The 144,179-nt window shown below is 44.8% G+C and overlaps 1 protein-coding gene across 1 annotated transcript; it reads left to right on the plus strand.

Moving 5' to 3' along the window:
• The first annotated feature begins 16,732 nt into the window (after positions 1–16,732).
• On the plus strand, positions 16,733–88,712 carry LOC119165478 (voltage-dependent L-type calcium channel subunit beta-2-like). Its single transcript, XM_037417649.2, has 3 exons — positions 16,733–17,229; positions 17,714–17,876; positions 87,882–88,712. The coding sequence occupies exons 1-3, from the start codon at positions 16,733–16,735 to the stop codon at positions 88,710–88,712; spliced, it is 1,491 nt and encodes a 496-aa protein (XP_037273546.2).
• The last annotated feature ends 55,467 nt before the right edge of the window (positions 88,713–144,179 follow it).

The following is a 144,179-nucleotide window of genomic DNA, read 5'->3' on the forward strand; positions in this document are numbered from 1 at the left end:
GTGACATCATGCTGTGACGTACCTCGGTAGGGGCCTATCGCTGCATACTTTATGTGAATGAGGGTCCTGTTAGTGAAAGCAGGCATTGTTGATTTCGTAACTTGTTCATGCCCAACTGTACCTTCATTTGCACAAGTTGTCTGACTGATATTCAGGCGAACTGTTGTGTGATAATGTATACAGTTGGCAGTCTGTGCTTGCCCCATACTTTTGTTACTGGTGTTTCTTGTTGTTACTTTGCACTGCTCGTTACTGCTCACCTACAGAAACTAGCCTATCTTGCCGCTGTTTTGGACAAGATGCAGCTGGCAAGTGCGATAGTGTTCATAACTCTTAATTCTCGAGCAAAAATTATCGTTTCATATTCAGTTAGTTGCATTCATATAAGTACATTATAAGAAATCATTGAATAAACATGAATCCGTGTTCCTTTACATAATGCTCACAACTTTTATATCAAATAGAATGCTGTTTATAAAAAATATGGGTTTTAGCTAAACTTCATGTTCTTTTCTCGAACAGCTGACAAAACCCTACTGCATGCTTACTTGCCATGAATCGGACTGTGTTCGAAATACATTGCAATTCTTCACTGGACTGCCAGTACACTTCACATTGGGGGAACATTTATTAACCATGGATTGATTAATTAAGAACGGAAAGAAAGAAGCGGCAGGCCGGGATACTCGATATTGGCTTCCGTTTTGCTACCCAGCGCATTATTATGCAAACTTCCTATAGAGTGTTTATGTGTCTTGCATGTGCGTCTGTAAACCAAGAACTTTGGGTAGAACTATATTTATCTTACAAATGGTTGCAGGACTGTGGAGGCTGTAGGGCTGCTTAGGAATGGTGGAATCCCTGGACATGTGTTCAACCTTGCTGCATCAGCTCCTTGGTGTTTTCACGGCATCTTTACAGATGTGTTGGGTGAGTAAAGCAAGCAGGTTTCAACACAAGGAAAAGTATAATATGGCAGCACCTGTTGTGCGTGCCTTACATCCCAAGTATATCAAATATTTATGTTGCACCTTGTGGCCTGTAATTTTTAAAGAGACACTTCTTTTTGCTTTATATTTGAGTCTTGATGCTTCGACAGCAATGTATTTTTGTTTGATAGCAAGTGTTCTTCAACAAATAACTGATCTTAATAATGACAAAACACCCTTCATACTTGGTTCTTAGCATAAGCTAGCACATATCTGTAGCAGATTCAATTATTCATTTTTTGCTGGGATGATAATGGGCAAGTAGCAAAGGCAAGTTCAGATTGGAGTGGTCGGTGACGTCTGTTTAGGCTCTGCCATATTGCTTTGCGACCAGAGTTTAAATGGGGTCATGCGGCCAAATATACAATGAAGCCACATGACGTGCATTCTAAATGAGATAACCATATCACATTTCACTGCATCTTAGTATGTGCCAAACAAATGCAGATATCATTAGCTTGCCACTATAAAGGGATCCTAAACCAACACAAGGTTGAAATTTAGTCGTGGTGTTGCAGCTGTGTATGACTCTACAATGGATACATAGCCGTGATAATTTGTCTATATGTTGTCGCAATAGTAATGTTACACACATTGTACGATACAAAAGAGGTCCTCGCTTATTTCGCTTTTTTTCGCTATGCTTCTTTCTTGTCTCTTCTTGCCATGTGCTCCTCCTCACTGTACAAGGAGCAAAAGCAGTGGGCATACAAACACGTATTTAAAAAAAATGTTGTAAGGTGAGCACTGAGAAGCTGAACACTTCCAAAAGGCTCAAAGAGGTAAAGGTATTGTTCCTAGCTACTTTTTGGGCACCCATAGCTAGTTGTGCTGCTGCAGTTAAAAAATAAGTTAAATGTTAAAAATTAATTGGAGATGGTTTGGCACCCATGATTGCAGTTACATACAGAACTAGGTTTCAATGCGTAAGCAAAATCTGTTTACTCTAAATCAATCCTAATGATATCTGAAATTCAGGAAATATTCACAGAAAAGCTCAGGAAAAGGCTAAGTGGTTGCCCCTTGAATGTGAAGGAGATACCCTTCTTCTAAAAGGTCAATAGACAGTCTAGTAGTCTCGATATTACATGCACTATAAAATATTCTGGTGTGGTGCTTTTCATGCATGTTATAATGAGAGGGGTTTTTAATAGAACTGTTGTCACTTTGCCCTGCATTGCTGAAATTGTTCACATAGTTATAATACATGAATCACTTTATGCCTTTTGATTTTATGCAAATGGTTTGCTTACCCAGTCGGTTTAACTTGATTTGGATAAAATCATAAATGCTCTAAAATTTTTTTTCTATCTAGCAGGTTTATTTTTAAAATACGCAACCATTGATGTGAACGCAGTTGGTGGCGTGCTTGATTAATCCTTCACTATCACCACTCTAACTACACCTGCTACAGTGCATAGTGTGACAAAAGTAATGGTACTTAACATTACTGGCAGCATACCCTTTTATGTCTCAAAATAGGTTGAAAAGCCTAGTAAAAACGTGTGTACGTTTTTTTTCGCTCCAGCTAAATATTCTGGTCTTCTCAAAGTAGCTTCCACTCTTTTAAGTTCCTCAAACTTTTAGGTGTTCAAAAGAAGTATCAATGCCATATACTTTCTTTGTCAGCCTACTCACCACTCTAATAATGAGAATTACCCGACAACATTACCCAGTAAAATAAAGGGATGTTATAAAAAGTAATGTCAATTCAATTGTCAAAAAACGTTGCCAAGTTACGTTTTTGTTCACTTTTCTTTTCACAATTTTGTTAAAGTTACTTTTGATAACATCCCCTATAGTTTGTTTGGCATCATTTTCTGCTAGTTCTCATTATAAAGTGTTCAACAAAGACAATAAACCCTTAAATTTATAGTTCTTTCCTTTACTCATGAATCTGAAACAGTGAATCTCAGTAATCTTAGCGGTGTGTGACTTGTTTTTTTTTTTTGATCAGTTGTGCATGTGTTCAAGTACATGCATTTAGGTGGGAGGGCGAACTATTGCCTCCTCCTGTGACTAGAAGATTTTCTGAGAACGGACAGATGCATAATGCTGCCAAAGAAGTATAGGGATATTGGAAGTAATCGTAACGTAATTGCAATCTTAATGTAATTGCCAGTAGGCAAAAAAATGGTGTCCCACACTCGCCATAATGGTAACAGGCAGCGCTGACTGACTCTTCCATGTATAAATGCACATATATATCGTACAAAATGGAAGAGGGATAGCCGCCACGGTAGCTCAGTTGATAGAGCATCGGACATGTTATTCGAAGTTCGCAGGCTCGGTCCCTGTACAGGGCAGGTTATCTTTTTTTTTCCTGCCCCGCCACGGTGGTCTTGTGGCTAAGGTACTCGGCTGCTGACCCGCAGGTCGCGGATTCGAATCCTGGCTGTGGCGGCTGCATTTCCGATGGAGGCGGAAATGTTGTAGGCCCGTGTACTCAGATTTGGGTGCACGTTAAAGAACCCCAGGTGGTCAAAATTTCCGGAGCCCTCCACTACGGCGTCTCTCATAATCATATGGTGGTTTTGGGACGTTAAACCCCACAAATCAATCAATATCTTTTTTCCTTCTACTTTTCTTTCTTCACAATTACAACACTTCTATTCTTCTTGAAGATTTTCTGGTGTAAAAAAGGTACCTTATAATCTGAAGAGGCAAACAGAATGTGCCAGTGTACGAGTTAGCTCTTGTAGTGGTTACAAGTAAGATATGTTTTGAAGAATAAATCATTCTGCCACTTGTCTAAAGAATGGCTACAGAACATGGCGCTGGATGCGCTTTGTTATTTTTGAATCAAGCTATCTTGTATTCTATTTTTATAAATTACATAGAATACACATGACGGTATCACACACTTTAACGCCACAAAGATTATGCAGCGAACAACGTTTTAAATGCGAAATTGCATAAGGATAAGGTGAAAACTGCACCCTCAACGAGAATGTACAGAAAGCACAGGGTGCAGGCGTTTCCTTCTGCCCGTGCTTTTCAAGTGCGAGCTGTTTTCACCTTGTTCTGACCAACTAACTAGATTGAGATGTGTTGTTATAGTGCAAGAGGATGCTCCACGGAAAACTAGGTTTGTCTCAAAGTCTGTGTGTGTCTTTCAACCTATATGGTGCCTGGTTCAAGAGTTCATGCAGACCAGATCGTGTAAAACAGGACCGTGTAAAATGGACCGTGTAAATAAAATAAAATGGACCATGTAAATAAACAGGATCGTGTAAAATTTCGTTTTCGTGTGCAACTGTAGTTGTGGTTGTGCTGATTGACCTTTCTTTATATACACTACATAACAAACTTGCTTCTTTAGAGTCGAGTGCATCTTCGGATCAATTGTAAATGTTTGCATATGCGAGGCCTTAAGTTTTATAAGAAATTCCTCAGTGTGCCACGAGGAAATGTGTGTTCAGCGAAAATTTGTATATCATTATATACAACTCTTAAAGCCTCGTCTACAACTTTATGCAGGTTGACCTTGAGCAGAAAACGAGGCGCAGCAGCAGCCCCCAGAAAAGAGCAAGCACCCTCCAAACTCCCGAAGCTCTCTTCGACAGGAACAGCAAGGTCACTGTGTGGCATTGAAAACCATTGCAAGGAATGCCTTATCAGTACACTGTGCTGCTCCTTCATCGCAGAAGACGAAGTTGACCACTCCAGAGGAACTTCACGCTGTGGATTGTGAGTGCTTCAGTGGTTTTGTTTTTGTCCAGCCAGCAGTTAAGAAATCATGTGTCAGATTCAGCCAGGATGGCTAGAGGGAGTCGGGCAGGCATGTTTGGACATTTGTCTAGCCAAGTAGTGCCAATTTTCGCACTGGTCCTGTTGGAGTTACTGCCACAATCACAGAAGCTACGTCACCTCTCTAAATGTACAGATGTGTCGGGGAAGATTAGCTGCATTAGGTTTTTCTATAACTGATAGCTGCCAGCATTCTTCATTATACAAGAGTTTTGTTCCTCACTTATGGGTCTAAAGCCCTCTACAGAAAAAATGCAACACGTCTACTTCCAGAAGACTCCAAGGCCCTACTTGTAGGTTTTTTCAGCTTGTATCATAAGCCCCTCGTTTGGGGTACATGGACATTTTATAAACATGTACAGCGAAAATTTTGGGTGGCTGGTCGCTCTGTCGTTATCTTGTTCCTCGCAGTATTCTTAAGCATGTTGTGCATTACGTTGTCAATCTGGTTCATGTGCATAGAAGACATTACGAAGTTTCAGGCTACAGTATAAAAAGCCTGGAAGCAAGCTATCAATAATTTTTTAACAGAGTTGCTTAATCTGATACATGATACATCACTAAACTTTCGTGCGTATTCATCAATGTAAGCTCGTCTTAGTGTTATCCAAAATGAAGATGTGAGTCGACAGATGGAAACATCTAGTGGGGTAATCAGGGTGAACAGTAGAAGTGCTTCAGACAGGCTGGCCGATGTTGCGATAGGAGGACCTATTTTTTAGAAGTCACCTTGTCATCCTTGGCATGTTAGTTTAAAGGGGGTCAGTAATGACATCATCTTTTGGTATAGGCGTGTGTGCCTGTTGGAAATGTTTGTCTGAAAAAAGAAAAAAACCTATAACGCAGAAGAGTGCAGCCCTTGCTTCTTTTCAAGTTAGGTTGCGCTGATACAAAGTGCTCTCCTGTCGAAGGTTGGGGGTAAGGGAAGCAAAAAAAAGATAAATGATAGAAAAGAAGAAAAAAGAAGAAAGAAAAGGGGAATGCAAAGTAAAAGTAGTGCTACACTGCTCCTACTTTGCATCCCCCCTTTTCTTCTTTTTTTCCCTTGTTTTCTTTTTTCACCTTTTTTGTTACATTTGCATTGTCCCATCTAGTGCATGAATCAATGACACATGGCTTTGCTATAGCAAAGATGCCTATGTGGTGTTGGATTGAACAGTGCATTGTACTTCATTTAGTTAATTACAGACTGATCAGTCTTGCAATAAGTGCTTCCTGCCTATCACCACACATGTTCAATTGTAAAGTTTGTGCTTGGCTCTTAGTATGCTAGTATATAGCTTGTGTCTTGGGCTGCTCAAAATGAATGTTATTTTGCTGCTGTTTATGGTAATGAATTTATCCAACATGAAAATATCTTGCCTTGTGAACTTTGTCGGACCTGCCTTTTTTTTTCTTTCCTATGCAGGCATTGTATGTGAGGGAGGCAGTAACAGAGAGGTGATAGCTTGAGCTTCGGAAGAATAAATGCTGGCAGTGAGGCAATTACGCATCAAACATCCCAGCCATTTTGCCAACCGTCCTAAATGTGTTTTGAAAAAAAAAATATTGTGCTCTTTTACTATATTTTTCTGAAAACAGCAAAATGCTAAAGTATATCGCAGAGAACAAAATATTAGGCCACGTTGGTGCCTTCTGGACTTCCCAGGAGGTCGTCTGGGTGTTGTTTGTAAAAAGGAAAGTGTTTCAAAAATACTGCCTCTTCTACACCGAATTCGGTCTTGGTATTAAGTAAAGGTGATTGTGTGTAGTGCATGAAGCTCAGTAATAATAGTGCAATTTTTTCGCCACATCAAAAGCAAGGAAGCAGTTCTCTTTATATGGCAAGTTATATGATTACACTTTGTCTTAAAGTAGAAATGAATTTTTGAAGTTTTCTTATGATGGCTGTTTTCTGCATTTGATGTACGACAGCTTCCGTTCCGAAGTTCCCCATGGCCCTCAATAGGAGACTTCAAAAATCATTTTCCTCATTTAAACAAAAATTGTAATGATAACACTTGCCATGTAACAAGAACTGTTTATTTGCTTTCAACTTACATATAAAAGTAATTTTCAATTAGACAAACACACAGCTCAAATTGCATCTCAATGTGAACAAAAACGATTATATAGTGATATTTGTAATCTGGACCTAACATTATTTTTTTGTAAAATATAACTTCTGTGCAGTGAGTATTTGTGGCTCAAATATTCATACAAAATGCAGTATTGCCATACAAGAAATGCAAACGATAAACAGTTTGGCTTAATTCTTCAAAGCCTATGTAGCAGAAAAATTGCACTAATGTTACTTGACTTCAAAGACTTTAAGAAGCATCTTTACTTAATATGTAGATCAAATTTGATATGGCAAGAAAAAGCGGTACTTTGAAATTTTTCTCACAAATAACACCCGCACGACATTCTGCGAAATTCTGAAGGTACCCACGTGACCACTACTCTTTTCTCTTCAAAACATTTCTGCAAATAACTGTTTTCAGAAGAGTAAATTACCATCATTTTTAAACTATACATCTGTGATGGTCGCCAGGCAGTACGGTTTGTATGTTTGGTGTAGAATAGCCCAGTGCAAAAAACAACAAATGGCTGAGCATCCTTTGACGCTCGGGCAATTTCGAAAGCATTTGTTTGTTAGCAGCAATTCAGTTAAGCCCTTGTCTTTATGCTTAGGCCCAGAAACAAAACACAAGTAACTAAAGTAGTCCTAAGAGTCATGTAGTCTCACTGTTCCAAGGCTTGTGGAGCCTAATCTAGTGCAAGCTTCACCATTTTTTAAAAATTCAGATTCAACCAACAGGTTTTGGAGACACAGTGCATTTTCAGCTAACTTGTTTCACACCAGTTAATTAGATAAAAAGCGGAAAGTAGAGGTAAAAATACCATTTTAAAGGCATTGTAGGTAATAACAAAAAGAACTGCTTTCTTTTTTTGTGTGGTGCTTTGCCTGAACGCTGTGTTTTTTGTGGTATAGTTCATTGTCTAGTGAACATAGGCCTTAAAAACTAACATTAGCCATGTTGAGGTCGATTTCTTCGTTATAGTCATAGTAGCCATATAAATAATTATGACTTCAAACTTGATTGTTCTTTTGAAGATTTTTTCCTTGCATAATGATATTTGAGAGTCTTAGTCAATTTTGTTATAAGAAAACGTGATGTCATAATAGGGTCACTTTTTGTAGAGTCGTTCAGTTCTACGTTACCTTTTACATTCCTAATAGAGCAGTTATTTTCAATATCGGTATTCAAAATGGAATGAGCATGCTGTATGTAGTAAGGTGTAAGCACTTACAGATAGCACATGCACTCAACTTTTCTGTTGGCAGTTTATTTCTGTTATTCTTGATTTATATGTGGGGTTTCACGTCCGAAAACCACTATATGATTATGAGAGACGCCGTTGTGGAGGGCACTGGAAACTTCGACCACTTGGGGTTCTTTAACGTACACTCAAATCTGAGCACACGTGCCTACAGCATTTCTGCCTCCATCGGAAATGGAGCCGGGGTTTGATACCGCGACATGCGGGTCAGCAGCCGAATTTCTGTTACTCTTGCTCCCCTATATGTGTGCAGTTCGGTTATAGTTATCTGGCTTGCACAGATATTTAATGGCACCTGCCTGGTCCTGCTTGCTTTCATTGTGATTTTAACCTTCATAAGTTGCATAGGTTTAACTCTCAAAATTGTTCAAGATGCCAATTTCGTGCACAAACTGTATAGTATAAAGGCAGCAGATGTACATGCACACACTATTAAATGAACATTGAGAGCTTTCACTTGCAGTTCCTAAAGTTTTACTGTGCAGGAAGCGTTTAAATCATAATTTCATAAGGACATATTAATCGATTATCTCTACCATTGAAAATCGTGACAACCTAATTATTTTCACTGTGATAAGCATGCTGTTTTTTTTTGATGTGGCAGAACTAATTTTTACACTCATTCCTTCTATTATTCACATATGCATAACATGAAGGATTGTGTGCCTTAAATTTTCAGTTTCATTCTGTGTGTTATATTTCTTGTGCATGTAAACTATTGTGCTAACATGTGTCTCTGACATTATTTGTGCCAATTATTTTCATTTCCAGGTGCCTATGAAGGACACATAAGTTCTATCGCAGTGACCTTCGAAATTTACAGTGGTGCCGGAGCCTCAAGCAGCATTTCGCCAATCTCCACAAGGCATTCATGAGATAAACACAGCGCCACACTTTCACAGTGCTATGATTATTATTTATGTTTAAACATTTCGTTCTAAAATTGCTGTTACATTGTGCCATCATCCTGTGGCTTAGGTGGAGCTCGTGAAATTCCGGTGCAGTCACCTCATTTGTGTACGATCAACACTGCAATGTCACTATTCACAGCTGGAGCATACAGACAAATAAAAAACATATTGATTGTAGCAGGGCTGATGTGTATATTAATGCTTCTCTATTGATAATAATAACTTTATAAGTTCTTTAAGTCTTGCATAGAACACTGCATTAATATGTTGCAATGTAACCACCATTTATGATCGCTAGCATGTTTAGTAGTTTTGTAATGTATTTTATTTAAAAGGTAATTTTGCTTCCGCATCACGACAATTAGTAAGATGCCGATGATTCTATCCCTCTTCATGCACATTTAAGAAATATTGTGATTTGTACACAGTATTGCTTGTACTCTAGATGTGGACGTCTATTCAATTTACACATTATATTGCTTTGCACTAGATTCAGACGTAAAATGCACACATTTCAGTAATTTCCGCATGATACGTCTTTCCATAAGATGCAGAGTCCGCATCATACGTCTTATGCAGAGTCCGCATCATACGTCTTCCATATTCCAATAATTCCGTATGTGAGGTCTCCGCATCTTACGGAACGTTTCAGTAGGGTTGTAGGCTTTTCTGTGGATCGCCTCTAATTATTCTTTTTTCTGTGGGAGTGGTGTTTGGTAGGGGACACTGTATACAATCATACTGACCACGAGGGCCTTTACAAGCCTACAAGTGTCCTCCTTCTTCAAACGCCGTATTTTGTTAGAGATTCTGGTGATCATCCTCGTGATTTGCATTGTAGTGTTTGACAGCTGTCTGATGGTGTGGTCTATACGACAGTTTCTTTGTATCCACATGCCGAGAATCTTAATTCGGGACACTTTTGGAATCTTCTTCCCCTCTATATAGATGTCTATGGAGTTTTGCAGATCGTATCCTCGTCTGTAGACTCTAAGGACTTCCGATTTCCCTGGAGAGCACACGAAGCCACATTGACGCACGTAGTCTGGAACTGTATCAGCTGCGAGTTGCAGAAGATCTTGTTTTTGGCCTGGAGATCCTCTTGTCACCCAGATTGTAACATAGTCTGCGTAGATGGCATGTCTGAGTCCTTCAATGTTTTCGAGGTTCCGAGCTAAGCCGATTATAATGATTTTGAAGAGCATCGGCGATACCCCAGATTCTTGGGGTGTTCCTTTTGTGGGCGTATCAAACGTATCAGTGCGGACGCCTCCTATACCAATTGTGGCGGCTCTGTTACTGAAAAAAGCTTTGATGTAGTTGTGTATTTGCTTTCCACAAGCTAAGTTGCTAAGCCACTCTAGCACAGTCTTATGACTGACATAGTCGAAAGCAGCCTTAAGATTCAGTGCAAGTAGTACGTTTTCGCCATATTTTGGGACATGGGTAAGCACTTCTTCCTTGATTTGTAGGAGGACGTCCTGTGTTGAGAGGCATTTTTGCAAGCCAAACATGGTGTGCGGCATGCGTTCGTTGTCTTCCAGGTAGGTCTCCGGCCTCTGAAGCACGATTATTTCGTATACTTTTCCCAAACATGAAGTCCACGAAATGGGTCTTAACTTTTCCAAGCTTGGAGCCTTTCCAGACTTTAGAATCATTATTCTTTTCGAGTGTTTCCAGTCGCTTGGAACGGTACCCTCTTCCCAATGTTTGTTGACGAATTCTGTAAACCTCGTGATAGATTTGTCATCGAGGTTCCGTATCATAGCGTTGCTGATGCCATCCTTTCCTGGCCTAGTGTTCTTTGTTGCCGACAGCATAACATGTCGAACTTCTTCTGTAGTAATGGGTTCGTCCAGAGCGGGATTAGCTACACCAGTGTATGCCAGGCTGCAGTCAATATTCGTTGTATCGCCAAGATAGCGCAGCTTTATGTGTTCTAGCAGTTCCCGATCTGTGCCTTTGAATCAGTGTGCAATCTTTTGAGTCGTCTTACAGTTTCAGTCTTGGTCGTGGTTGGTCTATGAGGGCCCTCAGCAAGGTCCATGTCCTCTTCCATCCTAGTGTACTTTGTAGCTCATTGCATTTTTGGTCCCAGTTGTGCCTTTACAGCTCCGTCGCATACTCTTCGGCTTCCCTGGTGACTGCGGCAATCCTAAGTCTCAGTTTGCAGTTGTGTTTCTGCCGCTTCCATCTTTCTGATAGGCCCCGGCGGGCGTCCCAGAGGTGTAGGAGATAATTGTCCACTTCAGGCGTGTTTGTAGCAAGGGTAACTTCTCGGGTTATTCGTTTCCAGTCTGCCTTGATTGCCGACACCCAACTCTCAATGTCCGCAATTTCTTTATCCTCGAATTCCGCCCTAGTTTTTCTAAAAGCTTCCCAGCCTGTAAGTCGAGCCAGGCCATGTGGTTTCTTAGCCGGGAGGGTTTCTATCTGGATACGCAAAACGCAGTGGTCACTGCCAAGCGTTTCCCCGCCATTTTTCCATCGGGCCGCCCTGACACCTTTAACGAACGCCAAGTCCGGGCATGTATCTCGGTTGATACTTTTCCCCACTCGTGTTGGTTGAGTGTGGTCTGTAATGAGGCTTAGCCTTCTACGATCAGCTTGTCTGGCCAAATCCAAGCCTTTCCGAGTTTTCTTGACATATCCCCAGCTCTTGTACCACGCATTAAAGTCTCCAAGACCAACAAGACCCTTACTGCCTGCTGCTTGTTCTGCTTTGCGCAGAAGGGAGCTGAAGTCGGTTTTCCGGTGGCTTGGTGGGCTGTAAATATTGAGGAGAAATAGGCTTTCGTCGGTTCTTTGTTTCATTATGATTTCAATGAGAACGTTGTCAATTTCTGTTGCATTGATTTCTTGTCTAATTGCGGTGACCGCTTTGGCAACCAAAGTAGCGACCTTACTTTAGCCGAGACCTTCATAAACCGAAAAGCCACTGAGTTTCGGTGAGCAGCCGGTTTCCAGGAGGGCGATGATGTCTGGTGGAGTTGTGCATTTATTGATGTATTGATTCAAATGACCTTGCTTACGACGGATTACACGACAGTTCTATTGCCATATTTCCAGGGTTTCCAACTTGACCGAGCATTTATGGCTGCTCGCCATACTCAAGTGATAGCTGAGCATAGGGTTAGCCTCTGAACTTCATGGCCGTGAGTTGCACCAGACGTTCTCTATCCTTGCGCGCCTCATCTTGGATGTTAGAGATGAGGTTGCTAAGATTTGCTAGGGCATTTTTTATGGCAGCCATGGTAGTTGTGAATTCCTGGCGCCCTACTGTAGCTGTCAGCGTCAAGTCTGATCGGGGGTTAGCATTGGTTTGTCCTGTTCTCAGCGCCTTCAGTTCATCTATGAGATCATTTAGTTTCTGCCGGGGTTCAGCGTTTTCAGCCCTGAGTGTCTGAATAGTCTGCCTTAATTCTTCTACTTCGTCCTTAGGTGGCGCACTGCGATTCTTACCGACCATTACTGTCTGTGTATTTGTGTTGTTTGGAGCAGTGGGAGAGGCAGAGAAAAAAGGCGCTTTCCTGCTCACCGTACCGTCATTTTTCTTCCTGGTGACGGGTTTCTTCTGCTGCTTTTTCTTGTTTTTTTGGAGCCTGGCGGGTCCTGGACGCTGATCTCGACTATGACCGTGGTTTTGATGCTGATCGGGACCTGGATGGTGAGCTTCCATCCCTGCTGAACCAGCGCTTCCGGGCCCGGCTGCGTCCATCGGCGCCTTGTGCTCCGGCGGCCGTCTGCTCTTTTGTTCTAGGTCGTGTATTCTCGGTCTCCTGAGGCGTTCCTTGCACTCCTTTGCCCGTGTAGGGTGCGCTTCTTGCATAGCGCGCACCCGGGCTCACAGGTGTGTCCGTCCTCTTTGACTGGCTCGGTGCAATTTGAGCAGACAACAGCGTCTGTTGTTGGGCATACTTCTGCCCTATGCCCAGGCTTGAAGCATATAGAGAAAACTTGCCGCGATGATCGATAGAGGTAGCAACGTGTCTCACCACCGTAGTAGTAAACATAGCGCGGGACGATCTTGCCCTCAGAGGTAATGATGACAGTTTGGGATTTTCCAAGCATTCTTGCAAAAAGTATTTTCACTCCTTGGGTACGCACCCGAAGATGGGCTAGAAGTTCGGTTGGCGTGGTCCCGGCGTCCAGTCCGTGAATCACACCCTTGCACGAGTTGTCCGGCGCGGCTACGTAAGCCATCACTGCATAGTCTTTTGCACCAAAACGTAGACTTCAAAGGCTCTGCACAATGTTGGCGGTCTCCATGCTTGACGTGCTTATTATGGCGACGTTAGATCCATTGCGCAGCCGTATAAGCAGGTTGCCTCCGTTGCAGATGTCTGGGTTACCACATGCCATAGTTATAGTGGCACCATCTGATGCGTGCCTAATTGACTGATGTTGAGCCCATCCCTCGGTCTAATGAAGACCTCGAAGTCGGTTTTCAGCAGTTTTTCTTTTCGAAGAGAATTCCCTTTCTGTTTAGGTTGGCTGAACGCTGATTGTTCTACCGCTTCGGCCCCGGTCTCCGGAACGGCGATTGGCCTTGAGTTGTGGTACGCTGCAGTGAACTATCCCCCGTTATCAAAAGGCTTCTTTAGCGAGATGCTGGTCGCATTTTCTCCGCCTTGAGTTTTTCTTCGATCGATGTTGTGGCTGCGGTTGACGCAGCCATGTCGTCGTCAGCCATTCTCACGCGTTGCGCCGAAGCGCGAGTAGCGTTTCGTCGGGCAAACAGCCCGACGCCGCTTAGGTTTAGAGCAGCGTTCTTCGGCTTGAATCTTCAAACAAGCAGACTTTCAGGAAATGCGGATTACGGTTAAAAACAGTTTATCCATCGACTGCGCATGATTAGTAGAAGACGGTCCAGTACTTCATAGGTGGCGGCGATGAGGTTTTCCGGGTTAGATGAGGTGTCGAGGCGGGAGCTCATGCGAAGCACGTTTACTTCGACTGGCCCCCTAGCGTCGTCTTCTTGACTCGGTAACGCATCAGCGTGAAATTCAGCATGCTGCATTTCACGCCGGTTGCCGTCGGGCCGTGCCGACGGATGCTGGTCGCGCCTTGCGGCAGACTATAGACTCCTCACGTTTTGCTAACGTAGCGTCGCTGTGTCCAGCTTGCGCGCGCGTCAATGCTACATTGGGGTATATTGAGCCTTCATGACGTGCCCCCGGCCGTTTCGCTAGCTTCACACATACAAACTTGGCGTTAAGTGACGTCAATGAAAGACGCAATGCATAACTGTAGTAAATATGATAATCCTTACAGGCGTGCCATGTAAGAAAATCACAACATACACCGCTCATAGCGTGCTCGCGGCCGTTTAGCTAGCTCCAGGTATATTAAATTTGGTATCACGTGACTTGAATAGATGACAAAGGTAAACGACACATGTAAACATAATAGTCATGACACGGAAGTCACTTATGACATCATTTACCCCCACCTCGTAACGTTGTGCTGATTTTAATGGGACATATCAACAATAATCATTCGTGTTTCGCATATCATCGACTCCCACTGCATGTGGGATGTCCCTTTTATTCCAGGTAGGGGCATGCAGCAGGCTAACCTTTAAAAAGCTAGTTTCAGTGTCTTGAGATGATTTCGGCGTCGTAAAGAGCAGCGTATAGTGCTTGTGCTGGATTTCACACACGTACATCGAAATTTATTTGAACTGCCTTTGTGCTGTAGACGATCTGTTGGAATTTCATAGATTGCATACTGTCAAGCATGACTCTACAAAATACAGGTAAAGCCAACTCTCCTTTACATCAAACTGTTTTCGAACTTAGCACTGTATTTACGGTTACATCAAAACAGCCGTAATACATAGTGTAGTCAATGCTAGGCGGGACGAGACTCCCAACAAGATGACTGTCAGTCACAGGAATATGCTAATTCCTCATGGGAGAGTCTGTTCCAGAAACATTCAAGAGAGCGAGCAGTGTGATTAGCAGATTGCACTTGGGCTGTCTCCTGTAAGACAGAGACGTTAAAATAAGATTTCACACTTCACAAAAAGTAATCATGGCTGCATCACTGCCCGACTGCAAGGAAGGCAGTTGTTTAGGTCAAATGTGGCTCTTTCACTTGATTCAACCAATGGCTCTCTGTGCGCGGCCAGCCGTACAGCACACGCGTCAAAATAACATTTGATGGCACTTTCCACAAATCAGTCATGGTTGCACGGTTACCCCACTACCAAGAAGGCTCGTTGCTTGCACTTGTGTCAGAAGACTTCAGCTACGTCGTTGCTGCGCTGGCATTCTCTCTGCTTGACCAGGCCTTCGACGTTGCCCGAATCACAAGTGTTACAAAATTTCAGCAGCGTCGTCTGTATGCATGAATTCTCTCTGTTTCACAGAGCTTTTGATGGTGCTTCTATCCAGTGTAGCTCTCTCGCTCGATTTACACAGGGGCTCTCCGTGTCCTGCCAGCCAGAGCATACACACGTGAAGATAGATTTGATGTCGTTTTTAAGGTGACCTTTTGACACTGTGGTAAGAATAGGTGACTACCCTCGATGGCGGTCTAGTTGTCGTGGTAGTTAACGGATCCCCCGAAGGGCGCTGGTTCGAATCCCGGCCATGGTGGCTGCTTTTTCAGTGGAAGCAATAAGTGTCTGAGGCCATGCACTTAGATTAAGTCGCATGTTGAAGAAGATCATGTCACTGAATTTCTTGGAACCCTCCACTATAGCGTCCATCTATATTGCATAACGATTTTTCGATATTGAATCCAAACCAACATCCTTAGAACAAACGCATGTCACTGATTCGAGGTCGATGGTGTTGGAAAGAGCGTGCTCCTCTGAGCAATGAGCTCCTCCTTGAATGACCAGTCATAGGTGAGTGACTTATGGTATGGCTTTACTGCCTCGTTGCTTGTAAAGCTCTCCTTTTATGATAAGAGTTCTCAGAGGTTCATGGAATGTTGCGACAATTCTTCGACATACCCTGCATGTTGAAGAGAGACAATGTCATGACGATCCAGGACACATTACAAGATAAAAGTAATTACCCTATTTACTTGATGATTGGTCAACCTTCCTTATGAAAAGCATACGTCCAAACTCAGAGGGGCGAACAGCGTGTCATGTGACAAAAAATACTCTTTTGCAGCTGGTGACGGCCACAAACATTACAAGCATGCATGCTGTGGCACGGTTACAACATTGCATTTTCCTTCAGGTACTGCTTTAAGCATACATATATCACACGCCTATGTAGGATGATTTTTTTTCCTTAACTACTGTTTTGCCGTTGCTTGCCATCTGGAATGCAACAGTTTATTAGAAGCGCGTCTCTCTTATCAACAGCCAACACTCCTTAACAGATGCGCACCTTTTTTAACTGTCGTTACTAGCTGCACTAGGTGAATGCTTCTCTGCAGTGGATACGTTACAGAAAGTAGAAATCATATTCAAGACTCCTAATTTGAAATTATGCAAAACTAGCTGATGCAGAAGCCAATGAAGGTATAGATGATGTTAATTCTACTCTATACTTGGCACCTTATCCGTGATTGCGACATCAGTGTGAAAAGAAAACTAAGACAAACAGACATCTATGTACATGCAATACCCAAACCAAGATCCCCCAGATACAGGTGAGCGCTATCCACTAACCCCTCTTGAGGTTTCGGCGAGCCCCAGGAGGGCCACCAGGCCCAAAAACCAGGCTCCGTCGCGCCACCGCCGTGCTAGGCCTTGCGACGCGTCGCGGCGCAGCCTCCTCACGTTAGGCCAGCATGGAGGTTCGAGTACAAGGCACGGACCTGGACCCAAGCCAGTATGACCGTCGGGATTTGACCCAAGTCCTCAGAGCCCAGGCAAACCTCCGGAAAACACGAAACGCGACCCACGGCACGAATGCCGATTCTTCTGTGCGAGAGACGCCGAGCCAGTCGCGCAAGACTCCGCAGACCGACACAACTCCCGGGCTACAGAGCTCTTCGACGCAGCTGCGCGTTCTCCATACAACCGCCCAAAAGATCAAGCAACAACTACCGCCCCTTCCACTCGGCGGATTTGAAGTGGTGTTCCGCTCCCAGGGAGGCCTTGACCTTACGACGCTCCAGCCACGCTACCTCCTCACCGCTCTCATGCAGGCCGCTGCGCTGACCGACCCATCTACGCTGACCCTCAGGATTCACCCTGTCAATAACACTTGCACAGTGTCTGCGGTGAATGAAAAGGACGCGCTCAAGCTTGTGCAGCTACAGCACATCACCTACGACAAGCATGAGTATGCCATGACGGCATACATCGCACCCCCCGATGGCACAGTCAGGGGTGTCTTTACAAACGCCTACTGGAAGGAATCACCACATGAACTATTCGCGGACTTGATCTCCGGCAACCCACACGAAACTATACTAGACGCTCCACAAATGGGACTCACGCGATCGATCCTCATTACCTTTAGACAAGCCACCGTCCCACGAAAGATTGTTTATGGTGGAGGACTGCATCTGTGCACGCCCTATACACCAAGGGTCGAGACGTGCAGTAACTGCCGGACCATAGGCCACCGAACGGATGTATGCATACAACCTAGGACGCACAGGTGCCCAAGATGTGGCCAATTACACCCAAAGGAGGCAAATCCAACGTGTACTCCAGTCTGCATCATCTGCGAAGGCCCACATCTGTCGGGGACCGGGGAGCGTAAGCACCGGCACCTACCTAAAGTAACCAGGCCCAAGTCACCACGTGAACCACGATCACAGGAAGGAGAAGACCACTCACTACGCGGTGCAAGCACCAAACGCTCTGAGCCACATGCCGGCCAACGAAAAGAGCAGTCGAAGAGTTCCGACCAGACCACCGGCAACCAACACTCCGCCTGCCCCGGACCCCCGTGACCAGGAGCTCCGGGCCCTGCGTGTGGAGGTAAGCCGTCTCACGACCCTTCTAACACAAAGCCCTACTCCCCCCTCACCTCCTTCGCAACAGCTGTCCCCAGAACAAGTCACCCCACGCACTGCGCAGTCACCCAACAGCCCCGCCACACACTCCTCACCCCCCCTTAAAAAGAAACGCAGTTCAGACTCAGTCGACGATTATCAGGCTGACCTAAGAAACTTGGAAGCCAAATTTGACGCCAAATTGGTAGCGTTGGAGGCGCGCATCGAAGCTAACTTTTCAACGATAGTCGAGCAGCTGTCTACTTGTTTTGAGCAACAGATGGATGCACTATTCACACGCCTAACCCAAACTCTAGAAACTAGGTTTACGCTGAGACCCGCCTTCAGAGGCTCGAAACTACCAGATCATCACACGAGGGGTCTTCTACCTACATCTCACACACACCTGCTCCTTCTATTTCACTTCCACTACAGCAACAACAACCAATCCTAGCTCCGCCCACGCTCCAATATGGCGGGTCATGATACTTCTACCCACCTATCACTAATCCAATGGAACTGCCGCGGCTTTCGGGGCAAGCGCGCACCGCTGCAGCTCTTAATACCTGCCCTCCCTGCCATACCCAAACATATTTTGTTACAGGACACGCAACACCAAGCCAAACTTTCAAGTTATTATGCAGTACACTCAGACCCCACTGACATTCCCCGAGTGTCCACACTTATTCATCGCACCGTTACCTACCAAGAACACACAATCACCTCCTCCACTCCGTGCGTCCTCATAGAACTCATCCCCACGAAACTTAACACACCTCCGATTCTTATAGCCAATATCTACCACACCCCACGCCAGGCCATGGCCACTCTAGATGCGCTATTGCAGAGAATTCACCGCATCGCGGGCCGAAACCCCCTACTCATAGGCGGCGATTTTAACTTTCAGCATACAGACTGGGGTTATCGGTACACCACAGCACGGGGTCGCAGGCTTTGGACTACCATTCAAGACTTGCGCCTCACTACACATAACAAATTTCTCACACCAACCCGAATCTGCAATAGCGTAACAATGGACACTAGTCCAGACCTCACACTCAGTTGTTCTCTTAAAGATATCTCATGGTCTCGTACACAATACACACTTGAAAGCGACCATTATATTATCGCCATACAAATACCTCACACACCACACAGACCTCGACTCCTCACCCACAATCTGATTCACTGGGACGCTATCCGATCCGCTCGTCGGGAACTCCCCAATACCCCGATACAAGACATTGATCATTGGGTCTCATCTCTCCGAGATGATATAACCGCACACACACAAAAGATTACCACACCACCCAACACCCCTACATTGGACACTCGCTTAGCCCACCTCTGGGAGGCGCACCACAGCATACTGGAGAGATGGAAACGACAGAAATATAACAGAACGTTAAAACACCGACTGGCTACGCTACGGACACAAATAACTGCGCACGCCGAGGAGTTGCGTCGTTCCAACTGGGGTCAGGTGTGCAACAGCATAGCTGGCAACCTCTCTACCAAGTACGCTTGGCACCTTCTACGGCACCTTATCGACCCTACACACTCACGCACAACGTCGCAACATCATATTACACGCCTACTTCACAACTCCACGCTTTCCCCTGACACCCTTCTGGACCAACTACGCACAACACACACGGTACCCGGCACCTCCTCCCCTCTCCCGCCCTACACGGGAGCCCCGAATGAAGCCCTGGCAAGGACATATTGGAGCAAGAGGTCCGTATGGCCCTCCAGAACATCCGAACAAGCTCTGCACCGGGGAAAGATGGGATAACTAACTTCATGCTCCGCAATCTGGATGATCAATCGATTGCAGAGATTACAGATTACTTTAATAAATGCTGGCAGGAAGGCACCTTGCCGCAATCCTGGCGCCATGCTAAGATTGTATTCATCCCTAAACCTAACAAACCCCTTACCATATCAAACCTCCGCCCCATTTCACTCACATCGTGTCTCGGGAAGCTTCTCGAGGACGTTGCTTTAAACAGACTGACTCAACACATGCACGCCCACAACCTATACCCGCACAGCATGGTGGGCTTCCGCCCGTGTCTCTCCGCCCAAGATGCCATGCTTCAACTGACGCACGGTATTCTTGATCCTCTCATCCCCGCTCATACTAAAGCCGTCTTGGCCCTGGACATAACCGAAGCCTTTGATCGAGTAGAACACCAAGCGATCATGGCGGCTCTCTCCCCCCTCCATGTGGGCGTTCGTATGTACGCCTACATGCAAGCCTTCCTATCAGGACGCACCGCCGAGGTTCATTTGGGCCCCCATGCGTCCCCTCCATATACCCTCAGTGGTGTAGGCACTCCGCAAGGTTCGGTCCTTTCCCCTTTTCTCTTCAATGCCACACTCATTCCCTTAGCCCGCGCTCTTCACAATATGCCTCACCTTCACCACACCCTCTATGCAGACGACATCACACTGTGGACCACCCACGGTAGTTATGGCGACAGAGAGGAAACCTTACAAACCGCCGCAAACATTACACAACAACACGCACAAAGCATTGGTCTCTCCTGTTCCCCGGAAAAATCTGAGCTGCTTCTTATACGCCCTTCACCACGTACTCTTCTCACTGCCCTCATCACCGTTACTCTGGACGGGCGCCCTATCCCAGAGGTCCACACAATCCGAATCTTGGGCCTTCACATCCAAAATAACGGCCGTAACACTTTCACTATCCGGAAACTCAAGCGGGTGATGGATGCGCTCTCGCACCTCGTCCGCAGAGTTTCTGTAAAACACTATGGCATAAAGAACACGATTTGTGTCGTCTCATTTATGCCTTCATACTTAGCCGTTTCCTTTATACAATCCCGTATCTCCGACTTCGACAAGAAGAAATAGCCGCCCTGGATGCCATGCTTCGTAAAGCCTACAAGGTGGCCTTACACCTCCCCCCTAACACACAGACCACTAAACTTCTTCAGCTTGGGCTCCATAACACCACACACGAACTCACTGAGGCCCACAGACGAGCGCAATACACTCGTTTAGCTCAGACTTTCACCGGACGCTACATACTTAGCACCCTCAATATTCACATACCAGCAGCCGACCCCACACTTCTACCAATCCCCCGACCCATACAGACACAGATAATAGTTAAACCTCTCCCAAGAAACACCAACGTTACCTACCATTCGGCCCGCCGCAAGGCCCGTGCAAAAGCTCTCCACAAATACTACGGCTCTGAAGAGGACGCCGTATGGGTGGATGCAGCTTGCACGGGCGACGACGCGGCAGTTGCAGTCGTTGATCGCACACTACAACTCATTGCAACTCTCCACCTTCCTCCTGCATCCACCCCGGAATCCTCGGAAGAAGCGGCGATCGCGCTTGCCCTCGAACACACTGATGCCCGGTACGTTCTTTCCGACTCGAAAACCGCGATCCTAAATTTCGCGCGAGGACGAGTCCACGAGAGCGCTTTCAGAATTCTCAGCTCGCCCACCGAAAACCCGGCCCGCCATGTGGAGCTGATCTGGGTGCCTGCGCACTCTGGAAATCATGGCAACGAAGCCGCCAATGACCACGCCCGAGGTCTCATCAACCGGGCGGCGGCGCAATCGGAGTCGGGCTCTTCCAGGGAGCGCATGCATTCGTTCAACGAGATGACCCAGTCATATCGCGCCGAACGCCAGCTATACCCACCACCCCACCGATCCCTCAAAAATTTTCACCAAATATTATGGCGTCGCCTTCAGACCCGCACCCTTCCCTCCCCCTATTTTCTTTCCCGCATTTACCCGGGAGCGTACACCCCGTCCTGTGCTCAATGCACTCACCCCCACGCTACCCTTACTCACATTCTCATGGAATGCCCGGCGGACCCTCCCCCGCGGGGCCCAGAGCCACTGACCACATGGGAGGAATGGGAGACCTTGCTGCGCTCGACGGACCCGGCCAAGCAGAAAATCGCCACTGACCGGGCCACCCACGTCATGGAACTGCATGAACTCATGAACGCATAGCGCAGTGGGGTCGTGCGGGGACCCTGGGACGTAATTGCCCAAATCCCTTAGTCTAATAAAGTTTTACCTCCTCCTCCCCCAGATTATATACGCGATCATTTTACTTATCTTAAGCTACACCACTAGTTATTGTAGTTTCGTGTGCATGCAAAACTATGAGTGCTAATCAGTTGAATGTTTTTAAATGCTAAGCATATTTAGCGAACGTCTGCGACTTTGAGCGTATCTATCTATCCATCTATCCGTCTGTCCGTCTTTCCGCCTTTCTATCTATTTAGCCGCCCATGACATATAGTTTTCCTGGCCGTTTTCATAATGGTATCGACACCAAACTTGGTATGGCATAACATGACTGTATAAAGAACATATTTGAATAATCATAGCATGAAAATTGTGACATGTAAGTCATAAATATTATTACTTACATTTCAAGGTTCTGCAGCTTTTGCGGTGGTTTCGTTCACATGGCATGTTGAAAAACTGGTATGGTATGACATGATTGCCTAGCGAACGGAAGCGACAGACCCTCACATAAAAATCATGACATGTGTGTCAAGTAACACCACTGCATGCCACGTTCATGATGCGTTCGCAAGCTTCACTTACATTAAATTTGGTATTACGGGACATCAATGAATGACGAAAGTCTGGTGTAAACACGATAATCATGAGATGCGTGTCATGTAACAACATGACTACAACCTACGCTAATGATGCGCTGACGGCTGTTTCGCTAGCTTAACTTACACCATATTTGGTACAACGGGACGTAAATGGATGACGAAGGTATAATACTGGTGCAAACATGATAAACATGAGATTCGTGTCATGTAACACGACTACATGCTACGCTCATGATGCACTCGTGGCCTTTTCACTAGGTTTACAAGTACCAAACTCGGTATTGCGCGATGCGAACGAACGACATAAGTAAATGACACATCCAAACATAATAATGTGTCACGTGACAACATGCCACACTGATGATGCGCTTGCAGCCGTTTCGCTAGCTTCACATATGCCAAATTTGGTATTACGTGACGCCAATAGTTGATGAAGGTATGTGACTGGTGCTACTATGATAATATTTAGATGTGAGATCATGACAACACGCCACAGAAAAAAATGCTAGTACATTTCGAAGTGATGCGGCGCGCGTGCTCTCCGGCGTTCAAGTTGTCGCGTCACGCCGGCGTTGCCACACCACGATCTATGCTCGCAGGAACGCACCGCACTGCGTTGCTTTTACGCTCGCACGTTTCAATGCGTCCAGTGTCCCTCCGTCAGGAAAAGAGGGAGACGCAGTGTTATCTCGGTAACGCATCGGCGCTAAATGCAACATGTCGCATTTTATGCCGGTTGCCATCGGGCTGTGCCGACGGACGCTGGTCGCACCTGGCGTGAGACTATAGAGTGCTCGCGTTTTTGTAACGTAGCTTCGCTGTGCCCAGCTTGCGCGCGCGTCAACGCTAAATTGGAGTATATTGGGCCTTCATGATGCACTCCCGGCCGTTTTGCTAGCTCCACATATACCAAATTTTGCGTTACGTGACGTCAAATATTGACGTATTATATGGCTGTAGCAAATATGATAATCCTGACGCGCGTGTCATGTAAGAACTTGACAACATACCACGCTCATAGCGTGCTCGCCCCCCCATACACTAAATTTAGTATCACGTGACGTGAATAGATGACAATGGTAAACGATACATGTAAGCATGACTGTCATGACACGGGAGTCATCATTTACTCTTACCTCGTAGCGCTGTGCTGATTTTAAAGTGACATATTAACGTTTAACATTCGTGCTTCGCCTATCATCGATTCCCACTGTACGTGGGATCTTCCAATTTTTTTTTTCGCCAGGTAGCGGCATGCAACACGCGAATCTTTAAAAATCCAGTGTCAGTGTGTTGAGACGATTTCAGCGTCGTAAAGATCAGCGTATAGTGCTTGTGCTGGATTGCACACACGTACTTCAAAATTTATATGAACTGCCTTTGTCCTGTAGCCGCCCTCTTAGAGTTTCATAGATGACATACTGTCAAGCACGACTATACAAAATACAGGTGAAGCCGATTCTCCTTCACATCAAACTGTTTTTGAACTTAGCACGGTATTAACGGTTACATCAAAACAGCCTTAATACATGGTGTAACCAATGCTAGGCGTGGCGACACTCCCAACATGGTTACTGTAAGTCACAAGAATGTGCTAATTCCTCATGGGAGGTATTGTTCCAGAAACAACCAAGAGAGCAAGCACTGTGATTAGCAGATTGCCACATGGGTAGCGATCCCAAGAAAAAATGTAGCATGGATGCAAAGTTATACACGCAAGAAGATGGTGAAAAAATCGCTACAATAACTTGATTGGTTGTGCAATTTATCTGTAATGCGCAATCCCAGAGGTGGCAAGTCTTTTTTGTCTTTTTGCTTTTTCTTTGCGTTCAAATTTTACACAAGTATAATAACGAATGACCATCTATATGTGTTCTTTTGACTCATCAGGCTGCTGCTTTCGTTTAGTCCGGAAATATTACATACTGTGTGTATCACCGTAGATTTTTGGTGCTCGAGTGCACGAGCTGACGAGCGCACGAGAATGGCTACCTTGGCAGTCGAGCTTGGGCCCGCGGTCAGTAAAGTTAATGTTCCTTACGCGGCCTCTGTCTGCCTTCTGAGGGCTTTAGCCAACCCTAAGCTCTGAGTCCACATTTCACCCCACGTATGGAGCCAAATGTAGGAGGGTTCTGAGTTTGCACGGCCCAGAACCCCGCAGGAAAGACGCGGAGCAATACCAGGAACCTTTTAGGGGCGAAGCTCCTTAGGGCGTGGGCTGTGCGTCCCCTGTAGCCTGTATGTAGCCACCTCTAGTTTAGTTCTTCCAGTGTTCACTAGATGGTGGTACCATCTCCTGTATGTAGCCACCTCTCGTTTAGTTCTTGTAGTGTTTACTAGATGGTGGTACTTGTAGCTGATGATGAATAGATGCAAGATGTTATAAACTAGAAAGCGGTACTTGTAGTTGATGAAAGACGCGAGATCTTATAAAATAGGAATGATGTCACATATGGCGCGTGTCATTGGTTGAAGGCAATCGTTCGATTTAGTGCGGCGACGTACGCTAGGGGGAGCGATGTAATAAAATCGAGTGGGCAAAATGTACAGAGGATTCATGGTTTACCAGGTTTACCTCCGGAGCTTCGCCCACTCATCATCATTCACTTCGTGGATATGGCGGAATTTTTTTTTTATTCTTCTTAGCTTCGGTCGCCGATTCCCTCTGCCAGCGGCTGCCGCGTGCCCCCGAGCGCACACCCTGTCGTCGTCCTCTTCTACCTCCAATCGGTCACATAATAGTCACATAATATTATGGTCGCCGTCACTCACATAATAGAATAGCTAGGCTCCTTTTTGACTGCAGGAAAAACAATTGGCCTCGCCTTGCCGTGGAGGATTTTATCTTCCTTCGCTCCTCTTTCTCCCGAGCAAGTGCTTGTTGCCGTCAGACATTCTCTTTGAAGGGAAGGACAGCCAGCCATGTCCTAATGAATCAGAGGTTGCAACGTTAGTTTGTCTGTCTTAGTTTTGAAGCGACAAAAATGAGTACCATGCTTGCGTGCTGTCCTCTGAGAGAGCATATTTTGGGGCGAAGCCATTTAGGACACAGTGGAATTACTCCATGTTTGCACCTCGGGAGAGAGCCGGCGTATGTCTCGCACTTGCAGAGGGTTGTCCACTAACGTCTTCAATTTATTAAGCGCAGGGGATACTGAAACACATATTTCAAAGTTGAATATTTTTCTTATTTCTGGTAAAGCCATACAATGTCTTGGAGGTATTTTGTGACAATTGTTTTCTTGGCCTGGCAAAGAAGACCTGTCAATTTCATCTGGAGGATTCGTGGGATAAATGCACTACTGTGTGCCTACTGATTTAATCTCTAAGAATAAATCTACCACTGTGTACACCACTTGTTATGTGCGTGTAAGAAATTTCGAAATATCATCATTGCAAATATCAACATGGCTCTGCTTTCGTATCAGTAACTTCTGTTTTGCCCACATGCCAAATAAAGTGCTTGCCAGAAAAATATAAACTGTAGGAAAGCACATTTTGAATAGAACAGATGGTTGACGTTGGTGTAATAATGAATACTGTTTCGCGTACAATTTAAAGTGTTGTTCAGGGACGGCGACCGCCACCCGTGTTTGAATCACAGGGCAGAACATTTGAGTGATGTGTCATCATGTGCGTTGCACGGATTGCGCACTACCACACAAGTAGGTGCAGGAAATTTGTGACCTAGCCTTGCACGACAGCTGCATCGTTTTAAACAAATACTGCAGTGCGAATGCCGCAACGTTGAACTCGTGAAACTAATGACAGATTGCAGCACCTCCTCGAACAGGTTCTCAACGTGCAGGTGAAATGAATGGCCTTACAAAAACAAGTTCATTCTACTATTCGTTAGCTCTATGCAAGAATTAGATTCTGATGCTGGGAGGCTTTCATGCAAACATCACCGCAAAAGTTACAGCTGACACTAATACCCGTGTCACTCGGGTGTTTGGAAGGCCACTGACACAATAGCCTACTATTAATCAAATAAAATAAAGTGTTATCAATTCTTATTAAGTATTCGAAAAAAGAATACAAGGAAAGAGGTCCTGTGATATATGCTGGAATGGGACCCCTTATGAAATGTTAACATAGGTATTTGATTGGCAACAACAATGCGAAAATAAGAGAACACAATGTTTCAAATATGAAATGCGGGCGAGCAGGCCGGTGGGATCTTTTAACAAGGAGAGCCAACATGACGCATGAAGATCTGTAACCACGCTGAATGGGCGCCTATTCAAAACTTGCCTATGGCCCATATGATGGCTAGACACTTTTTCGGTGACTGAATAATTGGCTTCTGCATTTGTGAGTGCATGGCTGGCGTAAGAGACGACGTACTTATCAAATCCGGGTTTACGATGAGTGAGCACAGCATCGAGACCAATTTCCGTCGGGGCAAGAGAATCAAAATGTTGCAGTATAAAAGGTGACCTAAGAAGGTGGTGAAGTGTGGCGAATGCACCATCACAAGCTGAAGACCAACTAGAAAGGTCGCTGTTGCCGGCAAGGTCAGTCAAGGGCGATATGATGGATGCGAAGTTGCGAATAAAACGACGAAAATATGAACCTAAACCGAGGAAGCTGCAAAGTTCTTTTAGGGTGTTGTGCTTTGGAAATTCTGCAACAGCATGGAGTGTCATCGGATCCGGGAGAATGCCATCTTTAGATACAACATGGCTCAAAATCAGGAGCTTTCGAGCATCGAAGCAGCACTTCTTCAAGTTGAGCTGTAGACCGGCGGAGGTGAGGCAAGTAAGCACTGTCTCGAGGCGCTGAAGATGCGTTCAAAAGATGCTTGAAAATATCACGACATCGTCTAAATAACACAGACAAGTCTGCCATTTCAGGCCTCGAAGGATGTTGTCGATCAGGCACTCTTAAGTGGCAGGCGCATTGCAGAGCCCGAATAGCTTGACGTTAAATTCGTATACGCCATCGGGGGTAACTAAAGCCCTCTTGGGGCGATCAGCCTCAGCCATGGGTACCTGCCAATAACCTGAACGCCGATGTAGTGACGAGAACTCCGCGATTTGTAAGCAGTCAAGGGCATCGTCTATGCGAGGTACCGGGTAAACATCTTTGCGCGTGATCTTATTCGACCAGTGGTAGTCGACGCAGAATCTTAATAAGCCATCCCTTTCCTTGACTAGAACAACTGGGGAGGCCAGCGGGTTGTTAGAGGGCTCAATAACGTCGCACTTCAACATGCTGTCAACTTGTTCCGCGATTACACGACGCTCAGATGCCGATACACGATACGGACGGTGACGTAAAGGAGCGTGAAGGCCAGTGTCTATTTGGTGAGATACTGGGGAAGCACGGGCCAAAGTCAGTTGCAGGTGATCGAAGCTGGCGCGCAAGCACTCGAGGAGGGTGATGATGTCGGCGCACTGCTGGGCCGTAAGGTTGGTGTCGATGCAGCACGAAATGGCGTCGATGAATGATGGGGAAGAGGGTGACGCAGAGCAATCAACAGCATCTATAGGTAGGGTAGTCGAATGGTGAAGACTACACGGGCACTTGAGGGATCAATGTCATCGGCAAAGCCAAGGCACTCTCCGCACAGTAACTTGGATGGCGAGGAAAACAAATATGAAACATAAATTCCACTTGATTTATCGTGAATGCTCAGAACGGCGAAAAGGATGAGGAAGAACTTGCGGTGAACAGCGGTTTCAGAAGGCGTAAAAAAGAACAGTTGGGCCTCTAGAGACGTCACAAGAAAGTGGAACTGGGGCGGATGAGAACGGGGGTATCGAAATGCCGGCGGCAGCGAAAACTTTTGCAGGTGAATGGGGGTGAAGCCGCGTCGCATAACGGCACGAACTCCACTTCGGCGCGAGCACAGTCGATGCCGGCATGATGAATGAAGATAAAGTCCAAGCCTAATGTATTATTATGCGAACGTTGCGGGAGCACTACAAACTCGACGACATAAATACAGTCAGCAATAGCGACACGTGCTGTGCATGCATTAAAAGGGTGAATTCGTTGCTCGCTCGCAGTGCTCAAAACAAAGTCATAAAGAGGCATTGTGGCTTTTTTTTTGTCGACAGCAAAGTTTTTCAGTCATTGCAGACACTTCGGCGCCAGTATCGACCAATGCAAAAAATGGCATCATATCCACGGCCTGAATGATGGAGAGTGGGGCGAAGCATACGTCCGTCCATTCGTTCTTGCTTCCGTCTGTCCATGCGTCCGTTTGTGTGACCGTCCAAGCATCCATCCGCCCGTCCGTGTATACGCCTGTTCGTGCGTCCATACCTGCGTTCGTTCATGCATCCGACCCTACGTACGTTCATGGGTCCATCCATGCATCTGTCTGTCCGTTCGTCCATCTATTCAACACTCGAATTACCACCATCCCACATCCTTTCATCATATATTGCCCATATAGAAGCACCACCATTAGGCGGATATTTTAAGAACTAAACTAGAGGTGGCACACGCACACTTTCTTACGGCTTGCGCTTCGGGTCTTCTTCCCACCCTTAACCACCTCGAGTTCATGGTATATACTAGTTCACAGTATTCATGGCACTGTGGCTCAAGGCTTACAAAACCTTTCTAAAACTAAGGAGGTTACATACAGCGAGTATAATGTAGCAACCCTTTCTTGTCAGATAGTGCTCAATGTACATGCGAAGGGCTGCTGATGGCGATTGCAGCGTGCGCATTAACTAAAAGTCGAACGCTCCTGTCTCTCATTCCCTATTAGCAGCCATTGGCATGTACATTGAGAACTATTTTTGATTGTTGAACAACGCACAGAAAAAATCTCTCACCGGCACCACCTTGGAGTTCAAATTGTTATACTAGTTACACACTACAGCGGCTACGAGGAGCGAACGGGTGCTGCTATAAAGAACTTCGCCCCTAAAACAGGTATACCTTCAACAGCGATAGCAACGATGTTGGATGGCGACAAACTAGGTCTTGTGGATTTCAAAAGATCCACAGTCCTTGCCCCCACAACTGCGGCTCCTGGTTTTCCTCAGGGACAGCTCGACGTGGCATAGGGGAAAGGGAACGGCGTTGTGGTGAAGGCGACGGGTGTCTGTTGAAGTTCCGGCGAGGTGAAATTGTGTCCTTGATGGCAGGCTCGCCAGATACAGCAGGCTCAGGTTGTGGCGGGGAATCTATTGTTTGGCCGGACGTCGTCAGGCAGGAAAAATTCGCGCCGTCGACAAAATCGCGCCACGTGACCCGGAATTCCACAGGCGAAGCTTATGGGGACTTGAGTGCACCAAGGGTTCTAAAAGCGTGGTGGTGGTGGTCGGGAGAAAGAACGGGCAGCCTAGTACATAGACCCAGAAGGTGTGACAAACGGGCACGTGGACGTAGGCATTCGCGACAAAGAAACGTGGGCGTTCGTGACAGGCGGACGTCGGGTTCCATTCAGTGCTTCGGAATAGGTCAGTGGAGCAGCCACTGGTGGTGCGTGAGCTATTGGTAGCGCCTCGGAACTTGCTCCTGAAGTACTCGCTGTATTGATGGCGCTAAAGTAGATGGGGCACCTTCGGAGGTATAAGGTACGAGGGACAACTGGCGTGTGACCTCCTCTCATACTAATTGCTTGATCTCGAGAAGCAAAGTGGTGTGGTCTATAGCAGTGCCAGCCGAGGTTAACGCGGAGATTGTTGCACATGGTGCGCTAGCATGACGAGTGGTGTCAGGCTGTTTCCAGAGCTCGTCATAGCTCTGAGAAAGTCGGATCACTTCCGCTACCGTTTGCGGGCCTTTGGCGACAAGCATCCGAAATGCGTCGTCAGTCACGCCTTTCAAGATGTGCTTGATCTTCTCGGCTCCTGTCATGGCTGAGTTGACACGCCAACAAAGCTCAACCACATTTTCAATATAACTGGTGTAATTCTCGCCATTCTGCTGAGCCCTAGTACGCAAGCGCTGTTCGGCCCGTAGTTTGCGACGCGCTGGACGGCCAAACAAGTCCGCAAACGCCGTTAGGAAGGCCGACTTGGTGAGGAGGTCTCTCTCGTGATTACGGCATCACGAACTGGCGACGTCGTCAAATAAAATTGGGCGACAGTAAGCTTATGAGCATCGTCCCACCTGTTGTGGTTGCTCACCCATTCGTATTCGTCGAGCCAGTCTTCAACGTGTTTGGTATCGATTCCACTGAAGGTAGGCGGATCGCGTTGACGAAAGGAGCTGAGACAAAGAGGAGCTGCAGTAGTTGGAGCCGAGGCGGCCACCTGCTAATTGTCGTTCGTGGACATCTTAGCAACTGAAAGAAACGTACGGTTTCACAATTCCAGAATTATGCGTTACCCAGCACCTCTACCAATTAAAGCGAGGCGTTTTAGAGCAGCACTATTTAAAAAAAAGTACAGCGGTCACGACACTCAAGTGGTAATGGCGGAACCAGCCTGTGTACACCGACAACCAAACGTCGTCCTCTTCTCAGACTGAGTGATACCCTCTGCCTATCTGAGTAGCACTTCTTAATAACAATACAATTATATGACGATGCTCTCATCAACTATAGGTAATCGGAAGTATAAAGTGTTATATATATATATATATATATATATATATATTTATATAAACCACGTTGTGACCGCTCACGGAGAATCTTACTGGACTATATATATATATATATATATATATATATATATATATATATATATATATATATATATATATATATATATATGAAAAGCGTGCGAAAAGTGTATATAAGAAAAGCGTATATACCTTCCTCTATATATGTAGAGGAAGGTATATAAGAGCTGTATCTTGCCGGTACTTAGCTACGGAGCAGAAACCTGGAGTCTTACAAACAGGGTTCAGCTTAAATTGAGGACAACGCAGCGAGCAACGGAAAGAAAAATGGTAGGTGCAACCTTAGGAGACAAGGAGAGAGCAGAGTGGATTAGGGAACAAACGGGGGTTAAGGATATCATAGCTGAAATCAAGAAGAAGAAATGGACATGGGCCGGGCATGTAGCGCGTAGACAGGATAACCGCTGGTCATTAAGGGTAACTAACTGGATTCCCAGAGAAGGGAAGCGGGTTAGGGGGAGACAGAAGGTTAGGTGGGCAGACGAGATTAAGAAGTTTGTGGGTATAAATTGGCAGCAGCAAGCACAGGACCGGGTTAACTGTCGGAACATGGGAGAGGCCTTTCTCCTGCAGTGGACATAGTCAGGCTGATGATGATGACAATGACATGGAAAGAAAAAATCAAGAGACTGAAAAGAGAATGACAAGGCGACGGAGAAACCGGTTAGGGAGAAGAGTGAGTGTCGCATAACAAAACCGTTTTCAGTTCATGGTAAAATTTATGCGTTTTTTTGAATTTTTATTAGAAATGACAGTGTAGTCCATTATGATACGGCCGCAAATAGAACAGTCTGTTTACCATAGTTTGTACGTACTTTGAACAGAATTTAGTTGTTATGCTGCGCAAAACGAGTTGGGTTAGTATTTCGTAAAGATAAATGAATTGATGATATTGGTAATTATTTGTTGATTACTTTGAGAAGAAAAGTGACGAGAATGATTTTTTTAGGGCGGCAACATCGAAATTTTTATTTTCTTGTATCAACTGTTTAGCATTTTGGCTGGGCGTACTAAACATAATCAATCAAATTATCTGGTTCTGAATGATTTGTAGTGGAATAGGTGAGTGGTATACGTGTTACGCTATGAGGTTATGCACATTGATGTGTGAGTGCACAAACGAGAAATAAAGTGAGAGCAAGACCGGACGTGAAAAAATAGACGTGCTCTGATGAGGATGCGTACTAACGTGAGATAACTTCTTTTAAATATGTATGACACGGTCTTGAAATTTCAAATATTGGTGAATAGTCACGCCTGAGAAAAGGCATCCTTTCTTTTCCAGTAATGCGTGGTTGTCAATGAAAATGAGCGGAATGCACAGCGGTGATTTGTTTTGTGCTGAGAACAAAATTATTTAGTTTTAGAGGGATTAGTAGTAAGTCTACTAGTTTTACACCAACCAAACAAGTTTTGAGGATCGCTGTTAAGCTGGGTCACTACTACTGATATATCTTCACTATATATAATAATTGTAGTGTCATCAGCATATAATATGCACTTGGAAAAGGTAATACAATCAGGCAGGTCAATATTATAAATAAATAGAGCAAGAGGCCCAAAGTTGACCCATGCGGTGCACCTAAATTAGTAATTTTAGGTTAGAAAAAGCATTGCATATACTAACAATTTGATAATTGTCTCGTTTGTAGTCGCGTAGCAGCAGTAGAGGAGGACCAGTTATAGCACCTGAGTCTAGTTTATTGTTAAGAATGTCATGATCGTTGGATTCGAATGTCCGGGTAAAGTATACGAATATAGAATCTGCAAGTTTACTGTCATCGAAGGCTTTCTTTAGTTGATCCGTAAGAGATAGTGCTAAGTCAATATAATTACCTGATCTAGATCGAAAGTCGTCTTCTGAAAGTAGATTATATTTGTTATATTCTAACAATTGTTTCAACTATTTTTTCAGTGACCTTGCTAAAAAAGTTATAACACAGATCGGTCTATATTTGGATACTAATGAGCGATCTCCTTTCTTGAAAACTGCAGTTAGTTTAACTTGTTTGAGTTCTTGCGGAAACATCCCCGTTTTAAACATGAGGTTGATAGTGTGAGACATGCCAAATGATACAGGTTTACATAATAATTTAATATGTCCTGGAAGAATGTTGTCCAACCCAGAGCTGGTTATTCCTAAATTGTCCATTACTGATGTGACGTTATCAGCAGCGGTTGAAAACATATAGAATGATTGTGGAACGCGTTGGGGGCGTATAAGGTTTGCTGTGCAGGGGGATTGGCATTAGAAAATAGAAAAATATTACCAAAAGCGTCTGCAATCATCAGTGGCATAAGTATTACCATAATGGAATATTTATGGTTGCTTGTTTTCTATTCAGAAATGAATTCACTATCTCCCATTTTTTCTTTACATCAGGACCACATTACGGTATCTTTTCCTCACAATTATTGGCTTTTGCTTCTTTAGGTCAATAAGATAGCGAGTTGGAATATTTCTTATAGCGTGCACGTAAGTTCATTTGTTTATAATGAATGACTGTCTTTTTGTTTGTTTTTTAAAGATTTTGTGTGTGCGCATTGCCCTAAGGATACCATCGGTGACCCAAAAGCTTTCAGAAGACGCCACTTTATTTTTGCCTTGGCGCATCTGGTTGCACGGGTGATAATGTGATAACAAATTTGTCAGAGATTTTGAGTAAGCTAACTGTGGATCATTAGCATCAAGAACAAAAGACCAGTTAGCATTAAAACAGACTCTAAGCATGATTTTTTTGAAAAGCTTTGTGTAGCAATAGGAATATAAATAATGGACAGATCTGGTGCGCAGAAAGACGGGTAAGTGATTATGATCAAACTCTTACCAAACTGATTCACAATTTTCAGTATTTAGCGTGAGGTCGTGTCTCTGTGCGGTAAATCAGGATAGATGTAGATAGCAGCTCTACTGTGATTACTTGATAAACAGTGGACGTATTGAGATTTGTACGAAGGGAAACAATACAAGTTTTTGTCAACGTCGCTAGGCCATGTCTCGGAGACAGCAGTTATTGAAAAAGTAAGAGAAAGGGTAGAAGGCATATTATGAAAGTCATCGTAAAGTTTACAGAGGCTATATGCACTGAAATGTATACCAGAACGATCACTATTCCTGAAAAATTCGTTTAACTCGCTCATGCTGCAATATAAAGCCATGATGGAAGGTTGGGAGTAAGGCAGACACAAATTGAAATCGGATTAGTTAATTATCGTGAAGCCCTATTTCTCGGCTATGCGGTACACTTATATTTTCTCAGCTTTTCTAGCTTTGATTTGGCAGTTGCTGATCCACAGAAATTGTCATTTGTGTTTTTTCAAAGCCAGTGCCTTTGAAAAGAGCGCCTTGTTTCACGGCGTCAAGTGTTCATTCAAAAAGACAGCACTGTCAACCGAATCTTTAACACCAATCTCGCTCAGGTGAAGCTTAGTTTTGTGTACTTACTGACGAATTCATCGTTTCTCGCTCATGAACAGAACCTAGCTAAAATATTTTTCTAGACTTTAACTTCAGTGGGGACTCGGTGAGCGACATCGAAATCAGTCGCCGTTACCAAACACCCAATCTTTGGGCCATTGGTTTGCATGACTGCGATGAAATCCTCCCCTTGGGTGCAGGGAACGCCTTCGACCTCAACATTGTTTATTCTAGAGTATTGTTCGAGCTCGATCATCCTTACCGACAGCGCTTTGTTTTCTGATTTGATCTTTTTGTTATCTGTTGTAAAGTTCAGGTTTTCATCACGCAGTTTTTCAATGATGCCATTTAAAACACCCATACTTGTTTCCAAGTTTTCTACTTGTTTTTAGCTCAACAGTATCAAGACCAGAGCAAAAATTTACCGAGAATATCATCGGTGAGTGCTGTTATCATTTTCTAATTTAGCCTCAAGCGCATCTAACCTCTTGGCAAGCTCTGCATTTGATGGCATTTCGCAAAAAAAAGGCAACCAAATAACTGTACAAGGAAAGGTAAAGGAAAAAAAGTGGTGGCAATGACAGCGAACAAGTGAATTGGTGCGTAAAGTTTCACAAAACTCACCTGCACATACAGAGAAAAATGCGTGAGATGATATTCCGGATGCACCATCGCTGCCACCAGTGAAGTCTCGGTTATGGCCCTGCTTCTTGTGAGCGGTATTACACGAAGTGACGCCACCTAGCAGACTTGCTGCGGCCAGCCGACGAAGCCGATAACACTAGAAGAGCTTATGGGAAGCCGTAGACCAGGATAATCAGGTTCGCTTTCCACGTGGGAATGTTGACCGCTGGCCGAGATAGCTGCACATGCAGAGAAAAATTCGTGAAACGATATGCCAGATGCACCGTCGCTGCCACCAGTCATGACTCAACTGTCAAACGCATGCCGTAACACGGGTGGTTTCAAAGGTCATTGTATCAATACTTTATTGATACAATGAAGCATTCCAACAATCAGTTGAAGCTTTCATGGCCATTCAGCGAAATAAGCGGAAACAGCGGCAATGTGCCCTGTCATTCCGGGGGCTCGTGCACACGATTAGAAAAAGAATAATCTGTGCAGTATGCTTTCCTAGCAGTATTTGCTTTTGTTGTGAATTATTTGATGCAGCATTTGTGCCACTTGAAATTTGCGACCTGCACGAACTCTCGACAACAGCCGCGCGTTTGTGTTCAGCATGGTCCGTATTTAGAAACGCCCGTAGACTTGAACTTGACTAGTCACTGCCTTCAATTCGGGATGTCTGAAATGTGCTTGTGCTATTTTGAAACCTTGGCATCACCTAAAGACAGCGTATTACAGACGCATTTGTGCAGCATTGGAGGCAGTTGCAGTTTAAGTGGAGGAACGTTTCTGAATTCGGGGCTGTCTTCAGTGTGCTGTCTCGCTGTGTATCACTCACCACGGCTTCACTGTCCAACATCCCATAAGCGGAATATACATTCATAATTACACATATACATTTATTAAATTATTTAAACAACATCAGTAGGCATATTTGAGTTTCTAAGTGAACCTACAATATTTACCTTTAGGTGACATGAATACGAAAATGCATTTAAGGCGCCACATTTCTTGAAAAAAAAAACATCTGAATTACTCCATTGCCACTTAGAACAGCCGTGTACGAGTGCAACAAGTTCATAGAGTCAAAAGAGTTGTCCTATTTCAACAGCCATCGACTGAACTACCTTACAAGAGGGCTCGTTTAATGCAGGTGTAATACGGTTAAGTCATAACTACTGTCGCAGCAGCATTTCTGAATGGTTGTGCATAGTGGCACCTGTTTGTGATGATTGTGACATTTTACCTTTGTACATTTTGTTTTCAATCAACTGTTATACTAAACTTATTATTATACGAGTTTCGATAATATATTATATTGTTCGCCGTCTGAATAAGGCCCGGCTGGTTAGTTGTGAAAGCTAGGCAATATACATGAACCTTCCTGCCTTTATGAAGGATTGAGTGCTTGGATACTGAGTCACAACATTTGCGTTTGTGTCTGCAATTGTAATATTGGAACAGTAAGAATAGTTCTGTTCACAAATAAAAATTTGCAGTGCTCACTTGAGTTCACCTATTGCCATTTCTCAAGCTGGTCATGGAGGCATATTGTTTAGGGACAATCTTGGCCATCGTATTTGTAAAGGGCACTGACAGTGTTCCTCGTAGCATGTGGCCACAAGAAGGCACTACAGTCCACCGAGCACATGTATGGGATTTAAGGAGATGGAATAAAGTTCTTTTGGTTTCCGCTTGCCGGCAGTCCGCCTCTTTTCTCGGTTTTTAGGCTGAACATGGTGTCAGAAATGGGCTTACACCGGTAATCTGACATGCCTAACGAGTATGGACCCCCTCTGAAGCCAAAGCAAACAACGTTCAGGCGGGCGTGTCTGGCCTGCGTCCTCCAGCGAACTTCATGTTTTCTAACCCCTGAAAACTGCCCACGTGGATGGCAACGTCTCAAGACTGCGCCTTTGTGGCCGGCCTGCACAATTCCAGCGACAAGACCCAGGGACGACCACTTCTTTACTGCATGGGATCGCAAGCCAGATCCATTCTTTCTTCCTTTGGGGCATCAGCACAGGAGACTTTCCTTTCAAATCTCTGAAAAAAATTTTAATTCGCACTTCGTGTACCTTGTGAATAATATGAACGAAAGTCGTCGTTTTCACCGCCACATTCAGCGGCCAGGTGTATTACGTTTTCACGACGTTACGTAACCCGTTAAAGCGCTGCAGCTACAACCATCCGCTTGTCGAGTACCGTCCTGTTTGAGACAGATTTTTCGTGGGCATGAGTGAGAAGAGGCTGTCTCATTGTGTATGCCACTGCACAAACTTGCGCTGTGCCGAGCCCGCATTCACGAGGACGCAGAGAAAGAGTGGTTATCCCGCCAAAAATTCACTGTGGATAACGAACGCCCTTGCTTAAACACTGAACATTGATTCGGCTCGTTTAAATGATACGCCCACCCCATCGTCCCGTTCTCGTTATCAGTCCGAACACTTGGCTGCTCTATTATGTCGTTTTTGTGGGTGTCAGCGACACCCTCTCAATGACTGCCTGGCCCAAAAATTGGTGTGCCACTATTGCAGAAAGGTAGGGCGTTTTGCAGAAGTTTGTAAGATGAATAACAGAAACGACCTGCTCAGATATATCCAACTTCACCACGGGAATTCACGCCTGCAAGGTGGACAGATAAACTTGTTAACGAACACACAGCCGAGTTTAAGATAGACTGGCGCAGAAGTGTCTGTGGTCTCGCCGCCCTTCCCAGGTGACCGACAGTGCTAGATTTCGTCAAAATAGATGTCTTAGGCTCTGGTTAACAGATTCTTCATGTTTTAGGGAACTTCAGAACAATTTTACAGTGACGCGACAGAGCCACAGTGTAGGATCTGTATGTGGTTAACCGTCAGGGTACACACCTTTTTGAGCTGCCTGCAGTTGAAGCCCTTGGTGTCGTTCAGTTCGTGGATTCTGCCGAGTGCGCTTATTTTCCAAAAGCTGAAATTTTCCAAGGACTGGAAAATTTTCGGCAAGATGAATATCGCATGCGCCTCAAACTTAGCGTCCGTTCTTTTTTCTTGAGTGCTTCACGGGAATTCCAATTCTTCAAATAACGTTGTCCAGGGAGAGCTGGATAATTTGGAGTCGAAGTGCATCTTTCAGAAGGTAGAGACGCCAACGGAGTGGTGTTTTGGACTCGTAGTCGTGCCCAAGTCATCTGGCAATTACAGGATTTGTGTTGGCCTGTCGAAGCTCATTGCAGTATTTGAAATGAAGCGCTTTAAATTGCCAACTGTGGAACAAATTCTTGGCTAGTTACGTGAAACACGGGTGTTGTCTAATGTAGATACTTGGTCTAGCTGTCATCAGGTGCAGCTCAGCGCAGACAGAGAAACTCACGATTTTTATCACACCATTCGGTCAGTATTGTTATAAGAGTCTTTTGGGATTGCACGGCACCTGAGTACTTCCCACAGTTAATGTGGAGAATCCTCGAAAGCTTGCCTGGAGCACGACGAGCGCCTGAATGCCGTCCTAGCTCGCTTGAAAGAAGAGGGTGTCACCCTACACGAAAAGAAGTACGCGTTTCGGGTCACCTCAGTGAAGTTCCTGGGTGTAGTGGTTGGAGCAGGCGGGATTTCACCAGACCCAGACAAGGTTAATACTGTCAACAACCTGCCACCGCTGACTGACGTTAGTTGAGTACGAAGGTTACTTGGAATGACCAACCACGTCACATGCTTCACACCTCACTTATCCGATGTGACGGAGCCCGTTCATTCCCTTTTGAACAATAACAGCACCTGGACTTGCGGGGCCAGTCAAGAAGCTGACTTCTTACAACCGAAGTTGTTGCTAAGCGCCGACACGTGCATGGCTAAATGCAATTCCTGCTACCACACACTAGTATTCGCGGATGCCAGTTTCTACGGCCTGGGAGCGGTACTCCTACAGGACCAGCCCGATGGTATTCGACGGACCATTGCGTACGCTTCAAGAGCGCTCACTTCCTCAGAAGCGTGCTATAGGCAGACTGAGGAGCGTCTCACCGTGACTTGGGCTGTTTCACAGTATAATCACTTCCTTTGTGTCCTCACCTTCAAAAAAGAGACGGACCGTCTTCTTCTCGGTACTTTTATGGGTAAGAAGGACCTAGAACTTGTGCCCCCTCGCATACAACGAATGCGGATAAAACTGATGTGCTATCAGTATGTGTTAAATTGTGCCTGGGAAGTATTCGGCTATGGCAGACACTTTCTCACGAGCAGCCTCTGAAGTGCCGGCCACCCCCATAATATAGACGTTTCAGCTGTTCATCACTGAAGTGTTCAATGAAGCGCTACCTCTGGTAGCGAGATGCCTGGAAGATGTGCGCAAGCTTCGAACTCAAGACAATGTTTGCTTTGCGGTCATGACCTACTGCACGAAAGGACGGCCCGACAAAACCAAGGTGCCTCTGCAGGTCTTTGCGTTCTAGAAGAAGAGGGAGAGACAGAGCGTCTACGACGGCAGCCATCTGCTGGATGAACGACTTTTGATTCCATCAGCCTTGCACCAGGGCATCCTTGCCCTATTACACAAAGGGCATCAGGGAGTGTACCGTTGCGAGGAGCGGGCCAGGTAGACTGTTTGGCGGCTTAACTGTAACATGCATACGGATCATATGGTGTCGCAGTGTGCTATATGCGCCGAGACTATAAAGTGCAGCGATCCGAGCATATGTTGCCAACGGTTACACCTGACAGGCCATCACAGCACCTAGGCATTCACAGAGCAAGTAAGAGGTGGAGCGCATGGTGCGTACGGCGAAAGACTTGCTCTCCAAAAGTCCTGTTCCTTATCTGGCTTTGCTGTCATGCTGCGACACGTCCTATCCAAACGAAATTTCGCGAGTTCAAGCCCATGGGAATAAAATTGCAAACATGTCTCTTATGACTACCAGAACAACTGGTGTCGTCATTACCGTGTCGCACGAGTTTCAGGGAAAAGGATACGGGCTACAGGGCACAGCAAGCGAAGTACTACAATCATCGTCGGGCTTCAAGCAAGCTGGCTCCTCCAAGTTCTGGCGACTGTCTGTAGGTCGCTGACACGTGCTGCAGTGGAAAGGTGCTTTCACAAGCCCAGCATTATGTCCTACCGTGCTCAAACCCCCAGAGGAGTTCTGCAGCGTGAGGCCGGCACCAACATGACCGTGCCACTCACGCATTTCTTCTGCTAACGCAGGTTATCTACGGCTCCGTCGCAAATGCACATCATCGTTATGGCAGCGCAAGCACTGGGCGACATACATCGGTGACTACACTCTGCAGAGCCGAGGACCGAGGCCAGGATGACGATTGCGGTGTCTGCCCGGCTACCCATTTCGGACAGTGTCAACTGCCGATCAACGAACCCTGGGCGGATGAAGGCCGTGCCTACCAAGTACAAAAGCAGGACTGGATCAGTACAGCAACAGGGCGTGAGGCCAGCACCATCATAACAGTGCCGCTCACGCATTTTCTTCTGCTAACGCAGTTTGGTGGTTGTTCAGATGAGGGTTTTATCTTTTATGTATTCATGATACCGGTCCCGCCCCGTAGTTCATCATCATCAGCCTGACTACGTCCACTGCAGGACAAAGGCGTCTCCCATGTTCCGCTAGCGAACCCGGTCCTGTCCTTGCTGCTGCCAATTTATACCCGCAAACTTATTATTCTCATCTGCCCACCTAACCATCTGCCTCCCCCTAACCCGCTTTCCTTTTCTGGGAATCCAGTTAGTTACCCTCAACGACCAGTGGTTATCCTGTCTACGCGCTACATGCCCGGCCCATCTCCATTTCTTCTTCTTGATTTCAGCTATGATATCCTTAACCCCCGTTTGTTCCCTAATCCACTCTGCTCTCTCCTTGTCTCCTAAGGTTGCACCTACCATTTTTCTTTCCGTTGCTCGCTGCGTTGTCCTCAATTTAAGCTGAACCCTGTTTGTAAGACTCCAGGTTTCTGCTTCGTAGCTAAGTACCGCCAAGATACAGCTATTATATATCTTAGTCTTGAGGGATAGTGGCCATCTACCTGTCATAATTTAAGAGTGCTTGCCAAATGTGCTCCACTCATTCTTATTCTTCTAGTTACCTCAATCTCGTGGTTCGGCTCCGCGGTTACTACCTGCCCTAAGTAGACATAGTCTTGTACAACTTCAAGTGCACTATTACCTATCTCGAAGCGCAGCTCTTTTCCGAGGTTGTTGTGCATTACTTTCGTTTTCGTCAGATTCACACTAAGATCTACCTTTCTTCTCTCCTTGTCTAACTCCGTAATCATGAGTTGCAATTTGTCCCCTGAGTTACTCAGTGTGAGGGATAAGGTTCGGGCAATCACGGCAACTTAAATAATCGTTGTCGAGACTGACGAAGACATTTGCAACTTGAGTTATAAGGCTTTAATGCCACGAAAAAAAGAAAAAAACGATAAAGAAGCTTGGCGTGTTACATGGCAACAGCGAAGAACTGCCTTAAGTACGAGCACGACACACGTTCTCGAAAGACAAGGTCTGACGCTTAGCGTAGTCCCCCACTGCACTACACAAGGTTTGAAACACTTCACCGTGTGACGTCGAAGGCAGATGAGTCGATGCGTTGCGTCTTACGCCGACATCTGCGATGCCTCAGGCATGGTCGGAGCGGAGCGTGAGGCAGAGTCGATGTGTGGCAAGCACGTCCCGGACAGCCAGTAGTAGGCCCAGGTCTGGAAAACGCCCGGATCCGAGTACAATGGACCGGCGCCGGCTGCTGGATCACACGGTAGAAGGGAGCCAGGCTCGTGCGGACCACAGGCACAGGTAGGCTTCGGGACCACGACCCGACGAGCGCTTCAGCCTGCCACTGTTTCGTTCCGATCCTTCTTCTCGAACGCCCCGTCGTCGTCTTCCTCTTCTCTCTCCCCATGGCTTGGCTTGACTTTGACGACACGATTCCGCCTTTTCCTTGTCTCATCGTCATCTTCGTCGGCGTACGGCACAGCACAAACTCACAAACATCGCGCACCAGATGAACCTACCGCGCATATCATGACAAAAGTCCCCCCTTTCAAAAGTTTTTTTTTAAAAAAAAACTGTCCAAAGTGCGCGGGAGACAAGACTTACGACAAACAAATGTACAGAACTGTTGCACCAAGAGAATAGTCTGTATGTGAGAGTCCCTAGGCACATGGTACATTATTACATTAATGTGGTATAGCTAGCACCTACACCTGTAGCCTGCTCATATAATCAGCACCTACGTTCTCTGATCCTTTGATATGCTCAACGCGAAAGGTGTACTCTTGCAATGCGAGACTCCAGCGCAAGATCCGGCTGTTCAAATGCTTGGCTTGAGAGAGGTATCGTAGCGGTTGATGGTCAGTCTGAACGACGAAGGAGGTTCCATAAAGAAGATATGAAATTTCGCGATCGCCCAAACTAACGCTAAACACTCTCTTTCAATTGCAGAGTATCTCTCTTCCCGGGGCATAAGTTGGCGGCTGGCATATGACACCGGGTGAAGAAGACACCCGTGTTCCTGCATAAGCACAGCGCCTATACACCTATCAGATGCATCTGTACGTAATACGAAGGGTTTCTTTATGTCAACAGCCTTGACTACTGGCGTAGATGCTAGAGCTTGTTTGAGGGTTTCAAATGCCTCTTCTCTTTCGGTACTCCACGCTAACTTGTTCTTTTCCATCTTTCTTGTCATTTCAGTCAGTGGTTTCGCTTTCTGGGCATAGTGAGGTATGAGGTCTCGGTAATATCCCGCCAAGCCGAGAAAAGAACGAAGTTGCTTCTTCGTTTCCGGTCTTGGGGCTTTAGCGATCTTCGCTATCGTGCTTTCTACTGGGCGGATTGTACCATCGCCGAGGTGATGCCCAAGGAAGATGACAGAAGTCATTCCGATCTCACATTTTTGAGGTTTGATCCGTAAGCCTGCTTCTCGGATCCTCTGAAACAACTGTTTCAGTGTTACTAGATGCTCCTCCCACGTAGCTGTGGCAATTAGAACATCGTCTATGTAATGCACTGTGTTTGGAATGCCATGCAGTAATGTCCTCATCAATCGTGTGAATATGGCCGAGGCTGTCTTAATCCCAAAAGGCATATAGAGCAAATGGTAGTGTCCAGATTGCGTTGAAAAAGCTGTTTTCGGATGAGAACTTTCCTCTAAGGGTACTTGCCAATAGCCCTTTGTAAGATCTAACTTTGAGAAAACCGACTTCGTGCCGACTTCAGCAAACATAATGTCAGTTCTGGGTATGGGTTCAGAATCGGACACCAGAACCACGTTAATGTGACGGAAGTCAATGCACGCGCGAAAGCTGTTTATTTATTTATTTATTTATTTTTTTTTTTTTTATACAAGTACCTCACGGGTTCCACGAGGGAACATTGCGTGAGGGGGGGGTACATTTTGATTTTCAAAGAGCGATGAAAATATATACATATGCAAAAGTCTGGCTGCGTAAAAATAGAAAAGAACGAAAGAAGCAGCAAACAATAACATTATATAATTCGGAACGATAATACGCAAGTATACAATACAAAATTGTGAAATATTTTTCTATAAAAGCCAAAAAGCACTTGGCTGCGCAAAAAAGATACAGATGAAAGAAAATAGCAAACAATAACGTTATACAATTCCAAACGATACTACATAACTATATAATACAAGAAGCGTTACAGTGTTAGAGGCGACCGCGTTAAGAATCAGAAACTAGCAGGAGTACAATAGGTAAGGCGCACACAACTAGAGTTCAAGAGGCAGTTTTTCAAGCAAGCCTCTAAAGATCTCGGTTTCTTTCACGTTTGCTATACTTTCAGGAAGATTGTTCCAGAGTACAATGGCACGTGGTAATGAAGATGAATTATAGGCGTTAGTGTGCCCGTATAGACGCTGAAAACTGAGGTTATGCTGCAAACGACGGGAATATCGATGAGGTTTGAGAAGTGGCAAGGAAAAACTGTGCTTGCTGTTGCTCTATATGATGAGGACTGTTGTCCGGTTTCTTAACCAGGACCAAAGGTGAGTTATACGGCGAATGGGATCAATCAATAACTCCCAACTTCAGCATATCTTGAACCTCCTTCTCTACAATTTCCTTCATTGCAAACGGCAACGGATACTGTGACGTGCTGATTGGTTTTGTTGTAGTAAGCTCTAGCCGGCACTCTAGGAGGTTCCTCTTCCCAGGAACTTCGGAAAATATGTCTCGGAATTCCTCCAAGAGATTGCACATATCATCGCGTTGTGCTTCGTCTAAATTACTTCCGAGTGTGACCGACTCAATACCTTTCCCTTCATTTACTTTAAATGTAGGGAGGGGTGAATCCGACTCTCCTTCTTCGACTACAACGAACGATGAAGCTTGACTAGTGGCTTCTGGTTGACGTTCTTCGTAGCGCTTGAGCATGTTTATGTGAAACATTTTCGTGGTGTGCCCAAGGTCCAACCAATAGTCGTGGTCATTCTTTTTTCCTGTAACCGAAAATGGCCCCTTCCAGTGCATAAGAAGCTTGTTTTCCCTGGTTGGGAGCAATATAAGAGCCCGGTCACCAACTTTGAGCTGTCGGGTTTTGGAGGTTCGGTCATAATACTTCTTTTGCGAGTGTTGAGCTCGGGAGAAATTCTCTTGAGCCAGCTTCAAGGTGCGTTCAAGACGTTCTCTCAGATCAAGCACGTATCCGTAAGTAGTCTTGATATCTTCCTCTAGGTCTTCCCCTGTCCAGAGTTCCTTCAATATATCCAGGGGTCCTCGGACGTGCCGGCCGTAGATCAGTTCAAACGGCGAGAAGCCCATACTGGCCTGAGGTACTTCTCGATAGGCGAATAACAGAGGCGCAAGAAATCGGTCCCATGACTTCGGCTTCTCTTGGCACAACCTGCGCAACATCTGTTTCAAAGTGCCGTTGAACCTTTCGACCAAGCCATTGCATATCGGGTGGTAAGGCGTCGAGCTCAAATGTCGAATAGCAAGCAGAGCATTCACCTCTTCCATCAGGCCTGACGTGAAGCAAGATGCTTGATCACAGAGGATCTCCCGTGGAAATCCTATTCGAGAGAACATCTCCAGTAGTCCATCTGCTACTGTTGCCGAATCAATTGCGGGCAAAGCCACCGCGTCCGGGTACCGAGTGGCGAAATCCACAAGGGTAAGAATGTACCGATTACCCTTCTTTGAAATCGGTGTCAGAGGTCCAATGATATCAACGGCCACACGTTCGAATGGCGTGTCAATCAAAGGCATTCGTCCAAGAGGCGCCTTGCCTACTTTGCCTTTGGGATATGTCCTTTGGCATGCGTCGCATGATTTTACGAATCTTCGTACCTCCTCCTGTACACCGGGCCAATAAAACGACTCCAAAAGTCGGTCCTTCGTCTTCTTGATACCCTGGTGACCAGATATTGGTGATTCATGTGCCAAGTGCAACACATGGACACGCAACGCCTTTGGAACCACCGCTTGTTGAACTGATTTACCCGGAGTCAAGTGGTAAACGCGGTACAAGATTCCTTTCTCGAACATAAATGAGTGGTATGTGGCTCCTTTACCGCGGATGAGGGTGTCGACTTTCGCCCTACAAACATCCAGCGACCGGTCTTCCTCTTGTTTTTGGCGAAATGACTCCTGTGTCACCTCTAAGTTTCCAAATTTAGCAGTCGTGAGCTTCCGGCGATGTCCTTTGCTTGAAACACCAACCATGACTGTGCTCTTCGTCCCGCATCCATCCTTGGATTTCTCTTCAGAATTCAATGCCTGATTAGTTTCCGACTTCAGGCTCGCTGACTCCTTCCACGTTGAGTCGGGGTCATTAGCGTCACGGGCGCCGGGAACATTTCCTACGATGACATCGTAAAGTGGCGACGTCATGCATTTGACTATCGCATTTCCGGTGAAATAGGGCGATAGAATCCGTACTTCTGCTTCCGGTACCTCGATGCAACTACCATCGGCCAATAAAATAGTGGCGGTAGTACCCGTCAGTGCATCATCGGGAACGAGGGAACGTCGCACGACCAGGGTGTTGCTTCCAGTATGCCTCAAGACTGATACAGTATGTCCAAACACTTCTCCCTGTAACACCGGCAAGTTTCGTGTAGCTGTTGCGGTGCGCGTTCGGAGTGCACTAGCAACATATTCATCTTGTGATGAATTATCGGCACATCGGGCGTCTCGGACTTCTGGTCAGTAGACACGATGCAAGATGTCATTTTCTTTGACCCGCCGTTGCTTGGGCATGCTCTTGCATCGTGGCCGGGCTTCCGACAGTGCCCACAGAAGACTCGTTGGGGTTTCGTGCGGCAATCAGATGCTCTGTGGCCGGGTCGATCACAGACGAAACATCTAAGAGGAGGCTGGGTATAAGTAAATCCTTCTTGCTCCTTGGGAATGTTGTTTGCAGACTTGGTACGAAATACCAACAAGTTTGTTTGCCGCTGGGCTTCCAAGAAGGTATCAGCTGCTTCTGCCATTTCTTTTACCGTCCTGCATTTCTTCTCCCTTAGAAAAAGTGCCAGGCGATCGTGGCAGTTATTCAGAAACTGCTTAGCTACAATGAGGTTGCGCACGGATGCAAAGTCCTCGTCCGTTTCCGACATTTCCAGCCATCTATCGAAGTAACTCTGTAATCTCGTGGCGTACTGTTTACCAGTTTCGCCGTCTTCAGGCTTGCTTTGCCGAAACTTTTCGCGATAGCCTTCGGCTGTGAAACGAAACCTCTGGAGCAAGGCCACTTTCGTACTCTGGTAATCCATTGAGTCTTCTGGCGACAGACGACCGAAGACTTTCAATGCTTCCCCACTGAGGCATAAACTAAGCGCTGTCGCCCACTTCTCCTCAGGCCACTCTTGACCAACTGCTACGCGTTCGAACCTCTTGAGATACGCATCGAGATCGTCACGCCCCTCGTCAAACACTGGGATCAGGTTGTGAGGATTGATCAAGCACGGGCGGCTTTGACTCCTCTCAGGTTCGCGGTCCCGCGCTGTTGTCTCTCGGCTACCTTCAACCTCAGCTAGTCGAATTCGCAGTTGAAGAGTTCTCTCTTCTATCTCCAAACGTTCCTTCGCCGCCTGCCTTTCCGCGGAACGCTCTTCACGCGCTTGCACAGATTCCTCATGAGCCCGCTCTAACCGCGCGTCTACCCACGTCTTTAGCTCGGCTCCTTGAAGCCCCATGCGTTCCGCTAGCGTTATAAGCTCTTGCTCACTCATCTTCCCTATAGATTTCAACCCAGTGCAAATGGCTTCGTCCTGTCGCGCGGACGCCAATTGTGAGGGATAAGGTTCGGGCAATCACGGCAACTTAAATAATCGTTGTCGAGACTGACGAAGACATTTGCAACTTGAGTTATAAGGCTTTAATGCCACGAAAAAAAGAAAAAAAAACGATAAAGAAGCTTGGCGTGTTACATGGCAACAGCGAAGAACTGCCTTAAGTACGAGCACGACACACGTTCTCGAAAGACAAGGTCTGACGCTTAGCGTAGTCCCCCACTGCACTACACAAGGTTTGAAACACTTCACCGTGTGACGTCGAAGGCAGATGAGTCGATGCGTTGCGTTGCGTCTTACGCCGACATCAGCGATGCCTCAGGCATGGTCGGAGCGGAGCGTGAGGCAGAGTCGATGTGTGGCAAGCACGTCCCGGACAGCCAGTAGTAGGCCCAGGTCTGGAAAACGCCCGGATCCGAGTACAACGGACCGGCGCCGGCTGCTGGATCACACGGTAGAAGGGAGCCAGGCTCGTGCGGACCACAGGCACAGGTAGGCTTCGGGACCACGACCCGACGAGCGCTTCAGCCTGCCACTGTTTCGTTCCGATCCTTCTTCTCGAACGCCCCGTCGTCGTCTTCCTCTTCTCTCTCCCCATGGCTTGGCTTGACTTTGACGACACGATTCCGCCTTTTCCTTGTCTCATCGTCATCTTCGTCGGCGTACGGCACAGCACAAACTCACAAACATCGCGCACCAGATGAACCTACCGCGCATATCATGACACTCAGCAATGGAATGTCATCGGCGAAGCGCAGGTTACTAAGGTACTCTCCATTGACTCTTATCCCTAACTGTTCCCATTCTAGTCTTCTGAAAACCTCCTGTAAGGACGCGGTAAATAGCATTGGGGAGATGGTGTCCCCCTGCCTTACACCCTTCTTGATTGGTATTCTGTTGCTTTGTTTATGAAGCACTATGGTAGCGATTGATCCCCTGTATATTTCTTCCAGGATGTTTATATATACGGAACATGAGAGAAGCCTTTGTCCTGCAGTGAACGTAGTCAGGCTGATGACGACGACGATGATGATGATGATGATTATATATACTTCATCGACGCCCTGATTCCGCAGTATCTGTATAACGGCTGATATTTCTACTGAATCAAACGCCTTCTCGTAATATATGAAGGCTATGTATAGTGGTTGGTTATATTCTGAGCATTTCTCTATTATCTGATTGATAGTATGAATGTGGTCGATTGTTGAGTAGCCTGTTCGAAATCCTGCTTGTTCCTTTGGTTGATTGAATTTTAATGTTTTCTTTACTCTGTTAGCAATTACCTTTGTAAATAGCTTGTAGACTACAGAGAGCAAGCTAATCGGCCTGTAATTCTTCAAGTCCTTGTCACCTCCCTTTTTATGTATTAAGATGATGTTAGCGTTCTTCCAAGACTCTGGTACTCTTCCCGTCAGGAGACACCTCCTGACAGGGTGGCTAGTTTTTCTAACACAATCTGCCCCATCTTTCAGCAGATCTGGTGTTACCTGATCCTCACCAGCAGCTTTGCCCCTTTGCATGCTCTCCAAAGCTTTTCTGACTTCTTCTATCATTACTGGTTGGGTGTCATCTGGGTTACTGCTAGTTCTTATGGTATTAAGGTCGTGGTTGTCCCGGCTACTGTACAGATCTCTCCGCTATTTACTCCTCCGCTATTTTAACTATCCTATCCATATTGGTAGTTATTTTCCCTTCTTTTTCTCTTAGTGCATTCATCCGATTTTTGCCTATCCCAAGTTTCCTCTTCACTGCTTTGACGTTTTTTCCGTTTTTCAGAGCGTGTTCAATTCTCTACATGTTATACCTTCTTACATCGGATACCTTACGCCTATTAATCAACTTCGAAACTTACGCCGAATCAACTTCCCGTAGTTCGAGCACGGACTTAAATTGCCGTGTTGTGTGTTGCTATACTAGACGTCGCTTTGTTTTATTACGCCGATACGCGTTTTATTTCTTGCTTTTGTTTCTCTGTAGTGACGTTGAATTAAACCCTGGTTCGACTACGGCAGAGGCACTAAATCAAATTTTGGATGGTCAGAAATACATAAAGACTAAATTACAGGCTATTGAGACGTCGCTAAATGAAAGTAACACAGCTATACAAGAGTTTCAGTCACGAATAGATTCAGTTGAAAGTGCAATAGCTCAGTTCGCAAACTTAAAAGAAGCTTTGACAGAATTCAGAACGAAAACTGAAGATACGCATAGTATGGTAAATAATTTATCCGCTTAAGTGAATGACTTGAAAAACCGCAGCAGGCGATGTAACTTGATATTTTATGGTGTCGCTGACAGTGAAAGTCGTGAATTGCTCACTGCTTCTGAGAAAAAAGTTCAAGAAATTGTATCCGGTTTAGGATTATTGTCAGTGAAGATTGAGCGGGCACACAGGCTTGGACGGTACCAGAATAAGAAACCACGACCGCTTATTGCAATGTTTTCAACGTACAAAGATAAACAGACGATCTTAGCCAACGCTAAGAAGCTAAAAGGCTCCAGTATTAGTATATCGGAAGATTTCTCAGAGGCAGTGCGCAGGAAAAGAAAGTTTCTCTAGGAATTCGGTGAAAGGAATGCTTCTAACGGTGCTCGCTTAAATCTGAAATATGATAAACTGCTTTAATTGGGCAAATATACGTGTACGATGAAAGTCGCGGCCAGGTTGTGCAAAAAATATGACGCATGCGCAGCTCTATAGCAGATGTAGCTTTCCTGGTTGTGAATTGCCGTAACATCAAAAACAAAGTGGAAGATTTCCATAACCTGCTTTGCATGGTAAAACCAAAAATTGTGCTTGGAACCGAATCATGGCTAGATGCTGACGTATGAGACGCCGAGGTCTTTCCAAGTTGTTACAACTGCTTTAGGAACAATAGAAATCGTCATCGTGGTGGGGTCTTTATACTTGTTGATAGTTCGCCGTCTTGTTCCGCACTTGATCTAAGTGGTGGCACTTGCGAGGATGTATGGTGCAAGATCAGATAGCCAAATGGAAAAACATTATCAGTGTGCTCATTTAAAAGGCCTCCTGCAAGTTCTGCAACTGTCTTAACCGATTTTTGAAAGACACTGGAGACCGTCCATACCAATTATCTTGTTATAGGCGGGGACTTTAATATTCCAGAACTTTCGTGGAATGACCAGTCTTCCAGTACGGGGGCTACATCTGCAGCAGCAAAGGAAATGTTGGACATGCTTAACAGCTTCTTCTTAACTCAGATGGTAAAGCAAAGCACGAGACAAAATGATATCTTAGACATATGTTTAACTAATCAGCCAAACTCGGTAAAAACGGTTTTGGTAGTACCTGGCACTAGCGACCATAAAGCTGTTTTGTGTGAAATGAAGCTAACATACGAAAAGACTCAGAGAGCCGCATCAAGAAAGATGTATAATTACAGCCAGGGAAACGTAAACCAGATAGGCCTTGCATTGGAAGCTTTCTTTCCAGAATTTAAACACCGCGCCGGTGCTTGCAGCATTCAATAGTTATGGCTCCTTTTTAAAACAAAAATGTTTGACCTACAAGAAAAGTACGTGCCTTCATGGGTGCAGACTACACGTCATACTAAATCGAAGCCATGGTTTAATGGTGAGCTGCGGCGCCTTACCGGTAAACGGAATAGGGTATATTGTGAGGAACCGGTTTATTCAGCCAGGCTCGAGCTAAATCACACTGGTGATGATGTTTACAGATGAAGAAGATGTACAGGTGATGATGATATCGAAGATAATAAAGAGTCATTCACTTGTCGCGCTCACAATATACAAAATTTAGGAATAACTCCACCTACGAGACTTGCCAGCAACTTGAAACCATCACAAAACTTCTGCAAACAAAAATCCGTCATGCAAAAAAAGAATTGTTCAACGATCTGCCTTCTTGATTTAAAACAACAAAAAGTTGTTCTGGAATGTGGTCAAATGTAGTAAAAAAGATTGAATGTGTATTTCTTCGCTACAGCATGACGGTAAAGAAATGGAAAATAGCTTAGATAAGGCCAGCTGTTTTACCAATTTTTTTCCTCCATATTTTTGTCGTATTCGTCAAATAGCGTTTTGCCTACGTCTACTAACAGATGCATGACAGATATGGATGACTTAGCTGTTGATGAAAACGGCATCCAGTGTCTTCTCGAACACTTAGACCCTATCAAAGCAGAAGGACCGGATGGGTTAGAGGCGGTTTTCTCAAAATGTGTGCACCGTTCATCGCACCTTTCCTTAAGCTTCTATACTCGGAATCATTGAGAACGGGAAGCCTGCCATGCGACTGGAAGGTGGAATGCGTGGTGCATGTGTATAAATCAGGTCCTCGTGAATTAGTCAACCCGGTCATACACGATGGCCATCGTCTTCCTTTTTCCAGGTACCAAGTTAATCTTGTACAGAATAATTTTTCCATCAACTTAGATACGTATGATGTAAGAGATACCGGTCGATATCAATCAATCAATCAATCAATCAGTTTATTATCTGTCATAAAAGGATGTTACAGGGAGTAAAATATACAGAAGAGGGTCCAAAAGTACAAGACTGCAACGGGACCCTCGGTGATCATTACAAATTATAAAAGCACAAGCAGCTGTTAGAATCGTAGAAGCAAAAATATATAAAGTAGAATGAAAACAAAAAGGCATGGAATCAAAAAACAAACAATACAGCATAAAACAACACAAACAGTATGATAGATCAACTATTTAACAGGTACTTTTTTAATGAGCTTTTAAATGAAAATAAAGAAACTTTGCATTCTAGCGAAGTTGGCAAATTATTTCTTATGGTGATGGTACAGAAGAGAGAAGATGATTTACTATAGTTAGTACGAACCTTAGGAAGTAAAAAGTTATTATTAGCCGCGAACCTGGTTGTGTTAGTATGAACTAACATCTTAGGATCAATGAAATTAGCAGAAAGTTGATTTTTTATTTGTTTATGCAAAAACATAATTAGATTAAACCTGAATAGATAGTTAACAGTTAAGCTTTTATTGCATTGAAGAAGGGGAGCGGCACTACTGTCGCGAGAACAGTTAAAAATAGCGCGAATAGCTCGATTTTGTAGATGTTGTACGGATGAAAGATGACACTGGTAAGTATTCCCCCATGATGCGATGCCATAAGTGATATGAAAATGAATGAATGCGAAGTAAAGTGAAAGCAGTGCTTTATGAGAAAAATATGAGCGAGCTTTGAGTAATGCGCGAATGCCGAATGCTGCCGTTTTTCTAATGTGAGCAATATGGGGAGCGAAGTTAAGGTTAGCGTCTAGGTGAACGCCAAGAAAAGATACACTGTCGCTGATATTAATCAAATGAGAGTCAACTGTGAGCTGTGGTGAGGAAGTTAACTTGCGTTGAGCTGATCTAAAAACCATAAACTTAGATTTATTTGGATTAATGATTAAGAAATATTCCTGGCACCATTTTGACACACTACAAAGTACAGCTTTTAATTTATTAGTGACATTGTCAATACATCTATCAGCAATGGAAATGGTAGTATCATCAGCATATAAAACGCAGTGAGCCATGTGTATAATGTCAGGAAGGTCATTAATGTAAAGTAAAAAAAGTAACGAACCCAGTAATGACCCTTGAGGAACCCATTGATTTTTTTGTTTTAGTAGAAGAAAATGAGCCCGATATGTAAACAGTATGCTTTCGGTTAAGGAGGTAACTGTTTAAAAATTTGAGGGATGGACCTGTTAGACCGTATGATTCGAGCCTCTTAGATAAAATGAGATGATTGATGGTATCGAATGCCTTTGTGAAGTCTAAGAAAACTGACCCTACTACAAATCCTGCGTCTATAGAGTGTTTTATGAAGTCTGATAGGGAAAGAATAGCAAGGTTAGACGAACTTCCAGCGCGAAAGCCGAATTGACAGGGAGTATATTAAATTTATTAAGGTACTTGTTTAGCCGAGTTATTAACAGTTTTTTGATGACTTTGCTCAGGGAAGAAAGAATACAGATGGGGCGATAGTTAGAAATAGATTACTTGTCACCATTTTTAAAGATCGGAAGGACTTTAGCTATTTTTAGAGAAGTAGGGAAACTGCCACGCTTGAACGCAAGGTTTATAACTATAGAAAGTGGTTCAGAAGTAATGTCTACTGCAAGTTTTAAGTTTCGTGCTGAGATTTTATCTATACCAGGGCCGGTTTCTTTGAGACTTTTGATTGCTGTAGAAACATCATCAGGGCTCACGGGGAAAAGAAAAAAAGAATCATTACGACGCTGCAGATTACAGCAAGAACTGATATGTTTTTCACTAAAAATTTTGAAAAAATAATTGCTAAAAGCATCAGCAACACTTTTAGGGTTATCATGTGTACCACCTTTATATATTACTGTCTGCAAAGGTGAACTATGTCTTGATCGATTTAGAAAATTATTTGATAGTTGCCATTGTCTTTTAAAGTTGTTTTATTACTAGATATTTGGTCATCATAATATTTTTTCTTGGCATTTTTCAAGAGACACGAAAGAACATTCGAGTATTTTTTATAGCGTGAAGCTAAAGCAGTGTTAAATGGTTGTTTCTTGACTTTTCTGAACAGGTTATCTTTTTTACGCATACATTTTAGCAGTCGCTCAGATAACCATGGGTTCTTAGGATATTTGTACCTCTCTTTGCGTTTGACTGTTTTAGTACATTCTTCTACGGCTTTGAGGAAAAGGGAAGAAAACTTGTTAAATGCCTGGTCTACATTGCATAAGGACGTAACACTGGACCAATCAGTTTTAATAATGGCATTGAAAAACAATTCCTGGTCCAGTACGGAAGTAACACGCGTGGGTGGATCAAATGCCTTCATGACGTTGAAAGCAAGAAATATGGGATAATGATCAGTGATGTTCACATCAATTACTCCTGCAGAGGGAGAGGGCGAGAAATTACAAATGGCATGATGAAGCAACGAGGCAGCACCAGAAATAGGACATGTGGTAGGAGATGTAATGAGAGACTCAAAACCGTATTCACTGAAGCAGTCATAATATTCTCTGCATGCATGATTGTCTGTGTTACGCAAGTTAATGTTGATGTCTTAACTAGCACAACGCGCTTGCCTTCAGATGATAACTGATGCAGAATGGTATCCAGGCGAGAAATGAAATCCCTCATATTCGAAGAAGGGGAACGATAAATACACCCCAGAATAACGTTGTTATTATCGTTTAAAAAAGAATGATCTAATTCAATCCACACTGATTCGCAATGCGAGATGCCTAAGGGAAGATCTTGTCGGCGGGTGTAGGACAGATCTGGGGCGATAAATATTGCTGAGCCGCCATAGCTGTCTGAACAACGGGGACAGTACTCAGCTACGTACGATGATGGGCCGAACAGATTGACGTCATAAGTGCAGAGCCATGTTTCAGAGATGCAATTGATGGAGAAAGAATGCGCGAGTGAATCTCTAAAGTTATAAATATTATCCGAAATATTGCGGAGGCTACGCGCGTTGAAATGAACCAAGGAGCGATTACTATCATTCAGCATATGTGTAGCCTTGTCAGGGGATAGCAAAGCCATGATGATAAGATGAAACTGAACGGGTGTTCAGCACAAAATTGGGCGTAGGACTCAGTGGCTATGAAAAGATGCTGGGATCACTGTCTTTTATAATGTGATATACTCTGCCATCACCAGACTTTCGCGCCTTGATCTGGCAATTGTCTGTCCACAGAAATTGCCATTTGTGTACTTTTTTATAGTTAAGGCCTTAGCAAACAATCTTTTGTTCTCTGGAGACAGGTGATCATTGGCATAGATTGCCCTACTTGAGCTACCGGAGAAGCCAACATCAGAAGCGTTCGGACGGGTCTTACTGGCTTTACCAACAAAGTCGTTTTTCTTTTCACGGCAGCAGAACCATGCCACAATGTTCTTTTCATCTGATTTCGTTGAAACGCGATGAACTGTGTCAAAGTCGCTGGGTGTGATAGGACACTGAAGAGCTTCGCCAATCTGCATCACAATGGCTGCACAGTCCTCACCCTGAGTAACCGGAACGCCCTTGATTTCAACATTATTGAGCCTCGAGTATTGCTCCAACTCCGCAACACTTCTAGTCAGTGCCTCATTTTGCGCAACTAGTTCTTTGTTAGCTAGTTTCAATTCATTCTGCTTTGTTTTGATAGAGTCGAAACTGTCACACAGAAACTGAACACTATCACTGAGGGACGCATGTTCCCCGACACCTTCCTGTGCTAGATATGATGTGAGGCTTGCAGGATCCTTTCGGACTTTAAGACTGGCACCACGCATGCTGTCTTCGAAACAACTGGTATCTCTCCCGTGCTTCATACATGATTAAATATGTCCAAAAGGGCTCTTTTTCGCTTATATGGCAGATTTGTCAGCATTTCATTGCTGATCGAATCGGGACCCTCGGCACAGTGTCTTCTTAATTTGCTAAGTGCCATATTGAGCTCTCGAAAGGTAAACGGCGTATCCATCGTGTGAAAAAACGGGGTGGACAGAGGAATCGCCGCTCCTGCTGATCTGCCAAATGTGTACACGTCTGCGAAATCCTCTGCAAGGGTTTGCAAATCTGTCCTTTGTTTCAAAGCGAGTGCTTCGAATGACCTGTGTGAGCGGATCTTCCCAGAAAGACTCTTTATTACTGCCCATATCCTTGGCAAAGGCATAAACGTTGATAAACTCTCGCAGAACGCGGCCCATTTATTTCGTCTCAATTTTTCGTATGGTGACGAATCGCAGCGTTTATCCTGTTATATTCAGTTTCTCAGATGGATTTCCCTTTGTTCTCATTAGGTTTCGCTCCGGTCGTTTACGTGCTGCGCAGAAGTTCTTCAATTTCAAGTCAGGAGCAGGAAAATAGTCGGGCAGTTTTAGCAACGAAGTTGTCGCTCGCTTGTTTTGCAACATATCTGCGAACAGCTCACCAGTGTATTTGTCCTACGCTTCTCTGTAGATGTCCCAGCGTATTGCATTGCAGGATTGTCGACCAGAAGTTCGAAATCCCAGGATATTGGTGAAAATGGGGAAATAGTCGCTGCCCATCCTGTCTGGAGCCATGGTCTATGATACCAGAAGGTCCGTGGAGTGAAGTACAAAGTCCATTGCACTCCATGAATCTGGTGGCCTGAAAAATGTAGGTTTGCCATCGTTCGCCACACATAAGTCGGTTTTGACAACTGCCAACTACTTCGTCCTTTCAAACGCGCCACTACGCTCCATGACTGATACACCACTTCACTGACCATAAAGCAAATACTAATGGGAATTAGCCAATATCAAATGCAAGATGGTCGTGTACTTGTATCCAGGTGCGATTGAAAGAACGATCGATTATCCAACTGTGTCCACCCGTCGTTTGTACGTGACCACCTATAGTTACACCTTTGCAAACTACCCACACTTCATCTTTTTGAATATCCCTCTACGCCCCAGCACTGATCCTCCACTTCACCGGCTGTAAAGCCATTATAATGAAGGCGGAACGGAAGCGACGTATAACTACCACTTACGAGTAATAAAGTTTTTAGTACAAATATATACAGTGTCTGTCATGTCTTTGATGATATAGAGGGTGATAGTCGCGGATGATTCACGGTTTAGCGATAAAACCCTCCAGCGCTTCGCCCCACTCATTATCCATCACTCCGTGAATATGTTGTGATTTTTTTAAACAACAGAGAACACAATAAGACAACAAATAACAAAATGTTCCGCAATAGCAACCTTGGCTTCGATTCGAATGCCGTTGGTTCAAATCTTGCCAACATGCGTTTCTTTTTTCGATTTAAGATGTCCCAAAACTTCTGATAGGATTCGTTCAGAAAATTTGGTAATGTATGCCAAAATTCCTGCGATTTAGAATGTTTTAATGTTTCACTAAGGGCAATTTGAGCAGCATCGACTACGTTTGTAGAAGTTCTTTTTTGAGGCCCTTAAGTTTACTCTTTAGGTGCAAGACTTCTCTTGTAATCCAGGGATTTGATTACATAGTTTTCTTAGCTTTATTTAGTATAAAATTATCGAGATAATGTGTGCAGATCTCTGAATTGAATCCAAAGAACAAGGGCATTTCTTAGTTTCTGACGCTCTGACGAGCGATCAGAAGTTTTTCGCGAAAGAACGTCACTGGAAACGATGTTTCCAGTGACTTATCCTCGTCAGGGCAACCGCGTTGCCTTGACGAAGAACAGTTCACTTGTCAAAACGTTAACTCCAACGACATTCTCTGTTACAACTTTTTAAAGAATTTAGTCCATCAAGTGTATTTGAGTAACACTATTAGAAGTAAGGACTCACCCAATTTGAAACGACGGCTACAATAATTTATTAAGCAGGAAGTAGCCTATATTTGCTTGACATCGTTTAACTAGTCGCCAAAAGCTTAAGAAGCTATAACAATGTAGCCAAGCCAACTCGAATTGAAGCCTTTCAATCAACGTATTTTTCTGACAAGAGCTTTGTTGCCATCCCCAATCATTAGCCAAGCGACACTGCACTTGTGTCAGTCCAGTCAGGCTTGCGGAAAACTGAGTTTACTCATATGTACTCATGCGAAATCAATACATGCTCCAATAACTGCTCCAAGTTTTTTTGCTGACCCGTTGTCTTTAGGAAACACTCAAAAACCTTTGCCGAACGAGAAATTCCCGGGTTTGCACACCGTAGAGCTGCGGAAAACATGAGTTGTCTTAATGAGCGATCTTCGACGAATGAACGGTTGACTTGTTCGGCGTAGCTCACTTCAGATTCTGTTCTCCTCCCGCCACAACTTGCTGTCTTCATCTTTCCCGTAGTTTACATGCCAACTGAGAGAGCTAACTGAGCGCTATCCAGCTTCTAATATCGCTGAATAAGGTGTGAGAGGAAGCGAAGGGAGGCGATAGGAGCGCAAGTCAATCATTTCCAGCGCTTCGCCTGATTTTTAATTCACGAAACTAAGACTGAGAAAAGACATAAATAAATTAGTTCTTAGCGGGGCATCGCAATTTTTATAATTGTAAAAACTTGTGAAAGCAAAAAAAGCGAACATTCACATACACCTCACTCACTCAACCGGATTTTAGGATGCCCGGCAACCGCTACGAGCGTGCGTATTCTTTGAAATCGAAACAAGCGCTGAGTTTCCGGGGCCTGGTACTATAGCAATTATGTTGCATGCCGACGTGTGCCCACGAGTATTCCACCACTGCTACATTTTTACCACTGTAAAAATTCACCAACTTAAACTCAGTTCAATCGTGAGAATTCGGATTACACGCATTACACAGTAGGATAAATAAGGTAGTATACTAAATCTTTTAGTAAAACTAAGATGTTTGGAGATGTCTAGTTTCTGAATTTAAACAATACCGTGCCAAAATGTTAGACTTTTCTTTTGCAATGCAACCATAAAATCAGGGAGGCTAGTTTTGTACAACTTTTATACAAAATGCTTTCATGTTCTGAATTTAGATAACAATGACCATGATATACAAAAGAAAGCAAATGCTCTGCGTAGCAATATGTAAATCTATGACAAATTTATGTTCGAAAAGATAAGATTCACAATAATGCAAGAGCAAAATAAGCATTTGTAATCAAGATGCCTTTATGATCTACAAGTCCTGTTATTGTTGTATCTAGACGTTGATAAATAAGTTCACCTGTTTTACTGCAGAGAGCAAGTAGGCCCTCTGGTAGTTGTATAAGGAACGCTCCGTGATGGTCTGAACACCAATGCACTCGAGGCATTGGATGGTTGCAGCCACCACGCTGCTCGAGTAATGATATGTGGGGTTTAACGTCCCAAAACCACTATATGGTTATGAGAGACGCCACGCTGCTCGAGTAGAGCATGACAGCAGCTAGGAGGAAGTTGCCGGCTCCAACTCTACTTCCTCGAACAAGTGGCTGGCTTCTCCACCGTGGAGCCTGTCCTATTGCTCGCACACCCCTTCTACAATTACCAGAGTGCCCATGATGCAGAATTTCAAGTTGCCAACTGCTTAGCCACATATAGAGCAGTTAGCGAGGAGTTCACGAAGGGAGTTCTCAAGCGCAGTGAATTTCGTTCACTGTGAAGAGGGTCTTCCACCGTTATAACTCTAGTGCTGTCGTTTCAATGGGTACTGCAGATAAATGATCCCACAAAACATGTTGATGGGAAGCTAACGCAGTTTTCTGAAAAAAAAAATAACTTAGGAGTGTGGTAGGACATTTTGATCTTTGCTGAACTAGAGAAGCGATGTGAGAGTTCTCAAAAGTGCATGCCCATAGTACTTTTTAGTGAAAAACCAGTGGCTGTGGCCACCGGGCTTCTTGAGACGCCGCCCAAACACGCTGGCGTCATTTCTGTTTGCCACGTCGTCTGCAACAGCCGCACTGCTGAAGTGTGGCCTCTTCGGTAAGCTACGACAACAGCACATCATGGGTTAGTCACGGTGGCCGTAGTTGAACAAAAGAAAGAACACTTGCTTCGACCTAGAGGAAATGAAGATGGCGCATGTTTCCACGCTTACACTTTCAGTGCGCTCGTGGGGGCGGAGCAAGACAAGCTTTTATTTCGCCGGTTCTAAAGCTCCTGCTGCTACAACCACAAAAACAATTATGACATCGTCAACATTAATGTCGGTTCTTTCTAAACATGAAATTTGATTGAATTCGAAAATCTTTTCAGCTTTCTTTTAATGTCTGTGTGTACTCAGCATTTCACAATGGACAAGTCACGTGGCTTGGTTAAAAGAAAGAAGTGAAAACTTTAAGACTTTATTTTTTGTTGGACATTTTATTAATGAGAACTACCAACCATAACGCCATAAAAAGTATAGGCGACTCTAAATAAAGAAAATGTAAAGTAAATGTGAAGAAACAAAGGTGGACGAAAAGATCGTTTGCCGAGAGCTGGCACTGAGCTTGTGACCTTCGCATAACGCGCCCGATGCTCTATCAACTGAGCTACCACGGCGGCAATTCTTTCGTTTTTTTTATGCAGTATAGATATGCATTTACAAGTGGCAGCGTGAGTCAGCGCTGCTAGCAGCCTTGACGGCGAGTGTGGAACACTCTTTTTCTGTCTGTTGATGTTGCGTAGCACGTGTGATGACGCTTATTGACGCATCCACGTTTAGGACTGAGCCTGAGTCTTTATTGCAGACATGCATACAAAAATACATGGCTGAGGAGGGGGAAAAAGCCATACAGTCGTGGCTTGACGTTGCTCCCTTCCCTCCGGACACATCGGTAGTGCGGTATGCATGAAAGCAGAAATAACACAGGCTAATGTGTAGCTTAAAAAACTCTGAAGCAAAAAAACACGGTGCACAATAAAATGGGCATTACGACAAAAACTTATCTCCAGATATATTCAAATAGGGTTGCCTACATAAAATTTAATTCAAGTGGTGTGGTTTCTAAGAGAACAAAAGAAAAGTTCGTGTATTCATGCGTGAGAAAAGCCAAATTTATTAAGTAAAGAAGGCAACGTACAGCTTAGGGTTTCAATGCCGTTGTTAGTTTATGGGTGAGGCACAAACGAATACTCGTGGTGCCTTTTAAGGTAGTAAAAAGTTTTGGTGCCGAGGTTAACGACTTCACATATGAACAATATGCCGTGTTCAATCTGCGATTTGTAGAGCGGCCCTCTAAAAAAATCGAGTAAAAAGGGTGTCTTTTTGTCCCACAACAATAATTGTCATAAGGCTTGCGTGCGCTTCCATTTTTGAAAACTCGGCGCTGGCTACTTTTCTATGGAGAATGCAATGTAACCCTGATAATGTACATGCTGATCGTGACCAGATTGTACCTGGCGAGTGGGCGAAAGCGCAAGGATAGAACGCAATATAGATGATGATTATTGCTGTGACGAAAAAAGACACCCTTTTTACTCGCACTTTTTTATAGTGTGTTAAAGACGATGATGGTACTTGTTGGATGAGTGAATGATAGAGTAGGTGGTAAACAGTGGTTCAATATGCGTTTTGTAAGGCACGTGAGCAATCGCTATGAGCCATTTTTCTGCAATGAGAGTTTTTACTAATATTAGTTTTTGTTGAGCTTCCCCATTAGAATTCGCAGAATTTTAACTGTGATTGGCACAGTGTAAGCTTTGCCTTTTGAGGCAATCGATGCTGGAATTTTCTCCAAACACCAACTACACGTGCGAGCTTACTTTGACAGTGTTCTATGTGACTATCCCAGAGCATGAGTTCTTTTAAGTAGACTCCAAGCTTTCTAACGGGGTTAGTAATTTCTATGGCATTCCCTCCTAAGGCAAGTGTGGCACTGACAGAAATAGCTTGAAGCGCACATATATACCCCATAAAGTGGGCGAGAAAATGGCCGCCGCAATAGGTCAGTTTTTGGAGCATCAGATGGGTCATTTGAAGTTTACAGGTTCAGTCCCAGCTCACGACAAGCAATCTTTTTATCCACTTTTATTTCTTCACATTTACGCTATATTTACTACTAATAACGTCCCCAATATTTTCTTTGGCACTATACATGCGTTTTATCACTATATATCATCCCTAACGTAAGCAGCATAATCGTTGGTCATTAAAAGTAGTTGACTGTAGTATGAATAAGGAAGGCAGGCGTGGGGGATACACAAACTTAGGTGGTCAGATGAGAATAGCAAGTTTGCGGGTAGAAAATGGCGGCAGCTTAGCACAGGACAGAGCTGACTGGCGGAACATGGGAGAGGCCTTCATCATGCAGTGGGCATAGTCAGGCCGATGAAAATGATGATGAGGATGATGAGGATGAGGATGATGATCATGATCATGATGATTATGTTGATTATGATGATTACGACGACGACGCCGATGATGATGATGACGTATTATGTGATTCCTATGTGATTCCTAAACAGAAAAGAAGGGAAAGTGAGCCCCATAACTGTCTGCATCAGAGGTGACACCTCAACATTAGATCACAAGGCATGGGGTAAGGAGGGATTAAAATCATAAGATTAAAGGTATAGAGATAGAGAGAGCAAGGAGAGAGGAGTGAGGCACAGGGACAGCGAACGACAGAAAACTGCGGAAGCAAGGAGAAGACAGGAAAGATGGACACGGTCACAGGAGTCCGAGGATGGGGCCCCACTCGGCGGGAGGTCTTGTCAGCGTCAGGAGATGGCGTAGGGGGAGCCCAGTCTGCCAAAACTTCGCTGTCGTCGGAGATCGCGGGAGCACAACCGGTCGGCACAAATTCCAGTGAGCGAGTCGATGTATTCTGTTTACCGCCCCAATGATTGTGAGGAATGCTCAGCGTCAACCGTGCCTCCGTGTTCGACAAACTTGACCACTGTAGTAGACCATTTTCTTATAGGGCCACTCACCAGATTTGACGATTTTGAGCTGACAAGTGCAATGCGTAGACGAGGCGTTCATAGTCACGCCTTCCGAAATTCGCTACACTACGCGCTGTAGACTGGGTCAAATTATAGGATGAACTCTGCTTCCCTTCCCCTCTGCCCGTGCCCTCATTCTCTAGGCGCGCGCCCAGAGAATGAGAGCACGACATGCGTGTATGAATGGCCCTACGTGCATGGTAATGCAATGACGTTGGTCCTCTACGTAGACGACTCTGCTCTGACGTTGCAGACAGCGGCATGTGATATGGCGAAAATTTTTTAACATGGCATGCACAGGTAATGTAATTTGTTGCTTGATACGATCAATAGAACTCAAGATAAATAATGAGACGCAATAAGGGAATGGGAGCGTCTTTTTTCCATTTCTTCTCCTGCGAATTTCAACGAGATGCGGGGCTAACGTGTCAGCGTTTCGCATGCGTTCGTGCCCCCGCAGTCAGCGCATGGAGCAGACGACCACCGTGGGACGCTCTTACGCGTTCGCGCGCTCATTTTGCTCATCTGTTCTACCGCATCTAGGCCAGCGTTTCCAAGCGATCCCACAGAAACAGGCAAAATACCACAAAATAACGCTGTTGAATAAAGCAACGCCACTCGCAAGCTCAGGAGTTGGACTACTTTGGTCACGTCATGCTCACGTCACCTTTTGGTCGTATGCTGGAGAGGGTGGGGAAGAGATTTGGCTTGCGAAGGCTACGCGGAAGAGCTGCAAGGGTTTTCAGCTCGCCTCCTCTCATTTTCATTTTGCGCCGCTTCACAGAACCTGTTTTCTCCGCTCGTAAAGAACTGATTCATAAAATGTTTGTGGCAAAATGTTCCTCATCGGACACCCAACAACTTCCAGTGTCTAACTAAAGCTTGGTATGGGGCCTGATAAGTGGCCTTTTAAGGTTGCGCGCCCGACGCGAACACTCAAGCTTATGGCAGAGCTTGCGCAACGCCACGTGATAAGACTGCAAAAAAGTTTGCTGACACTTGTGCAAATGCCAACGCGCTGGACCATTTGTAAGTTCATCCACGATCGACGCTCTATGCGCCGATAACAGTTCATTGCTTCTTGTAGTCCGTGTTTCTGTATCGTTGCCCGTTCAGCAAAATGTTCTGTATCGTTGTATCGTTCAGCCAAATGACGAGTTTTACTTTAAAGCCGCCAACTGCTGTCTTCGTTAACTTCACAACCCTTTGACAATATTATGTTCTTTTTCGATAAAAAATAATAGACCTGCTGACAGCTGAGCGATATTACGACTCATAAAATTTTCCTATGCCTTCCGCCAGACGGAATTCATTGTTTCTGTTTCAGGTTCTGTAATAGTTTTTTCTTGTTCAGAGTAATAAAGCAGAGAAGGTACTTTGCAGCGGCAATGAAACAGCAATTCAAAAATATGATCTTGCTTTTCATATGGTTGATCGCACGATTTGGAACGCGGCTTTAACTTGCGGATCCTGGTACTGCCTTCTACTCTTTGCTGGGGTTACTTGCGGCCTCGATCTGTATTAGTTTGCATTTGTGTCATCATCCCTGTTTTAATAGTGGCATTTCTCCCCCCGTCAGCTGATCTGCGGAAAACACTGAGGCTGATTACAGTGACGCAAGAGGATATCAAGACATTGAAGTGGGGCAATGATTCGGTCGCTCAAAAATACGATCTTGCTTTTCGTGCACCTTAGTAAAGCCTTCTCCCTGCAGATAACGTACTAGCAACGTCTGTCTGGTGGTTATATTATATTCAGGTGTAATATTTGATTGCTTATCTGAATTGGGCTAGTGCTCTGCGACCTCGTTCTATACACTTATGTAAGCATGTGTGTTTTGTATGAAATTAAATTAAGTGAAACTGAATGCGTGCTTCTTACCACGTTTTCAGTATGTCGCAATGTTGAAGCAAACTGTGATCCCGCAATCATTATCCAAGAAATAACAGATGCCATCCCTGAGCTGGCTAAGAAAGCCGATAATTGTCATGATTATCTAATGGCAGTTCTTTCTGACCTATATACAAAACAGGAAACATTAGTAAAGCTGTCACTGGCTTAACATAATAATTAACGGTAGTTGAAACTTCCGTTGCTTCATTTGACGGTCGTCGATAAGAAAACTACCATAATTTGCTAACACAGCCACTCAACCATGTTTGCTAGGTGTAAACGAACTAATCATGAACGAAAAAAACGTACGTCAACTGCGCTGATAGTGACAGCGTTAGTGAAACCCATCCACCACAACCACTTAATACACAGGACAATGTAACCGCTGCATCTGTGCATGTTGGCGCTTCTAGCACATCATTGCTGTCTCGCTCCTTCACAGAAAACGCTTCTTTTTTACTTCTGTGCATCATCGCGAGTGATGATGGACGGAAAGAAGCGTGGCTTTGAGCAATCCCATTGAAATTTTCACGCCAACAGTGCATTCGAAGGTAAAGAATTCCAACTTTGCTTTATCGGGTGTGTGAATCGTCGTTCTTAGGTTAAACTGCGATAAGTATCGAAAAACAGTACTCTTTATGTACATATTGAGAATACTTCAATACAACGATGAATAAGCATGCATTTTTCGTGAATATTCACTGATCAGAGGGATGCCTTTGTAAATAAACAATGCTAAGAAGTATACTGCTCTCACAGTATAGTTAAAATACCTTCTATTTTGCTCTTACTGCCATAAACTACGCCTCGTCTGGTCTCAGTGTTTAGTTTTCTGCATGTGTATGTGTGCGACCATCTTCCGATGAAGCCTATTATGTAGCAAGTTATTGCTACACGATGTGATGCGAGAATGATGCGAACAATTCTCATGATGCGATGCAAGAATGAAAACAAAATCAGAAAACAAATTCTTTTTCCTTTCATTGCAGGTGTTGAAAGCCGCCTTCGTAGTTAGTTTTATTTTTGATTTTCTTGCTTCATTAATTTTTTTATTAAGTGAATAATCGTAGGGGTGGTACTCGCCTGGTCTGGTGATAGCAAAATTTATAGCGTAGCGTAAAAAACCTGTGTGCTATGTTACTCGTACCACTGTGCCATTTTTTAAATGAATGACTTCTTGCTTATTGCGCAGGTAAATAACTATAAAGGAAAATCTATTTGCAGGGTATACCTACACGTAGTATGTTTCATGTGTAGCGAGTTTTAACAGCCACTTCTTTTTTTTTGCGCTCGCAGGTTTGTGAGCTTCACTTCCAAGCAGAAAATTTCATAACGATGCCGTCACATTGCGATCAACAAACAGGAAGAATAAGGGAAGTAGAACGAGAGAAACGCAAGCTGAAGCACAATGCTCTACTTTGACGTAGTACCTTAGAAAATGCGAGCATAGCAGACGACAGCACCGCATCACCTGGAAGATGACAAGAATAAACGTGCACTGCAGCGCGCCCATTGAAGAAAGAAGAGGAGACGCTCGTGCAGAACGAGGCTGTTCGGACGCTGACAAGACGACGCAAGGGAGCCAGAGCGAACCCGCAACTACGCGCGAGGTTCGAAAGGCTTGTGTCGGGGTTAGGTTCGTCCCGTAGCAAGGCGTGGGACGCGAGTAAGATGGAGACAGTGAGGGAAACAAAAAGAAGTTATATTGGACAAAAAACTGTTGCACATACAGTACTATAGGTCGTACACGCACGCGGTTCACACACAAAAGAAAAGAGTAAACAGTCTCACAGTCTGTGCCGTAGCCGGGTACCTTGATGTGGAACCCGTTGCGTGCTTAGATGAAGTCGTCGCTTGGGTGCCAGGTCAGCATACCACTGTAGAGGGCATCAACATGTCTAGGCGTAGCCGCACACTGTCAGTGACGTTGGCTCACTGGACGTGGTTGGCAGCTCCGGTCTGTCGAGGGCGCTCGCCGTACCGGAAATGTCCGCAGGACCACTCAACCAGATCTCGTGCCAGGCCACGCCGACACGCCTTGCCCCAAGAACGTCAATGGCTCGAGGACCGGAACCCGGCCTTTCGAACCTCACGCGTAGTTGCGGGTTCGCCCTAGGCTCCTTTGCGCCGTCTTGTCGGCGTCCGAACAGCTTCGTTCTCCACGAGCGTCTCCTCTTCAATTTTATTGGGCGCGCCGCAATGTCCCTTCATTCTTGTCATCTTCCAGGTGATGTGACGCTGTCCTCTGCTGTGCCCACATTTTTTTAAGCTACTACATCACAGCCGGGTTGCTGTTCTCGAGCAATTGACGTTCTCCGTGCACGGCGTGTCGGCGTGGCCTGGCACGAGTTCTGGGTGACTGGTCCGGCGGACATATCCAGTACGGCTAGCGCCCTCGAAAGACCGGTGCTGCCGACCACGTCCCGCGAGCCGACGTCGCTGACAGTGTGCGGCTACGTCTATACCTGGTGATGCCCTCTACAGTGGTATGCTGACCTGTGAACCCAAGCGACGACTGCATCCGAGCACGCAACGGGTCCATGTTCAAGGCACCGGGCTACGGCAATACAGTGAGACTGTTTACTCTTTTCTTTTGTGTATAAACCGCGTGCGTGTACGACCTATAGTAGTGTTTGTGCAATTGTTTTTTTCGTCCATTATAAATTTCTTTCGTTTTCCTCACTGTCTCCATCTTCCTCGCGTCACAGGCCTTGCTACGTGACGAACCAAACTTTAACATATCTGGTGTCCACGAGACAGGACTACTCTTGTAACATCTAAGAAAAGGATCAATCACATATGTGTGTGTGACGGTCGATGATGGAGGCAAATAAGCTGATGGTAATCGGAAAGGAATTGGGGTAAGTGGGTCAGCACTAAAAGAATGAATGGACCAAGAACGCGCACGTGAAAAAGAGGCACGTGACGCTCGTCTGGCTGAACGAAATGCCGCGAAAGAAGCCGAGACAGAGGCATTCGCTAGATTAAAAGCAGAGAAGGAAGTTCTTGAGCTGAAGTTAGGGTTGCATCAGTGTAATTCCACAGCAGGTAGCACAGCTACAGGGCAGCTTACCGAGGGTGCACCCGTAGGCACCACGCAGAGCTACCAAAGTCCACATAAACTCATCCCAGCCTTCAACGAGGACCGTGATGAGCTGGAAGCATATATACAGCAATTTGAGCGCGTCGCTACTAGTCAAAACTGGCCGCAAGACAAATTGGCCCTACCACTAAGCCTTTGCTTGACCGGAGAAGTCTTGAGTGTAGTTGGCAGGATGGCACCTGAACATGCCATGGACTACATAACGTTGAAGAAAGCGCTAATACAACGCTTTTGGTTCAAGAAAGAAGGCTATCGGACAAAAATTCGAACAGCGGAACCAGATAATTTTGAAACGGGCACGCAGTTTGCCGGGCATTTATTAGGTTATTTTGACCATTGGCAAGAAATGGCCAAGGCACACCGGACCTACGAGGCTCTGCGAGACGAAATTGTCTCGGAGCAGTTTCTCGCACAATGCCACGAGAAACTCGTTGTGTTTCCTTAACACAGAAACTGTGAAAGCCTTGAAAATCTTGCGGAGGCTACAGAGCACTACGTGGAGACCCAGGAGTTGATCAACCTTGGCGAATGTAAAGGCGATTTCCTGAGCAATCGCACACGTCAAACTCGGACGTCCGAGTGGCAAGACAACAAAAGAGACCGCAGTGTTTTCTTTGTAACAAAAAGGGTAACACAGCTGCTGATTGCTGGACCAACACAAAGGGTCCAGGTACAAAGCCATCCTTTTGGGCAAAATGTCACCGCACTGTGCATAAAACAAATGACTGCTCCAAAAAGGCCAACAGCGTTGAGAAGACCTCATGATCTTTCCAACAAAGAGATGGAGCCAAGATGAATAATTCAGAGTCGAAAGCTTCCCTTTGTGTTCTTTATAGTCCAGAGTGCGCGGAAACGCACCCAGCCAAGCTGAAGGAAAAATCGATGCCCATGGGCGAAGGTGTACTCAAAGGATATCGCACAACAGTTCGGCGAGATACCGGACGCTATAATCAAAAGGTCTCTTCTGGCGGCTAGCAAGCTGACTGGAAAGATTTCCTCGATTTACCTCTTGAATGGACGGTTAATGAAGCTGCCTGAAGCACACGTGGAAATTTTTTTCACCTTCTTCACTGGCAAAACTCGAGTGCTTTGTATGGATACTTCTTTATATGATGTTGTTTTGGGAAATGTGGAAACAGTTCGCGATGCTCACAATCCTGATGACAATTAGAACAGCCGCCTTTACACCAGGACCACTGGTGATTAGTATTCTGGCGCAAAAAATTCCGGTTCTGCACACGGACCCTTGTATGCACAGATTTCGACGTCGGCTGCAAGGAAAACACGTTTTAAGACAAATGTTGCTGTAGTAAACCGACAGGCAGGAAATCCACAGCTACTCCCGGCACCAGTTATTAACCCCTTGGACATCAGCCCACAGGACTTTAGAACCAAACAGGAGGAAGACAGCAGCCTGCGTAAATGCTTCGAAGCCGTTATCAAAGAGGTCAAGACAAGGTTTGCCGAAATATTGTTCCTCATTGAGAACGGAAACCTCTAACACAAGTACACCCTTCACTCTAAGAGGCAGGTGAATCAGCTTCTGGTACCAAGGTGCCTTCGACATTTTGTTATGAAAATGGCCCACGAAGGCATTCTTTCGGGCCATAGGGAATCAAACGAACTACAGACCGGATACTCGAAGAGTTCTACTGGCCAGGGGTTCAGTCAGACATCACACAATGTGCTAAATTTTATTATATATGTCAAAGAACTATTCCCAAGCACTTGGTGGGTTGTGTACCTCTCGGCAACACTCCTATAATTGACACCCCGTTCAAGAGAGTAGTCATTCATATTTTGGGTCCATTATCACCGATGTCAGAGGGCGGAAACAAGTACGTACTGACTATAGTGGACATGGCCACGCGTTATCCCGATGCTTTAGCACCGCCGAGCATCGAGACGGAGAAAGTCGCTGAGGCACTTCTGGAGAAGTTTTCTCGCGTAGGTGTCCCATGGGAGAAAATCAGGGACAGAGGCACGTCATTCTCGTCACGCCTAATGAAGGAGCTGAACCGACTTCAATCCTTAATACACTTGCCAATAACCCCCTATCATGCCAAGGCTAATGGCCTTGTAGAGAGGTTCAATGGAACCCTGAAACAATTGATAAGAAGAATGTGCTAGGAAAGTCCGAAGAAATGAGACCGGTACTTGGAGCCCTTACCCTTCGCTTATCGTGAAGTTTCCAGGTCGAGTCTGCCTTCTCTCCGTTCGACTTGCTCTACGGCCGTTACCTCAGAAGTCCCCTGGCGATATTGAAGGAAATATGGGCTACTGATCATCTTGACGATGACGTAAAAACATCCTATGGGTACGTAGCCGAACTGCGGAATCGTCTTGAAGACACCTGCCGGTTAGCCAAAGAGGATTTTCAGAAAGCGAAGATAGTACAAAAGAGGCATTATGACCAAAAGGCCAGGCCACATTAATTATCCCCTGGGGAGAAGGTTCTCCTTCTGCTTCCATCGGATACCAACAAATTGGTTCTGACGTGGAAGGGACCCTTTAACGCTCTTGAGAAGAGAAATGATGTCGACTATTTAATTAACCTCGGTACAAGAAACAAGTTATTCCGCATAAACCTACTGAAAAAGTGTGAGGAACGGTCGCCTGCACCCCCGTATGAAGCATCAGCTGTTTGCCAGGCGGATGACCCCGAAAGTGACGAGCTACCATGCGTTCCATTCCAACGAAAGGGATACTGCACCCAGTGTCATACGCAAGCCGTAGACTGCAACCACGCGAAACTGCCTACTCCACTGTGGATCTAACGGCCCTGGCTATTACGTAGGTGGTCCGGAAATTTCATATCTACCTATTTGGACGCACATTCATTCTACAGAGTGACCACAAACCACTCGTAAACATCAAGTCAGCCAAGCATGTGAACAGCCGCGTGTTACGGTGAAGCCTCATGCTTATAGAGTATGAATTTTCGGTTTATTATATCAAAGACAGCGACAACATAGGCGCAGATTACTTGAGCCATTTGCCAACTCCTTGAGCAACGTCTGCATTAAGAATTGATGTCTCGTAGTAACAATGGCCTCTAATGTGAACCTCACAGCGCGATACAAGTATCATGACGCTTTAGTTCTGTGACTTGTTTCTATTTTTTTCTGGTGTGTACTTATGTGACCGAATGTGCCGAATAAGCGGGGCTCAGAACTACTATAGTGTGCAGTGGTGCTTACGTGTGTGTCTTCGTCTGCAAACCAACGTGTCTCCAGTGCCCTCAAGTTCTTCTACCGGAAGAACTTTTTCAAGTGGGGGTGATGTAATGTAGTAGCTTAAAAAATGCGAGCATAGCAGACGATGGCACCACATTACCTGGAAGATGACAAGAATGAAGGGACATTGCAGCGCGCCCAATAAAAATGAAGAGGAGACGCTCGTGGAGAACGAAGCTGTTCGGACGCCGACAAGACGACGCAAGGGATCTAGGGCGAACCCGCAACTACGCATGAGGATAAAAAGGATGGGTTCCTGTCCTAGAGCAATTGACGCTCTCTGGGCCAGGCGTGTCGGCGTGGCCTAGTACAAGTTCTGGGTGACTGGTCCTGCGGACATATCCGGTACAGCGAGCGCCCTCGAAAGACCGGAGCTGCCACCCACGTCCAGCGAGCCCACGTCACTGACAGTGTGCGGCTACGCCTAGACCTGGTGTTGCCCTATACCGTGGTATGCTGACCTGCGCACCCAAGCGATGACGGCATCCGAGCACGCAACGGGTCCCACTTCAAGGCACCGGGCTACGGCACAGATTGTGAGACTGTTTAGTCTTTTGTTTTGTGTGTGAACCACGTGCGTGTACAACTTATAGTATTGTATGTGGAATTGTTTTTTTTCTCCAATATAACTTCCTTTTGTTTTCCCCACTGTCTCCATCTTCCTCGCGTCACACGCCTTGCTATGTGACAAACCTAACCACGATATTTACCTTCTATCTTTCCGAATTGTTCAAAACAATTGTCTTCGAAGCCAACACATCGTAAATCGCTAGCGAGAAAGATCGCAAGAAGAACGCTGCTTTGCAAGAATCTCTGACAGGTCGCTTTAGTCTGCAGAACTTGAGCAAAAAAAAAAAGGTTTCTTCTAATACGGACTTCAATACAAGCTGTCAGGAATCTGCAGTGATAGTTTTTGGACAGTAACTATCAGTGGTGAGCCCCGCCGCGGTGGTCTAGTGGCTAAGGTACTCGTCTGCTGACCCGCAGGTAACGTGATCGAATTGCGGCTGCGGCGGCTGCATTTCCGATGGAGACGGAAATGTCGTAGGCCTATGTGTTCACATTTGGGTGCACGTAAATGAACCGTGGGTGGTCAAAATGTTTGTATCCCTCTACTACGGCGTCTCTCATAATCTTATGGTGGTTTTGGGACGTTAAACCCCACATATCAATCAATCAAACTATCAGTGGTGAGAGCGTAAGGTTTCTTGCCAACCACAGGCCGAAATCGAATCATGTGAGAATGGCCACGCCACAAGAACTGTGTTGCGCTTTGTAGTTCACACTGCAACCTATATGATCTTGAACAACTTCTGCAGGCTGAAAAATGACAACATTCAAGACGATGTGCAGACGAAGGCCGGAGCATGAAAATCATCAACCCTGAAGAAAAAAGGGATGCTTTAAGAGAAATAAGCTTATCTTGTGTCGCGTGGTTTCTTCGTACGAGAGTGAAACTACATGGAAAATGCTTAACTTGTCCCCGATCAAGCTTCTTAGATACATGACATAGTATTTCGAACCCATCACAGGCTATTAAAACACCAGTAGAAACAATGACGATGCTGCGGAATAATGAAAAGCAGCGCCCGCGCGGGCTCACAGCGTGGCGTCACGCAACCACGGGAAAGCCCAAAAAAATCAGCGGGTTGTTGGCTAGTGCTGGTTGTTTCCGATACTCTTGCTCCTCGTGGCACTCCTAATAGGTGATCACTTCAGCTTCTGTGTATGCAAGCACTCAATGATTCCCGCGATATAATACTTCATGGTTGCTATCGGTCATGAATTGCATGAACATCCTTCTTTAATGACCAGCACGATAGTGTCAATTATTGTTGTTGTTCAGATGTTTAAAATCTATTTTACTCATTCTTAGTGACTTTGACTTTCCTGACATCATGTCGGAAAGAAACTCGCCTACTCTAAAACTCAGCTCATGTAACAGCCAGGATTGTTTCACTGTTTTCACATTATCTTAATGCAGCTCGTCGACATTTCCATTGTTTTTATTCGCAGTTTCGCTAATGCATTACACCTAAGATTTACCCCTACACCTCATTTAGCCTTGTTGTTATGTGGCCTACTGTGAATCAGCGACCACTCTATAATACACTTTACATTAAATTCACGGCTTTCTATGACGATAATATTTAGAAATATGCAAGACCACAGCAACGTGGAATTCAATGCAATAACCAGAAAACTGCAGACTTTTGGTGTCCTATTCACTGTTCGTTTTGAGCAGCGATAAATTCAACACAAGTTGGTAGACTTTGACGAAGTGATTTCCTTAGTTGATGGCTTTAAGCCTAAAAGAAAAGTGGCATAAAATTTTTGTCCTCAATGGCTCATTAGCACGTTAAAACCCCTGCCGAATAAAAAGTCAGTATTCAAGCGCTCAGTACAGCAGCGAGAACTGATCATTGGTCATTCTATGAGATAATTGAAAATTCTGTAGGGCACTTTAAAATGCAAGAAAAGTCTTATAAAACTCGCCTTTCACTATTGCGCTTGATTCGCGGTAAGTTTCAGCCATCATTAGTGGAACTAGAACACTATATATTCAAATATTCCAGTCTAATGAACCAGTTGCTCTTAAAGAGTGCTGCGTCATTAAAAATGATGTTTTCGGTGCACACTTTCATAAGAGTACCCCCTCAACATTCCTAAATTTAACAACCACAAATTTCTTGCCAATCAACCACATTGGCATTCATCCAGTTGGTATCGAAAAGCTAACTGTCAACTAGAAAGTTTCTTAATCGGTCGGTCCCTATTGTCATTCATCAAAAATGTCACTTGATGCACGCTGATATATTCTTTTTAACACTGTCAATACCTTCCTAACACTCATTACGGACGTCAAGACCGCCATCTGACTGGAAAAATGAGACGTTGGTGCCTGAGAATAAACCCGGCGTTCCACGTTTCCCTTTTAAACGTAAAATGCCTATCATTAACATCTACCCGAATGAAAATCTTGAAACATGTAAAAGGCTCGCACATAAAAAAGTTTCTGAGGTATGATTATATTTTTAGTACTATGAGCATGAATTTCACAAAACAGGTTTGTGTGCGATGCCCAAACTATGTTTTAATAACTAAGCATATGATAACGCAGACTTTGATTTGATGATTTGAGGCCGATTGCATATTCTTAGATTTTTCTCGCTAAAGCAATCAACTTCACCTAGCCTGAACTGTTTTTTTTTATTTTTCAAACGTCGCCATCTCAACATTGACACCTGTGTATTTGCATGATTTAAACAGGTTCTCTCTCACGTGTCCAGTATTTTTTAGCTAAAACATTCTCTTCATCAAACTCTACTGTAACATTTAGTTGGCCACAAGTTCACTTTAGGCCCGCCGCTTCACCTAATTTAAAATAATGACATTCCTACTTGTGTTTCTTCCTCAAATGCACCACTCTGGGCGGACGACTGCGTGCTTTACCAGAAAATTACTAACAATACCGATCACTGTAACCTCCGACTTGATCTTGACACAATATTTCTATGGTACAAGAATTTTTTATACATATGTTGTAAAAGTACATATTGGGCAGCGCACAAAATGACAACAGACAACAAAAAACAAGACAAGTCTATATCTTAATCTTTTCTTGTTCCCTTTGCTTGCATGTTTTCAATTTCGGCGCTGCCCAATACAAATAAGTGCCTACGTGGCCACCAGTCAGTTCTACTATAATTGTAAGAGCATGCGAGTTTTACGCCACACTACGAATAATTAATCTCGTACTTGAATCTTCAGCAAGATTTCATTACTATCTGTCAGCAATTACAAATATAATGTCCCTGCAGGAGCACACGTGCGAGCAGGCGTTCGGTGTGTGGCTACAACAGGGCCCCGAGCCATCGGGTGGGGGGGTTCCGACTCCCTCCCACGCGTTGCCATGCGTGGCTTAGCCGTGTCCTGTGAAAACGTGATTATGTCTCTTAAGCTGACGCTGGTTGATTAAACCTTTAAGGCCCCCCGGCTGAGGCAACATATCTCCTTGGCCCCAGCTTCATGTAGATGGCACCCCTGGGCTGACCCACTCAGGGAAAATCGGCCGTCACCTTACTCTGCCTCTTTCTCTCCTCAACTTCATCTTTCTAATTCACTTTTTTATCTTTCCTGTCTACTTCTTTCTTCTCTTTACTTCTATTCTTTCCTGGCGGCAAGTTTTAACCTTGTATGCATGCCCAGTCTTGGCAATTTCAGATTAGCATATAGCAGCGCTGTACAGCTGGCGTTGTCAAGATTTGCCCTGCATCGCCTGCCACGTCCCCTTGTTGGGTCAGGTGGTGGGCGGCTTGCAACACTGCCGAACTTGAACGACCTTTTATGTTAAGTGCACCTTCTTCCAAAGCTGGTCGCCACCTGAAAAATTTCCGTGCCGAAGCAATCACCACATCCTTTTCAAAGATCTACGAACACTTTCCAAAGTACCGTGTATTGCATAGTGAACAGTCTGGTAGAAAACGCAAAGCTATCTCCCCATTCTTACTAACAAGAAATCTAGCAGAGAAACTGGGACCTGCCTATAAGACCTCTAGAATGGCTAGCAGCAATCTGCTGTTTTTACTGCGAGACAGGGAGCAATATGCAGCCCTCCCAAATCTGACATTCATTGGAAACTTGGAAACATTCCTAACATAGTCAGTCCACATAGGTCTATGAATACCGTTTAAAGTGCTGTCTCTAATGACGACCTCCTGAACCTAACTGAATTTGAGCTCCTTGACGGATGGAAAGAGCGAAAACAAAACAAAGCCTGGAGATTGTTGTGGGACTCTCCAAGAGCAGAGATCTTCACAAACATTAAAAAATAAAGTCTGAAGACAGGAGGACGCGGCGACAAGCGCGATGGAAAAGTTGTCAAAAGTTTCTGTCAAGTAGCACTTCCTATAAACAAGAGGGTAAAGTCTGTAGAATAATCGAAAGATAGGCATATTCACTCCCACTGGTGAACACACCGGGCAACAGCTTAGACGACCAGGCAAACTGCCAAGGCGAACACTCCCAACACGTGTCAAGCTCACCGCATTATTCTGAGGACTGCCAACGCTACGAAAGAAAAATAGAAAACCAGAAACTAGAGCAAAAATGCACAAAATACCGAGCATATAATAAACTCTTTTGTTTACCAGAGCTGTTGGCATATCTTAACTGCTGCAACAAGTGCGCCCCCCGTTCTCATTATGTAATATATGAGATGTTTGGAAACCTACCTGCTAAAACACAGAACACCCTACTTTCCAACATATACATACTTGTCACCTATATGGTTTTCAGGCGAGATACCTTCTTCCAGGAAAGAGGCCATTATTATACCTATTTCAAAACCAGGCACGGACCAATCTTCCGTGGTGAGTTAGAAGCCCATCTCATTGACGAATTGCATGTGTATACGTTTCAAGAAGATGATAAGCAGGTGCCTGATAAATTTCCTTGAAACAAACAGGCTACTACCCGTACCAGGGCGGCCTGTCGATTGTCTGTTTTGGGCATTCTGATTTGATTAGCTGCAATTTCACTACCGGCATCGACTGCTTCACGTTCATTCATGGTTGTGGTTTGACATCACAACGCAGCAGAAACTACCAGCCTTCCGTTGCTGCGCAATCAGAAACGTAAAACATTTTGTGAGCAGACTAAGATAACAGGCGAGCACGACCTTATCGGCACCTGAAAAGAAGCGGAGCAAATGCATAGCCACGCATCTTCCTACCAGGAGAGGAACGAGCACTAGTGTGTTTAGCCAGGCTATGTCAGGCATCCTCTGTTGTCCGCGGCGGTGTGCTCGCGCCGACAGCTGTTATCTCTCGGCTCTCACACCCTCTCCCATAGCAACAGCTGCTGGCGTGTGCGCTGAGCCCCATCCCTCTCGTGTTTTCCTGCTTATACTTGTAACCTAATCAGACTCATTGCCATTGTTGAAGGCCAGGCGAGTACATTTGCTTATTCAATGCGTCGTCATATGACTTACGGTGAATGACGGCATGATGCCGTCACCGATTTCACCGATCTTCATTGTGATAACGAAAGAATGCTTGCGTCACTCGTGATGACGTGAGACGCCATTTGTTGATTGCCCTGTCTATTGAGACAACTGAAGCCTCCATCAGAAAAATACAAGAGAAATCAAAGCAAATTATTCATAACAGTGCAACACTATGTGTGCCTTCATGATACGAGCGATCACCCGTAAACAAGCATGATGATCAGCTGTATTCCCGTGTTACACAAGAGGCTTGATTTGCCTAACAGGTCATCACTTTATATTCAATAAAGAAATTACAAAAAGGCTACGTGAGCAAATGAAAAATTTTTTAGCTGTGTCACAGTACTACGTACGGACCCTAAGAGAGAAAATGTAGTGTACAATATATTGATATCAAGAAAAAGCAGTAAATTGAAGCCAGGTTCTTTGTTGATGCACACTCAATCGCCAAGGGACCAATTGCAATTCATGTAATTACTCGTATACATTTTTATAAAATATCTGAGCTGTGCCAGTGCTAAGCACCACGAAACTTCAAAATATCTCAATTTAACAATGATTTCTTTGAAACTCTCTTCATTGCGTGTGGTAAGGCTTGCAGCAACGCACGAACCTCGCGGAAACGTTTCATACTTACTAGAGCATCGAACGCGTTATTCGAAGGTCGCAGGTTTAATTCCTGCCCACGGCACGTTATCTTTTCACCCACCTTTCTTTCATCACATTTACCTTACAATTCATTCTAATAATCTCCACCATACTTCCCTTGGCACTATTGTCTGTTAGATTTCAATATTAATGTGTAAAAACACGAAAAAACGAGCCCTCAAGTATACACTACTTTCCCATATATATTGTTACGAGGCAGTGTGAATGGCCCAAACGTCGTAGACTAATCGAAGAGAAAGAAGCGGACTTAGCGCGCTAAAAGCTGGTAGCCCTGGGAGTTCTCACCTACATTTATATATTAATAATACACTCATTTCTTTCTCCCGCGTGCTTGTAATCCTTGTAACAAATTGGTAGACGTGCTGGGCTACAAAGCGTCATACAACGGAGCTCCGCAGTGGTCGTCAAATTTGATTTTCCATGATAGAACACGGGACTGATCCCATGGCCACCTCTCCGTCGGCCTGGGCAGTGCCTGCACCATCCACGGCAACGCCTCAACCAGCCCCACCCCCACCCACGTACGTGCTGACGCATCCGAAGCATCAAGGAACGTTCTGTGGTACGGACGAAGTTGATGTCGATGACTGTCGAAGGTCCCGTTAATTAGGGAAGTGATGTCCGGGCTAATTCCAAGGACCGAAATATCAGCCCCCGAACTGCACCACAAAAGCGTGGATAATTTAGAAGTGGTCCCGTTTGGCATGCCAGCGGATGCCGGCTGTGGCCCAAAAAAGTCAGAGCCGAGATTTGATAAACAAAACAAAATTATATTCTCAATTATGACAGATCAAATCAATACAAAAATATGCACACTCGACAATAGTTGATTACAAAATGCCACCAATCAAACAAGGTACTACACAGTACAATTAGCCACACTTGAAAGAATGGACACAAACAACAATACGCACTACAATGCAGTCGCATGCATCGAACAACCAAGACACTTAATGACTAAAGAGTTCGATAACTTATTCAGTCCAAAGTCCTTAGAACAAAAGTCTGAATGATACTCTCCCGAGAATCACTCACTCAAAGTCCAGCGCTGTTGTCGTTCCGCTGCCCTCGAATTTTCTCTTCCAGAAAACCTCGCGTCTTCATTTGGCTGCTCTCCAAGCACCAAACTTCTTCGCCGATAACACGTCGGCTTCCCACGCGCAGCTGTTGCCACGCGTCTTCGCTCGCTGGATGTAGACACACACTCCTGCCTGTAGCACGAGTCTTCACCCCTCAGGTGGAAATCCTCTTCATCTTCTCCTTTGTAGCTGAGGAGAAAAGGCTTCGCCCACACGGCAGAAAGACCGTACGCACACTTGCGCAAAACTTTCAATTTCTGCCTACGCACATGGGCACGAACTTTCTTCTTCTCCTGCTTTGCCACTAAAGACAAAACCTTCGCTGACAGACACGGCAGATCACCCTACGCACTCTGGCGCGAATTTCCTTCTTCTCCTGATCCCCCATCTCTGCTACTCGGTTAAATACCCTTCGCGCTAGATTCCAGAAAATACTCATCGTTTCCGTCGGCGCAATGCGCTGCTGAGGCTGGGGGAAAGAGAGAGATGTTTCGAGCATCATCCGCGACACATGATGCAACTCGGCATCACCACGGCCCTTTCCCTCGAGAACCTTCCAGGGCTTGCTCGGCCGCCGATGTGAGGAGGTTAGTCGGCGAACTACGCTTCCGAGGGGAAGAAAGACGGTGCACCCAGGGAGTATTTGGATGCTTGTTTTCTTCTTTATCTTTGACCTTAAGGCGCCTCTCTAACGCTTGGTCGCAAGAATTCGGCGGCGCGCCTTTTTTTAGCACTCGTTTGTGACACTGCCCCCAACTTTAAGAATAGTATTTCATAATATTCAAAACCATACAAACGAGTGCGCACAGTCACCACACACTTAAAGACTGTAACATAGTCCGTAGCTCATGGCGCGTCACATTCACAATAGAACACTCAATACAAGTGCACATCGCAATTCCATCTCACAACGCATGAAATACAACCACAGGTACATGAGTTCTGCTCCTTGTAAGGAATCTAAGGCATCATCAATGTGAAGCAAGGGGTATACTCCTTTTCTGTTTACTTTGTTTAATGCGTGGTAGTCAATGCAGCATCGTACCGAACCGTCTTTTTTCGCACGAGAACGACAAGTGATGTCCAAGGGCTTAATGAAGGGCAGATGATGTTTTGCCTGAGCATATCAGCAACGTGCTTGTCGATCATCTCGTGTTCGCTAAAAGAAACATGGTATGGTCGACGACGGACAATATAAGTTCCGTCGGTGTGTATGCGATGAGCCACCGCAGAAATCTGGCTTAGAGCAGTGGAATGTACGTCAAAAGAAAATTTATACTTAGACAACAACGCCAGTAGTTCGTCTGCTTGCGCGGGGGTGAGATCCGTGCTGATGGCATTGACGAGAGCCGTAGTAGGGGAGCATCTGTTGGTAATGAACGTTATTCTACCAGACTGGTATCCGAAGCCACTACAGAGATAGGTTGTGTGCCCACGCTGGAAACTACAACAATATTTGTACAGGTTAGTGCCAATAAAATTTTTCTACATAGCTCCTAAGTTGACGTCTTAAATAGCTTCTAATATAGCTCCTAAGTTTCTATAGAGCTCCAAATTTTGCAGGCTTTAGGTGACAAGATTGGATGCCTAGTCGCTGCTGGTGGCATTACCATTGTTCAGTGCGTACTTGCGAAGCGACGAACAAACATTGCAGCGCGCTTCGTATCGCGAACAAAAAAAAAAGCTGACTTCGCTTTCAAAGCTTACCGGTCAAAGCTCATAACAACTGCAATAGGGCTAATGCAGAAGCCAGCGGCTTCCATTTTTGTAAATATTCTCCTCACACCCGATAACAAGCGGCTCTTCGTACAGGCGCTTGAACTGAAGAAGCCTAAGGGTTGGAAGTTTTTGTGGACCGATAACTGTACTGTCAAGGTCAGAAAGTCAGAAGATACCCGTGTTCATCGCAATGGTAGTGTGAATCATCTGTCAGTATTCAAGTAGAGAAATATATACATTTCATGCTTCAATTAGTATCTTCTGAATCATCATGGGTGAATCTGTTTTTACTTTCGATGAAGCAAAAAATCTGTTTAAGAATAAACAACCCGCATTTTCATTATTGCTTTTAAACGTACGCTGTATTCGTGAGCATCATGATGGTCTCATTACTCTTCTTTGTGTTTTTGATCGTGCCTTTTTTTTGTATGCCTATCTGAAAGGTGGTTACCATCTCATGACTGAAATTATTACGGTCTTTCTGCTTACACGCTAGAAGATTGTCACCGCGAAAGTTACCGTACTGATGATTCAGCAATTTTAGTAAAATCAGCTTTGTCATACAAACGTCGTAATGACGTTGTTTTTGTCATTGTCTGTGCGAATAAGCATAGTTAGAAGTTAACAGTAATAGCCTACAGCTTCCTTATAAACGTAACATTAAAATTGCGTGCATCTATCGTTCATCCTCATCCCTCATACATTGAGTTCTGTAAGAAGTTTGAGCAGTTATTGAGCATGTTAGTTGATGAAAACAAAGATATGGTTGTATGTGGTGATATTAACATCAACATTAACGACCCTAACAAACAATCACGTTCCGAGTACTTACGCACTTACATTAGCTCCGGTCTCTCATCACTAATTTCTGTCTCAACTAGATGTCATATAGGTGACCCCAGTAAATTTATTTACCATCTGCTTTCTAGGTTACCTGCAGATCTTAGCACAACTGCAATAGTGGAATATGCCGCAACAGACCATTACCCTACTCTTTTTTGCATTGGTCTTTCATCACGTTTTCCCCCGGAAAAGTATGTAAAACCACTCGTTTACTCCAAGAAATTTATACGTACGTTTCATGCAATTGACTGGACTAACTTGCTTGAAGAACGATGCGCGTTAATGCTTTTGAAGGTTTTTGAAAAAAAATATTAAAATGTTCTAATTTATGCAAAAGTAACACAGCCATCACTCGATGGTTTAGCTCGCCAAGAAAGCCCTAGATGAGTGAATCTTTATTGAGATCAACTAAAAGGAGAGATAATCTTCGTAAGAAGCCTAAAGCCCCTCCCTTTAGTAATGCTTCGCGGTCGATCTTAAACACGTACTCAAATATTTTAACGGCCACTTTAAAAGATGCTAAGCGCATATGCTATGAAAATAAAATTATAATAAATGGAAGCGACACCAGACAAAACTGGCAGGTAACTAAAGAATTCTTGAACATCAATACAACCAGAAACCGCTTATCATTTGTAAACCATGGTTCGGCTATCAATACTGGTCCTAAAGATTTTGCTAATGCTTTCAGTGATCATTTAAGCTTTACAGAGGGACCAGCCGGTATTTAAAAACAGGTGAGCACAAGTGCATCAGTAATTATCGTCCTATCAGCATTTTGCCTTTCTTCAGCAAGGTGATAGAAATATTATTACACAATCACCTATGTATATACTTGTCCAAGTTTAATCTTTTAGCTCATGAACAATTCGGTTTTCGCGAGAATATGCCTACTAAATAAACTCTTAAAGGTTTTGATGAAAGGGTTAAACTAACCATCGACAAAAATCTTTTAGTTGTATCTTTCTTTACTGACTTCACAAAAGCATTTGATTCCATCGATCATCACATATTCACTTAAACAGGGTTGAAGCTTATGGCATTTCTGTTCCACCTACAGAATCAATTTGTAGTTATTTAAAAGACAGATCTTACACAGTCCAAACTGATGATGTCCTCTCCTCATCGAAATCTATAAATTTAGGTGTCCCACTAGGTTCAATACTTGAACCACTTTTATTCCTAATATTCATCAATAATTTTCCACAAATATTAACACATGCATATTGTCTACTTTATACCGATGACACCACCATCTCCGTATATGATAACAATTCTGGCTCATTGCAGAATAAACTGAACGCTGCCCTTGCTACTGCTCACTCAAGATGTGTAAAAAAACAAGTTGATAATTAACCCATCTAAGACAACACTTATGCTATTATAGTCGTCGAAAATCTCCTCATTCATCCTATTGCAGTTTTTTTAAATAATGATGTGTTTTCAAGATCCGCGACGACAAAATTTCTCAGTGTTGTTCTAAATGACAATCTCAAAATCCACTATCATACACAATCACTTATTGCAAAAATTTCATTCGGCATTCACATCCTTATGAAAACTCGTTAGTTTTTCATCTGTATATTTTGATGGCTTTATACTATGCGCACATACACAGTCAGCTCTCATACTGCCTTTCATCGTGAGGTAATACTGATTGCACACATCTTCATCATCTAGAAATTTTTCCAAATTACGATTGGTTACATTTCAATAGCATAGGTCTTCATCTCCTCCCATATTCTGTTAGGTAAATGTTCTACTTTTGCGCAGGCTATTCCATTACAAGATGTCACTATAAATGTTTCGTCTTATCAATCTCGATCTCAATATTGCAGGTTTTGCTCACTCTAGCTTCATCAATTATAATATTACGAAATTTTCAAAGAGACCTAATCTACTCCTTCTTAAAATTAGAACCAAATATTGGCGATGTCTGTTGCATTTTTACGCATTTCAGTTTGGAATTCATTGCCATCGGGTATAATGTCATCTTCATTATTCTCATTCAAACATGATACTAAGGAGCATTTCATTATTAATTTGTTAGACATATATTTCACTAGGTTTTGTCTGCCCTACTACTTCGCAAAGTGCTGTTGCCACTTCCAAGTGTTTCACTTTCTCCTATTTTGATATTTATTCGCGTGTGTGGCAGTTCTTGCCACAATTTCTTGTTTGAATTGATTTTGTGATTTTATCTATCTGACATTGTTAAAATTATTTTATCATTTACGTTGGTGATTGTCTTGGTTTGCTGTTTTATTTTTTCTTATTTATGAACATTTTACTTTTATGACTAAAGCTATATATTTTATATAAAACGAAAAACTTACTGTTCGCCAAGTTTCCTGTAAACCACCATTTATGTTTTGTTAGGAGGTCCCCCCGACAGCTTTCACTCTGGAATCTCTGAAGTTGCACTTCTTGTCCACCTTGTGATCTCGTCAAATTTCGTCCAATAAAGTTAAAATTTCGAATTTTCAAAACTGATTTATATAATACCCTTTCACAATAGTAAACATCCCGGATTTTTGTTCAGGCAGCTATTCAACTTGCACAACAAGAATAGAGGTATTTGTAAATCTTTTGGTAACTGGATATTGGTAGAGCATTTTCTATAATACGCCTTTGATTCAGAAACTTGTGGGGGGATGTAAATATAACTGGCATTGCTTTTCTTTAAAATGTCGGAATTTAACACAAGTTTTCCGCTCGGTGAGCCTTGATACCTCAGAAACGAAAATGAGCCAACAGTATTGCGGGTTTCCGGCTGTTGTTACTCTTTCTTTTGTTTGTCCTACGTCTTTCCGATGTGCTCTACTCATAATCAAACACAAGTCAATGCTAAAAAATTATTGAATAAAACGGCCTGCACATGTCTAGAAAACCGCTGGTAACTATGAGCACTGCTAATTGTATACCGTGGTGAGTGAAGAGGTCACTGTGCATAAGCATTGCTGCAGACTGCTCGAGTAATTTGCTTTTATTATTACTTTAATTTTTGCATGCTCAATTAGCCATGTGAATTGTTTCTTTTCATTCCTTTATTATGCCTGTCCATTTTTTGCGCGTTCTTACGCACGCACCAATGCTCTCAAGCTATATCACAAGAGCTATACGCCACGCTGATGCCGCTGGACACACCAGTTTTTGCATTCTAGTGTTCCCCCAGGCACTACAACAGCGCCTAAACTTGGGTAAATTTCTTCCCACACCGAAATGTTAAAGCTAAATAACAGCAAGTACTCCGTGTGGAAACACAGCGCAAAAAACTGCAGTGCGTAGCAGACGCTTCTCGCTTTCGGCGCGCTCCGAGAGCGCAAAGCCCACGGGTACGAGGGTTCCTCGATGCGCGTGCCCCCATATGCCGCTTTGAAAGATGAACACAACCGCGTCATCTGCTACAGAGTCCACCATCACGATGCCTTCTCCACATGCCACGATGGCAAGCCAACGTGCGTTGCACGGCTGTGTAAAGAGTTTGTTGCTTCAAAACATCTGGTGCTCATACAACATGAGAGAAATACAGTGTTTTCTCATAGGCAGTATGAAGGTTTTTGGTTTTATTTTGAAAGAGACATTTTCAGCTGGAGTTGCTCGCAGCAGAAAAATACCGTCGATGCCAGCCGCGTTAACGCCTTTCATTAGCGCCTTCTCGACTAGTCGGTAGCTATTTATATAGGTTAAAGATGTGAAAACACGCACCTAAGTCCCTTGGCCTTTCAATGTGTCTGTGTGTGTGTGTGCCTTCAAAAAAAGTGTAAACACAGTTTGCCGTTTGCCAGCTGGCTGGACAAAAAGAATTAAAAAAAAGTACTTGCTGTCGTGAGAAAAGGAAAAAATCACAGCATATCCACGAAGCGAATGATGATGTGTGGAGCGAAGCTTCCATTCGTGCTTCCGTCTGTGCCTCTGTTCATGAGTCCGTCCATCCATGTGTCAGTTCGTCCGTGCGTACGTACGTCATATCAATGGAGCACAGCATAGCACAGACTGACGAACGTTTCGCCCCACTTTTCATCATTCATGATGATGAGCAGAGCGCAGCGTACATACGGTCGTCCGTGCATCTCTATGTCCGTCTGTCACTCACACTAGCGCCACAGGCTGAGTGAGTAATACAACTAGGTTGTTTACGAACCGGTCACACACATGCTTGGATGAACCCACGACTTTGGAAGCGTTGCACCTCAACCTGTCATTAGCTATCTCCCTTACAGACCACACCTTGCAACGCACAGTGTTGTGTATTTTGTTTTCATCTTTTTTATCTTACTGCAAACAGCAGATTGGCAAACAATTGTTGAAAGCATATCACCTATGTGGTGGACTACATAAGAATATATTGTAAATTAGCATTTTTATAAAGCATTCATTGGTATTGTTGAAATGAAGTGACCACACGGTTTTGTAACAATGAGCAAGCAAACTATCTTGAATATACGGCAATTTTGAACGCCACAACTTCATTTGGACTATATCTTTATTATACTTCAAAAACAAGTGCTACTACTCACTGCAAGTTGACCGCAGCGCATGTCTTGCTTCGACTTCCACTGGTTCTTGTTTCGAACTGGTGCAGGTGAATGCACAGCCTTACTTGTGCATAACTTGACATCAATAATTTTTTCAAAGAGCCTTTGTGTTGCTGGCATGCCTGCACGCTGCACTTCACCCTTTCCATTTTATATTCAGTTACAGCTTTGAGAGCAGACTTCTGAATGAACAGCTTAATTGTCTGTCCAGGATGTAGTGGTGTGTAGTTTCTTGATATAATTTGTACGTTTCTGGGCAGATATGTATATATATATATACATATATATATATATATATATATTATGAAGTCTTGGTTTGGAAGACCTTTATTAGGCCCGAGGAACTGGCAGCCGACAGCGGAGATGCACGAACCAAGATGATGATGATACGTGACAACGATGAGGATGCATGAGCAATACATGATAATGATGATAATGTACAGATGAAGAGGATTGGTATACTAAATTCCCACACTGATTCCTTCCTCGTGAAAGCGGCCAGCCTGGCCGTGGCAAGTCAAGGGGACAAAGAACGTCACATGAAGGGCTTCATACGGGAGACATGGACGACTTCAGTAGTTCGATAACGGCGATTTGCTGGGGCTACAAGTTGATGATTGATTTGTGGGGTTTAACGTCCCAAAACCACTATATGATTATGAGAGACGCCGTAGTGGAGGGCTCCGGAAATTTTGACCACCAGGGGTTCTTTAACGTGCACCCAAATCTGAGTACACGGGCCTACAACATTTCCGCCTCCATCGGAAATGCAGCCGCCGCAGCCGGGAATCGAACCCGCGACCTGCGGGTCAGCAGCCGAGTACCTTAGCCACTAGACCACCGCGGCGGGGCTGGGGGGGGGGCTACAAGTGGCATTAGGCGATAATTTACAGGTGAAGTTTTTTCAAGAACTGTGTACGGCCCGATAAATCGTGGCTGGAACTTGTCGCACAAACCAGGTGTGCGAATAGGCGTCAAAGGGAGCACTTCGTCTCCAGGTTGAAAGGATACAGCACGATGCGATTCATCATAAACCAGCTTTCTGTCTTGCTGTCGGGCTTCAGTGTTGATACGAGCACGCTGGTGGCTCTCTGCGAGCCGCAAAACGTATTCCTCTGAAGAGGATGGAGATGAATCCGCATAGCAGGTAAAGAAAGAGACGTCCAGCAAAGAAGTAGGGGAGCGTCCATAAACTAGGTAAAATGGTGAGTAGCCGGTTGTCCGCTGAATAGCCGTATTGTAGGCGAAAGTGACGAATGGTAGAACTACATCCCAGTTCTTGTGGTCTGGTTGAATGTAGGCGGCGATCATGTCAGCAAGAGTGCAGTGGAATCGCTCAGTGAGGCCGTTAGTTTGGGGATGATAACTAGAGGCAGTCTTGTGACTTGTGCCAGAGGCGCGAAGAAGTTCGTTCACTAGTTGTGAAAGGAAGTCCCTTCCACGGTCGCTGAGCAATACACGTGGAGCACCATGACGCAGTATAATGGCTCGGAGGATGAAGCCGGCAATTTCGGAAGCTGAACCGGTAGTGACAGATGCCGTCTCGGCGTAGCGCGTCAAATGGTCAACGGCTGTTACTATCCATCGGTTTCCAGCAGCGCTGACTGGAAGGGGGCCATAAAGATCAATGCCTACAACTTCGAATGGTGTGGCTGGGCATGGAAGAGGCTGTAGTGTACCGGCTGGAGCAGATGTGGGTAGTTTTCGACATTGGCAGGCAGTGCAGGACCCAACGTACCGAGCTACACTAGTGGTAATACCTGGCCAATAAAACCGACTTCGAAGGCGATCATAGGTTTTGTGGTAACCAAGGTGACCAGCCGTCGGATGGTCATGAAGTGCTCTGAGGACTTCGGACCGAAGCAATCGGGGTAGAACGGGAACCCAGCGCTGACCGTCAGGATGGTAAATTTTGCGGTACAGCACCGAGTTGTCCAGCTTAAACTGCGAGAGATGGCGACGGAGCCTCGCATTAGGTGGACGGGAACTGCCAGTGAGGTAGCCTATAATACGTCGACAGTATGGGTCAGCCAGCTGTCGAAAAGAAAAATCGTGTGGGTCGTCCGAAGGCAGCTGCTCCATAGAGGCGAGAGAGGAACACGTAGCAGTAAATTACATTCAAGGGGTTCAACGCCACCTACTCCTGACCAGAATGGTTTGGAGAGCAACGTTGAGGAGAGTGACAGTCCTGGCAACACAAAGCTTGGTCGGGGTGTGATAACCACCCTCCCTGCCAAGGAAAAACGGAAACCATTCTTTAAAAAGACTGAGAGCTTAAGCCCCCATGACGTAGTGCCTTCAGTGAGACCAGTGGTCCTGGTGGGGCCCTCTATCAAGGGTTTCGAGGTGACAGACATGATGCAAAAGGCTTTGTTCGATTTTCTCAAGCACCGCTTTGAAGGCAGAATCATAATAACCCGAGGGATTGCTGACATATCATTGGTAAAGGGCTCTGCCGTCAACAATGCCGGCAAACGTGCGCTTATAGAACGCTCAAACAGCCGAACAAGCTTCCTAGCGGAAGTGCAACAAGATATTGAACGAATATTCGAGCTGGCACGGACGCTGCAACTGGTTGTCCTTGATTGTGATACCATTAACCAGCCCTCACAGTTGGCCAAAACTTCACTAGCACCTATTATCGTTTATGTAAAAATATCTTCACCAAAAGCCCTTCAACGCCTTATCAAATCTAGAGGCAAATCACAGAGCCGGAATCTCAACGTACAGATGGTGGCTGCAGAAAAATTGGCACAGTGTCCACCTGAGATGTTTGATGTGATTCTGGATGAGAACCAGCTGGAGGAGGCGTGTGAACACCTGGCCGAGTTTCTGGAGACTTACTGGTGGGCTGCACATGATAGCCTGCCTGGGAATTATACCCAGCACCTCCACCACTTATGAAGTCTTGGTTTGGAAGACCTTTATTAGGCCCGAGGAACTGGCAGCCGACAGCGGAGATGCACGAACCAAGATGATGATGATACGTTACAATGATGAGGATGCATGGGCAATACATGATAATGATGATAATGTACAGATGAAGAGGATTGGTATACTAAATGTCCACAATATATATATATATATATATATATATATATATATATATATATATTCAACCTTTTTCGATGTCCGCTGACAAATATCAATGAAATAAATGAAGGCTGCAGTATGACAGAATATCTATATATATATATATATATATATATATATATATATATATATATATATATATATATATATATATATATATATATATATATATATATATATTTATATATATATATATATATATATATATATATATTTATATATATATATATATATATATTTATATATATATATATATATATATATATATAAGAATAAAGGAGCACACTTACGAAAATTTAATAATTGTTTACTCTACGTTTCGGCCGTGGCACGGCCTTCGTCAGGAATCCTGACGAAGGCCGTGCCACGGCCGAAACGTAGAGTAAACAATTATCAAATTTTCGTAAGTGTGCTCCTTTATTCTTCACTATATTTGCACCGGACCCACAGAATTTCTTTTTTGAATCATATATATATATATATATATATATATATATATATTGTGGGCTTTAATTATGCGCTTCTCATATATGCAATAATCATAATCATCATCATCATCCGTCGGGTTCCTGTCCTCATCTTCACTGGGGGTGCCCACAATCATCATCGGGTGAGTGCATGCTCGGTCTCAGACTGCCCATTCGTTGCAGAGCCCTTGGGCTGAATAAACGCTGCATTCTCGGTCCTCGGTGCCCTCACACTTCACTCGACTTCCTGGAGCTGCGTTCAGGCCACCGATTGCCCCATTGTCTGGCAGCATGTCACTGAACACGCCTGCTGGCGCAGCTACCATCACTGCCGCCATCTCTCCCCCGCCGTCCTCAGCCGCGTCTTCTGTGTACGTACACAGCCACCAGCGTGATCACCCTCTCTTTGCAAAAATGTCCTCAATGTACGACGTGTACGGCTCACCGGAACGTTGTTGGCAAGTGTCGAGGGTTCTCTTCGCGACTGCCGACCGAATGGCCGGTGTGCCAAAGACGTGACGTAGCTGCTGCTCGAAGGTAGCCCAGTCGGGTATGTCGATTATGAGGGTAAAGTACCACGTCTTCACCACACCGTTCAAGTAGAAAGATAAGTAACAGAGCTTGGCGCTATCGTCCCAGTGATTAGCATTACTCACGCAGCTGTACTCATCAAGCCAGTCTTCCACGTCTTCCCCGCGACGTCCGGCGAAGAGAGGGGGATCGCGCTGGTGGCTGTGTACGTACACTGGAGGCGCGGCGGAAGACGGCGGAGGAGAGATGGCAGCAGTGATGGTAGCAGCGCTGGCAGGCTCGTTCTGTGACATGCTGCCGGACAGTGGGGGCAATCGGCGGCCTGAACGCAGCTCCAGGGAGTCGAGCGAAGTGGTAGAGGACCGAGGACCAAAAAACCACCTCCACCACGTATGACGTCTGGGTTGAGACAGCGTTTATTCATCCCAAAGGCTCAGCAACGAACGGGCAGTCCGACACCCAGCGTGCAAACACCCGATGATGATCGTGGTGACCCCCAGTGAAGATTAAGACAGGGACCCAGACGGATGATGATGATTATGATAAATCATATATGCCCACACGAAAAATATATATTGTAGTGAGTCCCAGGCAGACAAGCTAAAAAGCTTGCGTCTTCATTAGGGCGAACTTGTGCCCACGAGTCTAATGACTATGGTCGTCGAAGACCGAGTAGCCGAGTTGCACAGAACCAACTGTCTTCCTCTTCCTCGTAGCCAGAGCGCACGAGCGCATGGCGCATGCCAACCGGGTCTTGCCTGGTGCTCTGGCCACGATGATTGCGTCGGGCTGCTTGAAAGTAGCCAACCTGTCACGGCATTATCCCCTCCTCCGACGCATCGTCCCAATGCTTGAGACCATGGAGGAAGATGAGGTAGAAGAGGGCATGCCCAGCTGGAGCGCTACGTGAAAAGTGTAGAGGAAATGACATCATGGCGACCATATTCACTGGGCACAATGGCGGCGTTGCTATGGTTACGTGTTCCACAGTGGAGCTGGTCTAGCAGTGAATGGCCGCGGCTGGCGTTGGCATGTGTGCCTCCCCAGGTCTTGTGCTGAGCCAAGGCGCACAATATTCGTGCTCTCTGCGCCGCGTTATTGGTTACGCTGTGTTCTCCTGGCAGTTACTGCACTCTTAGCAACGTTTACAAATGCTTTTATCCTCACGGGGTTTCAACAGTGCGTAGAACGAGTGCATATCCATGTGTCGTGTGACGGATGACGCGGATGAAGCAAATAGTGTTCAGCGAAGTTGCGTTGGGCACCATGACGAAGCGGAACAATGACGAACGCCTTGCAGGTCAGTGACGGTTGGGCAGTGCTCCTGCTCGTGACAAAGGACGACGCTTTAGAGCCAAGCAAGACGCAATGAGGACCATATGCACATTCGTTGTTTCGTGTTGTGTGTGTACAGTAAACTTGCATGTGCAACCTAAAACACATTTTCTGTACCGCTTCGTCTGCTCTCTCCTCAAATTGCATGTAAGCTCAACGTAACAGCAACCACGTTCAAGTGTCTCTTGCACCGTGCTCAAAGTCACCACGGTCGCAGATTGCTGACGCCGGCGAGTTTCACGCAGAACACGGACACATTGGCCGGACACTGTGTCAGCCGCGTGGCGGAATGCAACTGTAGAAGGCGCACGACCGATTGGGTTGTCTGTACAGTTGCTGAAATAATGACGTGAAAACACTCGCCGTTGTCAGCGAATCAAGCGCTCGTTCTCTTGTGCTTGCTTCGTTGCCGGTGAGCTGTTCCTCGCTGTTGATACTCGGACGAAATGATTTCGCCGAAGGTGTCGCGCTGGCCAAGAGTGTTAAGCCCCATTCCATTAGTTTCGGATCGTCACGACACACGCACTGCGCAGCTCACGTGCTTTCCGAGCCGGAGAGAGAGTCGTGCCTTCTGCTTTACATTCGGATGTAAACAAAAGAGAAGAATTTGCCCAGTTAATACGGTCGACTTCTTGCTTCATCGTGGCTTCACAAGAAGTGACGTCAGGGCCTCTCCTACCTTTTCTTCCTCCGTGCTTGAGACAGTGAAAAGATACATGCCCACTCTCACTCGTCTTCCGACGATCTGTCATGATAGGGCATCATGCGGACTACGTGTACCTCTTCTGTCGAAAAGCGGCGTCTCGAGCTCTCATGTCCTGCGGATCTGAGTTCATAAGTAACGTCGCTGATATGGTGGAGTACTTCATAAGGACCGAAGTATCGGCAAAGAAGCTTTTCAGATAGTCCGCGGTGGCGCACTGGGATCCATATCAACAGTTTGTCACCGGGATGATAAAGTGCATCACGGCGTCGCTTGTTGCACCAACTAGAATCGAAGCACTGTTGGCGTAGTATTCAATATCTTGCTTTTTGTCATGCTTCTACGGCTCTTTGCAGGAGGTCACCTAAGTCAGGTGCACGCTGCTTTCCTCCCGTAGTAGTAACATGACATCCAGTGAGGTGGTCACTCTTCGGCCAAATACTAGTTCGAAAGGGGTAACGCGGGTTGTTTATTGACCGGCTCTATTATATGCGAATGTTATGCATGGTAATATTTCATCCCACTGTTTATCTTCAACATCGACATACATTGATAGCATGTCGGTCAAAGTTTTGTTGGTGCATTCGATTATGCCATTTGATTGAGGGTGATACGCCGTTGTTATTCTGTGATCGCTATTTGTCATGTGCATCTGACATTGCAATATGTCTGCAGTGAATGCGGTACCCCGATCCACAATAACGACGATGGGCGCACCATGTCTGAGCACTATGCTGTTGACAAATAACTTCGTGACTTCGGCAGCTGTTGCTCTGTACAGATTGTCAGTCTCAGCATAACGGGTCAGATAGTCTGTGGCTACGACTATTCATTTCTTGCCTGCATACGATGTCGGGAAAGGTTCTAGGAAGTCCATGCCGACTTGTTCGAATAAGGCATCTCGAGGGTCCATTGGCTTGAGAATGCCGGGAGGTTTTACGGGCAGACTTTTGCGCCGTTGACATTGACAAAAAGTTTTCACGTAGCGCTGCCCTGATGCGAGCAACTTAGGCCAATAGTACTTCAGGCAAATCCTGGCGAATGTTTGGCTCGCACCCATATGTCCAGATGTTGGCTCGTCGTGGCATGCACGGAAAATTTCCCCTCGCATGGCTGTGGGTACGACTAGTAAAAACGTTTCGCCATTAGATTCGAAGTTCCTCCTGTAAAGAACACTTCCTCGAAAGCAGAACCTGGAGAGCCCTCTGGAGAATATGCGAGAGACTTGAACGTCGAGACCCTGCAGGTGTTGTACAGGCGCCGACGAATCCGGGTCATCTCGTTGTTGTTGAGCGGTTTCGGATGCGTCGACAACGTCTACAACGGGAAATTTTCCTTTTCAGGTACACTTGGATCGACGGTAGAGCGTGACAGGTAGTGGCACTGCTGTGTTTCCTTCCAGATTTGTATACGACAGTAATAACATACTCCTGCAGCCTAAGGCTCCATCTTGCTAGTTGACCTGACGGATTTTTGAGATTTGCCAGCCAGCATCGAGCATAGTGATCTCTGACAGCTCGGAACTGTCTACCTTAAAGGTAGCCTCCAAACTTGTGTATTGCCCAGATGACTTCGAGACACTCTTTTTCAGTTGCAGAGTACTTTGCCTCAGCTTTTGAGAGTTTGCAGCTGGCATAGGCTAACACTTTTTCTAGACCATTTTGCCACTGGACCAGAGTGGCACCGAAGCCAACATTGCTGGCATCGGTCTGAATTTTATTGTCGGCTGTCTCATCGAAGTGGGAGAGTATTGGTGAACCCTGTAGCCATTTTTCTAATTTGTCAAAAGCTTTCTGTTGTTCGCTTTCCCATGTGAAGGCCACGTCGTCTTTAATTAGTTTTGTAAGATGTTCTGCAATCTTTAAGAAGTTTTCCACAAATCGCCTATAGTAGGCACATAAATTCAAAAATTGACGCAGTGACTTTTGTCTCTGGGTGTACGGAACCTGTGAACAGCGGCTGTCTTTTCGGGATTCGGACGAACGCCGTCAGAACTAATGACATGACCAAGGAATCGCAGCTCTTCGAAGCCGAAGTGGTATTTTTCGGGTATGATTGTCAAGTTTGTTTACCGGATGGCTTCTAATACGGTGCGTAGTCGTTCTAGATGTTGATAAAACGTTGCAGAGATCACCACCACGTCATCCAAATACATTAGGCAAGACTGCCCTTTCAATCCTGCAAAGGCAAAGTCTATCATCCGCTGGAACGTCGCCGGCGCGGAACACAGGCCAAAAGGCAGAGCTTTGAATTCGTAGAGGCCATCTGGTATTACAAATGCCGTTTTCTCACGGTCCCGCTCGTCGACCTCTAGTTGCCAGTATCCACTTTTCAGATCAAAGGAGAAGAAAAAATTTGCGGATCGCAGCAGATCTAGTGTATAGTCGATACGTGGCAAGGGTTAGACATCTCGTTTAGTTATACTGTTCAGCTTTCGGTTGTAGACACAGAATCCAAGTGTGTTGTCTTTCTTCTCAACGAGCACTACGGGGGACGACCATGAAGTATTCGAAGGCTGAATGACATCATCCGAAAGCATCTTCTCCACTTGCTTCTTGATAATTTCCTGTTCCTTCTGTGACATTCGATATGGATGCTGGTTTATAGGCCTCGTGTCGTCTTGCGTTATATATCTGTGCTTCGTACGTGACGTGCGCTGGACCTTCGAGGAAGTCGAGAAGCAATCAGACTATTCTTCTACCAAGGCAGAACTCTGTTTCTTTTTACCGGAAAGCTCTAGTTGACGGTCAAAGATGTGCCGAGGTTGCAGGTTACTGGTCGAGTGCTTGGCGTCGTTAAGGTGCATAGTTCAGTCACCATACAGAAGTCGTGTAAATAGGTATTTGCCGTGCATGAGCGATGCGTTGAAGTTAAGTAGGACATCTGCTTGGCCATTCGTCAAGTGAACAAGACCCCGAGCTATGCAACACCTGTGCTCAAAAACAGCCCTACATTTGTATCCGCTATGCATTCGCGGTTGCACAATACATTATTCTCTACTAGCACCATTATACTGCAGCTTGGTGGCACAGTTACGTCATCATGAACAACGCGTAGAGCAGTTAGGCGTCGTTCCTGAGATTCCTCCTCAGGTATAGCTCGTTTAGTCTAAAACGACGCGCTGGTCCTACGCAGCCTAATTACGGCGCCAATCGCTCACAAAATATTCATTCCTAAAATGAGTCTCTTGAACAGTCTGGTAGCACAATGAAATCGGAACGTTAATAAAGTTCCGTATTTCAAGTCTTGCGGTGCATCTGCCAAGGGGCGTAATAATGTGACCACATGCTGTGCGTATCTCGGATCTACTCCACTGTGTCACGAATTTGTTTAGCTGCTTCAACATCTTGTGCTTTATCTCTGAATAATCAGCACCAGTGTCGACTAAGGCAATCAGCTGCCATCCTTCCATTCTCTACCGCAAATCTGAAGCAACGCTTTTGTTGCTGCACCCATTTGCCGGATATACACCGTTGTCGCCCTGAAACAATATCGGACGATCTTCGTAACTGATGTTATCAGCGGCCTCACCTTAACAGGTCACTTGCTTCAGTTTTCCGGGAAGGAACTGGGTCAACGATGACAAAGCTGCCTTGAAGGTGCACGTGGGCTGAATGACAGGTAGCGCATAGGCGATTGTGAACGTGACCGATGTTGTCGTAGAGGTGGCGAGTTCTGGCGCGTGGACAAGTACTGCTCAATCTCCGCTGGTCGTTCACCGTTTCGGGGGCACGGTGCATATGACGGGAAGCCTCTTAATCCAGCCTGTCGGTAAGGGCAGAGTCTGTACAGTTGACCCGCTTCGCCACAATGAAAACACAGAGGCCTGCGTTCATGATCACACCAGGCGTCACTTCTGGGGCCTACGCTTCAAATCGCGATGTATGCTATGTGCTCCTTGGGGCAGATAGGTAGCCGTTGGTTGCCGTGAACGAGGTGCGCTGCGTGCGGCAGGTGGTAAAGCAGTGGCCGCCTTCGCAACTGCTGCAACGCTGTGTACCGTGGGTTGTCTGAGAACTTCAGAGTATGTTCGGATAGATCGAACCAGCTGCAGCTCACGCTCTAGCTCTCGTATGATTTGCCTCAGTTCGTTTCGAACAGCATCTGTAACAGATAGTGCAGTCCGAGTCTAGGGCATTTGTAGTATGCTAAGTTCTTCTCTAATAACCGATCTAATAGGCTTTCGCAGGGATTTAAAATCGTTTCACACGCCTCAAGAGAATACATGTGCAGATTCACAGTGTAGATTCCGGTTGTACTGCCGAGCCAGCTGTTCCAGTGTTTTTCTGTGGCCGTCATTTCCAAATAAAACTCAGCAACTGTGCTTGGGGGCTGCGGACGAAACGGCGAGCAGCTCTTGCTTCACTCGGCGCATAAGATGGCACACCTTCTTATCCTCAGCCATGTTGTAATCCGCACGCTGGAAGAGACCGACCATGTCCTCAATATACATAGCAGCACGCTTGTTTGTTAGCCTCCGCCTTTTCTTTCCGGTCTACGTGCGCGAACGTAGCCACCACTTGTCGTTAAAATGCCCACCGCAATATATATATATATATATATATATATATATATATATATATATATATATATATATATTGTTACATAAAAATGACACGAGGCATGTCGATTTAAAATCTATATGCAAACTGATGCGTATGGCGTCGACTAAGATGGAAGACCGCACGCACAACCGACAGACCACTTCCTCGTTGTCGTCTTCTGACCGCTGATACGTCAGCTACATAGCATTACCCCCCGGCGGTAAAAGCGCCGTCTCGGTGCACATTAAGTACGGTCTTCAGTAGGCAGGTGGTAAGGTTTTAGCCTGCTGACGTGCACAACATCACTGGGTGTGGTTGCAAGCAGGCTTGTGGTCTCAGATGCAAGAATGATCTCATAGGTGACGTCGGCTACCTGGCAGATGATACGGTAAGGACCCATGTAGCGAGACAAAAACTTCTCTGATAAGCCAACTCGACGAACAGGGCACCACAGGAGAACAAGAGAACCGGTTGAGAATGGAACGTCAGCCTACCGGCTGTCGTAGATGGCTTTCTGGGTGGCTTGCGATGCCGAAAGTCTAGAGCGGGCGATCTGATGTGCATGGTCGGCACGGGCAATAGCGTCGCGTGCATATTCGGTTGATGGCGTTGCAGTGATTGGAAGTAGGGTGTCGAGTGGTAACTTCGGATCACGGCCATAAAGCAAATAAAAGGGTGAATAACCAGTAGTGTCGTGGCGCGAAGAATTGTACGCGAAGGTCACGTGAGGTAGCGCCAGGTCCCAGTCATGGTGGTCGGAGGACACATACATTGCGAGCATGTCCGTTAGGGTCCGATTAAGCCGTTCGGTAAGGCCATTGATTGATTGAATAATATGTGGGGTTTAACGTCCCAAAACCACTATATGATTATGAGAGACGCCGTAGTGGGGGGCTCCAGAAATTTAGGCCACCTGGGGTTCTTTAACGTGCACCCAAATCTGAGCACACGGGTCTACAACATTTCCGCCTCCATCAGAAATGCAGCCGCCGCAGCCGGGATTCAAACCCGCGCCCTGCGGGTCAGCAGCCGAGTACCTTATCCACCAGACCACCGCGGCGGGGTGCGGTAAGGCCATTTGTTTGGGGATGGTAGGAAGTGATGAGCTTGTGGTGCGTCGAGAAAGACCGCAGAAGATCGTCGATCACACGGGACAAAAATGTGCGGCCACGATCCGTGAGTAATTGGTGAGGAGCGCCATGGTGTAGGATGACGTTGTGGAGCAAAAGTCCGCAACGTCAGTAGCGGTGCTGGTGGGGAACGCTCGAGTGATGGCATACCTAGTCACGTAGTCTATAGCAACGGCGATCCACTTGTGGCCCGATTTCGACTCGGGAAAAGGACCGAGAAGATCTATACCAACGCGAAAGAAAGGTTCGGTTGGAATGGAGATCGGTTGAAGAAGTCCAGCCGGGGGCGCAGTAGGTCGCTTCCTACGTTGGAATTTATCGCAGGAGGACACGTAACGGCAAACGGACCGGGCGAGACTGCGCCAAAAGAAGCGGCGACGCACGCGGTCGTACGTCCGAGATACACCCAGATGACCAGCAGTTGGTTCATCGTGAAGCTCATCCAGCACGGTTGAACGCAAATTTTTCGGCACGACATGAAGGAGCTCAGGGCCATCTGGCTGGAGGCTACGACGGTACAGCGTGCCATTCAAGAGGACGTACTTGCGAAGTGACGTGTCGTTCGGAGCAGATTCGAGACGGTCAATAAGTTGTCACAGAGAAGCATCACGACGTTCTTCATCACCAATCTGAAAAAACTGCGACGTTGACATGACGCTGAGGCTAGGCTCGATGTCTGCTTCGTCGGTCTGATCACTAGGGTAGCGGGATAAGCAATCGGCGTCCAGATGCAGACGTCCACATTTATAAGCAACCGAGTAGGAATACTCCTATAGGCGTAATGCCCAACGACCAAGTCGTCCAGTGGGGTCCTTCAGAGAAGAAAGACAACACAGCGCGTGATGATCTGTGATGACACGGAAAGGGCGGCAATACAAGTAAGGAAGGAATTTCGAAACCGCCCAAACAAGAGCGAGACATTCCCGTTCTGTTAAAGAATAATTGCGCTCAGACTTACAAAGCAGGCGGCTTGCGTACGCGATAACACGGTCGTTGCCCCGCTGAATTTGCGCCAAAACTGCACCGATTCCGTGACCACTCGCGTCTGTTCGCACTTCTGGAGGAGCATCGTGGTCGAAATGTGCAAGAATAGGAGGTGTCGTTAGAGCGGTGATTCTCTGAGAGAAGGTGTCAGCTTGAGAAGGGCCCCAAGAAAATGGGACGTCTTGTTTGAGAAGGTCGGTGAGTGGCCTTGCGAGTGCCGCAAAGTTTTCACGAACCGGCGAAAGTAGGAGCAGAGGTCCACAAAACTGCGAACATCATGGACAGAGCGTGGGACTGAGAAGTTTGTTACAGCACGTACTTTCGCCGGGTCTGGCCGTACGCCGGCAGCGTCAACAAGGCGACCCAATACGGTAATCTAATGAATAGCGAAGTGGCACTTGGCAGAATTGAGCTGCAGGCCGGCCCGTCAAATTATGAATAGAATGGTCGAAAGGCGTTCAAGGTGGGTTGCAAAGGTAGGTGAGATAATCATCACGCTGTCCAGGTAACAGAAACATGTCGACCATTTAAATCCTTGTAGGAGCGTGTCCATCATTCTCTCGAAGGTCGCTGGAGCGTTGCAGAGCCTGAATGGCATGACCTTGAACTGGTGAAGACCATCAGGGGTAACGAAGGCGGTGTTTTCTCGGTCCATGTCATCTACAGTATTTTGCCAGTAGCCCGATCGGAGGTCGAGAGATGAAAAGAAGGTGGCGCCATGGAGGCAATCAAAGGCATCGTCAATGCGTGGCAGAGGGTACACGTCTTTTTTTGGTAATTTTGTTGAGGTGGCGATAATTAACGCAGAAACGCCATGAGTCCTCTTTCTTCTTTACTAATACCACGGGAGATGCCCAAGGGCTCGTTGATGGTTTGATTATGTTTTTCGTAAGCATTTTGGCCACTTCTTTCTGAATCACTTCTCGCTCGGACGCTGACACGCGGCACGTTCGACGGTGAATGGGCGCAGAGTCACCAGTGTTGATTAGGTGAGTGACAATTTTAGTCTGGCCCAAGGGACGATCGTCGGTGTCGAAAATGTCACTGTATGAGGCGAAAACTTGGCAGAGAGCGCCGGCCTGGTGAGGCGACAGCTCCGATCCAATCATGTTTCGAAAAATACCATCGTCTGAGCTGGGTTACCGTGAGACTGCGCTTCGATCAAGAGCAGATACAGCGACAACACTGACATCGTCCTCTGTTATGGCAGTTAGCTGGGCTAAAGACATCTGGCAAGGCAACATTTGAGGGATGAAACCAAAGTTAAGGAGCGGAAGTAACACACAGTTATCCGCTATGGTCGCGATTGTATAGGGCCCAGTAACACTGCGCGTCTCCCGAACGTCGGTAATTGGCGTTATGATATAATCACCGTTAGTAACGGGAGGGGTCGATGACAAAGACACGTACGTGACGGCTCGAGGTGGCAGGAGAACGAAAGTGGTTGGGCTCAAGCGGCTGGTGGGCTTTGCAGAGTAGTCAGCAAAGATTGGTAGATCAAGGCTGAGGATACCTGACGAACAATCAACTAAGGCCGATTGTGCCGAAATGAAATCAAGGCCAAGTATGAGGTCATGAGGGCAGCAGGCTAGCACGGCAAAAAGACCTCGGCGTGATGACCGGCAATGCTGACACGAGCAGTGCACATTCCGATTACTGGTATAGTACCGCCATCGGCAACACGTGTTGCCTGCGTCGTAGATGGTGTCATAATCTTTTGTAAGCGGCAGCGTAGAGACGCACTCATAATAGACAGGTGCGCACCTGTGTCAATGAGTGCGGTCACAGGAACATGGTCGACTTGTACTTCAAGAGGGCTATGGTGCGTGGGAAGCGTCAGTAGAGCATTTTCGGCCGTCATTAAAATTGCAGCTTCACCTCTATAGGCTTCAATATCTAGTTTTCCTGCTGCGGTCGTCCAGAGAAGCTTGGCGAGGAAAAGCGCCGAGGCGGCGCAGAGTGGGATACGTGACGTAGCGGTGACGGGTAGCGAGAGCTACGGCGACCGGACGAAGGGGCGTCAGGGTAGCGGCGACCGGGAAAGGGGCATCAGTGGAAGGTTCGTAAGATGACGACGAATAGAAATTGAAGGGTGCGGTGACTAAACGTCGAGGGGTCGTCGGATGCATGTGCGTCGAGGTAGAGAAGGTCTGACGTGGTTGGTTTGACCAACAGCGGCGGCAATAGCGAGAAACGTGCCCAGGCTGGTGGCAGGAAAAACAAATAGGCCGGTCGTCGGGTGTTCGCCATTCCGAAGGGTTACGGAAGGGCATTGTTGGAGGTGAACGGCGAGCGTGTCCTCGGGAGTAGGACGGGACTTCAGGGCGAGCCAAGGGACATGCTGATGAAAGTCCGAGGTTCGCAACTCCTGCCTCACCACAGCTTGTATTAACGCCACTGACGGCTGTTGTTGGTCAGAGGCGAGCGTTGCAAAAACGGGTGGCTGAAGAGGAGCCGGACAGGCGGCTTCGATTTCCCGACGAACAATGCGTCTGACGTTGTCATACGTGGGGACTGGCGGGCGGCTTCACACGATGAGGTCGCGGCCGTATTGGGCAGCCGGGTGAATCGCTGAGTAATACGGCGGCTTTTGGCTTCTTCGAACCGTCGGCACTCTTTAATGATGGCGTCGACGGTGGCAACGTTGTTGTAAACTAGAAGATTAAATGCGTCGCCTGCTATGCCTTTCAGCACATGGGCCAATTTCTCCGACTCACTCATGTGCTCGTCAATCTGGCGGCATTGGGCGATGACATCATGAATGTACGCGACGTACGACTCCATCGACGTCTGTGCCCGAGCCACCAGTTGATTCCGCGCTGCGATCTGCCGCCCAACGGTGTCGCCAAAAAGGTCGCGGATCTTCTCTTTAGAAGAGTCCCAGCTCGTAATTTCCGCTTCATGCGTCTCGAACCACACTTGCGGTGGGCCGTCGAGGTAAAAAAGCACATTGGCAAGCATAAGAGTCGGGTCCCACCTATAGCTTGCGCTGACCCGTTTGTACCGGTTGATCATTTGTTGACGTCAACGCCATCCTGACCGGAAAATACACCGGGATCACGAGCAGGAGGTAGAACGACGTATGTAAAAGTCACGGTGGGGGCACGTGGCGAAGACGATGGTTGTTCAACCTGTGACATGATCGGACCTATGTTGATGCGGTCGTTGCGGAGCTTCGTGATGAAGACGGGGAAGTACCCAGCACCTCCACCACAAAGATGTTACATAAAAATGACACGAGGCGTGTCAATTTAAATTCTATATGCAAACTGATGCGTATGGCGTCGACTAAGATGGAAGACAGCACGCACAACCGACAGACCACTTCCTCGTTGTCGTGTTCTGACCGCTGATACGTCAGCTACGTAGCAATATATATATATATATATATATATATATATATATATATATATATATATATATATATATAGGCAGGCATGGTGGTTGAGTGGCCGTAGCGTTGCATATAGTCCAGTAGATCCTACGTGAGCGGTCACAACGTGGTTTATTTCGACGTTTCGGCCTAGAGTCTGGCCTTCATCAGGATCCTGATGAAGGCCAGACTCTAGGCCGAAACGTCGAAGTAAACCACGATGTGACCGCTCACGGAGGATCTACTGGACTATATATATATATATATATATATATATATATTTATATATATAGTATATAGCACAACGGGAGCGTTGTCAACAAGGACAAATATATTTCTTTCCCAACAGTTTCGGGAGGGGTCCTCCTTTCATCAGGGGATGAGTTATATATATATATATATATATATATATATATATATATATATATATATATATATATATATATATATATATATGTGTGTGTGTGAATTGTTAGGCAACGTTTTTGGCTGCAAGGCACCTCTTTTACTTGCCGAGCCTCTGCCCCACCACACAAGTCAGCCTGATGATGATGGGTATGTGCATATAAGATGGCGCGTATGAATAATGCCCACACTTATTTCCTAAGCGGCCGGCCCGGACGCGTCTTAGATGAAAACGGAACGTCGAACGAAGGGCTTCAGACGTGATACCTGGACACTCTCCGAACCACGACAGTGACGATCCGAAGAAAGTTCGGTGGGAGTGACACGATAGTTCACTGTGGACGTTTGTTCATTGATTGTATATGGTCCAATGAAGCGTGACTGAAATTTGTCACACAATCCTGGAGTAGGATTGGGCGTCCAAAGCAAAACTTCATCCCCCGGACTGAAGGAGACGTCGCGATGAGAGCTGTCGTAGCGTTGCTTGCGATCTTGCTGATTGGCTTCTGTATTAAGGCGAGCCCGTTGCCGGCATTCTTCGAGTCTTGTGATGAACTGCTCTGATAGGGTTGCCGCGGCGTCAGTAGGCACATTTAGGAAAGAGAAGTCGATGTTGAATGTCGGTGAACGGCCGTACACAAGGTAGAAAGGCGAGTAGCCAGTAGTTCTTTGAACAGCGGTGTTATGGGCAAATGTCACAAAAGGCAAATTGTATCCCAGTTGTGGCTTGGTGCGTTGTACATCGACAGCATGTCTGTTACTGTCCGATGAAATCTTTCTGTCAGCCCATTAGTTTGGGATGGTAGGCGGACGTCGTCTTATGTACTGTGCCGCAGGTTGTGAGAAGGGCTTCGATTATGGTGCACAGGAACGTCTTGCCGCGATCACTCAGGAGGACGCGAGGTGCACCGTGACGCAATCCAACGGCGTTGAGAAAGAAGTCTGCGACGTCTGAAGCAAAACTTGTGCGTAGTATCTTAGAAGTGTGGCAGCTTGGGCTAGTTGGTATGGCATTACGATAGTTATAGCGCGATAGTTCTTGTCTCTGTGTCGTCGTTTTGTTCTCGCGCTATAACTATCGTAATCGTTGTGCGTAGTGAAGCAGTCTCTGCGTACCGTGTCAGGTGGTCGACAGCGGTCACAATCCAACGAGTACCTGCTGGCGTAATGGGAAGAGGTCCGAGTAGGTCTATGCCAACGATGGCAAATAGAGTCTCGGGACACGGGATAGGTTGCAGAAGGCCATCAGGAGACGAAGTTGGTACTTGGCAACGTACTTGGCCACAAAGGTACACATGCCTGGCCAGAAGAAACAGTTTCTGATGGGGCTTTGTGTTTTGTGAAATCCCAAGTGGCCTGCACATGGGTTGTCGTGAAAGGCTTCGAGGACTTGATAACGTAGAGAACGCGGAAGTACTGGAACCCAGCGGTGTCCATCAGTAGTGTAAACATAACGATGGAGCACATTGTTATCGAGCTTGAATTGCCGTAGTTGTCGGCGCAATCTAGCATTAGGAGTAGGTGATACGCCATTTAGGCGTTGGATAATGCGATTGCAATATGGATCATCACGCTGGCGTGTGGCGAACTCGGTGTAGCGATTTGAAACCGGCGTGTCGATAACCGCAAGGTGTGATAATGTCAGGGGTGACGCAGTGCCTTGCCCACCAGACGAGCAATAAGCTGACGTACTTGATGATGAAAGCGGAAGGAGGCAGCGAGAGAGAGCATCTGCATCGTGGTGTCTTTTGGCAGACTTATGATGACGTCAAAATCGTGCTCATGTAGGCGGAGCACCCAACGACCGAGGCAACCAGACAAGTTTCTCAGTGTCGAGAGCCAGCACAAGGCGTGGTTGTCTGTAATAACCGTGAAGTGGCGTCCGTAAAGATGCGGTCGAAATTTTCGTATGGCCCAAACTACAGCAAGCCAATCCTGCTCAGTTATGGAGTAGTTCTGTTCAGCAGCCGTAAGAGCACGACTAGCATATGCTATAACTCTTTCCCGTGAAGTGGCATCCTGCTGTAGAAGAACTGCACCAATGCCATGGCCGTTCGCGTCGGTGTGCAGACATGTAGGTGCGTTCTCGTCGAAAGGGCACAGAACAGCGTCGGACATTAAAGTATTCTTGAGGGCTTGAAAGGCACGCTCGCAGTCGTCGTTCCAAGTGAAAGTTGATACGGATGTGAGCCGCTTGTGCAGTGGCGAAGCGATGGCAGCAAAATGACTAATGAAGCGGTGGAAGTAAGATGCCAGGCCCAGGAAACTTTGTAGGTGTTTCTGATTTTCTGGCTGAGAGAAGCGTATCACGGCAACAAGCTTGTCAGGATCCGGACGAATGCTGTCTTTGTGAACAAGGTGGCCCAACATCTTGATGTTATTGATGAGGAAATGGCACTTTTTGTGTCAATCTGAAGTTCAGCACTAGAAATACACGTGAAAACTTCGTCCAAACAATCAAGATGCTGGCGAGAAGAAGATGAGAAAATGACGATGTCATCCAGATAACAGAGACATGTTTTTCATTTTAGGCCGCGTAGAAATGCGTTCATCATGCGTTCAAACGTGGCAGGAGCGTTACATAAACCAAACGGCATGACGTTGAATTCGTACAGCCCGTCTGGTGTTGCAAAGGCAGTTTTTCTTTGTCCGCTTCGTGCATAGGTATTTGCCAATAACCAGACCGTAAATCTAGGCTGGAGAAAAATTCAGCGTCTTGCAGAGAGTCAAATGCGTCGTCGACTCATGGCATCGGGTAGACGTCTTTACGCGTTATCTTATTGAGTGCTCGATAATCGACGCAGAATCGCACCGAACCGTCCTTCTTTCGGACTAGCACTACAGGTGATGACCACGAGCTGGACGAAGGCCGGATAACATCTCGTTTGAGCATATCAGCAACGTTGTCCTCGATGATTTTCCGCTCTGCGGATGACACTCGATATGGGCGGCGGCGTACTATTGTATTGCCTTCCGTTTCAATTCGATGCACGGCGACAGAAGTGCGACCAAGAAGCTTGGAAGATACATCAAATGAAGCACTGTGTTTTTGAAGCATACCCAAAAGTTCTTGCTTTTGCGCTGACGTGAGATCGCTATTTATTGTGGCTGTTAAAGCAGCCGTCGTAGCATCGTCATTAGTTTTCGTAGAGAAAGATGGCGAGTCTGCGTGAAGAAGCACTAGAGAAAGTGGTTCGGTGAAGCAAACCACACTGGTGTCCTGGGGCAGTGCAACAGGCAGTGAAGTGGTGTTAACTGCCGTAACTAATGCTCTGCATCACGAAAGCGCACCAGGCTAGGAGCGATGGTAAGTCCACCAGAGATGTAGCGTCCACACGGTGCTATGAACACATCACCAGTACCGATCTTATCTGATGTCAGGGTCAGAATATGCTCATTACCTTGAGGAAAAAAACATTCATCAGCGGTGAGAAAAAGCTGGCTATGGGCATAAATATCAGACGAAAGCGCCGTATCTGACATGCGAATGACCCTCTGATGGCAAGATATCACGGCTGAAGCGGAGGAGAGAAAGTCCCATCCTAAAATGAGCACATTGGTACAGGATGACAGAACGACAAACTGTATATGGTGAAGAATGCCCTCAATGACAACTCGTGCTTTGTAAACACCAGAAGGCTGAACAAAAACCGCATTAGCACAGCAAAGGGGAGAGCCATCATACGGTGTCTTCAATTTGCGCAAACGGGAGCACAAGTCCACACTACTAACTGAGAGCGACGCAACTGTGTCCACCAAGGCTTCAGTCCATATACCCTCAACACACATTGAAAGTACATTTAAGGGGCGTTCCGGAAGAGTTCGATGGAGTCTGCAAAATGCGGCTTTCCCTCCTGAAGCTGCACTGTTTAGTTTTCCGGGCGATGATCAGACACCGTGGCAGCTGGACGAAGTGGTGACGAGGAACGGCGCATAGGTGACGAGGAGTGACGGCGCGAGGAGCTGAAGGTACTGGCTGCATCTAAATGTTGTGGAGAGGGTGAGCGGCGTTGGTACAGTTGGTATGGGTGAAGTTGTTGTGGAGCAGGGGCAAACTCCTCCCTCACGAAGTCACCATAGCCACGCCTTTCGTCTTGTTGACGTCGACGACAGAACCGTGAGATGTGTCCACGTAATCCGCAATAGTAGCAAATTGGTCTAGATGGACGCCAGGCTTGAAAACAATTAGGCGTTGCTCTCGGGGCGAGGAAATTTAGTGAAGGCTGCATTGTTGACCCATACTAAGGTGATTTCTTAGGAGGTGACGCGGCCACCACCTGAGCGTACGTCGGTTTTGGAGTGGTATGCGAGCTAGGAATTTGCTCACACGTCATGGACGCTAGTTCCTCCCTCACAATGTTGCGGAGGCTGCCTGCAGAAGGCGTCATTCGGAGCTCATCAGATAACGAGGTTACCTGGAGCTGCAGCTCCTCGCGGATCATGGACCGTATCAGTGCACGAAGCTCACCGTCATGCGTTGGCCTGATATCTGCTGTTTCAAGTTGTAAACGTATCAGTTGAAGGGCATCGAGTCGCTGACACGTACTTATGATATCGGCGACCGTGGTCGGGTTCTTTGCGGCCAGAGCGTTAACTGCGACGGCGCCTATGCCCTTGAGCAAGTGGCGAACGCGGTCATGCTCCGCCATCGAGCTCTCGACGCGACAACATAGGGCAAGAACATCTTCAATGTATGAAGTATAGGACTCGCCGGAGTGCTGGACACGTTCAGCAAGCTTCCGTTTGGCGATGTTTGCACGAACAGAAGGGTTGGCAAAGATCTGACGGAGCTGCTGCTTGAAGGTAGGCCAGTGTGGGAAATCCAGCTGATGGTTGAGAAACCATGTCTTGGCGACACCATTCAGATAGAACGGTACGCGAGACAGCTTGACAGAGTCATGCCAATAGTTAAGCGCACTCACACGGTCGTACTCGTCCAAACAGTCTTCAACACCTTCACCGCGAAAGCCGCCGAACATCGGTGGATCTTTTTGAGGGGCGGTGACAGTCCAAGAAGGCATTCCCAGGGGTGCAGGTGTGGTTGATGGCGCCCTGTTGTTGTGCTCGACGTGCGACATGACCGTAGGCTGACTGCGCAGACGGCAACTCGACTGGAGCTCCAGGGGTGGTTCGTAGTCGAAAATAACAAAAACTCGCTGCAGGGAGAGGACCAGGGGACCATAAAACACTCTCCACCACTTGTAAGGCAACATTTTTGCTGCAAGGCACTTCTTTTACTTGCCGAGCCTCTGCCCCACAACACAGGTCAGCCTGATGGTGATCACTATGTACATATAAGATGACGCGTATGAATATTGCTCACAATATATATATATATATATATATATATATATATATATATATATATCTAGTATAATATATATAGTATAACTCATCAATATATATATAGTATAACTCATCCCCTGATGAAGGGAGGTCCCCTCCCGAAACTGTTGGGAAATAAATATATTTATCCTTGTTGACAACGCTCCCGTTGTGATATATCCCATACCTTCACGAAGACTAACTGGCCCATTGAATTATTACTCCCACTATATATATATATATATATATATATATATATATATATATATATATATATATATATATATATATATATATATATATATATATATGAGAAAGAAGTGGATACTTAAGGACTCGTTCTTCCATGTATTGACACAATATAAATGAGATCTAACAGATAATAATGCAAAAGAATGTATAGGGAAAGTTAATATAACCAATGTGATGTAAATAAGAAGAAATAAAAGTGGCTGAAAAATAACTTGCCGTCAGCAGGAAACGAACCTACGACCTCCGAATAACGCGTTCGATGCTCTAACCACTGAACTATCACGAAGGCTATACCCCCGGTCACTTTTTGGGTTTATATGTGAATTTAAACGTGTGAGTGAAAGTCAGCGCCACCTGTAGCCAAGGCGGCGAGTGTGGACCACCCTTTTATGAGCCTGTGTGGCGTCACGCAGCACGTGAACTTATTATGAGCGGACAGCTGACCAATAGTCTTTCGTATACAACCTAACGGCACCAAGTCTGCCATTACAAGACCTTCGTTAACGAATGAGGGAAAAAAGTGAATACCTAAAGGGTCGTTTTTCTGTGTTTTGACAAAGAAAACGAAGAACTATTAGAACCATTACTATTAGAACCTGGGTTTTGACACAGATTCTATTAGTTCTAATAAAGAATTCCCCTATACAATTCTTAGCATTATATTCTAACATATATATATATGTATATATATATATATATATATATATATATATATGTGTGTGTGTTTATGAGGCTATGATGACTGGGTGACGTGGCCTGGCTCATACCCCATGTTTATTCCATTATGCACTTCTTCCTTCTCGGCTTCTACCAATCATCGCTTCATACGTCACACAATTCCCCCTCCCCCCGAAAGAAGGCATGGATTACGAACAAGGAAAAGTACACAAGGAGAGGTTGAGAAGTCACAAATGTCAAAATGCACAATTGGTTTCATGGCCCTGTGGTGTTCCTTAAACTCGCAAAACTTCAGGAAAGAGTGCAGTAGTCCGGTTAACGCAGGAGTTCTGGTGGGCGAGGCTGATGGTTGCGTCCTGGATAACACAAGAATGCTTTGGACGTGGAGATAGCGGAAATCGCAGCCGGCATTCTTGTGAAGAACAAACGAGGTTCGAACACCTTGCAGAATGGACAGTTCGGATATCGTAGGTATGGAATTCTTCGTCGTGGCACAGGTCGCGCAGGCTGCTTGCGTGCGCGTTGATAGAGGTTGATTGGGCGCTGCCTGAGTTTCTGCCGAGTACAAGGGGTGCTTTTGTGGCTTTTTGAGATTTTTCTATGGCGATGTCGCAGATGGTTAGATGGAAGGCACATTCTTGATCTTTGGTTGAGAATGTATATACGACGATGGGCCTTTTTGCAATGTTCTTTGAGCCTTAAAAGTAGTTTCGATGAGGTTACCTTTCGTCGTAGACAATGTTGAAGTATACGTTGACGTTGTAGTTTCTTGGTTTGGTCGACTTGCTTGTGGTGTGACATTGATCGTGCTGTGTCAGGATTCTTAGCAAGTCCTTCGCAGTCTTCTACGACGTGAACCAATGCAGATGTTTCCGGCACAAAACAATGTGCGGGGTTTCGTGCACTTGAATCTTCTGTATTCATAAATCGTTCGTTGTTGGTGGTTGCCTGAAGATTACTTGTGTCATCAGAAGTCGCACCTGTGCTTTTGTTTTCATTGTTGGCAGTGAGGTTGTATACTGGATTCACGTCACTTCAATCTTGTAATTGATTAACACTAGACGCTTCTGCAGAAGACTTTCCTTCACAAGATGCTGATTGTGAATGCTTCTGTCTTTGTGGCACTGCTGAGCTGAATGCCAAGTCAGTTTGCAAAGTACGCATGCGGCATGAAGTATTAAATGCATCTGGGTCATCAATAGCGGATTCAATTCCTTTATGCAGCGGTGGGTTGAGCATTGGTGATATATCCGCGAATGAGGAACCAGGTGGAAGGTTGCGAACACGACCACGTGGTCTTCCCGTGAGCATGCGGCTAACTTCACCTGACGGGAATTGTAAATTCATGCTCTTTACTCGAGTGCGTGAAGGCTGCCTATGACTGCGATGACTGAGTTTGAATGCGCTGAGAGTGCGTGTGCTAATCGAATCTTCATTATAGTCTTGAAACCAGATGATCAATCTTTCTTTTATCTTTTGCCAAGACTCGTCGTTGTCGATTATGTGGGTGAGGTAAAACTTAAATGCCTCACTGGTGACGTAGTCGCTGAAGTTCGTAACCATCTCCCGTTCCGACCAAGATGCAGCGGTAGCGTGGAGCTCGAACAGGTCGAACCAGTCCTGTACAGGTCCATCGTCCGCTGCTCCGGTGTACTTGGGGATGGGAAGGTCGGTCGATGGTTCTGCCATGATGCCGGTAACTGCTTGCGCCTGAGATCACCTCTTCTGTGGTCGATATTCAGTTGAGGCGTATTGCCGGTGGCTTTGTGAATGATGTGTGGCTGATAAGCGGTGGCCAGGTCTTCATCCTGTCGACTCGTGTGAGGCTATGATGACTGGGTGACGTGGCCTGGCTCATACCCCATGTTTATTGCATTATGCACTTCTTCCTTCTCGGCTTCTACCAATCATCGCTTCATACGTCACATATATATATATATATTTATATATATACATATATATTTCTTGAAGGTCTTCCTGGATTCCGGTCGAGTTATAAGTCACCAGAAGAAGCGAACGAGCAAACGAAAAACGATGCTTTATTGCCAACGTTACGGCCGCGGACCGGCCTTCGTCAGGGCATACGTCTGCCCGTATGCCCTGAGGAAGGCCGGTCCCCGGCCGTAACGTTGGCAATAAAGCATCGTTTTTCGTTTGCTCGTTCGCTTCTTCTGGTGACCTATATATATATATATATATATATATATATATATATATATATATATATATATATATATATATATATATATATATATATATATATATATATATATATATAAGGGAAAGAAGTGTATACCTGCGGGAATGTTTTTACGTGTTTTAATACAATAATAATGAGATCGAACAGACAGTAATGCCAAGGAATGTACAGGGGAAGTTATTAGAACCAACGAATTGTAAATAAGAAGAAAAAAAAGTGGGTGAAAAAATAACCAGCCGTGAGCCTGAATCGAACCTACGACCCTCGAATAACGCGTTCGATGCTCTAACCACTGAGCTATCACAGCGGCCTTCCCTCAACCCACTTTTTTGGGTTTATACGTGAGTTTAGAAGTAGGAGTGTAGGACAGCGCCGTCTATGGGCCAGGTCACGAGTGTGAAACACTCTTTTATGCGCATGTGTGGCGTCACGTAGCACGTGAGCTTATTACGAGCGGGCAGCTGATTAATAGTCCTTCGTATACAACCTAATGACACCAAGTCTGCCACTACGAGACCCTCGTTAATGAATAAGGGAAAGAAATGTATACCTAAGAGAGCTCGTTCTTCCGTGTTTTGACACAATAATAAAGAGATCTAACAGACAGTAATGCCAAAGATTTTACAGGGGAAGTTATTGGAACCAATAGAATGTAAATAAGAAGAAAGAAAAGTGGGTGAAGAAATAACTAGCCGTGAGCAGGAATCGAACCTACGACCTTCTAATAACGCGTTCGATGCTCTAACCACTGAGCTGTCACAGCAGCCTTCCCTACATCCACTTTTTCGGGTTTATATGTGAATTTAGAAGTAGGAGCAAGCGACGAGTGTGAAACACTGTTTTATGCGCGTGTGTGGCGTCACGTAGCACGTGAACTTATTACGAGCGGGCAGCTGATTAATAGTCCCTCGTATACAACCTAATGGCACCAAGTCTGCCAGTACGAGACCCTCGTTAATGAATAAGGGAAAGAAGTGTATACCTAAGAGCTCGTTTTTCTGTGCTTTAACACAATATTAAAGAGATCTAACAGATAGTGATGTCTTGCCTCCGAAGACGACGCTACAAGCAGCTACAAGCATGCTACAAGGCGACGCTGACACCTTTCTTCTTACCACCATAGTCTAGCTTTCCAAGTGAGGTGCAGGACGTGGACTGAAAAGGCCCCTGTGATCGAGGCATGCACATGCCAACGCTCCTTACATAATGAGAAACGTGAAACCCCATTGAAGCTGCGAGCGCACCGCAAGAGACGCTATTCGGCGCCTCTATTATACGTAGTCTACATTCCCAAGAACATGTGCAAGAAAGACTGAGGAGAAGTGCTTGCCTCGCAGATCACGCAACGTAAGCTACTGTACTTCGACTATGGTCCCTAGAAAACTGGCTAGTCTGCCGTCTCCACTCTCCGCCACGTCCGCGCCGATGATGCATGCTCCATGGTCACGGCGCCACAATCTATCGGAGCGCCAGGACCACGCAACGTGCATCATCGACGCGAAAGCAGCCTTCCATGGGGACGGCAAAGGGACGGCAGACTAGCCTGTATATTCTAAGAACCGTGCCTTGACTGTAGCACCACTATAGTGTTTTCCACATAGCACGCATTTCCACTAAGCAAGCGCGGAACTGAACCGGTTCGGCTCGCTCGCTATGGTTCTAGTCAACGCGTCTGCTATTTAGCTGCCAGCCTTAAGGGAACAAAAACAGTTGCTTCTTTGTTTCTCTCCTTTATTTTAGAATATGTTTGTTCGTTAGCGTCACTAGTGGAGAACGGTGCAAATACTTGATATGCTGCATAGCCTCCGAAATGGTCGTGTATAGTTGCAGATCTCAAATAATTTTTGAGTGGCGCGCCTCTGCGGATTACAAATAAAAAATACCATGATAACGGATAAATGCATCGATGTATCCGGCTGTGCCCTTTAGATCGAGTGGTGGCTCATGCTACCTAGCCATAACGTTAAGTACAATCACTATGTGTTTAAGAATTGAATTTTACTCGCGTCTTGATTGTAGCCACCAATCAGTACCCACATGAAAATGGGATGTGAATTCCCAACTAGAAATTGAGTTTGTAGCCTATAGATTTTAGCTGGAAACTGCTATGTGGAAAATGTTTCATTCCCAGCTATATATGCCATTTCCTGCTCGGAATTAATTCCATGCCAGGCTGAGAATAGTATTTCCAGGCTGGAAATGTAAATGATTCCCACCTGGAAAGCCATATCTAGCTTGAGGCTTCCCAGTCCAGTTTGGAAGTTATATTTCCAGCTAGAAATGGCTTTTCAGTCGAGAATATTTTCCATTTCCACCTTGTAGTTCTCCAGTACCAGTTTGGAAGTAATAGTTCAAGCAGGAAATGTTCCTATCTCGCAGTTGAGAAATAATTTGCTCGACTAGCATGAAATTTTCCTGTTTGAGAGTTGTTATGTGCAAAATTCAAGCCAAACAAAAAGGTGTTACACATACAAGAGACAGATTAAGTGTTTAGCGCGTTTGCTCGAATGTTGCTCCAGTTTTTGCCCAGACTTTAGCTTTCTAAAATCTCAAGCCTTACAAATGAAGTACGAAAACAACTTTTTTCCAAGACGCAATGAAAAGTTACCTCTCGGTAATGCAGGCTGTGCAGTCGAGGATGACTCAGAGTATTGATCACATGCATGCAAGCAGTCAGCAGGGGATTGGAAAAGGGGCACTTGCACCCCTCAATACACACCAACATCTGCCCCCATTCAAGCTACGCCAGTACTTTCTCCCTCTCCTGGCAGTGTTGCAACACGAGTTTGCACCCCCCCCCCCAAAAAAAAAAGATCCTGCCGACGACCAAGATCATACGGCCGGCTTCTATTTAACCACTGGGAACTTACGCGCCCAGTAGTGCTGGGAAATAGACGTGCACCCGGCGAACACGCCTTTGCAAAATGTTATAACTGCAGACGTTCAACCAGGTGCTTGCTCACTTGATCATTAGGCCGCTGCGCCTGCAGCTTTAAACATTACCAGTTTCTTCCATGTGAAAAGGAGCCTTACTTGTAAATTCACCATTGACTGCCATAATCTAGTATTTGTAGGCTTTGCTACCAAGCTCTTGTCGATGCCACAACCACGAGCCACAAACAACGTGCGCTGCCGCAATTTTCGTTGGGAAGTGTGTCGCTTCCCCCGGGGGTACGGGTGTTTTTAGGGACCAAACGCTCCGTCCACTCAATAGCCGTTTAAAACTGACTTGAATTGGCTTGAAGTATTTGAGAAGATGACGGCTGAAACGCTGGGCCTAAAGCTCTTCTCAGGTTGTTTGGATAGCGTAAAGTGTCTCACCAGCTTTTTAGAAACTATGCGGTGGTGGGTTTACGGTTTATCTTTGTGGTGGGCGTTGGTTTTGGCCATGAGCTGTATGCAATAGCGAGAACGACCTTTGCCCGTGGGGATGTGATCGCGTTGTGTAAGAGTGATTCACGTGAAAGTCGCGCGTTGTGTAAGAGTGATTCACGTGAAAGTCGCTGCCACTTTTCTCAGTTCTTGCGAGGTTGCTGTGTTTACGCTGATGGGTGAACTGATTTCACCGTGGGGCTCAGTAGATAACACCAAATTTCTGTTAGTGTTTGCTGCCCAATCTATAAGCAGTGATAACGAGTTGCACGAGCGTGAAATAAAGGCCATGTCTTTTATTATTTGCGAATACCTGTTTGACGCACCATTTTAGTATTGTGGCATATGTACTACGTGAACGTGTGGTGCTTGTGTTGCTGAGGGTCGATCGGTACCAGTTGAACTGTCATTTAGGTGAATTCTGACCAACACTTTTTATTCTTTCTTTAAGCTTCGTCTTGCGCAAGTGCGTGAGGCAGACGCGGATGCGCAAGGTAGAAGAGACGGGATGCGAAAAGCCGTTCACCCGACCTAACAATTACGCTGTCACCAACGATGACAATCTGTTTTCTTAGCAGTGCCAGTTTAGATAGGTGTATACAAAAGAAAAAAATAAAACGAAGATTTGTTGCTGGGAACACTGGCTAGCTCGAAATGCCGACCCTCATACGTCTTTCTAGAATTAGTCAACATTGCCCGCAGTCATGTTATGCGGCAAAGTGCATGTAGTGTACCGTGGTAAAGCATGTACTACGTGGCACTGCCATTATGCCTCGTGTGTGTGTGTCGTCTTTCTGGCTGTCTCATTAATGGCGATACGGTGGATAGCATCGCCACCAACCTAAGCCTTTGTACCAAGCCCATAATCATTTACCCTAAAAAAACGTTTTGTAAAATGCAGTTCGCAAGGCAATAAACTGCTAGTCTATTTCGACAAGTGCTAAACACCTATGATGGACTTTAATGATCGAAAATTTAAGGTGCAGTTTGTGATTGAAGCAGGCTGACCTTTGCAGAAGTTGATTTCTGAAACATATTGCCGGAACTAACAGCAAGCTGGTTTCAATAAACCTATGGTGACCCGAGATGATAGTACATGTTCATGCACCTTACCAGGGGCTGCTTGTTGGCGTGGTGGGGTAGTAATTAGGCAACTGATTGTCATAAGGTGTGGTCACACATTGCATATTTCATTCTAAGTCTTTAAAAGGTTGCTCTAAAAGACCAGGCTCAAAATTTCTTGACAGGATTAGCACAAAACAGTACTTATTTAGGCCTTCATATAATAGGGTTACCACTCAGGCTTGCAGCTACCTTAAGGTCACTTTTTGAAACACCTCGTAGGTCAATAACTGGTTGGTTCGCAGCTAACTTCGCTAGTTGAGGAATTAGAAGCAATTAACCTATAAAAATACTTTGTTTGAAGTGCATAGACAGTCTTATTGTCAAATGAACTTTCCAGGAAGGTGAATTTACTTTTGCTGATGCTTCCGGTACCTTCATTACAGTCTATATTTACTGGTGCTTAGCATGATGTAGGTCATGCCATTGTTGACAATACAGTTTTTTCTAGATAAACTTTCCAATTAGGAAAACAATAACATCAACTAAACTACTAACTTTCTGATGGTCTAATCTGGCACAACATAGAGGTAATATGGAGCTCTTTAGTGGATTTTTGAGGAGAGGTCTGTGTACAGAATATGTATGGTAATTTTTCGTGCTCAAGATTTCTTCGTGTAATATTTGAAACCTTTTTGTCTAAGAAAGTTTCTACTGGGGCAAACAAGCTACAGCACCATGTCTGGCCATTAAGCAGGTGGTAAGAGTGAGCTCAATCATAAGCCCTTCAGGAGCACCAACCCAGGAATCTAGTACATACCGGCCAAAACCTCCAGTGCACCAAGAAGGGCATAAAAGAAGGAAACAGGTCACATCACGAGGGCATCTCCTGGCCGTCATTGTTATGTAGCCACGAACTTGTACTACCAGTGTTTATCAGATTTTACTAACAGATAACAGACTAGGTACAAATGTTGCTGCTCTATTGCAAGATGGCACATCAGACAATCACAAAGTCGCCTCACCGCAGGCCCTTACATTTACTTGAAACTATTTCCTAACATGGTGTCCCTTTCTCGTTCCCACGCAGCTGTCTCAAGCGATAGTATGCAGCTTGTCACAGTCAATCTAGCTGGTGCGATGCAGGGACGGCTCCAACCGTCAGGATGTGTACTCTCGTCACTCGAGCTGTCAGACACTGTGGAAGTAAAGTCTGGTGTGCATGCTAAAACCAGTGACCACTTCTGCTTGCGTCTCCTGCACTAGTTCGTACCTGTCGCATACATGCACAAAATTGTGAGGAACCTGTACAAGAGGCTTCAGTTCTGGCAAATGCTGCTCTTGCGTTCACCTAAAATGTCAGGCACCACATCATTTCGCCCAAATATGATCGTTTTTACTTATCATCTGCATAGACTTTCAGGTTGGTCATAAAACAAAATTAAACTTTTCTTTTTGGGAGCGCCACAATTTTAATTTCACAAGACCCCACCGAAGCAATTGTAACATTTGCAAACAGTGGTATGCTGAACTTCAGCACTTTTTTTGTCCTAACAAATGTAAAGATATCTTCATATTGGGCCTGCCATCATGCACGAACTTTAACATATGCTGTGTTCTTACCTTGTGTCAATGATGCCCCATACGTTCGAATAGCTTAACAAAGCTTGTAACTTGGCAAGATGGTACAGCTTCAAAGAGGGAATAAAGTGTAGAGGTGAGATTCACATAACACAAAAAACACAAGCCGTTTACCTTTCATTTGTCTTTATTTGTGGATTTGCCAGCAGGTATGAAAGTAAATAGACACATGCACGATATGGCAAAATACAATGTAATAGTCATTTAACATAAAACATCACAAAATATTGCTCAAGAAAAATTTCTGCCTTTGTAAGTTTCAACAGATATGTAGCCAACACACACACACACACCTGCCTAGAATCCTTATCTCATATTTGATCTAAACTGACATGCTTGGCCACTCACGCAGCAGTAAACCAGAATTTCCCGACCACTCTGAACAGCCTGCAAGTTCACTCCTTACAACGTCTCTCCACTTTACCAGTGATTGTACGCCAGATATGAATCATTATAATAATCACGCACCTACACAACTATAGTTGTCAAACATGAACACATGTGAACCTTACAATGGCTTTGTATGAAGGCCTTGTTGAAATACTATGTGATCATGACACGGAAGTCTTCTCCAGAAAAAATGCAAAACAACATTGGGATTTATATGTACCAGGAAAATTTCAACACAGCATATATTGTAAGGATGTGCAAATATTCACTGATTTAGCATATCGAACTGAATTCTGATGTATTTTGTTCAGTACAGTTTATTTGTAAAGCTGAATATTTTTTATTGTTCACTGATGTTTTAAATTGTTTAGTGCTCTGATTTGAACAAAAAACTTATTCAATGGCATGATACATATCGTCCCAGCTGGCGTATTATCATAAAACACATTAGAGCTTATTAGTGCACAGCAGACTACGCTAGAAAAAGGACCTTCCTAGCTGTATTATAATTACCTACTCTTTTTAGAAGTTCTTACATTGTAAAGGGTCCGGTTATTTCTTACAAATGCTGTACTCCTGCTTGTAAAATTCCTAGGAGTCTTAGCTTTACCTTTGTGAATCTGACAACGGACTTAATCTACTTTTTATTGCATGGAAAATCACACAAGCAGAAGGAAAAAGCAATGAAACAATTCACTATGTCAAAACGTGTTGCCAATCGGGTCTTATGCATAGGATCAGATGCTGAAACAGTAGCTGATAACCAATGGGTGTGTTAGCACCAGATTCTTTCATAACTGAGCACAACCTAAAACACCTGAGAGGCACCATCTCTGTGCATCACAGTTAATCGACGTTTTATGTTTTTGTGAACCAACGGCCACTTCTGAGTGACAACATCTATTACTGTTCAGTAAGCAAACGAGAAAATGGCGAGGGGCCTGGGTGTACCAACTATAATTTCAAGCTCTGATTATGGTTTTCTGAGCGGCAGCAGGTAGCACACAACAGTAAAATGACTCCAAAAGTAACTTTGAAAGCTTTAGCACAAGGCGACACTAAATTGCTGCAATTTTCGAACTCAGTTAACACATACACATTTTACTCAAGTCATAAAATCAAGCTCAATTATATCACTAGAATTCTGTTTGGGGCCTGTCCGAATTTGGCTTGCATATGCTGCAGGAAAAAAATAGGTAATTACTAATACAATTACTTTCTTTGAGTTTTAACTGATTACTAACAGCAAATACAGCCCCAGCAATATAAATGAGCAACTACAGAAATGTATTCCATTACTTTGGCCTTACTTTCATTCAAAAGACATTAGAATATACTATCATGCAATATTGTGCACAGTCAAAAACGCCCACTTTTCAATTATCTGCACAATAATAATACACAATGTTCACATAAGATTTTTAGCGTAACCCGTCCTACTCCTGGGTGGTTTCAATTTTCCAAACAAGAAATTAAACGATCACCCTTCTTTGCTCGCTCTTTTCAGTAATAACTTAGTGCTGAGTTTTTATTTTATCACAGCTAGTAATACAACCGACACATGCATCAAAGTTGCATATGCACACACAACCTCGACCTTGTTTGAAAATCTTACCCTGGTAATGGGCTAGGTATCATGTCCTTGCCTGGAATAAGTTATCAGTGCATACCCACATTTTGATGTATTTGTTCACCTATTTATTCATGATACCTCAAAGGTTCTGAGGTGGGACATTGCATGAGGGTTAGGCACACCGAATAAAGAGCGGGTCTGCTTAGAGGCTTTACAGATGGTCTTCAAAGATTGCTTTGAAATGAATTATATATTGGTTATTAGGGCAATATCAAGGTAATCTCTTGGGTGTAACCATATTTTTAGGTTAAGAATATTCTAATGAAGCACTTATAACATATTCAAAAGGTGATATTCAAAATATTAGCACTTTTTCCCAACAAAGGTAAACTGGTTGTCATCCTCAGGCTGTGATCATACAAGCCCTTTAGTACATGCCCCGTTGTCACTTGTGTCAATGAGGCTGCATACGATACAATAGTTTAAAAAGCTTAAAACTTAGCACAATGGTACAAGCTTCAGTAAGGGAATAAATGACACCTACATAAGGCGAGAAACACATGGCTTGTGTTAACTTCCAGGTGTCTATATTGTCGCTTTGCCAGCAAATATGTAAGAAGTCAAACACATGCATAGTATGGCAATGTACTAAGTCACAATAATTTAACGTCAAGAAGCATCATTAAACATTCCTCAAGAAACTTTTCCACCTTCAAGTTTTAACGAATGTGTCACTAATACTACATACACCACTCCCTTCTTAGCATGAATCGCTTCCAACAGTCTACATGCCAATCTATTGAAACCCCTGCCTGAAATCCTTATCTCGTATTTAATCTCGACTGAAATGCTCTGCCACCCACACAATAATAGGCCAATTTTTTTCATCTACTCTAGACAGCACTCATTTTTACCAACCTGGCTCCATACTTTAGGTGTTCATAGGCCAAATAGGGGTTATTAAATCAATCACATAGCTGCACAACTATGCTTGTCGAAAATGAATATACACGAAGAATACAATTGTTTGTAAAAAAAACAAGCGTAGGACCAGTAGAAGACTTTCCGTGAAGGCTTTTATTAAAACATAGCACGAAGCTTTTAGTAAGAAACGTATAAAGCCAACATGAAAAATTATATGCACAATAAAAATTTCAACACTGCAAATAATCTGAAGTTGTGCAAATATATTGAATTATTGTACATACTGAAATAGATGGTTCTACAATGAACATAAAGGAAGCTTCGATTTCATTATTAACAACTGTGTCTATTCGCTAGAATTCTCAGCTTGCGAAGTTCAATATATAAGTCAAACAGATATGTCATTTAGATAATGTTTCAATATCCGAAAGGCATGTATGACCACATATCCTAACCTGCACCTTTCAAAGATGTCATTTGTTTGATCAACTAACAACGATATTGGAATCTTGTTTTTTGAATCCTACCATGAAAGACAAATGTGTGAATCCTTCCTTATATACAAATTCAGGGACGCGTATCATCTGGTATTGATGAAAGTGTTAAAAAGCTGACATTCCTGACCACGTAATAGATGAACCATTCTCTCATATACCCACTAAATTACCTCATTTTCTATTCTTGTTATATATCTGTTTTTACCGGCCCTTGTGGCGCACTTTGTCCGGTTTATTTTTACCACTGTCTCTGCTTCTATATTTTAAATAAACTTTTATTTTTTAGTTCATTTACCTTTGTTAGCAACAGCACACTTAATTCCTTATTTACAATCACTACCTGTTTTCTCTACTGTTGCATTTTTATTGAATTCCTTCCTTTTGCGAGTTCTTGCTTCCGTAAGTAAGGCATTTCCTTTGCATTGCACACACATTGTTCTTGAAAACTGTCTTGCTCGCAATTTTTTCATGCAGTCACAACTATATCTAACAAATACCTATATTTATTTCTAGTTCCATGTTATGTCGACTTTCAATATTTCAAACTCAAAAGGGCCTCTGAATTTAGTTTGAATTATCAATGAGTTTGAATCATCAAAAGTTCTCCGATACGTGACCCCGGGTGAGGTGGCACCACACATTATGATTCAGCATTCCTTTTATCACATTTAAAATTTTTACTAGTATTTTTAAACCCTAACGGCGCACAATGAACAGAAAATAGAGGTGTAAGTTCTACAATTTATTGGCAATTTACTGCTGATCACACCCCTTAAAGAAATCATAAATTTACAACTGATTCTTTGCTATAGGTATGCGTTTTCAGCACGAAGCTCTCTACATCAGTTGAAAAGCATTACGGTTTAGCATGCGTGTGCTTTGTTTCAAACTCTTATTTACTACCAAATCTTTTTTTTCTTGGAGGCGGTTGTCAATTGCTATTTTTTCAACTTGTGTTCTACTGCATCTTGTGAGATAAATGAAATGAAGTGCAACATGTTCAGCATGCATGCTTCATTCCACCATCTCCTTTGGCACAGAAAGACAGAGGAGCTTTGGCTCATTTTTTTCATTTTCTCAGGTTTCATTTTTGCAAACTGCAATGTAATAGTTAGGTGTCTGTAGAACTATTCGTAATTGTCTGCAATTGAAGCATGCCTTGTGGAAATAATCGCGCTTTCTCTTGTGTCCTCAAATGCACATACAACAAAAATATGCAATGACACTGCATAAGTTTCTGCTTCTTGCTACAACTGTACTGTACTGAGAGGAAGTAGCAGCCTATTGAAAAATTGAAATGATGCTACGTATTTTATTATCTATTCAAGGAAGCATCTGAAGATTGTCTGGGCATATGTATATTGTAGTCTTAAAAATCTACGATATATTCCCTGTTATTGCTCACCTTTTCACAACACCCACAATTTTCAATGAGTATTACAGTAGAATTTAACAATGCCCTGATGAGATTTCTTCTGTAACCCACTCTACTCCTGGGTCATTTCAATCTTCCAAACATAACCGAGGATTATTGTTTTTCTTCACTTTCTTTTTCTTTAGCCATAGGCTGCGAACTAAGGCATTTTCGTTATCAAAGCTAGTGATACATCCAACACTGCATCAATCTCTGATAAGTACACCGAACATTGACCTTGCTACCTGCATTTCGGTTTATTTTTTCACCTATATATTCATGGTACCTCAAATGTTCCATTGATTGATTGATATGTTGGGTTTAGCGTCCAAAAAACATCATATGATTATGAGAGACGCCACAGTGGAGGGCTCCGGAAATTTCGACCACCTGGGGTTCTTTAACGTGCACCCAAACCTGAGCACATGGGCCTACAACATTTCCGCCTTCGTCGTAAATGAAGACGCTGCAGCCGGGATTCGAGCCCGCCGCCTGCTGGTCAGCAGCCGAGTACCTTAGCCACTAGACCACCGTGGCGGAGCCCTCAAAGGTTCCAATGTGAGACAATACATTAGGGGTGGGCACACTCAAGAAATAGCTGGTTGATTTAGATTTTGCAAACTTGCAGATGGTCTTCAAATGTCACTTTGAAAAGAGAAATATGTTACTAAAAATATATAGGGAAATACCAGAAATTTAAGGGCATGGTATTGTTGAGAACTATGCAAAACATGAACACTGATGCACTTCCAGAGACTGAACCGTCCGTATAGATAAGAGCTCTGTTTTTATATGAAATATGCAAAAAGTTCAATGAGATCTGCTTGAGGATTTCAGATGACAGGCTAGCCTTTTTTGTTGTCCTCGGGACTTCAAGTTCTACAGGGGGTCTTTGCATGCACCACTCCGGGCAAAGCGGTATGGATGAAGGCGAAAGTCTCTAGGATTTGGAATGCTGGTTAGCCGCCACCACTCTGGCAAACTCTGCCTTCGGTCTTTCCAGTGGTAGGCTAGCAAGGTAGTGGTTAGGCAGTCTGGATATACACCAAATGTGCGCCCGGAGTGTGTCAACCGTTATATACTACGATCGTAATCAGGTGGTCTTTGGCAATGGCAATAATTGTGACGGTGTTAACACACCTAGGAAATCCCAAGCATGTGCAAAGAACTTCGCCTTGGATGCTTTGCAGGAGCCGGATATTGGTGTTTTTTGCATTTGAAAGCACGGGTGTGCTATACCGAAAATACCGCAAGGAGAGCACTCTGTACAGTTTAAGCATAGCTGACACGAAAGTTTTCCAAGGTTTACCGGCGAGAAATTTCAATGAATGGGCAATAGAACAGAGCCTCTTCATGTGCGCAATGCACTCCACAATGCACTCTATGATGCCTTCCACGAAAAGTTTTTTTGAGAAACATAAGTTGTATGCATCTGAGAGGAAAAGTAAATCAACAGAACACCCCTTACCTAATATTGTTGAAAAAAAGAAGTAAATCAGGAATATGAAAACTTGAAATTGACCTCATGAAAGCGTTTGAAATGCTTGACAATGACACAATAACAACCAAATTAGAACAATATAGAATATGTGGGACCACAAGAACACTTCTGTCCACATATATATAAAAGGTGTGTCATCACGTTGATGTGTAACAAGCAGAGTGTTTTTGCAAGGATTGAATCTGGGGCCATTTTTGTTTTTACGTTATATCAAGCTCTGATATTCTTCACATATGAAGAATATATTCTTTATGCAGACGATACTATACATTTTGAACAGGCATAAACAAAAATATACTATGCAACCACGCAGCAACAAATATGTGTCATATTAACAGGTACAGGGCATTTTTTATTAGTTACGTGGATAACTAAGGGTATTTCAGAATTTCTCGGTTTCTACTTGGACACACAAGTTTCATGGCACATGCATGCTTAGGTCGTCAAAAGAAATAGGAACGCACTCAGACTCGCTCAAAAAATTCATTTGGCGCTTTGGACACTCTAAATCTTTGGACAGTCTAAATCACAAAAAAATTACTCACCTGGACTCGCACAGACTTACTGCTCAATCTGAGTGAGTCCGAGAGAGTGAGTTTGCCAACACTCATGAGTGAGTTTGCCAACATATGCCTGCATGTTCATGAGACTACACCTAAGACTAAAGAAACCTAATATTTATAGGCTATGCTACACTTTTTCATCAGGGGCAACGAGAACATTATGTCAATATAAATTACATTCCTACAGCACATATGCGATAGCCATTCATGGAACATACCTTGCAATGCTGAAACCTCTAAAGTAGAACGGAATACGGCTCTACCCAAGTAAAGCAAAATGTTCTCCCAATGTTGAATGAAAGCGCCCAGATTTCAGTAACAACCTGGCCTAAAAGCGTTCATTGTCCTCTTTTTTGATCACATGATAATGTTGCTTGTAACATTCAGGACGATATGGCAACGTCCAGGATCACATTTTCGACATCATGGCGATGTATTCGCAACATGCGAGCAACGTGGTGTCAACAATGCTGTTTGACGTGCTGACTTTCATGCAACGTGCATAGAAAATGTTTACTACTGTGTGTGCGTTAGTAATAAAAGGCATATTGACTTACATTTCAATAGGGGTTGCAGTGCAAGCACGAAAGTGCTGGAAAAAGGGCAAACAAAAAGCGTAGAATGAAAGGCAAAGAGGGCAACATGTGTTGTCCTCTTTCCGAACACTAAGACACGATCTCTAAGACACAATTCCCTAAACACTATTACACGATCTCTCAATTGCACAGCAGTGCAGGCAGCAATAGAACGCGCTCCGGCTTTTGCAACACAGATTTTACGGTCATTACGTTAATTAAAACGGCAAATGTAGCTAAAACACTCACGAAATGCACCGCAGACGACACCAAACTTTCAAGGAGAAGCCCCAACTACAGCGGCAAATTTCTCGGACAAATCTGGTGGCAGTCTGGCAACTGATGAATGACAGCAAACAGAACCTTGCCGAGACTCTAATACCACCCTTCATCTTAGGTGTCATGCTACGTTCTCCCATAGTGGAATAGGCTTTTATGTCAATGGTCATGTTGTAACCCTTCATATCTTTTCTTTGAATATTTCTTGTAGCCGACACATCTTGTCAGCCGATTCTCTGCATTTTTGAGAGATGTGTTCCCATTAGTTATTTTGTTTGCTTGATGAGCCACTAGTATGGTTCTAATCACTTGCTTTTCATAATACAGGCCCTAATTGCCAACCAATTGCCTCGCATCATGCCTTGTCCCACGGTCGTCACAGCCAACAACCTGCAATCGCGGCTTGCCCACATCGTCGACAGTGTACACCTCTTCGACGTACCATGACCTGGCGAGCTTGTTCACTCAAGTTTTTTTTTACAATAGTTATCTTTATTTATTTATCGTGAATACAATGAAACGCTGACGACAAAAGCTGCATACAAGCAGCTTGACAGGCCCGTCAGCCCAATTCAAACGTCAGCAGCAGACGGCAGATATGCATGCTGTAGAAATTTGCAGTAATAAACACAACACACCAAAGTATCGCAATCTTATTGCGATAACATAACATGCAAGTAAAAAATATATGCACGCTAACAACTAAACAAAGAAACGATATTGTATTCGAAAAACATAAGAACGCTACAAACAACAAAAAGAGAAACGACGAGGCAATACTGAAACATACAAAAGTGCAAATAGTGTCAATTTACAAAAAAAGATGCACCGGTAAAAGAAAGACTGATAATAAAAAGTATACATATGAGCTACTGCACACAACGGAACAGGAATAAACGCTTAAAAAATGGTTACACCAATCAGGGTATCACCCACACTGAGATGCATATGCACTAAAATGTTACACATAGGTTGTGTTACACACAACTACATTGGCAAAGTCTCGAGTAAATACTGGCTATTTCAATACGCTGCTAAATTCACATATGTGAACTCCACTGGGCATGTGAACTGCCGTGACAGCATGGCTGTTTGTTGCTTCTCCAATCGTGATGCATGTTGGTGTGCATTTGTCATTCTACTCTAAAAGGTTGCATTTACTGTGCCTGCTGCTGTTCCTGTGCCCACAAGTTAAATTTTATGTATATGCCTAGTTGATATTTATGGTGTTATATTCCTGTGACAAAAAGACTACCAGTTCATAATACTCATTCTGAATACCTTCGAAAAATCCACGTTCACCCTCACGACTTCCACAAACAAAAGAGAGTACATTTCCACTTTTCCAAAAATGGCATAATAGCTCGATACAGCGTACAAAGTTGTAAGCTGCATTTGCTGCAGCTACAAAAAAAATTGAGATGCTAAAATCAGTGGTTAACTTGCTAAAGTTAACTTGATCTCATGTCTAGTTACAAATGATTGAAATCTCGACTGAATGAACAAGAATAATTGTGCCAAGGCCGCTCAAGCATTCAGGGTCCAATGAACGAAAGCACAACAACTTGTTAATGAACTGAACAGAAAATATTGGCATGCCTTGTGTATTCCTTTCGTGATAAATCTTTCTCGCTTGGCTGGGGCTGGGTGGTCACTGTGCTGTGGTTATTACACTAAGCGATTGCTCCACTGATTGCATTTCACTTTTTTAGAGGCGAAGCTCCTTATGGCGTGGCTTGTGCGTCCCTCGTAGTACGTATCCACCAGTGGCACATACCCGAATTAGGTATAACATTTGACCTCCAAGGTGGTGCCGGTGAGAGATTTCTTCTGTGCGTTGTTTAACAATAAAAAATAGTGCTCAATGCACATGCCAATGGCTGCTAATGGGGAATGAGAGACAGGAGCATTCGGCTTTTAGTCAACGCGCACGCTGCGATCCCCATTAGCAGCCATTGGCATGTACATTCAGCACTATCGAACAAGAAAGGGTTGCTACAATAAACTCGCTGGGTGTAACCTCCTTAGATTTAGAAAAGTTTAGCGAGCGCTGAGCCGCAGGGCCATGACTACAATGAACTAGTATATACCATGAATGAATTCGAGGTGGTTAAAGGGGGGAAGCAGATACGAAGCGCGAGCCATAAGAAATTAAAAGCTGAATTCTCCTGTCTCTCATTTCACATTAGCAGCCACTGGCATGTACATTGAGCACTATCTGACAGGAAAAGGTTGCTACGTTATACTCGCCGGGCGTAACCTCCTTGGTTTTAGAAAGGTTTAGCGAGCGTTGGGCCGCAGTGCCATGAATACAGTAAACTAGTATATACCACGAACTCAAGTTGGGTGAAGGTGGGAAGTAGACCCGAAGCGCAAGCCGTAAGAAAGTGTGCGTGTGGTACCTCTCGTTTAGTCCTTGGAATGTCCACTGAATGGCGGTGCTTCTATATGGGGAATATATGATAAAGAGAGGCGAGATGGTGGGACTTGGAGTGTTGAATAGATGGACGAACGGACACACAGACAGATGCATGGATCGACGCATGAACGGACGCACGGGCGTATGCATGAACGAACGCAGAGACGGGCGCACGAACAGACGCATGGACGGTCATACAGACGGACGCATGGACGGACGAATGCTTCGCCCCACTCTCCATCATTCACTCCATGGATATGCTGCCATTTTTTTCTCTCTAGGTGTCGGCTACCTTGAATTTCAGAAGCCTATTTTCTATGTAATCAAGGGGCCACATTCATAGACCCGCTTTTTACTGAATGCATGTCAGCCAGTAATCGTAAAGTGCAGTTGTTGTAAAACGGATAATAAGCTTTGTTAGATGTGCAACAAGTTTTGCTACACAGATATCCACAGGTTTTTCTGTTGTGGTAGAAACAAGTCCTTGCTTTGAACATTTTAGGCTCCGCAAAAACAAGCTGTACCTGAGTGGTATATGCCAGTTTTTCAGCGCTGACATAATGACTCTGTTCATAAAATCATGTCATAGACGGTCAACAGCAATGGGAACTATCATGACATATATCGCATGCATCCCTGTTCGAAAATTATCGATGAGGCAATTGCTGTCTATGGTGTTCGTGTCCTCCTATGTATTTGACACAAAGCAGTTTCGCCAGCTTCTTCGTTCGTGCCTATGCACCTTCCCACTGATATTGTAAATGCTATAGCTAAACCGTTTTTTTGTCAACCTTTTGCTAAGAGTGTATAAACAAGAATTGTTTTTATCTTGCATCTGTATTTCTTTTTTCCGACCAAGCAGTTGACATATTTATGCAACGTGTCTTGCAACGTGTTTTGTTCATATGTAATACTGAATGTTTAAAATGTGTTTTAACACTCCCATGTTTCAATCTGTGACCATGACAAATCAATAAGAAGTAAATAATCTTTGTAAATAAATGCCTTCTTTTTTCTCTCACATTGCATTCATGCACTTCGGCCTAAGCTCCGGTAATACTTGTCCCCATGATTGCTTTAATGTAGCCTGACATTCTCTACATAAAAATACTGCACTACCAACACATATTCTCCTAATGTTGTGAGTGCTTACATAGAGTAAAACGACAATTTTTTAATGCTCCAACAAGAATGCAGTATGTATGTCACATGCGTTCCAAGCTTCGGAACCCGAAAACGTCTAAGAAGTGTGGCAGCTTAGTATGTTATGAGTCTTACGGACAAGCACAAGTGCGATCTGACATTTTTATAGCTTGGCTGTTTTAACAGCACTTGTTTTTACATGTACGAGTTCGTTAATAAAAAGCTGTTAGGAAACAGTTTTTGTGCATGGACAATAATTATGCAATTTTTCGTACCATACCAGAGCTTTTTTTTTTCTGGCTAAAAGCTTCGGGGCAGCCCCCGTAACAAGTCAAGATGACTTTTAACGCACACAGAGTAGTATAATGTAACGCACTTTTCAATAAACTTTTTTAATAAGCTAACGTAGGCTGGGCAAACTTGTGCCCGAGAATTATAGCACAGCTAGATTGTCTCGAGGATTCCCTTCTGCCTCTTCTTCTACGTTCTTCTTTTCTTTCAACACGGTTCACACGCAGCTGGGTCCCGCAGGCTCGTGCATCGCAAATTATCTAGAAGGCACAAGTATTTGCTAGCGCGCTTAATTTGAAGTCACATTGTGTCAATATACTTTCAGCGCACATCGCATTGAAGTCAAAACATCGCATAGCAATGTTGACGTCACGTTGTTGGTATGTTGTGAAAACATTGCCATGCTGTTGAAAATGTGAGCCTGGACGTCGTGATCAAAAGGGAGGGCATTAGGCGCTTTTAGGCAACGTTACTGACTGCATTCTGGGCCCTTTTATAATGTTGGGATAACATTCTGCGTAATTTGGGATACACTGTCCCATTAAAATCGCCTTTATAAGGAAACGTGTTCACATGTACTTGTTACTTTGACAAAGATGGACGTCAGCAAATATACCGTGCAAAACCAACGTGCGTCGTTCTCTATTTTTTTTATTCCATCAGGGCCAGCGTTACCTTCTTGTTGCAGCTCTCTCTCTCTCCCTATATATATATATATATATATATATATATATATATATATATAGTTCAAAAAAATCAAGCACGTAGAAAAAATTGTTTTGTAAAAGACTGACGTTTCGGCCGCGGGACCGGCCTTCGTCGGAGTTACTACGACGAAGGCCGGTCCCGCGGCCGGAACGTCAGTCCTTTACAAAACAATTTTGCCAACGTGCTTGATTTTTTTGAACTTTTACTTCCGTGTCCTATGTTAGCACTTCATTGTTTATATATATGGGCACTCAGTCGGTCAGTGTTCCCGAGGGACATTCTTGCAGCCGCTACTTTAGGCTACGGCCGAGTCAGGGCGGGAACGTGGTGGTGTTCCGCCAGTTCCTTGGCCCTCTGGATGCCTTTTTTGGTTTCTGAGGCTGAGGCTCCTGAGTGCCCTCTCGAAGCGAGACTCACTGGTGAGAGATCCTCGAGGTAACGCGGGACATTGCAGGAGCATGTGTTCGAGTAAACAGTACACTTCTGAGCAGTCTCGGCATTGTGAATGTATGTCTGAGTTGTAACGGCTGAGTCGGCCCCGTGATAGGTACGATTTAGTTTGTAGCAGACAAAAAGTTACCTTTTCCACGCGTTCAATCTTTGCATGTGGTAAAGGGTATTGGCTTCTATCTTTTCGGTAGTAGGAGGTTATTTCGTGAAAGGTGAGTAAAGTACCATTAAACTTTACGTCTGGGCCTAGCTCTTCGGTGGCTTTTCTAACATAACTTTTCTAGCACACCTCGATTGATGATGATTTATGTGAAAGATTTAACGTCCCAAAACCACCATATGATTGCGGGAGACGCCGTCAAGGAAGGCTCTGTAAATTTCGGCCACCTCGGGTTCTTTAACGTAAACTAAAATCTGAGCACAGGGGCATGAGCCATTTTCGCTTACGTCGGATATGCAGCCGCTGAATCCGGGATCAGATATCGCGACCCCCGGGTCAGCAGCAGAGTACCTTAGCCACTAGTTCACCACGGCAGGGCTTTCTAACACACCTCGTGTATGTATGTATGTATGTATGTATGTATGTATGTATGTATGTATGTATGTATGTATGTATGTATGTATGTATGTATGTATGTATGTATGTATGTATGTATGTATGTATGTATGTATGTATGTATGTATGTATGTATGTATGTCTTGTCGCATAAGAGTTCTCGCAACATAGGATTACTGGGTTTATTTAGTCCCAAAAACTCATGATACATGCCCTGCGGGGTGGTCGTGTCTCTAAGCCGCCGGAGTACACGATCCGAAATTGTGGGTTAAAACCCGGCTTCTCACAGCACCTGGGACGGCTAGACGAAGTCCTCACGTGTTTAGCTAAGGCCGGTCTCCAGCTCAACATTAAGAAGTGTCGGTTTGCCAGTCACAGCATCAAGGTATCGGGTCACGTCGTCAGTAAACACGACGTTGAGCCCGATCCCGACAAGCTTGCCGTGGTACTGCACTTTCCTACACCAACTACACTGAAAGACCTCCGCAGCTTCCTTGGCTTAGCGTCGTATTTCCGCCGCTTTGTACGTGATTTCGCTACTATTGCGGCTCCTCTGCACAAACTTCTAGAAGACAACGAGCACACCCTTTGTCTGGCCGGATGACTGCGAAGCTGCCTTTCACATCATCAAGCGATGCCCCACATCACGGCTAGTGCTTCGCCATTTCGACCCTGCAGCACCTACTGTGCTACACACTGACGCAAGTGGACTTGGCATCGGTGCTGTCCTTCTTTAGCGGAACCACGCTTCCGAAGAACAAGTCGTGGCCTACGCGAGCCGTACCCTGTCACCTGCTGAGCGAAACTACAGCATCACTGAGCAAGAATGTCTCGCCATGGTGTGGTCCATACAAAAGTTTTGTGCTTACTTATACGGCCGGCATTTCACAATCGTGACTGACCATCATGCTCTGTGTTGGTTATCGTCTCTCAAAAATTTGTCGGGACGCCTTGGCCGTGGGGTACTACGATTGCAAGAGTATGACTACAGCGTCACATAGAGGTCAGGCCGAGAGCACCAAGATGCCGACGCTTTGTCCCGTTGTCCACTCTCGCAAAGCGCCGAAGTGTCACCTTCCATCTGTTCGTCACCGCCCGCCAAAGTGACCAAACAGACGGCTGCTGCTTCGAAACAATTAGTTGCCTCGGCGGACCTTCTTTCGTCCACAGATCTCGCCTTGCTCCAACATGCCGATACCTACTGCCGCACAATGATCGATCGGCTCACTGGCTTATCGCGTGCTCCAAACAGCCGCCTAAGGCGACATCTTGGCCGTTTCAAGCTTCAAGAGGGAACATTATGTTGGCAAATTTACCATCCTCTCGGTAACCAATGGGTTCCCGTCATTCCTCGCTCACTTCGTCTGGAAGTTCTACAAGCGTTTCATGACGATGCGACAGCTGGCCACTTAGGGTTCCACAAGACCTACGACCGCCTCAAGACTCGCTGCTTTGGGCCTGGCCTCTCCACTTCTGTCGCCAAGTACGTCGCTTCCTGCGCGTCATGCCAGCACCGAAAGTGTACCAAGTCTCTTCCCGCGGGGCCATTGCAAGCACTGCCGTGCCCGTCCACTCCCTTTGGATTTGTGGGCATAGACTTATACGGACCTCTTCCGCTTACGCCAGCAGGTCACCGTTGAATTGTTACTGCTGTAGACCACCTTACTCGCTGCGCGGAGACGGCAGCTCTTTCATCTGGTGCTACCTTTGAAGTAGCCGATTTTTTCCTTCGCGCAATTATGTTACGACATGGCGCACCGCGTGTGCTCCTTAGTGACCATGACAAGACATTTCTTTCACATGTCCTTGCTGAAGTCTTACAGGCCTCTAACATCATCCACAAGACCACATCAGCGTATCACCCAGAAACTAATGGTCTGACTGAGAGTTTTCACCGAACATTGTCCGACATGATCTCTATGTACGTGCAACCAGATCACGAAAACTGGGACACAATACTTCCTTTCGTCACGTTCGTATATAACACTGCCATACAGCGTACAACGAAATTCAGCCCTTTTTTTCTCGTGTATGGCCGTGTACAGACTTTTCTTCTGGACACCACCTTTTGTCCACATCTTCCAATCCATCTTCATCTCTCCCGGAAGAGTTCGCCGCTCGCGTCGCCCGCTGCCGTGAAATCGCCAGCGCCAACACTGCTACCATTCAGGAGAAGAGAAAAATCGACATTGATGCGAAGCGTCGAGTGGTTGTGTTCCACCCAGGCGATAAAGTCCTTTTGTGGGCGCTTGTTCGTGTACCTGGGCTCTGCGAAAAATTCCTTCACCGATATCTCGGGCCATACACCGTTCTGGAACGAACATCTGAAGTCAAATATCGCGTTGCTTCTGTCAACGCGGCTCCTGATCACCGTCGCCGCCACACGGAGATCGCCCACGTCTCTCGACTGAAACGATATATTCGGCGTCCCAACCGTTTCTAACTTGCTGCCCTCTTTCGCGAAGGGAAGGAAATAGTGTGAGCGCTGACTATGTACTTCATCTTCATCTGTATGACCAAACCATTGTAGTGATCGTCATCGTATGTCACGCGGGCTGGCTCTCTGGCTCGTGGGTCTGGATTAACAGAAGATAACCTGGTTGCTGCTGTACCGGACGTGGTCTCATTACCGATATATATATATATATATATATATATATATATATATATATATATATATATATATATATATATATATATATATATATATATATATATATACATATATATATAGTCAGTCAGTCGGTCAGTCAGTCAGTGTCCACGAGGGACATTCTAGCAGCCGCTACTTTGGGCGACGCTCTAGAGTCGGGGCGGGAACGTGGTGGCGTTCCGCCAGTTCTTGGGCCCTCTGGACTGCCTTTTTTTGTTTCTGAGACTGAGACACTTGAGTGCCTCCTCGCAGTCAAGCCCACTGGTGAGAGGCCCCCGAGGTAACAATGGATTTTGCCAGAGCATGTGTCCGAGTGAACAGTACACTTCTGAGCAGTCTCGGCATTGTGCATCTATGTCTGAGTTGTAACGGCTGAGTCGGCCCCGTGGTAGGTAGGATCTCGTTTGTAGCATGCGAAAAGGTACCTAATTTTGCGCGTTTGAGCTTTACATGTCGTAAAGGGTATTCGTTTTTATCGTTTTTATGGTAGAATGTAATTTCGTAAAAGGTGAGTAAAGGATAATTAAACTGTACGTCTGGGACCAGCTCTTCGGTGGCTTTTCTAACACAACTTTTCCAGCACTCCTTGATTGATGATTATTGATATGAAGGATTTACCATCCCAAAACCACCATATGATTGCGGGAGACGCCGTAAAAGAAGGCTTCGTAATTTTCGGTCCCCTCGGGTTCTTTAAAGTAAACTAAAATCTGAGCACAGAGGCCTGAAGCATTTTCGCTTACATTGGATATGCATCCGCCGAATCCGGGATCAGATGTCGCGCGCGACCTGCGGGTCAGAGGCAGAGTACCTTATCACTTGACCACTGCAGCAGGGCTTTCTAACACACTGTGTATGTATGTATGTATGTATGTATGTATGTATGTATGTATGTATGTATGTATGTATGTATGTATGTATGTATGTATGTATGTATGTATGTATGTATGTATGTATGTATGTATGTATGTATGTATGTATGAATTGCCACATAAGAGTTCTCGCATCATAGGATTACTGGGTTCATTTAGTCCCTAAAACTCATGATGCATGCCCTGCGGGGCGGTCGTGTCTCTAAGCCACCGGGGCACAAGATCCGAAATTGCGGGTTAAAACCCGGCTTCGTACAATTGGCAGCTTGAGTGGAGGCAAGCTAAGGCGGCACCCAGGTTGTGTCAAAATTCGCGCGTGTTCCTCCACACCACCGGCACTGATCGTTACGTTTATTTTGTATACATAGAATAGAGGGACTGTGCTTTTGTTATAGTATCATTTTAATAATAATATATTTATATCCGGCCTTTTGATTCCCTCTTGTAGCCCCGCCGTGGTGGTCAAGTGGCTAAGGTACTCGGCTGCTGACCCGCAGGTCGCGGGTTTGAATCCCGGCTGTGGCGGCTGCATTTCCGATGGAGGCGGAAATGTTGTAGGCCCGTGTGCTCAGATTTGGGTGCACGTTAAAGAACCCCAGGTGGTCTAAATTTCCGGAGCCCTCCACTACGGCGTCTCTCATAATCATATGGTGGTTTTGGGACGTTAAACCCCACAAATCAATCAATCATTCCCTCTTGTATTTTCGGATTTGGCGTAAGTTAACCAAAAACCATCGCCATTTTGTGCACCTGCCGACTTTTTTGATATTTTACCACTCTAAGAATACAAAGTATATAATGCTAACTTTCATGATCTCATGTCTTATACACAGTCCATGATCATTGTTTCTATCTCAGCCGTGCACTGTCTTATAACATGGTTTTTCACAATGTAGAGCTTCTTCATCGCTTTTGAGGTTTTGAAGAACGTTTCTACATAGATATGTATATTCCTATTTATTTTTTTCTTAATTTCGTTTATTCTCGTCTTGTCTTTTCAATCAAATTTCGTGCTTATTTCTTTTTCTGTGTTTTCACTCCTTTTCCTTCATTTTTCTGGAGTGTGTCTGTATCGTAATATTTATTTGTATTGTGTTATTTTTGCGCGTGCCTGCACAAAGACCACACAGTTTTCCATTTAGGGCATGTTAAATGAATAATTTACTGATGATTTTACTTATGATTATTAATACTATTATTTCATCATACTGTCAGCGGCTTTTTCGAACAGGTCCTTCGATGCTTCTGCGTTTTTTTTAGATTGTGGGCTGAACAGAAAAAAAGCACAACAAAAAAAAAATAACGGGAACAACGAACAAAAATCACGTTCGTATAAACACTTTCGTATTAGCGCAACCGTGCATTGGCGACCGCGTAGCACTCTTTCTGGCTTTATGATATATGGTCTTTAAATTTTGAATGCGGGGCACAAGTGCTATAAAGATTGATCAAATATTTAGGCTGCTTCAAGCAATTCTTGTAGCAGTTTCACCGTTCAACAACGCCACGTATGTTGAGCCTAATAGTTCAGTTGTTTGAACCTCAGTCATTAGCATACGTTTTTTCTTCTCATATGCTGAGACAATCGCATTCGAAAATTCCCCTTTAGTGTTTTTGTGCCAATTTATATTGATTTGCACTTTCTAATTTAGTACAATGAGATGCGAAAAAATGGGAGCATTTTGTCGAATCACCTAGCTGATATACTGTTGATTAGGACATCGTTTTATCTGCTTTCTGTACTGTCCTTGGTGTACAGATATACATACACACAATCTTAGTGAAGTGTCCCGGAATCTCTCTGGTGGAGAAAAGGTTTAAAAATTCCCAAGAAAGTAAGTTGCGATTGCCTTATCTTCCAACAAAGAGCGAGCTTAACGCAGAGTTCTGATGAAACAATAAACTTGGATGGTTCTAGGCAGGATCGTCAAGCTTCTCAGCCGCACAAGTTCGCTCTGAACTTCAACAACAATTGCCATGAAAGGAAGAATACATGAAGCATCCGAAAGCAGCGTTCATGACAACCGCCTCGAGAATGCGCATAGCGTCACAAACGCATGCGCATCATTAACAGCCGTTTTTACTGCAATACCGTGTTTGAATCAAGAAGGATTAAAAAACATGCTGGAGTGGAAATCGTTGCTCAGGAGTGATGCCATGCCTATGGCACGATGGAGACTGTGGCGGCCATCTTACTTGGGGCATGATAAGGTATCACCGTTAGGCGATGAAGAACGAAGCGTTTCTCTATAGCACGCCCAACGAGTATAATCTGGAAACTTTTTCGTGTCAATAGGTGCTCGAAATGCTTAATAGTGTTAATAATTTTCGGTAGTGAGCATCTACCTAAAGGCAAAGTTCTTCGGAGGTTCAGTCACCCATACTCGTTTCTGTACGTTACTTTGTCAGGAACGACTCTCGTTTAATATAGTACTAACGTAGCATATGCATTAGCATATCAAAGCCACTTGATCTTTAAATTGGCACTACCAGAAAAGAGCGTGTTTCCGCCATCTTAGCATTGGCAAAAGCTGGCTTCACTTCTGCTGTCAAGGTATTGCGGGAGCTTCCACTCCAGCAATTTTTCTTCAATCCTTCTTGGTTTGAACGCGTCAATGCCACCACTGAGTCATCGTGGTGGCATTGGGTGCGCGTCCAAACCAGCAACGGTGTAGCAATACCAGTGTGATTGTCGCGTTCCCACTTTGCCAACTGACCTACGTGCCTCCTGCAGGTGTATTCGTGGGCACTGGTTTTTCTCGAGGCTTCTTGTTTTGTTCTTACATGAGTATAGAAATGTACACTCTGCGAGAGAGGGGGAGAGACCGGGATGCACAGGCAATGCTATCGTGCAGCTTATCTCGCTTTTATGTAGTACTTCAACCATTTAGTAGCCACTATTTTTATTATAAGCGGGTAAAAAAGAAGCCAGTCTTATCACCAAGCACTGTTTTCAAGATTTTCTGTCGCGTCAGCCAACGCGCGTGCATGTCCTTGTCTCAGCAGAATGGCACCCCGACGCAATGCACGGCACACCTGCAATAACGTAGTGTCGGAGTTGAATGCATTTGGTTAAGGCGTGGCTAGCACGCTGCCCGCATTCTCTTCAGACTTGATGCCTAATGCTCATAGCACAGCGTGTCCTCGTGCAAACTTGAGGAACAATAACGACGCGCACAGGAATGAAGCTGCTCTATCATTATTGCAGATCAAGCATTCATTCTCGGTGTGCCACTTTAAAAGAAAACTACTTAATTAACGTTCAAACGTTGAATGTTTCCGGCAACTTCTCGGAATCTACAAAAATTACCCTGTATTTTGCAAGAAATGAATCCTGATTATCTAAAAACAGGTGAATTGAACACTAAGCGTTCATTGTACACCTCAAGGGGCTTATTCCTGCACCTCCTTTCTTCCTCAGAGCCACTACTACTACTGCGCATTTAGGCAGGTTGGTACATCATTAAAAGTAAAAAAATAAAGTAGGAGGAATATGCTAAAGAATGGTATAGCGCTGTGTTTCATTCGTAAGAACTACGGTAAAGTTGCTGCGCCACGTGAGCACGTGAAGGAGTGGGCATGGAAGCATCGGCAGAGGCATGTACTTATTCCTGCTTCTCTACGCTTTTCAGCTTTTCTTTGAGTGCCTGAGTACAACCGAGGCCGGAGCATCGCTGCTGCTAAGCGTACAATCCAGCGTGGTTTCCCCGGTGGCTGCCAACAGCACCTACCTGGATAGAAGCCAGCGCACGGTGCTCTGCAGTTTATCTCATCGGAGCTGGCCATTCGAAAGAAATGATTTTTCACGTGCCGCAGCACGATCGACATCAACCGTGACATCAGCGACATCAGTGCCTCCTTTAAAACTGTGTCACACGCATACCTCCGGCAGTCGGCATGAAAGCATCGGCCGAGGCATGTACTTATTCGTGCTACGCTGTGTTTTTTCAGGTGAGTTATTTTAACAGACTCTCATGTAGGAGCTTTAGATCTGAAAACCTTTGTATTGGGGTGCTTCCACTCCCAGAAGCCCTCTTAGTGCCTTTTTGTGAACTGCTGTTGGTAATATGTGGTGATATCGAACAGAACCTGGGACCCAAAGATAATCAACATACTGAAATACATAAAGTGATGAAAGATATGCATAAACGTTTGATTCCAATTAAAACCATGCAATCAGCTATGTCAGGTGACATCTAGGAGCTCAAGCAACAACATCTTTCGCTTACTTAAGAAATTTTCAATATATCTGCACGTCTGGAGATAGTCAAAAGTCGGACATCTAGTATAGATAACTTCCAGCGCGAAACAAAATCAATGAATCAACTTACAAAGCAAGTACAAAAAGACATGCTTGCGCTACGTGCGCGTCTCGATGAGGCCGAAGATCGTTGTCGGAGGGATAATCTATTATTTTTTGGTATTGCAGACAACGCCTCTGAAACTACGCCGCAGACTGAGAAAACAGTCTTGCGCTTATTTCACCAGTCCCTAGACCTAACCTTGTTTGGTGAGAACATTGCGCGCGCTCATAGAATTGGCCGTTTATCCGCTAAGAAAGGTCGTCTGATTATAGTCAAATTTTCTACATACAAAGTGAAAGAAATGGTGTTTTTGAAACGTCACAAGTACAAAGGATGCAAAGTGGTTATGCGAGAAGATTTTTCTGTGAATACTCGCCGTGCCAGAGTGATGCTGACCAACTTCGCCAAAGAACTTCATTGTCCTTTTCACCTGCGTTTGAACAAACTTTTTGTTAACGAGAAATGCTACGGCTATGACCGCATTATTGATAATGTGCATGAAATTGGACCATCCAGATCCGTACCTAATACCACTGGTGTCGCAAACTTCTCTTCGCGGTAACCTCGTTCGGGTCGTAAATTAATTGCTTCCTCCAGGAGCTAGGAAAAAGTAGGAAGCAGGGGCACTTGCGATAACCTCAGAAATTTGATCATGCTTTCTACCAACGTTCGCAGCCTTCTGTTCAAGAAGGATGAAATCTGTGCAGCAGTTAATTAGTGCGTTAACTGAAACGTAGCTTTCTGGCAAAATCGGGAGCAAAGAATTGCTGTGCAGCGAAAAAAAGAAAGAAAATATATTGTTGTGACAGACGTGATAGATGTGGTGGTGGTGTTCTTCTTGCAGTGAATGAGAGAATTGAAAGCTACGCCGTTGAAATGGACACGGTATTAGAGGCAACTTGGTGTGTCCTCAGCGTGGCTTTTAAAAAAGTTGTCATTCGCGTATGTTACCGCCCACCATCCGGTTGTTCAAGTTTTTGCGACGACTTGCATGATTGTCTGAGTTACCTGAAAGTTTTGTTTCCCCGTGCTGCTGTAATTTTACTCGGTGATTTGAATTTGCTAATATTGTGTGGTCTAAGTCTTACTTAAATGCGTTGCCTAACTCAGCTGAAGCTCAGAATTTCATTTGCATCTGTTCTGATTATGGTCTTACGCAGCTTGTTATTTTCCAACTCGCGTTACGAATACTACATCATCCATTCTCGACCTTATTTTCACATCAGAACCAGGTATTGTATCTTCAGTGACCTATGTTTCTGGTATCAGTGATCACAAAATTATTCAAGCGCATTACTCACTACCATTCTACCGCATGCGTAAACAGCTTAAAACAATACGCGGTTACAAAAACACTGACTTTGACTCAATAAACATTGATTTGGGCACTTTTTTAGATAAGTTTTTACCCAACTACACCGAAAGATTGGTGCAGAGCAACTGGGACCTATTCAAGGCTAAAGTATCTGAGCTAACTATCAAATACAGCCCCATCAAAAAAAGTGTTCCGTAATACTGGTGTTCCATGGTACAACAGATACGTTAACCATATTTCTAACCGTAAAAAAGGTTTTATCATGCTGCTACCAAATGCCTGTCTGATCAACGTTGGTCAACTTACATATCTGCGGCTGCAACCTATTTATTTGCACCAAAACATGCAAAGTTTTGCTTTTTTGTAAAAATCTACCAATTATGCTGAAAAATCACCCTAGACAGTTTTGGAATTTCGTGCGTTGCAGTGAAAATCGTGCTGTAGCCTCCCTGACGGCTGATGGGCATCCCGTTCCCGACGTATAATGCGCATATGTATTGAACTACACATTCATAAAAGCTTTCCCACACCAGAAGACCATCAACAACCAAATCACTTTGCCTTCACCCCATTACCCACCCATGGACGCTATTTTCGTTGCCTCTGAAGGTATCCGTGTGGTCATTAAAAACTTAAAACCTCGTCATCGTGCAGAGTTGATGGTATCAATTCTAATATTCTGAAAAAAAAACGCTGAATACTGCTCTTTAATCCTGTCATGCATTTTTTCACAGTCCTTGCAGCACTCTAGTCTTCCGGAAGACTGGCTGGTCGGTAAGATAGTGTCAGTTCACAAATCAGGGGTGACACACAATCCACTGAATTTCCGTCCGATATCGCTCACATCTGTCCCGTGCAAAATACTTGAGCATATAATTTTCACTCACCTTGTTAACTTTCTCGAACCAGTTTTTCACACCTTCCCAGCATGGCTTCCGTAAACACTTCTCCTGTGATACGCCGCTCTTAGTCTTACTAACGACCTGCATGTTCAACTCTACTCTGTATTTACCATTGACTGTATTTTTTAGTTTATTTGAAGGTGTTTGACAAGGTTATGCATGAGCTACTACTTCTTAAGCTGAAACATTTAAATCTAGATCCTAGCGTGCCTAACTGGATTCGAGCCTTTCTTTCTAACCAAACACAATTTGTTTCTGCTAACAATGTTTGCTCCCCCGTCCAACCGGTGCTCTTGGGCGTTCCCCAAGGCTCTGTATTCGGACCCTTGCTGTTCTTAATTTTCATGAATGACTTGCCAGCTAACGTCTCATCAAAGGTATGCCTATTCGCTGATGATTGCGTAATTTGTCGTAATATAAGTAACGAAGACGATGTTACCTGGCTTCAGGCGGATCTAGATAACATATTTACCTGGTGCCAACCATGGAACAAGGAACTGAACATTTGTAAGTGCAAAGCAATGCGTGTGTGCCGCACTTCACTTGTTTGTCTACAGTATCATTTTAACAATACCTACATCGAGGCTGTTTCATCTTACAAATATCTAGGTGTTCATATTTCAAATAACATGACATGGAACTATCATCTGAAGTATATACTTGTCAATGCTGACCGTAAACTCGGGCATTTTCGCAGAAACTTCTACATGGCACCTTCATCCCTTAAGAAGCTTCTTTACAGTACCTACATTCGTCCGTTGCTTGAATACGCATCATCCTTCTGGGATCCTGGTGGCACTACACTAACACATGAATCGGAAGCAGTCCAGAATTGTTCAGTTCCCTTTATCTTGTCCACCTATACCCGCACGGCCAGTGTTACACTAATGAAATCTAAGCTCAACCTTCCTGAACTTACCATTCGGCGTAAAATAGCCCGGCTAAGTCTCTTTCATAAGCTTTATTATCATAACAATTGCCTTCGCGAACACTTTGTTAAACCCACCTCATTCATATCACTCAGAATCAATCATGCATGGAAAGTTCATATTCCACAATGAAGAACCACAACCCATTTGCATGCTTTCAATCCAAGAACTACATCTCAATGGAATCTACTCCCACGATCAGCTACCGCAATGACTGACACATCTCGTTTTAAGGTTTTTTTCACAAAATATGTTTGGCGCTACTTGATTTCTGCTTTGTGTTATATATATATATATATATATATAATATGTGTGTTTGTGTGCCATGTCCTCTTTTTCTTCTTTTTGAGATTGTTTGTTGTTCTTTGCTTAGTGCTTGAATATGTATTACCTGCATTATCGCTACTGCTACGTTGTCTTTGTTGACGTAGTTTATATATAACGTAGTTATGTATTATTCTGCCAATTATTGAAATTTTGTTCTTGTATATATTTATCAAGTGTTGTTTCCCTTTTTTTACAGGTAACATGCCCCTCCCCTCTGTAATGAGGAAACCACGAGGGTATAATGGATAAATAAATAAATGAAATAGCGTCTATAAAACCATATGTATAGAAATACACTGTTTGTCCATGTCACCCGAAACAACAGGCTGCTTACTAAGCTCTTAAATCACTTTGCAATATAACACGTCCCTAAATAATAATATCTGAGTTTTCACGTTCCATAACCAGAAATAAGGTTTTCTGAGACGCCGTAGTAGAGATCTCTGGATATTTCGACCATCTGATGTTCTTGAACGTAATTTGGTATCACTCAATAGGCTGCTCTCTACCGTTTCGTCTCCATTTAAATGCGACCACTGCTTCCAGTATCAATTCCATGACCTTTGGAATAACTGCGGTGCACCAGAGTCACTGTTCAACCACGGCGACCAGATTTTGTCACATGCTGTCATATAATAAAAGCTCGTTAATCCAGACTTGCTTCTTCTTACGTTATAGCCGGCTCGAACTGCCACCCTGGTCCTTGCCCAACCCCGTGTGTTGCTAAGAGAGAAGAGAAGCGATAATTCGAACACGTCAGTATCCGCAACGTTTATTTCGAACTGGGAGCCCCTCGTGTACATTTCTCCTCGCAGAAGTCGGCCGATGGAGTGACTGAAGTGGGTTTCAAAACCGATCCCCAAAACCAAGTACACTGTAAATTCTAAAGAACGAAATATTTCTTTTCAGCACACAATTTGAACACTGCGTTGGGGCTATTGCGTAAGCTGAAAATGATACGGTGTCGTAAAGGAGAAAAGCATGCCAATGCAAACTACCGATGATGTTTATTTTGATTACGTTAACTCTGCCACATAAATAAACGTTTTTCGCCACATCAATGGCGTCGTACACTACTTCGAAGTCAAAGCCTACTGCTCACATGAATGTATGTACGCGTTTCTATCTCGCATGTTACTGACAGATTTATTATGTACGGCATTAGAGTTCTGTGAGCTTGATTTGCAAAATCGCCTGTCACAAACGTGTAGTAATACCTAGTTCGCGATAACGAGTTCAAAGATGGCTTCTTTGCGTACTGGTCATGCATTGTGCCAAGACGTCCGGTCATTCTAGCGCCTGCCTACTTACTGGAACTCCATTTATTTCCAATAATTCAGTAGCCCCCTTGGAACTCAAATTATCATTTACTATACAGTGAATACTGAGATATTGGGCACATTGTAACTACAATTGCAATTAGAGTACATTTTGCTAGAAAGTTGTATTCTGGACAGGTTGAAATTTTATACAGCAATGTGTGTGGATGCCACTTCGTTTTTTTTCGTATGCTAGAGTTTCTGCTTCTAAACAACAGCTGGCCATCAAACCACTCTTCATTTCTTGAAAACGTATGCAGCCAGCAGTACGTGCTTGGTACTGTTCGAATGTTCCCCGTTATCTGTTCTGCGACCATTATTCTTTCTTTCTGGTTTCCTATGACAAAACTTGTTATGCAGTTCGTCTTCACTGCGAAATAGCAAAGAGAAACGTCGTGAGAAGTGCTACTTGTTGCTTAACTGCCGTCATTATATTTTTTGTGAATAGACTGATAATTCAATCTAATAATTGATGCGAATTGTGTGGCTCTATTCAGCTTCCCATATTGCTCCTTGCTATAGGAAAATTTGGACGACTTACCGTACTGAACTAATGGCAGTATGGCGTAGGTTGCAGAGCTGTTCTTTCAAGAAAAGATGCATCAGTGTAAGCTTAAAGCAATGCCCTTTAAGACGAGAAGTAATAAAGTGGGGTATGTCTTTGGTCCTTTAGGGGACTAAGTGGGCATTCCATAGTATGAAACAAAACAATTTCGACTAACTGTGGGAGCAACTGCAGGGGTTCCTTTCTTACGTCTTAGAGCTTACTCCACTTGGTGTAAATGTTTGTCCTCGTAGAATGGTTAAGTGGTACTAACAGTTAAACCGTCTGAATGAATGAATGAAAAAAAGGCGACACTGCACTTGTGGAGTATATTTCATGTTTATTTCAAATAAATTAGCGCTGAATTACGCATTATATTGGTCATGCAACATAGACAGTATATATATATATATAACGGAAAGAAGTGTCTGCCTAAGGGCTCCCCGCAGGGGCGCCTGCGCCAGTAGGCGTTTGGTGTGTAGCGACACCACGGACCCGAGCTAACGGGGGAGTTTCTACTCCCTCCCACGCCTAGCCGTGCGTGGCTTTGCCGTGTCCGGGAAAAGGGGATCCTGGGGGTTGAGCCAGACGCTGGGTGATTAGACCTTTAAGGCCCCCCGGCAGAGGCAACACACTCCTTTCGCCCCGGATTCATGTAGACGGCACCCCTGGGCTGACCTACCCAGGGGAAATCGGCAGTCGCCTTTTCCTATCTCTTTCTCGCTACATCTTCGTCTTTATCTCTGTTTATCTGTCCTGTCTTCTACTCTCTTTCGTTTACGTCCAAACTTCCTGGCGGCTAGGGTTAACCCTGTGCAAATAGCCTAC

This window comes from Rhipicephalus microplus, chromosome 8 (assembly GCF_043290135.1).
Source record: "Rhipicephalus microplus isolate Deutch F79 chromosome 8, USDA_Rmic, whole genome shotgun sequence".
In the NCBI taxonomy this organism is placed as follows: Eukaryota; Metazoa; Arthropoda; class Arachnida; order Ixodida; family Ixodidae; genus Rhipicephalus; species Rhipicephalus microplus.

Coding starts and splice junctions, on each gene's coding strand:
- LOC119165478 (XM_037417649.2), top strand. CDS start 16,733: ATGGAGGTTCGAGTACAAGGCACGGACCTGGACCCAAGCCAGTATGAC. Junction 17,230..17,713: donor ATCACCTACGACAAGCATGA/GTATGCCATGAC, acceptor CCACGATCACAG/GAAGGAGAAGACCACTCACT. Junction 17,877..87,881: donor TCCGGGCCCTGCGTGTGGAG/GTAAGCCGTCTC, acceptor GTCCGAAGGCAG/CTGCTCCATAGAGGCGAGAG.